Source organism: Accipiter gentilis, chromosome Z (assembly GCF_929443795.1).
Source record: "Accipiter gentilis chromosome Z, bAccGen1.1, whole genome shotgun sequence".
Classification (NCBI taxonomy): domain Eukaryota; kingdom Metazoa; phylum Chordata; class Aves; order Accipitriformes; family Accipitridae; genus Astur; species Astur gentilis.
The window spans coordinates 31,265,919-31,410,097 of NC_064919.1; the positions used below are offsets into that span (position 1 = coordinate 31,265,919).

At 43.1% G+C, this 144,179-nt stretch overlaps 1 protein-coding gene across 2 annotated transcripts; it reads left to right on the forward strand.

Annotated features, from left to right (window-relative positions):
* The first annotated feature begins 38,308 nt into the window (after positions 1 to 38,308).
* Positions 38,309 to 111,977, forward strand: SHB (SH2 domain containing adaptor protein B). Of its 2 annotated transcripts, none has more exons than XR_007505163.1 (6): positions 38,309 to 39,230; positions 59,373 to 59,490; positions 77,606 to 77,821; positions 87,172 to 87,343; positions 89,457 to 89,591; positions 91,754 to 91,844. XR_007505163.1 is itself a non-coding variant. In XM_049796367.1 (6 exons), exons 1-6 carry the CDS (start codon positions 38,658 to 38,660, stop codon positions 109,280 to 109,282), a joined length of 1,383 nt encoding a protein of 460 aa, XP_049652324.1. In that variant the 5' UTR covers positions 38,309 to 38,657; the 3' UTR covers positions 109,283 to 111,977. The 2 variants fall into 2 exon arrangements, 1 of the variants encoding a protein (XP_049652324.1); XM_049796367.1 differs by lacking the exon at positions 89,457 to 89,591 and adding an exon at positions 109,099 to 111,977 and having other exon boundaries at positions 91,754 to 91,873.
* The last annotated feature ends 32,202 nt before the right edge of the window (positions 111,978 to 144,179 follow it).

Consider the following 144,179-nt stretch of genomic DNA (forward strand, 5'->3'; position numbering starts at 1 on the left):
GGATGCTTTCAGTTAAGTGATCAATATTGGGGGTATCAATATGGATCAGATCTCCCTTTTCCAGAGGGTCCAAACCTCCTGCCCAATAAGCTGCCCTTTGGGTCAATAAGCAGGTTTCTCTAGGGTCGTCTACCGTGAGAAAAGCCCCTGGCCCCCAATATCTTTGGGCTTCATCCTCTGATAGCATGATTCAGTTGCCCCCTGTCAGTGACACCCTCCACATGTATTCAGTCTCAGTCTCCTTTGCCAAATGGCTAAACATTTCCTGGAACTTATACAAGTCCGAGGCTGAGTACGGTATCTGTTTTACCACAGTCTCTTCATCTTCCTCCCAAGCACCTCTTATCTCAGTTTTTATCAAAGGGCGCAATACTGCTTTATCTCTCTTAAGAGATAAGGTTTTCCTATAATCTTCAAAAAGTTTTCAAGAGTAAAGTGGTTTGGGGTTTGGGAACTCTCATCTCTCTTTGCTACAGATGGAAAACCAGCCTTGCTTTCGAAACTGGAGTCACTAGGTCCACTCCAGTCCTTAAGTGCCTCACACAGTATTTTTCTCCCTATCTTGTAAGTCAAACAGGTCGGTATGAAGTTGGTGATTCATCTTGCATTCCACATCTAACAGGGTCTTTGTTCTTTCCCTTCTAGCCCTTTCTTCCACCAATTGATTTTGCAGGTCCCTCACGAAGTCTTGGTGAGATTTTATGCTTTCTCCCTCAGCAGATTTGCTTACACTCTTATACTCTTGGGCTGCCATTAGAGCAGTTCCCAACACTCCACATACCATTGCCTTTCCTTTTCCTGGTCTCCATTTTTGCTTTTTCACTAATACTGTAATCCTTTCTGCCACTGATTTAGGATCATGCCAATTGTTGTGAGCCTATATCACCCTTGGTGGGGTGGAACAAGTTTTATATTTTTTCAATTTTTCAGAAAGGAGAAAATGGTCAAGTTCCATCATTTCCCAGGCAGCCATGGCTTGCTACTGCTTGGATCTCTCCCAGCCAATAGCTGAGAAGTCACTTCCTGACTCTACCCTCCTATAATTGGGTAGATCATCAGTATTCCCATCAGATTCTCCTCAACTCAGGGAATCCTGTCTGTGATGCCAGTTAAAATGTCACATCCCAATTTCTCAGGATGATGACTCAGGTTCACTGATTCCCAGGTCAGGATTAAGGTGAAACAACACCAGGGATCCTTTAACTCACAAAACTCAACTTCTATTCCCTCACAACAAGAGTTGGCATGAAACTACATCAGTAAACCATGTAACATGTGCTAACCATGTGTCACCAAACATATACTACAAGCCTTGCTTATTTGGGGATCAGTTCAGGGAAGAAAATAAGGAGATCCCTCCTGTTGAGTCACAAGGTTCAGAATGGACCCCCTTGCTTTCCAGACTCCCTCTCAGAGAGGAACCTAGGGGTGGCTGGACCCACTTCTAGTCCCAGAGTTGGTCAACGGTTTTATGTCTAAAAGGATGAGGTGTAGGCATTGTTAAAAAAAAAAAAAAAAAAAAAAAAAAAAAAAGAAATAAAAAGAAAAAGGGGGGGGGGGGGGTGGGGAGAGATAGAGAGAAAGAAAAAAAGAAAAGACAAAGATTGCACCAGTCCTGGGTCTAGCCATCTACACCCCATCTACAGGTCAGTTCTGGAGGGTGTGCATATGTTGGGCTTCAGTTCACAACCTTTTATAATCTCCTTGCCCCTCCTTCAGGCAGGCACTTGAACCCATTTGGCTAATTAGGTGTCATGTACGGTTTGTGCTTCCACAATATTCGGGAAATGGGTCAGTGGGCTTGGGGGTTATTTGGGGAGTAACTTCTCCCTCCCTGCACATATGACCAGACTTTGACCTTTGGCCATACATGTTGGTCTGCCCTCAACGTATCAGAACACTGTGCAACCTCCAGGACACACTTGTCCTGTTGCTAAGCTCACCTGTTCCTTACCTGTGGTTTGTTGTTATATGCAGGGTTCATTGTTATGCAAAACTTGCCCCATGACAATGCTTGAGACATTAACTCTTTCAGTCTCACAGGCTTTCTATTGGGATTATACATCTGCAGAACTACAATTATCTTTTAAACAGTGTAAGAAATTGATTAGTTGTAGGGTTCAATTATATGGAACTTAGTTATTGGGCTTGAAAGCATCTCATGGTCACAAGAGTGTTCCAGACGCATTTAGAAGGCTTTGAACAGACTAAACAAGAAGATAGAAGAAGAAAGATCCCAATTAGAAAAACACAGATGCACATTCCACAATAAAGGGAACTTGGCACAAACGACATCAATTCAGAGGCTTATCTCGACCAATTGGACTAAGACAAGTCTTGCATGCTCTAATTAACACAGCCAATTATGTCCTGTGTTTATGCGCGTGGACAGAGTGAGTATAACTAACTGTATCTTATGTTTATGTGTGTGGACAGTATCGTTGCAACCAATCACCGTTTATGCTTGTGCATGTGGACACCAAATGCTTGGATGCAGCAGCTGATCAAAGCTTCTAAACAACTTAGACAATTGTATAAGAATGATCAGCTAAGCTCAGTAAAGTGGGGACTTTAATCATATTGGTGTTCTATCATCCGGGCCCCGCATGGAATAACCCTAAACCCTACATTTGGTGACCCCGATGTGATCCGAAGAGGAACAAGAGGCAACGCTACTGAAAAGGCGGGGGAATTGCCATGGATTACGGTGGCTTGAAAGAAAGAGCTGGACTGCTCGAGAGAGGCAGGACTGCTCGAGAGAAGCAGGTAAATTGTAAGCTTATGTGGAAAAAGGGCGGCATGGGTATCGCAGCATCTGTGAGGGAAAAGGCAGCCAGAAAGATATTTATGAGGCTGGTTGAAAAAACAGAGACAGATATTAAAAAGGACAGAAACCTTTCAATTAGTGTGGGTACAGCTTTTGAGCTTAGTACCTGGAAAGCTATCGGAACCTCCCTATGGGATGAAATTAGTGTCGGGTCTAAAGAAGTTAAAGGTTTTGCAACTTTATGGAAATTGATTAAGACAACTCTGCAAGAAATGAAAGCAGATCGTAAAGCATCTGTGTCTGCTTTTGCTGCTCTCTCTCTCCAACCGCAAGCGAAAGGGAAAAGCAGGGAGAAAAACATAATGCAGCAAGAGAGACTTTTTGGAGCTTGTCCGCCTGCTCCTGTGCCCTTGACTTCTGCTCCACTCCCTGGGACTGCCGATATTAATCAGCCATCTGACAGTTCCCAAGCCTCCCTAACCGTACGATTAAAGGAAACCCTACGGAATCAGGGAGTGAGTAAAAATCCACCTATGAGAAAACAGCCCCCAGATACCACCGTTCAACATGAACAAATTATACCTAGCATATACCCTGATTCAAATAATGCAAATGAGGATTTGGCTACTACAATACAGGAACAAGAGAAAGCTAAAATACATGCTGAAGCTCATGCTGCAGTGCTCGCGGTAGCATTACGACCAATAGTGCAACAGGGAAAAGGAGACCGCGGCCAATACAAAGACCCCTTAGCGTGTTATCAGTGTGGTCGACAGGGGCATTTGAGACATGCATGCCCTCAAAGCATAGCAACGCAGCCTTGATCTGTGCCGACACAGACTAACAGCAGCCGGTCAAACTTTCCTGGGGTCTGTGAGAGGTGCGACAAGTTGGGACACAAAGCCAGCAACTGTCGATCAAGGTTTAAAAAGGACGGAACACCATTAACACTATATCCAAGTTTGCAAGTTGCGGAAGCTTCTGTTTGTCCACAAAAGCTGTCGCTACACAAAGACATATGAAATATACATGACGTACAAAAATTTGTCGGAGACCTACAGTGGATCCGGCCTTATTGTGGTATTACAAGTATGGACTTACAACTGCTGCTGGATTTATTGCGGGGCAGCAATAGCTTAACTTCTGTACTACAACTAAGTGCATCAGGGCAGCAAGCCTTGACAGCAATTGAGCAAAAAATCACATCATCCATGTCTGGCAGATACATCCCTGATTTGTCCATAAATTTATATGTATATAACTCAGATAAGGAAGTTGTGGGAATTTTGGGTCAGTGGGATGAGCGACGGAAACGAAGCCCATTGGTAATACTAGAATGGATATTCTTGCCTGCTAGCATGTAAAAAACGGTAGTTACTAGAATTGAAGCTCTGAGAATGTGCATTCAAAAAGTAGGGGTAAGGACGAAATTTCAGGGAGGCAAATGGACAAAATTATTTTACCTATGTCACTTGATATTGTGAATAAAGCCATGATGAAAAATGACTGCCTTGCAGTAGCTCTGATGGGCTTCAAGGGGAAAGTGGATAATCACTACCCCCCTCACCTGTTATTTAAAACAATGTTAACAATGGAACCACGCTCTATTTGCAATGAAAGCCCACTGGAGGCAATTACTGTTTTTACCGATGCTAGCAGCACAACAGGTAAAGTGTGATTTGTATATCTTCAGGGTGGATCCTGGGAATCCGAAGTCATTCCAGTTTTACAGCAATGGCAGGGACCTTGCAAATTATTTACATGGGGAAGAGGGTATGCTTGTGTTTCCACAGGTAACAAACAGCCCCATTGGATATCAGCGAAATGGGTCAAGCCATGGACTGAGCGACCAGATGCCACAAACAACTCAGAAGATCAAGAGCAAGAGGCAGTGGAGACCTCAGCAGGTCCCGAAGCCATAGATAGACCGCCTAGACAAATCACGACGGAGACCGGCAGTCAATGCGGAAATTAAGAACACGTGTGAAAAACACGGAGTACGGTGCCGGCCCTGGATATGTATCTTAGTGCGAGTGGGTGGAAGGAATAGAAAAAAAAAAATAATTTTTTTTTGTGTGTAATCATTGTAATAGAAATTTAACTAAACAACTAACCTACTAACCTATAACTAATCATATAGAGAATAAGCAGTTTAGAGTTATTATAGCAAATTTATATGATTTAATGTTGATCAGCACTCAGTGAAACATTACTCACAAGAGCCGAGTGTGGAAGTAGTTTTAAGATACCCTGATATGTAGTCATTTAAAAAAAAAAAAAAAAAAAAAAGTTAGTTAAAACTAAAATTAGAGGTAAGGTCATAGACTTAGTTAAGAATCTAGAAACAGGGCAATGGGAAAATCCATGTTTCATTAATAACCTGGGGGCTTGTGTTTTCACAGGTGCGAGCCCACGATGGACTTCCGTTCGATTTGTATTACTATCATCATCTGGAACATCATAGAAGGTGTGGCAATATGAATACCACCTCAGCCAAAACCTAACATGTAGGTCACCTTGGCTAACATAACAGGTCAAGATTCTCTGTGCATTGCAACATCACAAAGCCCATGAACCAATAGACAAGATGGCTATGACTTGTGCAGTGCACCTGGCCAGCGAGCACATGCGTCATAGATTGCAACTGAGGCAGACTTTTGGCATCCGCTGGCCATGTGTGCTAAAACCCGTTCCTCTGCAAATGTATAAATACCGGGATTTTCCGAAGAGCATCGGGCTTGTGTATGGTGAGGCCATTGTTGCCTCCGTGGAGATGCCCACATAAAGCTGACACCTACTGATTGCTGGGCTGAGTTTGCAGAGCAAGACAGCACAAGAATGTACAAACGGTCCATCCTTGTATGTTGCAATGTGTTTAAAAATTAATTGATAGATCAAGTAAGGCTGTGTTAATTGAAATAAAAAAATATAAAAGGGGGAGTTGTAGGGTTCAATTATATGGAACTTAGTTATCGGGCCTGAAAGCAGCTCATGGTCACAAGAGTGTTCCAGACACATTTAGAAGGCTTTGAACAGACTAAACAAGAAGATAGAAGAAGAAAGATCCCAATTAGAAAAACACAGATGCACATTCCACAATAAAGGGAACTTGGCACAAACTACGTCAATTCAGGGGCTTATCTCGACCAATTGGACTAAGACAAGTCTTGCATGCTCTAATTAACACAGCCAATTATGTCCTGTGTTTATGCGCTTGTACAGAGTGAGTATAACTAACTGTATCTTATGTTTATACGCGTGCACAGTATCGATATAACCAATCACATTTTATGCTTGTGCATGTGGATACCAAATGCTTGGATGCAGCAGCTGATCAAAGCTTCTAAGCAACTTAGAGAATTGTGTAAGAATGACCAGCTAGGCTCAATAAACTGGTGACTTTAATCATCATATTGGTGTTCTATCATCCGGGCCCCGCATGGAATAACCCTAAACCCTACAATTAGTCAACAAGTTGCAGTAATTTCTCATGCATAGAGTTATAATAGGTAAGGGAGCTAAAAAAAGTTATGCTGTATGTTTTAAAGATAAAAACAATAGTTGCGTGTTGTGCTGGTTTTGGCTGGAATAGAGTTAATTTTATTCACAGTAGCTAGATGGGGCTATGTTTAGGATTTGTGCTGAAAACAGTGTTGATAATACAGGGATGGTTTTGTTTTTACTGAGCAGTGATTACACAGAGTCAAGGCCTTTTCTCCTCACACGGGCCCACCAGCAAGTAGGCTGGAGGTACACAAGAAGTTGGGAGGAGATAGAGCTGGGACAGCTGCCCCCAGCTGACCAAAGGGATATTCCATACAACATCATGCTCAGCATATAAAGCTGGGGGAAGAAGAAGGAAGGGAGGGACATTCAGAGTGATGGCATTTGTCTTCCCAAGTAACCACAATGCATGATGGAGCCCTACTTTCCTGGAGATGGCTGAACACCTGCCTGCCTATCAGAAGTGGTGAATCAGTTCCTTATTTTGCTTTGCTTGCATGCACAGCTTTTGCTTTACTTATTAGACTGTCTTTATCTCAACCCATGAGTTTTCTCATTTTTACTCTTCCAATTCTCTCCCCCATCCCAGTGGTGTGGAGTGAGTGAGCAGCTGTGGTGCTTAGTTGCTGGCTGGTGTTAAACCACAATACACGTATATACTGAAGATCTGCTAGTATATTCCTGCTCCCCAGAACATTCTGCAGATAATGTCAAAGAGTTAGATTTTCCAAAATAGATGTGAATTCATGTGCATGCATATAATCAGCATATTCTTCACAGTCCTCTTAAAAATATGGCATAATCAAAAAGGCAGGCTTTTTTCTCACATTATCGACACTTAATGCTATATGCAATATCTTTTATCATCCCAGATAACATAGGTTTGACATCTACTGTGAATGTTGATAACCCTTGTTATATCCAAAGTCTGATCCTTAGCAATTAGCAAGAGCTGTAATAGTGTAGAACTTGTGTGGTCATTTAGTTTAATGAAATATATTATACCTCTCTCTAAATCCTGAATCTGAGAAATAAAAAGAATTCCTCCTTCCTTTTTCTTCTACACTTATGGATCAGAATATCACCTTAATAGTGGAACATAACGCTAGAAGGATATAATGGTACCTGTAAAAGACTTGTTTCCACCCCTCAGTCTTAGGCTCAGTCTGTGCTAGTTCTGTTTTGTGTTATGATTTGTGATAACTTGGTCTTGTTTGTAATTCCTGAAGTGCTGCTACAGAAAGTACGGTCTTGAAAGGCACAGGAAAGCTGTTGATGCCTTCCAGGGAAGCAGCAGAGCCTGCCAGGGCTGGCCTTCTTGGCCCAGTTTCCCTAGTCCATGCTTGCCTGCCCACTCTGGTGTACATAGCACTTCTCTCATATGTCTACCCTCTCCATTCTGGCTTTTTCTGCAGATCTTCTGTAACACTTTATCCCTTCCTCCTATCCAGAGTGCATTTGTGAAAAACATCAACCCAATCTTCCATCCCAGCCCTGAACTTCTTCCTGATCAAGTAATTGACTTTTGCTTGTCTAAACAGGCTTTCCAGTGGAAAGTTTACTGACATTCTTGAAGTGCAGATCTATTACTTAGATCATGTGAAAGTAGAATCAAAATTTTCCACCTTCAAATCACTGTCTTCTCTGGTGCAACTGATACAAAAGTAGCAATTAAGAAAAAGGTCCCAGGAAGCTTCCTTTTCTAGCAGTTCCATATCTAGTATAATGAGGTCCCTTTGTTGCTTTGTACTGACCCAGGATGAGTGAAGAGCACCCACAATTTTGGCATTTCAGGTTTTCTTAGTCATGTACCATGTGTTGTTCATTGTCTTTATAGTCTCAATGAGATAGGTTACCAAACTCCTTGTACTGCAATTTTTCTTGGAGTAATTTGTAATTGAGGTGAGAGAAGTGTAGATCTGTGACTTTTACCTTTGGTTGTGCCTACAAAGATAACTTTATGAAGTCCTTGAATACTGTTGTCCTTTTGGCACTGGTCATCTGGACAAACTGTTTAAATCAATGTGCAAAAAAACCCCCAATGTGAATAAAAAAATAAAATCAATGTGAATAAATACATGTATGTCTCTTTGTAGTTGAGGAAAACCTGTTTCAAAGAAACTTTAAAAAATGTTAACCTATCTGTAATATGTATTTAGGTTCTTTTATAATTTTGCTCTTAATACTAAACTCAATCCCTCCACAAGTTTTGCTGGAGGACAACATGTATTCAGTTATTCTGGTGCAATCTTGTGATTGCAAGATAGCAAGTACTGAAATCCTTCACATGCCTCCTTTACTATGAAAAGCAGAAGGGAAGAGCCAGAACAGTCACAGAGAGTTTCTTATAATAACATGACACATAGACACAGTTGCAGTGGCTTTTGTTAATTCTATACTATTGTTAACCATAATATCTTCTCAGAAACATTACCAGTACACATTTCATAATGTTTATTTTCACTGAACTAATGAAGTAAATACATGTTCTTGCACACACAATGAAACATTCATGGCAGTAGCACTTAACTATGTACATTTCAGGTCACTGCAGCAAACAAATACCTTCCAGATATTAACAAATGTGTCCTTGTAGCATTCTAGGAAGACAAATTAATAATCCGATTTTACATAGCGAAAACAATGAACAGAGAAGCAAAGTGCTCAGAGCTGCACAGGGAGCATTATGCAGAGGTGGGAACAGTTAGCATTTATGCCTCAGGCATTAACTCCCCCCTTATTATCTTAGCTCAGGTTCCTACTTGCAATTAGACACACAGTCCTTCCCACTGTTTCCAGGTTGGCTTCAGCTCTGCCTGGGATCTGAAGAAGGGAGAAACAGCCTTGTCGTGGGTTCAGCTGGGATAGAGTTAATTTTTACAGGAACCTGGGAGGTGGGGGGCATAGCCGGGGCAGCTGACCTGAACTAGCCAAGGAGCTATTCCATACCATGGGACATCCTGCCCAGTATATAACTGGGGAGCGGGCCGGGGGGTGGTCTCTGTTTTCGGTGGGGGAAGTGGCGGAGCGTCGGGTCCCGGGTGGTGAGCAGTTGCACTGTGCATCACTCTTTTTGTATACTTTTTCATTAGTGCCGTTGTTGTTGTTGTAATCTCTTTGTGTTTGTCCCAGTAAACTGCCTTTATCTCAGCCCTCGAGGTTCCAGTTTCTTTTCCTTTTCTCTCCTCCGTCTCCTCCCCATCCCACCGGAGGGGGGCGGAGGAGTGAGCGAGCGGCTGCGTGGTCCTTTGTTACCGGCCGGGCTGAAACCACGACAGTCCTTTTTGGCGCCCAACATGGGGCAGAAGGGTTGAGATAACGACAGATCTGGCCAGAGCGTGTTGAAACAAATTTGCCAAACGCATTTCTTAGATATATAGATGTTAGTCACAATGTTGTTTCATTTGTTTACATGGTGACGTTTTGTAAGCTCTTATATGCTCTATGTATTGCCTGTAGTTGCGTATCTCATCTCTGGGAGAGTGATTGGGATTATCATTTTGCTGTACTGGGCAATGTCGACTTATGAAATGATTACATCACTGGTCATGAGGTTAAGCTGGTATCTGTATGAGGCAGTGATAATATTTCCATACTTTGGGCGCCTTCTGTCGGATTTTATTGGTAATTACACCCAATCCATGGGGAAATTAGGGGGGGATACCTCCCCCCGTCCGTTCGCCTCCCTTTTCTCCTTCCGACTAATTACAACAGCTTTTGAGAATTTTGAATATCCTTGGGATGCGCAAGCCAGTGTGCTATTAGTGCTATGCCTCCTGAATATGTTTCAGGTCTTGTTTAGGGCTACAAAAAGGCTCTTTAAGAGTACCACTCAGAGATCTCCCCCAAAGCTGGATACTCATGGGTGGCACGGCATGTGGGAGCATATGGGCAAGTATCTAGAGAACTTCTCACCGTCAGCGACTTGGAAGTTCACTCCCGAACAACTACAGAACCCTTATGAAGTGACAGAATATTTGAAAGAAAAATGCTGTGGCTATTCCAAAGACCTACAACTCGCCTCACTGTGCTGGGCCCTGGCCAGTATCTACCAAACACTGCTTGATATTATGCAGCACCCTCGGGGGGAAAAGGGGGAAAAGATGGAAAACAGGACAACATGCACCGTGGCTACCCAAACCCTGACAACAGACACCGTGGCTGCCCCTACCCCGACAACAAGCACCGTGGCTGCCCCTACCACGACAACAGGTACCATGACTACCCCTACCCCGGTGACAGACACTGCAGCTAAACCAGAGAACCAGCCTGTGCCAGTATCAGTCGCCCCTGTACAGAAAAAGAAACACACAAAGAAATCAGTTCGCTTAGCGAGAGATGAAGATGAACCAGGGTCATCGTGAGAACAGGAGGTAGAGGCAGAACCTGAAATAATTACCTGATCTCTATCCATGAGTGAGTTGCGTGACATGCGAAAAGATTTTAGCCGCCACCCAGGTGAGCACATTGTTACCTGGCTGCTCCGATGCTGGGATAGCGGGGCTAGTAGTGTGGAATTAGAGGGTAAGGAAGCCAAGCAGTTGGGATGTCTGTCTAGGGAAGGGGGCATCGACAAGGCGATTGGGAGAAAAACACAAGTCCTCAGCCTCTGGAGGCGACTTCTGTTAGGTGTAAAGGAAAGATACCCCTTCAGGGATGAAGTTACATGTCACCAAGGCAAGTGGACCACCATGGAGAGAGGTATCCAGCACCTGAGAGAATTAGCCGTGCTGGAGGTGATTTACAATGATCCAGAAAATGCGCAGTCACCCACAGATCCATATGAAGTCCAATGCACACAACCCATGTGGCGGAAGTTTCTACGAAGTGCACCACCAACCTATGCCAACTCATTGGCAGTAATGTCCTGGAGAGAAGGCTATGGACAAACGGTGGATGAATTGGCTGTCCAACTCCGGCAATACTAAGGGAGTCTCTCTTCCTCCCTACGGGCCTGTGTCTCAGCTGTAGAGGAGTTGTCCCGAGAGTTCCAGCAATTCAAAGTGGATCTGTCCTCCTCCTCACCTGTACAGGCCTGCATTGCAGTTATTGGGAGTAAGCGTTCCTCTGCCCAAGAGAGAGGAGAGAGAAAGTCCACTCGACGGGCTAACCTGTGGTTTTACCTGCGTGACCATGGAGAGGACATGAGGAAGTGGGATGGAAAACCCACTTCAGTCTTGGATGCATGGGTACAGGAGTTGCAAGAAAAAGCAACCAGAAAAGAGAATTCTTCTTGGAAAACTGCTGCTCCAGTTTCCCGTGAGCAGTCCCCCAGACGCAGCAGATGGGCTGATCTCATTTCTGATCCCCTTGTAGGGATTTCTGATTCACGTGTGCAGAAAGTAACAGATATTCTAACCAGGATTAGAGGGGCCCTGCCTCCAGCCAGGTGGAGGAGACGGACAACCGAGTCTACTGGACAGTGTGGATTCGATGGCCTGGCACATCAGACCCACAGGAATATAAGGCTCTAGTGGACACTGGTGCACAATGTACCCTAATGCCATCAAGTTATAAAGGGGCAGAACCCATCTGTATCTCTGGTGTGACAGGGAGATCCCAAGAGCTAACCGTATTGGAAGCTGAAACGAGTCTAACCGGGAATGAGTGGCATAAACACCCCATTGCGACTGGCCCAGAGGCCCCGTGCATCCTTGGTATAGATTATCTCAGGAGGGGGTATTTCAAGGACCCAAAAGGGTACCGTTGGGCCTTTGGTGTAGCTGCATTGGAGACGGAGGAGATTGAACAGCTGTCTACCCTGCCAGGTCTCTCCCAAGACCCTTCGGTTGTGGGGTTGCTGAAGGTTGAAGAACAACAGGTGCCAATTGCTACCACGACGGTGCACCGGCGACAATATCACACCAACCGAGACTCCCTGATCCCAATCCATAAGCTGATTTGCCAACTGGAGAGCCAAGGAGGTATCAGCAAGACTCACTCACCCTTTAATAGTCCCACATGGCCCGTGCAGAAATCCAGTGGGGAATGGCGACTAACAGTAGATTATCGTGGGCTGAATGAAGTCACGCCACCGCTAAGCGCTGCTGTGCCAGATATGTTAGAGCTTCAATATGAACTGGAATCAAAGGCAGCTAAGTGGTATGCCACAATTGACATTGCTAATGCATTTTTCTCCATTCCTTTGGCAGCAGAGTGCAGGCCTCAGTTTTCTTTCACTTGGAGGGGCGTCGCGTCCAGTACACCTGGAATCAACTGCCCCAGGGGTGGAAACACAGCCCCACCATTTGTCATGGACTGATCCAGACTGCACTAGAAAAAGGTGAAGCTCCAGAGCACCTGCAATATATTGATGACATCATCGTATGGGGCAACACGGCAGAAGAAGTTTTTGAGAAAGGGAAGAAAATAATCCAGATCCTTTTGAAGGCTGGTTTTGCCATAAAAGAAAGTAAGGTCAAAGGACCTGCGCAGGAGATCCAGTTCTTACTAGTAAAATGGCAAGATGGGCGTCGTCAGATCCCTGCGGACGTCATCAACAAAATAGCAGCTATGTCCTCACCGACTAATAAAAAGGAAACACAGGCTTTCTTAGGTGTTGTGGGTTTTTGGAGAATGCATATTCCAAATTACAGTCAAATTGTAAACCCTCTCTACCAAGTTACTTGGAAGAAGAACAATTTTAAATGGGGGCCTGAGCAACAACAAGCCTTTGAACAGATTAAGCAGGAGATTGTTCACGCAGTAGCTCTTGGGCCAGTCCGGACAGGACAAGATATTAAAAATATGCTCTACACTGCAGCTGGGGAGAATGGCCCTACCTGGAGCCTTTGACAGAAAGCACCTAGGGAGACCCGTGGCCGACCTCTGGGGTTTTGGAGTTGGGGATATCGAGGATCCGAGGCTCGCTGTACTCCAACTGAAAAAGAGATCTTGGCAGCATATGAAGGAGTTGGAGCCGCCTCAGAAGTGGTTGGTACTGAAACACAGCTCTTCTTATCACCCCGACTGCCAGTGCTGGGCTGGATGTTCAAAGGGAAAGTTTCCTCTACGCATCACGCGACTGACGCCATGTGGACTAAGTGGATCGCACTGATCACACAGAGAGCTCGCATAGGAAACCCCAGTCGCCCAGGAATGTTAGAAGTGATCACGGACTGGCCAGAAGGCAAAGATTTTGGAATGTCGCCAGAGAAAGAGGTGACACGGGCCAAAGAAGCCCCGCTGTATAATAAACTGCCAGAAAATGAGAGGCAATATGCCCTGTTCACTGATGGGTCCTGTCGCATTGTGGGAAAACATCGAAGGTGGAAGGCTGCTGTATGGAGTCCTACACAACTAGTCACAGAAACTGCTGAAGGAGAAGGTGAATCGAGTCAGTTCGCAGAGGTGAAAGCCATCCAGCTAGCGTTAGACATTGCTGAAAGACAAAAGTGGCCAGTGCTCTATCTCTATACTGATTCATGGATGGTGGCAAATGCCCTATGGGGGTGGCTACAGCAAGGGAAGAAGGGCAATTGGCAGCGCAGAGGTAAACCCATCTGGGCTGCCGCACTGTGGCAAGATATCGCTGTTCGGATAGAGAAGCTAGTGGTACAAGTACGTCACGTAGATGCTCATGTACCCAAGAGTCGAGACACTGAAGAACATCAAAACAACCACCAGGCAGATCAGGCCGCCAAGATTGAAGTGTCTCAGGTGGACCTGTGCAGGGTTTAGGGATTAATCCGTGATGGGCCCGGACGACGGAACACCAATGTGATGATTAAAGTCGCCCGTTTATTGAGCTTAGCTAATCATTTTTATACAATTCTCTAAGTTGTTGAGAGACTTTGATTGGCTACTATATGCAAGCACTTGGTGTCCACACGCACAAGCATAAGCGGTGATTGGTTACATCGGTACTGTCCACGCGCACAAACACAAGACATAATTGGTTGTGTTAATTAGAGCATACAAGACTTGTCTTAGTCCAATTGGTCAAGATAAGCCCCTGAATTGAGGTTGTTTGTGCCAAGCTCCCTTTATCGTGGAATGTGCACCTGTGTTTTCCTAATTGGGATCTTTCTTCTTCTATCTTCTTATTTATTCAGTTCAAGGCCTTCTAAAGGCGCCTGGAACAGACTTGTGACCATGAGCTATTTTCAGGCCCAATAACTAAGTTCCATATAACTGAACCCTACAGACCTGGACTGGCAACGTAGGGGTGAGCTATTTATGGCTCAGTAGGCCCACGATACCTCAGGCCATCAGGGAAGAGATGCAACATATAGATGGGCTCGAGATGGAGGGGTGGACTTGACCATGGACACTATCGCACAGGTCATCCATGAATGTGAAACATGTGCTGCAATTAAGTAAGCCAAGCGGCAAAAACCCCTGTCGCATGGAGGGCGATGGCTGAAATATAAACAGGGGGAGGCCTGGCAGATTGACTATATCACACTCCCACAAACACGCCAAGGCAAGTGCCATGTGCTTACAATGGTGGAAGCAACCACTGGGTGGCTGGAAACATACCCTGTGTCCCATGCCACTGGCCAGAACACTATCCTGGGCCTTGAAGAGAAAATTTTATGGCAACACGGCACCCCAGAAAGAATCGAGTCGGACAACGGGACTCACTTCCGAAACAACCTCGTAGACACCTGGGCCAAAGCACATGGCATTGAGTGGGTGTATCACATCCCTTATCACGCACCAGCCTCCGCAAAAATTGAACGATACAATGGACTGCTGAAAACTACATTGAGAGCGATGGGGGGTGGAACTTTCAAGCATTGGGATACACATTTAACAAAAGCCACCTGGTTAGTTAATACTAGAGGATCCGCCAATAGGGCTGGCCCCGCCCAACCAAGACTTCCACATACTGTAGAAGGGGATAAAGTCCCTGTAGTGCGCATGAGGAGTATGTTAGGAAAGACAGTCTGGGTTAGTCCTCCCTCAAGCAGAAGCAAACCCATTCAAGGGGTTGTTTTTGCTCAAGGACCTGGGTACACCTGGTGGGTGATGCAGAAGGATGGGGAGGTTCGATGTGTACCTCAGGGAGATTTGATTTTGGGAGAGAATAGCCAGTGAATTGGTCTGTATGATATTTAACTGCTAAATAACCTGCCAATGCATGTCATTGTATCTATAGTGTCTATATACCATATCAAGGGTATTATTGTGAGAATTATCCAAATGACTACAGGATGGACTTTTGAAACTGAGCCAAGTACAACAGCGATAGAACTTGAACTGGCACCCACCAATTTCCTCAAGATCAACATCTTTGACCTGCAGACCAGGGGCATGAGTTACACCAAATGTACTAGCCACAAGTTCCAGAGGCAGCGTACAACAACCCAACATCTCACACCATCTCTCTCTTATCCTGAAGAACTGTTACAACAGATAGAGCCCCAAAATCGATGGACACATTAGAGGGATAGCCCATAGGCTAAAGGAACACCGTGTGTGTGTGTGCGAGGTCAGGGGGTGGAGTCCATATACTTATATATAAGACAAGGAAAGTTGTAGTGGTTGATTGGAAAAAAAAATGTAAGATCTGGGCATGATGTAGATGGTATAGAATAAGGGGTGGATAATGTCCTGGGTTCAGCTGGGATAGAATTAATTTTTACAGGAACCTGGGAGGTGGGGGGCATAGCCAGGGCAGCTGACCTGAACTAGCCAAGGAGCTATTCCATACCATGGGACATCCTGCCCAGTATATAAATGGGGAGCGGGCCGGGGGGTGGTCTCTGTTTTCGGTGGGGGAAGTGGCGGAGCGTCGGGTCCCGGGTGGTGAGCAGTTGCACTGTGCATCACTCTTTTTGTATACTTTTTTTTCATTAGTGCCGTTGTTGTTGTTGTAATCTCTTTGTGTTTGTCCCAGTAAACTGCCTTTATCTCAGCCCTCGAGGTTCCAGTTTCTTTTTTTTTTCTCTCCTCCGTCTCCTCCCCATCCCACCGGAGGGGGGCGGAGGAGTGAGTGAGCGGCTGCGTGGTCCTTTGTTACCGGCCGGGCTGAAACCACGACAAGCCTTCAGGAAAGTGACAGAGCTTAGACTTGAACCTGATCTTGACTTTGCTCTGTAGCCTCTGTAGGCACTGCAGGTAAGCTACTTTACAGCAAAACAGATTTCTGGGGAAGATGCTGAGTATTCCCCAGAAATCTTACAAAAGAACTGTAAGATTGAGCCTGTGTAGTTAACCTCATGGTTTCACAGTGCCTGAGACACTCTGTATGACTCTGAAATAAGATGTGCCCTAGTTTACACTTACTGACATCTCTGGTACCAACCTTTTGCTTGTCTTTTATAAGAATTAGAATGATAGAACTTATTTGAGTTTTGGGGGTTTGGAAACTATACTGAGGCACCTGTGTGTGCAGGTATGTGAATCCATCTGCATTGGTCCATCCACTAGTGCCTAGCAGTGAGGCTTTGGGTTTGCATTTGATTATGTCACGTGTGGTGCTGAAGGAGCCTAAAGGACCTGTGCTGGCCTCAGACTAGGTTGTCAGTGCTGTACTGTTCCAGTACCTCCCTCTGTGAAATTAATCATCTCTAAATAGGGTAATAGTGAAAATGCTTGGGAAATAAAGTGGTCAATCCAGAACACCCCTGGATGAGAGAGGGAGTGAAACCCAACAATAATCTTTCTTGAATAACAGGAGGGTTCTCTCAAGTTGGGCCTTGACATGCAGCTCATGCACAGTTAATACTGTTTCTCATCCTGAGCAGCACTTTGCTCTGTGGTGAGTGGCTTATGCAGGAAAGACACTGTCTTCCCCATCTCAAACTCCCAACACAGCTCAAGAAGATGGGGAAGGTTTGAGGACTCAAAAATGGCCTTGGTGATTCAGCAGTGGCTCAGTCTCTGAGCTCCAGAGAATCCTGGTTCAATCCAGCAGTAGTCTTCTCACTGGCTTATGTATTTTTGTAATATTGGGACACAACATAACTGTTTGTCACAATGGAGTTAAAAACAGAAATTCCCATTCCCATTGCATTGTGTAGGAGAACTCTGTTGGGGGAAGGGAGAAGAAACTTTGACTAATGATAGCCTTCACTGGAAAACACTGAAGTGGGGGCAGTGGAAAGCATGGGAGAAGGAAGAGTAATAGTATCATCTGAGGTCATTGGACAATACATTAATGAAATTCCTGATTACTCTCCACTCCCATATGGAGGCACTGGCAGCAGCAGAATATTTACCCTTTCTGTTTACATGGATCTACTTCCATGTCCTTGAATGTTTGGTACAACCTGACTCATGGGACTAGCAAAGACTGGAATGAGAACACTCAAGCCTGGAAGCTCTACTCACCCAACTCCATGCAATCAAAAAATGTGACCACTTAATCCATGAAAAAAGATTTCCTGTGGGGGAGAAACTGTGCTGCTCTTTCCTGTGCTTCCATACTTGATGCCCAAAAAAAGGAAGGAATTCAGAATTCCTACAGTCCCCAGTGATGGTGGCAGATGGACTTTCTCCAGGATATTAGTTTCCTATTCCACATCGCTGGTACAGATCCTCAGTGGAGCCGTTTCTATCTAGTGCTTCAAGTGCAGTTCCTTGTGGTGCATGAGGATGATGGTGAAAGCTAGTGACTGGCTTTGATGGTACAGCAGAAAACCCACATAGTTAGAAAGGAATAACACAGTGTGCACCCAAAATCAATGCAGAGAAATTAGCCCACAGTCCCTTTGGTTGGAGTAGCCTAGTTTTTTTTGATTAGCATCTGTGGTTCATGATCAACACCCAAGAGAGGACTTAGTGATCATAGTAAAAATGGCTTGGGAATTTCTTTCCTCATTCTATTGCTTTGGTGTAGAGTTTTCCTTGGGAGGTTTGTACGAATAAGAGAAATTCCAGGCCTATATCTGTGGGGTAGCTAAACAGCTGAGGGTGTCAGGACCTGCTGCCTGAGGGATTATCTCTGATTAGTGAAAATCAGTGTCATGGCTACATTTGCACATGATCAACTGTGGCAGAAAAGACTTAACTGCAAGGTTCAAGCAAATTATTTATTTGAACTTCATTTGCAGACTTAACACACCACTATTGCAGGTTTTACAGATACAATGGAGAAATGCACTATTGCAATTTTTAAAGCAAGAGTAGTACACTACTACAACGACAAGCAATTCACAGACAACCACAAGCACACACATGTTTACAAACTTAAAGCATAAACAATATTCAATTACGCTTCCAGGTAAGGGCTCTCAATCCCGGGGAAGCTACCTCAACTAGTATCCCAATCAAGGTGGGGAAGTGTCTCCTTCACAAGCCAACTATATAGTTGGAGAAGTGAGTCCCAAATTTCAACCTGAATCTTAGGGCATTTATCCCCTGACTTGTGGAATGGTGTGTATGACTATGACTGAGTGGATTATGATATATGCCTAAGTGGATTATGTATATCTGACTGGAGTTTGCCTTTATCTTTCCTTTGCTGGTCTGTTTTTGAATACACAAGGTTGTCATTTGAAACTGAAGTGAAACCCTCCAGATTTTTTTTACTCAGGGCATACTATTTGTTTAGGGATTTCAAAGCTCAGATCAGGTTTTGGTTCTCTGAATGGTGTAGCCACTGCCCTGTTTAGTTCAGGGCTTATCAGACATCCCAGGGCTAAGCGGTCTACACAGCTCCCCAGGAGTCATCTCTGCAGAGAGGCAGGGCCTCAAGGCAATCTAAGACTGGGTCGCTTTTGTAACCCCCCATGAATCACCTGTGTGCACTAGACATGGTGAAATTTGTTTGTGAACTATGAGCTGGACAATCCATACATCAACACATAATAGTAGTATTCTATCTGCCTAGTTCTGAACAAAAGTAATTGTTGTAGCTCTAATGAAGGTGACATACAAAATAGGAAGGCCATCAGCTGCGAGGCTAATGCCTGTAGTCACAGGAAATACCTGCTCTGGAAAGAAACTAAATACTTAAGGAGACAACCAAAATCTTTGATTTGTCATGCAGGAACTTCTCCAGATTAAGGAAAAAGGAGAGTCAAAAGGGCTCTGCCAGCCTCTTCTGAATCTTGAGACACTAGCAAGCTTTCCTGCCTGACTTACCACAGTGCATTTCAAGGAAAAGTACAAAGTGCATTAAAAAATAAATTGTTGACTCCCCAGTGGGTGACAAAGTGACTCATGACAGTTGAGCTTTTCAACCAGAAGCAATGAGAATTCACTGTTCTATCAAGCAGCCACTGGACCCAAAAGCCATCCCTACCAATATAAAAAGAACCTTTGCTCCAGGCATTTGGATTTTGATCACTTCTTTGCTAAACTAATATCTTAGCTGAGAAATTCATAACAATAAAAAAACTTGATGATTTAAAGAAAGGAACAAATATTACTCACAGAATTCCCTTCCTCTACATAGCCTGGAAAGCATAATTCATATCAAAAGTTGCAACAAAACCTTTGTATGATCCGTATCATCTACTGTCTTTACTGTTTGTAGCCAAAAGCCTGGTGTATTGCAATGGTGAGTTCCTTTAAAAATCCAAATTGCAAGAAACCATCATTAGTCAAGATATTAAATTTATTTTTATTAATAAGTTTGAAATTTATCAATCTCTAGCAGGGGATGAAAGGAGATGAAAAAGAAATCTACTTACATCTCATGTGTTGCTTGTCTCCCAAATTATTAGAACCTTTTTTGAAAAAAAATGTAGGAAAGCCTTAGTGTATTGGGTTTGTGTGGTGGGGTTTTGGTAGCAGGTGAGGGGCTGCAGGGATGGCTCCTGTGAGAAGCTGCTAGAAGCTTCCCTGGCTCCAAATAGGACCCACCTCTGGCCAAGGCTGAACCCATCAGCGATGGTGGTAGCACCTCTGGGAGAACAGATTTAAGAGGGGAAACCTGTAGCAGGGGAGGAGATTGGAATGTGAGAGAAACACCTATGCAGACAGCAAGGTCAGTGAAGAAGGAGGGGGACGAGGTGCGCTGGAGGAGGTGATGCCCCTGCAGCCCATGGTGAGATGGCAGGCTATGCAGCCTATGGAGGTGAACAGTGGAGCAGATGCCCACATGCAGCCTGTGGAGGACCCCATGCTGGAGCAGATGACTCATGGCTGTGACTCCATGGGAAAGCCCCTGCTGGAGTAGTCTGTACCTGAAGGACTGCAGCCTGTCGAAAAGGACCCACGCTGGAGCAGCTCATGAAGAACCACAGCCCTTGGGACGGACTCACCTTGGAGAAGTTAATGGAGGACTGTCTCCCGTGGGAGGGACCCCATGCTGGCGCAGGGGATGAGTGAGAAGTCCCCCCCCTGAGAAGGAAGGAGCGGCAGAGACAATGTGTGACGAACTGCCCTCAACCCCCATTCCCCATCCCCCTGCACTGTTGAGGGGGAGGAGGTAGAAAAAATTGGGAGTGGAGCTGAGTCCAGGAAGGAGGAAGGGATGGGGGTGTTTTAAGATTTGGGTTTACTTCTCATTATCCTGTTTTGATTTGATCGGTTGCAAATTAAACTGATTTTTTTCCCCAAGTCTGTTTTGCCTGTGACCATAAGTGGTGAGTGATACCTCCCTGTCTTTGTGTTGACCCACAAGCTTTTCTTTATATTTTCTCCTCCTCATCTCACTGTTGGGGGAGGAGTGAGCAAGCAGCTTCATGGTGCTTTGTTGCCAGCTGGGCTTAAACCACAATGCTTAAATATGTGTACCTGTTCATTCTGAGTCCATTTCACACCTTCATCTGCATACACAAACAGGAGCTGCCCTTGTGGTGCTGAAGTTCAAGTGTATTGCAACCAGCTTGTGGAGCCTGTTTGCTGACTGACAGAACAAAAGACTAAGAATAAATAGGGAAGATTGAATTTTGGATTAGGGAGTGTAGCAGTAGAGTGTAGAGAGTGTCTCCAATATGAAGTAGTAAACAGCTAAGGATAAAAGTGCTCAAGAGTTCATTGATGCAATTTCCCTCTGAGGTCACGCTTTTAGTTTAAAAGTGAAATTTTGTCTTCATGAATAACAGTATGCAAGGAAAGATCTCAAAAGAAGTGAGATGGATTCATTGCTTTCTCTGAGCTGTGAATTCTCTAAAGGTTGTGAAAGTGCTCCATCTAAATGGTATTGGCTATTTTTACAAGTGCTAAAGGCCGTTAGTGCTTTTTCCTCAGTACTGTGTTTTGTTCCTCCTACCCTGGTCTTCCCAGCACATACAGCCCCACCAGGACTGGGTTCTTCAGCAGCTTTGTAAATTTCAAATGCCTATTTTCGGCACTGTTACAATCCAGTCTGTAGGTACCTAGGAAAAAAATAAAAATAATTTTTTTAAAAGTGAACTGTTTCAGCTAGTTGGAATTCTCCTGCTAGTCTGTGCACCTCTAAAGTGGAGCATAAAAATAATCTGGATGCTAGACTCCAATACTAAATTAGATGTACAGAATAACCTACAGCCTGGACCATGGGGATCAGCTCTCATAGTCTCTAAGGGAAGATTAAAATCACCACAGTACATTTAAAAAGGTTCACACTACGAGTTCTGGACCAGAGTGGGACTAAGCTGTGGCATTTAGTTTTGATGTCTGTCCAAAGTAAAAGTGCCAGACATTCTGCAGACGGTACTCAAAGTGAGGGAATAGACTGCAAACCTGTAAAAACTCTGCCCTCCATGAAGATGCATTCCATCTAGTAAGCTATTGCTTAGATGTCTGAGTTCCTGTTAAAGATAGCCTCCCATGCAAAAATTACAAAGACAAGACTTGGTCTTAGAGCAAATTCATTTGTGCCAGCACACTGAACACTTTCAATCTCCTTTGAGGAAAATGAGTCATCCCCTATGTTTATGAATAATGGCAATGACCTGGATATTATGTCAGCTCTGCTTTAAGGAAGTACCTTTATGTTTGAGCCATCAGAAACTTACCTGTATTGATTCTATATCTGGGAATCCTCCAAGCAGAGTAGAGATACAGTTCTGACAGCTCTGTCCTTATTACTAAGGGTGGAATTCAACCCTATCAGGTTTTTAAATGTCAGCATTACTTTTTATCTTGACATTGCCCAGTAATAGACCCAACAGACACGTCCCTGAGAAATGTGTTACTACACATGTGCTACTACCAGACATTCACTTTTGGAGAAGGAGTAGACAGGTTCACCTAATGTACTAGGTGGACTGTCAGACATGGAGATACACCTTCTCCTTCAGAAGACCAGTGACAAAGACAGGAAAGGCTGACTTAAGGCTCAAAGAATTCCACTGAATTCTTCACTGAATCTCCAACTCTGCTGTAATCTCCCCACTGTGATTACAAACCAGAAGGAACAGCTGTGGAAAAATGAAGGTTGAGGAGATGTCAACAGTCAAGCTGGAGAACCATGGTCCTTTTTCTGCCTCCTCACATTTGCTACAGGACTGTGATTTCGTGGCTGTGTGACCCATGTTCTGACATGGTACAGCAGCTGCTTGTCACAAATACTTGTTTGTGGTAGGGGCACAGACTCCATTTCTCTTTTTCCAAAATCCAGTAATCTTCAGCTCTGTGCTGTTCGTCTGAGAGATGGAATGAAACCAGCAGGACCTTGTCATAATGAAACTTACAGGATGCTGCCTCTCAAGTCAGAAATCTTGCCTACTGCAGATGACTGTGACATTTCTCTGCATGGCCAGATCAAGTTCTTATCACTAAGTGTTCAGCAATTCCTAGCCTTGGTTCCAATTAAGTCCAAAAGTTATTCCAGAAGTAATTTCATGCTTCTGAAGGATGCATTTCCACATTTGTCTGAGATGTGGCAGATTTGTTAGTCAGTCTCACTCTGAAATACATCTTCACTACTAGAACTTACTGTTGGTGCTCTTACTGTCACCAAAATTCATATATTAATATGAACAATGTCTTGGGACTAACAGGGAACACCCTGTGTAAAATGTTTTCATTTAAAGGAAAGTAGGATCACTAATGGCTGAGCATTATCTGTATTTCTAATACCATTAAGGACTGTAGAATGATACTAATTTGACTGGCTTATGACAGTTTTATTCTGTGCAAACTCATGGAAGGTTGTGTACCCATGTAATGGAAATGGGCAAAGCAAATTAGGCACAGAATAATCACAACTGAGATTTCAAGAAATGGAAGAATTAGGAGTTGATGACTACATTGTATAAAAATGACACTCATAGACATTTTACAGGTAGCCCAAACTTTTAGACCTACTATTCAGGGCTTGCCATAGCTCTAGAAACTTGCTTTAAGGCTTGGATATTTCCTATTCTGTGTATAAGGAAAGGGTGACATAGCAGTTCCAATTATGCAGGAGGGTCAAATGTGAGGGTAATCCAGGTTACTCCATGGTCTCTGCAGGTATTTAAGCTGAAGTTACTAACTACCCATCTGGCTCTAGAGTGGATTTTGTGGTTCAGGTGGGGTCTTTTTTGCTACTGGTACCTAAGCCTTTTCTAACTTGCCACTACAGTACACTGCAGAAACAGCAGTGATTTCACCCTCTTGACCTTGCTAAATCATTGATGCATTGTCTGCAACCTATTTAAATCTTATAAATTCTCACCCAGGCTTTCCTCAGCATCAATTCAAAGAGGGTTATATTCCTATGAGAGGGAGTCACTACTCTGGTATGCTTGTGAGGATTTGTAGACGATTTTAACTTGAGTCACCTACCTGACATCTGGAACGGGCCCTGGCTTGGGTATCAAAGAGGGTAGACAGAAGTCTTTTCTATATGGGGCTAGACAAGAGGATTTTTCATTCTTCCCTTCCAAGCAGCACACATAAAATACTGGACAAGTAGTTAATACCCACCTCCCTCTCCTAAAGAATCTTCAAACCCTATGATTATTCCTGCTCTTGGCAAAAACTTCGGATCACTGATTTGAGCTAAATGCTGGCCTAACTCATTCAGTGACATTCTTCCATTGCAGATATGCTTGGGACAGTTGATATATGTGTGGGAACACATTGTTAACTTAAACTGTGAAAGTACTCAAGTCACGTTCAGGAAAAACAGGGAGGGGAACAGCTTTTTCTTTAGAACATTTTTCCTTGTTGTAGAGAATAGATTGTACTGTGATGTCAGAGAACAATGACAGTTAGGACAGTACCCCCCAGTGAGAATGGGACTTCTCAGATGACCAACTGGCAGTTAGTGAAGCACTCAGCAGTGTACAGGATCCTTTCCAAGACTGCAACACAGGATGAAGCATAGATGATGATCCCTCCCACACTGTATGTAAAAACTTGGCCCTGAAAACAGTTGTGCTGACCAGCAGAGGCTGGGCAGCCAATAAATCTACTGACATGAAGAAGATTAAATTTTAAGCTGTGGCTAAATGAGTTAAAATGTTCTTTGATGTGATAAATATGCTCATAACATCCTTTGATTTTAAGACAGCAAATCCACAGAACATTGAAATGCCTTTTCCTGGGATATATCAAAAGCAGCATATTTTTGAACCTGTGGTGGAAGGATTTTATACCAAATGTTAAAGCTGATGATTAAACAGAACTATTTTTATATGTACCCATGCCCAGGATCAATGGAGTAATCTAAATTAGAGAAGTATTTTGTTTTGCACATGGAATAGTTGCATTTCCCACAAGTTACACTATGCTGAAGTAGCTCTTTTTCTCTCAGTAAGCTAGAAAGTTACCTTCACTTTTCTAAGTATTTGCCTCAGGGAAGCCAACTGCACTCTTGAAAATTAGGTTGCCCCTTTTTCTCTATTCTGAGTTGGACAGGGAAAACAGATCTGAGGGAGTCCTGCCTTGGGTGTTTATGAAAATTTGAATTAAAGATCACACAATAGGGTGAAACTTATAGCACAATGTGGCTGAATTTTATATCTGATATAGTAAGTATACTAACTGTCAGGTGTACAAGTTCCTGTTGGCGTTAGAGCTGATTGTTAATCTCTCATGAATCTCTACTGATAATCAATGTCTCACGTGAAGGTAGGTATCTCTACATGACAGCTGTACTACCCCTATTAGCTGTTGCATAGACAGTCTGTTCTTTTCATTCATGAACACCTAGACTCCAGGTGCTGCAGATTTCCAAGCATCCCCATGGGCAAAGTTCAGTTTCTATAACAGTTAGACCTGAATGAGACATAGAAGATGCAGAGACCCCAACTCAAATGGCAAGCACAGGAAATTTTGCAGGTAAGTTAGTTAGAAAAATGCTTTTATTTTCACACTCAGGATATCTGCAGTGGGATCTGTTGACAGTTAGGAAGCACTGTACAATTCCATTAAAATGGGATGTGTTTTCAGGTAGTAGTGCAGTAAGGAGCAAGAGAAGGCGTGCATGGAATACATGTTTCAGTGAAAATTAGGAAAACACAAGCTGCCAGAGATTCCTGGAGTCAGGCCTTTAGGCTATGGAATTTTATGATCAAGCAGTATAACTGCTTGCCTGGACCAGAGACCTGTCCCTTCAGTCAGGTGGTGGTTATGATGTTGTCATGGTTTAACCCTATCTGGCAACTAAACACCACACAGCTGCTCACCCACTCCTCCCCCATGGGATGGGGGAGAGAATTGGAAAAGTAAAAATGAGAAAACTCATGGGTTGAGATAAAGACAGTTTAGAAGGTAAAACAAAAGCCATGCACCCAAGTGAAGCAAACCAAGGAATTCATTCACTACTTCCCATAGGCAGGCAGGTGTTCAGCCATCTCCAGGAAAGCAGGGCTCCATCATGTGTAATGGTTACTTGGGAAGACAAGTGCCATTACTCTGAACGTCCCCCCCCTTCCTTCTTCTTCCCCCAGCTTTATATGCTGAGCATGACATCATATGGTATGGAACATCCTTTTGATCAGCTGGGGGCAGCTGTCCCGGCTGTGTCCCCTCCCAGCCTCCTGTGCCTACTCACTGGTGGGGCAGCATGAGAAGCAAAAAAGGCTTTGACTCTGTGCAAGCACTGCTCAATAATAATGAAAACATCCCTGTATTATCAATGCTGTTTTCAGCACAAATCCAGAACATAGCCACATACTAGCTACTATGAAGAAAATTAACTCCATCCAAACCAAAACCAGAACAGATGTGAAAAGTATTTTTCAGAAAGAGCTGCAACCCTGTGTTGGGATATCTACTGCATCCTTCAGGAATCTCAGTGGCAGCTGATTATTGTCACCAGCAGAAAACAGCCCATTTGTTCTGATGCTAGTTGTTGGATTCTGGTTTTCTTACTGTTTGCTATATTAAGGCTCTCTTTTGTATTAGCTATCAGTCTGCAATAGATAATGACATGGGCTAGTAGTACATCCAGTCATAAATTCCAGTCTGGAATCATGAAACTTTGTTGCATTTCAACCTGTCCTCCATACTCTTGTTAATTAGTCTTTATGCATCGCCTCTTCCATGGGATTCCTCTATTTCTTGTTCTTCTCTTGGCACTTCAATCACATGAGCAGCTTCTAATTTATCTAATGCTCCAGACTACAGACAGCAACAGGGCTTTTCCCCTTGACTAGAAAAATCTGACAATTTTTCAGTGGTTGGTTTAGCAGAATGGACGATGACAGCTAAATGACTCTCTGCCAATTCTCTGAGTTCCGGCAGATAGTACGATGCAAAATCATTTATTAGAGGCCAAACAGTAACACCTGAAACAAAGTAGGTGGGATATTCAATGCATGGAAAAAGTTGTGCAGCTTTTCCTCATTGTCTTCATTCACTTGCTCTACAACTGAGTCTCTGATATTGAAATAAATTACAGAAGAATGGGAATAGCCCAATGATGTGTTTCCTCTGGTAGAGTTTAGCATATCATTCACACAGGTGACTGCCATTTTTAAGATAAACTAGATAGATAGTCTCTCAAAATCCAGAGGGCTTTGTGTTTTCTCCTACAAGTAACCACAAAAACATCTCACCTGAATTGTGCATTTTTCCCCAAAGGAGTTTGAGACTCATTAAGTCTTTTTAAAAATGGCTTTAAAAATGTGAAAGACCTCAAAACACACACGAGCCAATACAGCCAACATGCAGAGTATGAACAGGAGTCAGATCCATGCAAGAGCTCACACATGCCTCAGCCTCAAACTCTTTATTTGAGTGTGAGCATCACAGTTTGTCCACACAGCCTCTGGAAACAGCCAAGAGAGCTCTCCTGCTCCCATGAACAGGCAATAAAGAGAAGCAATGCCTTGAAAGCAATGAAGGTCTCCAAGTTCTTATGAGACCTAAGAGCTCTCCTGAATGAGTGGGATACAAGAGGAAATTACATGTATGTGCTAGCCTTAGAGCGATATGCTTTCCTTTAACACATTTAGAAAGGGAATGTTAGGCCAACAGGCAGCATGAGATTTCATCTGCTATTTCAAACCTTATATTTAGATGAGATCAGGGACTTCTGGCTGTGGAGATGTGCGTGGAATAAATCCCTACAAAAATTGCATGGAAAATAATTTGAGGATTGATTATTCTTTGTCAGACATGGGTTTTTCACTAGCATCAGCCCAGTTGGCCACATTGGCCTACCAATGACATGGTACAGGCAGGTGGGAGACAAAGATATATCTCTGGATGGTCCCAACAGGCAATCAGTTCTCCACATATGCATGTCCAGCAACTTTCTTCCTTCTGCTCCCAGCACATGCAGATTAATGCAGATTAACACACGAGTTCCCTGAGATTCAATAAATGGAGATTTGCAAGTACAGCAACTCCAGTTATGACTGCTCCATTCCTCTATCCCCCATTTCCCTCAGTTTTCTTTTCTGCAGAGACAGAATTAATCCTTGGATTAAAAGGACAAATGTATGTGGGAAGATAACACCCACTGCCCTGTTAGGACAAGGAAGTGCTCTCATGCTTTAGTTCTCATGCAATTTTTTATGTCATCTAGCCAAGAAAGGAGCAAAGTTCTGAAGGAGGCTTTAAGTGTCTTTTCTCCCCCACTGCTCCAAGTGCCTCTATTACTTCCCACCTTCCAAGGTATGAGGTATGACTGGTCACCACCTTTCATAGTCATGTCTTCTAGATATGTCTGGAAGCCACTGGTATAAAATACTGGGTGTGGCAGGCAGAAGGTCAAATAAGGCATCTGCAAATACCACGTGAGTCCAACTTTTTGTAAAGGATCCCAGTAAGACTGAGATTAAACAATGATGTGGTGTCTACAAAACAATTTCAGTAAGAAATGTTTTTGTTTTCTTAGGCAATGGAGGAGCAGGGCATGCTAGAACTTCTTAGCCTTTGTAATTTCTGTCTTTTCACACCTTTGTAATTGTAATCTTTTTATTTTTTTTTTTATCTGGCTTTGACAAGGTCTCGTGGGAGTTTTTCTCTCTTTCAGGTTTATTTCTATAACATTTTCCTGGTAACTTTTGTTGCAATTTGCACTAGCAAGTGCTTTAGATTAAACTATCGCCAGCATGGATTCCAGTGTATTTTATAGTGCTACTAATCCTGCTGGAGTGGAGAAACCTCCATAAAATAAAATTTAAAAGCAGCTTCCTTCTATGGCTGTTGTATGTCTAGCACAGCAGGACATGGCTTTACACTGTTCCATGCACAAGGCACTCAGAAAGTGCAGCAGGAACAGAGACAATTCAGACACTAGGAGATATTCAAACCCATGAAGCCTGTCATCAGAAGGCCAAGAACTCAGAATCAGTCCGGCAGAATGCCAGCTGAGTAGTTTGAGAATGAACAGAGGATACCTTCAAGAGTCTGTGTGTCACCTAACCTCTAATGTAGGAGATGAGAGCAGCCTTACATTGGTTTTGATTAATCTAATGCTCTTCCCAACAACATTAAATGAATACAATTAATGTTTAGAGCTCATTCTTACCAGTCTCCCATGAAAGACTGTTGACTAGCTAGATGTGGTATTCAGCCAGATGTATATAAAAATGTAGAACTGTGAGATGTTTCTGGGCTCAGCAAAGTCCAGTTCTCAGCTAAAAAAGGCAATCATGTCACTGAATCACTCCCATTTCTACAAAGAAAAATTTTCTGCAGGAAAGTATGGAATAAATCTATTTCTTTTCTCTCTATTTTTCTTCCAATTATTATTATTATTATTACATTTAAAAAATAATAATTTTTATACCAACAACCTGTGATGGCATTTATTTACTTAAGTAATTTATTATTTATTTGCAGGTGCTGCAAAATAAACAATCTACCCTTTACCTCTGATATTTCTGGTATGTTTTGGCTTTTCATTATGATTCACACAATAATGCAACTAGGAAATTGCAGTGTTTCCTATGAAGGGAAAATTCTGGTTTTCCACCATTCTTCATTACTAGAAAGGCACCAATTAGAGTATTTTGACTGCAGCAACATGTATGCTGTTGTAGTTTTGTAACTATGTAAGGATTGTTCCTTCCTTCTTGACACCACATATCAGTTTGGGAAAGGAGCACATGAATACAAAGGATTACAGTGAGAGAGAATTTTCTTTGGTTTTTGTACTCAGTGAAAACATAAATATTCAGACTTGGTTATCATTAGTGGAAAATTAATGCCAGCTAAAGACATAATTGCTATTCCATGAGTCAAGCAAGTTCATGGAACAGACCTCTGTAACTCTCAGCTAATAACCACCTGGACTCAGGGTCAGGAATTCAAAGGATATTAAGCTCTGGTATGCCCAATAATGACGCTTTATTTGAGTCAGTGTAAAAGGCAAAGTGATATTTCATTAGGGACATGTGAAAGGGTGATAAAAAAGCTGGTTAACATGTTAAAGGGTCTTCCAGGTTGCAGTCTTTAAAGATAAATATATCTATTCTTTCCTGTTAATTTTCGTGGCAAGAGCTGTCCCTCAAAGCTGGATTCAGTCATTGGAGACACACATATGATGCTTTTTCCAGGAGTCATAGTAGGGACGTCTGTGTCAGGAATGCCTGGGGGGTCCAGAATACAGCCCCACTCTATAAACCTCTCAAAATCTCCTTTGTGACAGACAGCAAGCAGATTCACAAGCCTGGCCACTACTGCTGTGCTATTCAGCATGTGGTCAGTCAGCTTTCCAGTGGCCTGTGGGCAGAAGCCTTGTTGAGAAGGAAGGTGCAGTGTGAATGCAGACCACGCCTTTCCTTTAGCCATGTTGTTCTGCCCTGGTGCTAGAGTACAGCAGATCTACCACCCTGTCCACTTGTTCTTGTTTTTCTCTGACCTGCTACATCTTGGCCTGCTGCAGCTTCTTTGATCAGTGATCAGCTCTGGTTTGAGTGAGTGAATGGAACACAGCCAGGACAGCCTTTTTGGTTAAGGGTAAAGGAGAAACCTGAGATGAAATTCATTGCAGGGTTAGGAATGATACTTTATGGATATATTTACAGTTGTATTTTCTTTAAAGACAGCATCAAGTGGCAAACCTGGATAAAGCACTTCAATATGTGTACTTGAATATCATGCACTTGAAATCTGCTAGTCAATTATGCCAGGCTGTGTAAAGGTATATTCTGTAAGAGACTTGCCTACTAACGAACTGAATTCAAAACTCCTCAGGTAGCCAAAGCTAAAGTTAGAGCCAGGCCCTCAGATGATGTGCTCTGTTCCCATTCACATTACAACCTTATCTACTTCACTAGTAAGAAACTTGAGTGACAGTCTTTTCTCAGGAACTGTCTGTCTATCATTGACAGAAAAGGAGGAAACTGTGCTTGCTTAACATGAAAGCAAATTCTGCCAACAAGCAATGAAAATGATGGCCAAGACAACCTGCTTTCTAGGATTTCTGCAGCATTTGACTCCTGGAAGAGATCAGAATGGACAAGAAACAAGAAACCTTCTCTTTTCCCAGTGACTGCCTCAGATGGGGCTTTTCTTCACTGTGACTAAGAAATCTTTCACTTCCTTCATGGACTAGAACAGGCCTTTTTTGAACTTATTACTGATGGTTGTATGTGATACTAATGCAAAGCGAGTATATGTCTCTAAGCTATTACCTATCCATAACTGCCTGCTTTCTTCTGTTTTGTAAACTGCTGTGTTCTTAGCTGTGGTGGATAATGGCCACACACATGGAAAACTAATTCCTTGATAACTGAAAAGCACTTTGTCCCTGTTCAGAGCACTAAATCAATCTCAGCAACAGACAGCAAAGAAGGGAGAAGAGTCAGCAGAAGTCAAAGTATGAGAAGAGGAGAAGAGAAGAATAGGCATGTACATGTGGGAGCACTTCCAGTGTGGAGTTAATACATTCCCAGGTCTTGAAAAACCTACTTCTGGAGCTCTTAAATGCACAACCATTTTCACAGCATCAGTCTTGGCTCTGAACATGTCTTTCCCAGTCTCAAGGGGAAGGTCTTTTAAGGTCTTTGGTAACATGGTGACACAAAGGCTGGGGTCATCTGTACATAGATTTCAAAAGTCCAGCAGAGCATTACTGTCTAGGAAAGAGTGCCAGCTAATAGAATCTATTAGACCTGCCAACTTCCATGGCAAATGCTAGGTGTTAATTTTTTGTGCTGGGCAACATATTCTTCAATATTTTGAATCTCAGTTTTGAAGTTAAGCTTCTTTTTCCATGCAATAATGAAATCTGTTTTATATAACAGCAGTCCAGATGCAGTTTATATCAGAAGCAAGATAACCTTCTAATTATGTTCCACCTCACTGACCTGGCAAAATATGCTGATGACTTAGATTTATGTAGATTACCTACAGATAGGGTAGAGTTTGAGGATATCTCAAGAGAACCTAGAAAAACTAGGTAGAGGGAGAAGCACTGACACAGTCAACTGCAAAGCAACACACAATGGGAAGACTGTAAAGTAGTGTGGCTGGTACTTCTTGCTCCTGACACCTGGTAATACAGTTAGCATAGCTAACACCATTTTATGAGGCAAACAGCCATTCTTTGTGACTGAGCTGGTCACGTATCATGACCCTTTCCCCAACTCATCAGGTCTTGAAGGTCCTGTGCACCAGGCAGACTTCTTCTCCACTTCCATATCAGCCTCAAGGTTCCTGGGTGCCAGGCCATACTCTTCCCTCCTTATGACCTTGAAGGTCCAAGGCACCTGGCCAACTAGGTTGTGATGATCTTATTACAGAAAAATGAAGCATAACAGCACACAGAGCAGTGTCTATAAAATCAAGAAGTTACAAGACCTAAGTGGCACTTGGACCAGAACTGCTGCTGGATGGCAAAACCCGTGATCCCCCAGTGGCAAGGGACACCTCCACTGTTGTCTGCTTCCTCTGAGGATTGAGTCTAGATTACAATTGTTAAATTGATACTGCAAGCCAAGTATTATGATTTGACCAGACCTGCAGAGGGTCCAAGTGGTTATGAACTGTAAGTTAAGGTGTGCTATAAAATTCAGTGCTATGCTACTTGTAAAATCATGCTACATTGGTTCCAATTATAAAAATCCTGTGCTACTGTGATCATAAAATTCTATACTATGCTGATCATAAAATTAAGTTAAAAAAACCACTCTAATTGTAACTACAACTTAGTGCCATCATCATTCTGCTGAGGATCCCCAAAAGAATCTCTGTCCCTGCAGGGGCAGGTGACAAGTAGTACAGCAGCTTTCAGTCTAGGATGAATAGTGATATCTCAGTAGGGTAGCCATCAGGCATATCCATCCATCCTGTTGTGTCCATGCAGGTTTTTCGGTCAGACCATGTCCTGTGTTATGCAGCACAGGAACTGTGAAGAACATGGATAGGAGAGCAGCTTCATAGAAGCACAGAACCATTTAGGTTGAACAGAACCTCTAGAAATCTCCGGACCACTGTCCTGCTCAAAGATGGGCCAGTATAAATACACATATTCGGTGCCTTCTCCATTTGAGGTCTGAATTTCCAACAACGGAGATCTTATTACCTCTCTGGGCCACTGTACCAGTGCCCAACTTTTCATCACTGTGCAGAAGGTCCCATTACTTTCAGGAGATTGTGTGTTGCACTGGAACTCAGAGCAGAGAAGTCAGAAATTCTGAGATCATTGCACATTACAGCACAAAGCACGGGAAAATGCTTGCATCTAAGCGATAGAGCTCCTGTTTATCCAGCTGAGTTCAGGCTGAATCAAGGTTCCAGCCAGGTTTTGCAACCCATGAAGAACCCTATGCTGCTGCAACCACATCAGTGTCAGAATTCATCACTTTCTGGAGGTTAGCTGGGATTGAAGGACACAATTCCAATGATTCCAGACTGTCCATGCCCAAAGCAAATCTATGATGGAGCCCATATTGGTCACCTGGGCCACAGAATTCCAGAAACAGAGGCACTTAAAGATGTAAGCAGATGACAAGCAGGATGCTTGCTAACACCCTATACTCTAGTTCCAGGTGCCTTTATGAAGCTAGTTTTGCAAATTCTACAGGCCATCTATAGGTGACAAAACCCTTCAAAATCTGACTTTGAATACCCCATGCAATACAAGAAAACTAAAGATGATTGAATGTGAACCACACTTTTTACAAAAGTAAAATTCAAGAGGAACATTATCTGTTTCTCTTTTCCTGCAGCATGAAAATATGGGACAAATTGGTTGGACTTAAATAACTAAAATATAACCACAGTATAAGCACTTCTCCTTACTCAGGAATAAACTACTTGCCAGATGATGTCATTTTGGAAAGTAGAAAAATCAGATCTTCTGAGTAATCCTGCCTTTAGTCATACACATAGACCAAAAGGAAAATACTCAGAATTTTGCTAGCTTGTGGGTAACAGAACGATCTGTAATCATTACCTGAATATGATGCAATATGCGCAAATAGGAGGAATCCAAATGCATTATGAATGCTACACACCCTTTCTGAACTATCCAACATTAGTCACCAGAAAGAAGTGTATCAAGAAAGAGAACATTTCTGGTTTTTTTCCAGAAAGTTCTTTGCTCTGTATGTCACTTGCTACTTTTTCTTCTTTATCTTAATTTGAAATGCACTGCATGTACTGCAACACTTATTACACATGGAAACCAGAAGCATGAGAGGAAACAAATGTCTTGTAAATTCCAGTTGTTTTTTTGTTTTAAGTTGCTACTTAAATTCATTATTTAATTATATCAATATGATTAGGCGTGTGCACACTTATTCAGCACAAATGAATGACTTATGTGCAATAATATACATGTATCAAATGCCAGCTTTTCATTTGGTCTCAGTGGAGATAAGAATCTCTTTATTACACATTCTCTTAACTCAGAACAAATTGCAAAGCCTCTCCTGGTAATTCTACTTCAAGAGATGCAGGGCCAAGCAGAAGCAGATATTAAATTCATATCGTAACATTTTAGGATTTGTTATTTCACAGAGAAGTTTTAAGAAAGTTCTCTTTTACCACTACCCTTCCATCTTTATATTTGGTAAAAAAAATATACCAGAAACCTGCTGTCCTGGTTTTGACAGGATGGAGAGAGTTAATTTTGTTTCTAGTAGCTGGTATAGTGTTATGTTTTAGAAATAGTATGAGAAAAATGTTGATAACACACTGATGTTTTTGGTTGTTGCCAAGTAGTCTTACTAAGACAATGATTTTTCAGCTTCTCATGCCCAGCCAGCAAGAAGGCTGGAGGGACACTAGAAGGCTAGGAGGGGAGAGACCCAGGACAGTTGACCTAAACTGGCCAAAGGGATATTCCATACTGTGTGACATCATGCTTAGTATATAAACTAGGGGGAGTTGGCTAGGGTTGCATGGATCACTGCTTGTGGACTAACTGGTCATTGGTTGATGAGTGGTGACAAATCACATTGTGCATCACTTGTTTTGTATATTCCAATTCTTTTATTATTGTCATTATTATTACCATTATTATTTTCTTCCTTTCTGTCCTGTTAAACTGTCCTTATCTCAACCCACCAGTTTTGGGTTTGTTTTGTTTTTTCTTTTTTTTTTTCTTTTCTTTTTTTTTTTCTGATTCTCTCCCCCATCCCACTGGGTGGCAGGGAGCGAGCAAGTGGCTGTGTGGTGCTTAGTTGCTGGCTGGGGTTAAACCACAACACCAGCCAACCAGAACTCATGACTCCAGTCAAAGCTCTGAAAAGATGAAGCCTGGCTCCTCCAAAAAGCCATGTGAAAATGACTCAGAGCAGAGACTAGGAGTGCTGCAGGTGCAATATACCGTGCATGAGCAGACTGGGGTTGGAAAGCAGCCTGTGCACATTCAAGAGTGCTGCGGTCCTTGCAGACTCAGGTTGGAACAATCTCCAAGATTGGCATGCTCCACAGGTGATAGAAATATTAATTTCATTCCTCTGCTATGCCTGTCTTGCAGATTCTTCTATTTTCATTCATAGATATTATCCAGGTTTGGCTTTTTCTGGGGTTATCCAGTATCCCCATCTTTTCTATCCTCCCACATTGCTGAGATTTGATGTTAGGTAAAAGAATCTCTGAAGTATTAGAGAAGCTGCCCTGCATTGGCACCATTTTGCTCACCTGTCATTCCAAGCTGCCTGTCAATGCAGTGGAGAAAATGTAGTTCCTCATTAAGCCACAAGGGACAGTATTGGTCTGAGTTTGGGGCTACTCCTCGGGCCTTCCTGCCCCTCCCATGCCTCCACGCTGGAGCCAAATTCTTGGTGGAAAGTCTGGCAGAACAGGAATTAGGGAGTTACTAGACTTCCAGGTAATAAGATCCTTCGAGTTTTAAAGAAATCGAAACTTATCTTGCTTCAGGGCAAAAACGTGCCCTTGTATAAAGGAGCATGCCATTCCTAGAAACAGCAACTCTTGGGAGTCTTGCAATCCCCTGAAAGACCCTGCTACTAGCCAGTCAAGAAACAGGACACTTCTCAGGCTGAGGAGTTGCTCTAAAAAAACCCCTAAAGTCAATCAGGATGAATATGCTGAGCAGAGTTAGGAGAACAGCACTAAGGATGTAAAACCAGAAATGTTTCCGTCTGCCCAAGCCAGTAAAGCAAGCATGTTATCCTCCTTTCCACAAAAGCTGATGGCAATGCTGCAGGATGTCCTGCTAGGAAGGAATTATAATTGAACACTGCATTCATAGTGGAGAAGCTCTGTTCTCAGAAGGTCACTACAACAAACAGATATACTTATCTTGAGCAAGCTGCATGATAATGACAAAACTCAAGGAATTCCTTTGCACTCAAAAGAAAGAATGAAGCCTCCTATAGAGAATGTGCAGCCAAGAGCAAGGTTAAAATGGTCCATAAACCCAGATAAAAACTTCACATGAAAATCTTTAATTCATGAAGATGATTAATGAAGACAACTGACTCCATTCTGTCCTCAGAATTCATGACTGGGTCCGGGTGTGTAAAATATACGACAGGTATGACTCTGATGTTGGGCTTCAACAATGCCAACAGGGCACTATATAGATGTTTGCCAAAATGCAACAGGGCACTACACAGGTGACTTGTGATTACAAGTAGATAAAGGCTTCCTCTCCACCCTTCCTCCCATTGTGAATATAAAAGAGAAGATAGGAAGACGTCCATCTCCCAAATGATTAAAAGTAACAGCGCAAAATGTGACTAGCTCCTGACATCTTCACACCATCGCCTGAACTAACATTGCCTTTCCCATCTTCAAAAGGGGCCTACATCTCAATTCTAATTTCAGGCCACAATTCTGCGCAGAGAGCATGTTAGGACCTCTGCTGTTCATATTAAGAACGTGTCCATGGCTCCTAATGAAACTGGGATGTTCTTGTGCAGAGCTCTGACCTGTATGAAAAGAACAGAACTCCTGAGCTGCAGGTCCCCAGCTTACTCATCTCTGCACTCATGGGCTTGATAATGCAATGTGGAGGCAACGCTTTACATGAAAGTATAGATCTGGAAAACCCTGCCATAAGTTGGAGTGGTTGGAATTGAAGGGGTGAAAAGGATGATCCCAAAAGGAAAAGAACAACCAACTTCTTATTGCTTGTATTGATGGGTCTGAATTCTTACTGGTAGAAGCCTCCCAAAGAAGTAATTGTGAGGCCTTCTCCACTCTATCTGAAGCTGAATGCCACCTGTGCAGTGTAGACAGAACAAAACCACAACAAAACCCTCCTGTCCCAGATCAGCATGCCCAATTGAAACACCACAGGCCAAGCTATCACCTGGGTAGTTCTTTTGTCTGCTTAACTTCTTTCTTGTGGCAAAGGCCATCAATGGATATCAAAGGCCTGGATATTACTATCCCCAGCTGAACAACCATTCAATGCCTTTGGCCTTCTCTAAGGCCAGACCACATCAGGATGGGGACTAAGAATTCAGGTAAGAGACTATCACAGCTGGGCAGAAAGAACTTGGGAAAACTTGCTATACTAGATGTTTACCTTTGGACATATGGCAAAAGATAAAAAGAGCAGTACTAACTGGTCACAACCATACTGGCCCAGAACATGACAAACCCACTTGGCAATATGCAAGCTGAGCAGCGTGATTCACACAGGTATCATCTCTGCATTTGATTTACCGTCGTCCTCACCTAGGAACACACATGGGGAAGGCACCTACCAACAAAATACACAATATCCTGCTTGCTTAGCACCAGCCCTAGCCAACAACAGGGGTTGGTGCCCTTTGATAGGGCCCGGCTGGGCCCAGTGTAAGAACCCCTACCCACTGAGGGGAAGAGGGGCACACAGGTAGCGGTACTAGAAAAGTCAGAGCTCAAACTGTGCAGACAGCGGCTGAGACCACATCACCCTGGCTGCAGGTGTCCCAGCGCCTCCGGACGACAAGGCTGGACGACAGACAGAGGCTCCTGAACCTCAGGCTAGCTAGGAAACGAAAGGCACCCACGCCTCCTGCCTCCTCACTGAGGCAGCTCCGCTCCCCCACCCTTCCACGGACGCAGAGCGGAAGCCTCACCGGGTCCCACCCGCTGCAGCACCGGCCCGGCGAGGCCGGACACGCCGCCGCCGCGCCCCTTCTGCTGCGAAGCGCAGCAAGCAGCCGTACCAACTCTCCCCCGCTCCCTAGAGACGCTTCCTTCCGCTGCTGATGGTGATGATGCGCATCCGGCCCCGCCCAGGGTTTTCGGGGAGACAACAGTGCGCCCCGGGGCGGACGGCCTCCAGGGGAACGCTTGGCCAGCCCCCTTCCGGCCAGGGCGGAGCGCAGCGCACAGCCACCGCCCAGCAGCCGCTGGCCCGGCCCGGCCCCGCCCGGCTCCCCCCGCCCGCGGTCGCGGTGGTGGGTGGGGCCTGCATGTAGACGCGTCCCCCGCCTCCCCAGTGCGTGCTGAGGTCAGGGCGGGCTGCGCTGCGCTGCAAGCGCGGAGGGGCGGGGTCTGCGCTCGCGAGAGCCCCGGAGCTTGCGGGGGAGGAGCGCCTGGCTTGGGCCGGGAACGGTTCCGTCCCGCCGGGAAGTTGGGGGCCTAAGCAGGGCTCTTCCAGTCGTTGGCAGAGGAAGGGTGGCGTGTGCGCGGAGGGGGGGCGTCTGGCCCGCCTTGCCGCCCTGCTTCTCCATGCGGGCGGCGGCGGTGAGCTGGGCTGGCGCGCGGGGCGCCGGGGGCAGCGCGCGGTGCTGACAGGCCGCGGCCGGGAAAGACGATGGCCAAATGGCTGAATAAGTACTTCAGCCTGGGCAATAGCAAGACCAAGAGTCCCCCGCAGCCTCCGCGGCCCGACTACCGAGAGAAACGCAACGGTGCCGGCAGCGCGCCCCGCCCCGACGAGCCGCCGCACCTCCACCTTCACCACCACACGTCGCCCGGCTCTCCGCATCGCCGCCTGCGCGACGACACCAGCGACCTGCTCCGCGCCTACCGCGCCCAGAAAGAACGCGACTTCGAGGACCCCTACAGCGGGCCCGGCTCGTCCCTGAGCAAGTTGCGCGCCATGTGCCGCCTGGACTACTCCACGTCCGAGGGCGTGGGTGAGGCGGCCCCCAAGACTTTCTCCTCCTCGTCGTGCTGCGCTGCACCCCCTGCCACCTGTGCAGCCGGCTCCGCACACCTCTTTCGCAGCCACAGCGAGCGCCGCCCGGCGACGCCGCCCAACGTGAAGTACATCCCCCCCAGGCACCGGCTTATCAAGGTCGAGAGCAGCGATGGCGCAGGCGAGAAGCTCAACAAGGGCTCCAAGCAGCTGGCGACCTCTCTCCCCTCTGCCATGAAAGATAAAGTAAGTGTTGTGCTCCCTGTTCCTGCCCCGGTAGACTAGGTAGTAGGGCTGGGGCTATGTCAGCACCTGGAATGATTCGTGGTGAGGGGACTAGCTCCTGTCTGAATGCACCTGGAGTGGCCACTGCGCTCCACCATGCATCATGGGGTGGCCTGGCCCTTTTTCATATCTCGGGGTAGGCAGGGCGTGTGCAAAGCTGGCACATGAAGTGGTGGTGCCCTGTCCTCTGGGCTTTCAAACTCACCTCCCTTCTGGTAGGGCAGGTTTGCAGGCGTGCCTAGCCCTGCTCTGGGGCACAGTGCACTGCCAACCTCATTGGTATCAAGGCTCTTGGACTGGCATGTTCCTGCAGAAGAGGATGTTGAGTCTTTGAGGGGGTGCTTGGGGACCTCTAGAGTCACTTGAGAAGCCCTGTGCTTCTGACTCAAAAGTTTTGGCCTCAGCCCCATTGCATGTGGTATGGAGCGGTCATATATAAAAAAAAAAATTAAAAAAATCTGATGCCATCCTGAGTCAGACTGCCTGTTTTTAAGGAGACAATTTATCATGTGTTCAGTAGTAACTTCTTTGCCTCCTACTTCAGTGTGAAAGGTGAAGTAGTTCAAAGTCCTGTATTAAACAGCATCACAACTTCCATGATAGCTGTGTTTCCAACTGGCAGGTACCTGAAGCAAACTCTATAGCTACTGGCTCAGTTGCAATTGTTCTCCTATCTTTCACTGGTCGTTGTCTACAAATATTAACAAAATACTGTAGCACTGGGAAGTGCTGTGCTCAGGAACTTGGATTACAGCTGGGAAGCTTTGCAGAGGGAAGTAGCTTTAATTATTTTGTAAGCACAGCACATATCCCCCCACATCTGTTGGTCCTGTGAGTATGGTTTAGTTTTTTCATATATTGGATATTAATATTCCTCCATTTTGTAAATTGCCAGTACTTCCATGTAACAGTCACATCACAGGAATTCTAAGTATGTGCTGAATGTTATCAATTTAAATGATCTGTGTGTACATGTTTAAATACGTAACATGAGTGCATTGAAGAGTGAGTGACACATTTCCATGAACCTGATAAATTATATTCTGTCCAGGTGGAATTCCAAATAAATAAGCTTGCGATGGTGATGGTACAAGATTAAAAGTCTAGAATTTATTACAATGTCTGTCATTTTACCTGTAGTTCCTGACTGGAAGCAACTTCTTTTGTGGAAGTAGAATCTCACTACGTTACAGTCTCAGTATAGTCAGTCTGTTTTCAATTGCCTGTGTTGATGACACCATGTATCTGCTCTTAGGCAAATAAATTTCAGCAGCTTCATATGTCAGAGAAAATAACTGCTTGGGGCAAAATGCTTCCAAGTGCAATTGCTATTCCTTTTTTTTTAATAGGACATGATTTTATTTTTTTTTTTATTATCTTTCAGTTTTAGACCCTACTGAAGCAATTGTTGAAGCAGAAACTATATCTATTGCTGGGTAACCTGCTACCTTGTGCGACCATAAATCTGTGTGCTACTCCCAAGCCCTTGCTGCAGGTTCTAAAACTTATTTTGAATGAGCAGCATACAACTTTTTAGTAAAGATGCAGACCACTCATGTCATAGTCACATTCTTTCTGTTTCTGAGGGAGAACTGTTTGTGACAAACAGGCAATCTTTAACATGTCTGAGAAATAAAACTGTCTCTACACCTAAAAAGTAAGTGTGCCTGCCCCACCCATAACAGAATTTGGTTGCAAGGAGCTACATAGCTTGCCTTTTGTTCAATTGTGATATTTCCTCCCAGTAGTGGAGATGAAATTTCTCTTATTTCACAGCCCTGAAATGTAAAGCCCGACAGGTGAACCTGAGAAGCAGTGCTTGTAGTGGGCAGGCAGAGAACTGCTGCTCTCCTACACCTGTTATTCCCTGAGGAGAAAAAATGAGGAATTTAGTTAACATAGTGTGTCCAGTGGCAAATAAAGCCAGTGGAAATAAACTTCTGTAAGAAGTATATGGTAGAGGGGACAGTAAAGATGGTATTAAAAAAAACTAGAGGTCTGACACTCAGAAGAGTTGATAGAAATATTAAAAGCGCTGCAGGGAAAAAAATCTGTGGGTAGCATATCTTAAGCTAGTAAGTACCTTAGGAATGAAAAAAGATCTAGTTGCCGTATAGGTCTGTCATTACAGAAGTATGTTAGTGTTTAACAATCCAACAGTGTGCACTAAATGCTTGTGTTGTGTTTCAGCACCTGTGTTTTTTTTTTTTTTCATTTTCATTTACAAGGATACAGTGCTGTTTTCCTTTATGTGTTAACTGAGAATGTGTTAACTGAGAAGTGAGAAGTGTGGTTTTCAACAAATTCAGTGAGCAATTTTATAACTTTTGTGACTGGTCATCAGTAAAGATTTGGCTGAACAGCTCAGTTGTGTGTTAAACTTGAAAGACTTTCTAGAATGGCAAGGAGATTCAGGAAGGTGCTTGTTTACTGTGGTTACTTATAAAGGACAAATGGTAAAGTATGAATAAGGACAGACTAGTTAGTCAAAATTCCCAGGAAAAAAATGACTGGCTGATTCAGGGAGTAAAGGAGATGGAGATTAAAAGCAATGGTAGGCATGATCGTATTTTGCAAGATTCCAGGCACAGCTTGTAAAAGTAACCACAGAGATCTAATGTACCTGCGGTTCAGGAAGCTTTGATGTGTAGGGGTAGAAGTACTGACTAAAGTTGAAGCAGACAAACCCAAATTGCCATGCATCTTTAATAGTGAGGTGACTAGCCTCTACAACAGATACCCAAGGGAGTCACCATTGCCATATGTCTTTGAATTCGAATTGTTGGGTGGATTTTTTATTTAGGTAGTACAATCAGGCAGGTTTGGGGGCTTTAACAGTGATGCTTATCTTCAAACAAGGGAGAGCAGGCTATGTTAGAATTCATGGCAGAAGCAGCTCAGTTCCTCCAGCATGGAGGATAAGAAATTAGTAGCTTCCATCTTTAGTGCTGGCCTGGGAGATGTTAACTTCTTAGCTCTTCTGTGGCAGACAAATGAGTGTAGACAAGCCAGAACAACATAAGAAATTAGTGGCTTCCGTCTTTAGGGCTGGCCTGGGAGATGTTAACTTCTTAGCTCTCCTGTGGCAAATGAATGAGTGTAGGCAAGCTGGAGCAACATGTGGCTGTATGCCGGAACAACCTGGCAGCCACTATATTTGTTTAAGAATAAATGCGAGACTTGGCTTAACATCAACTCAACAGAAAAACCACTTGGTGAACTGCGGATCTAAAAGAATGAGCTGAATTCTTCCTGAGTTGACTGTCTTCTATCTGGCATTGTGTGGTGTGTGTAAATCCATGAAAGTGATAGAGGGGAAAGTGTCTGTGTGAAAGGATGCTTTGTGTATTTTCTCACCTGTTATGCTTTTTGAACCTAAACATTTATTTGCCTGGCTTTGCTGCCAAAGAACCTGGACCACTATTCAAAGAGCAAGTGTATCATACTCTGTTGCAGGAAGTTCTTAGGATTTAAAAGCTGGGATTGTAGCCTACTTGTCCTTTAAAAGATAATTATTTCATAATGAGGAACATTTTGCACTTCCTCTGTGCAGTGGAAGCAGAACTGTGCAGCAGTTCTTGATATGGAATGCAGAAGATACTGCAAGTTACAAGATCCATTTCCACAGGACAGGACATACCTGATGCTGTAGAAAATAGCTCAGTTCTGCACAGGCAGAGCTGGTCCAGTGCAAAAGCATGTAAATGTTTTGTGGCAGCAGCAATCAGGCAGGAAACTGTTCAGGGCAGCATAGTTGCTGACTTGATTTACAAAGGTCTGAAAACAAAGTCTATGTGCAAATTCTATACTTGTATAAGGAAAAAAAACCCCTTTGTTTCCATGCAGTCCAGCTCAGAAGTGTAGGGCACAGAGATTTGGCTGCTAGCTAAGCTAAACAGCTAAAGCTGTTTGTCTTGAAAGCTTTCCCCCCATTATGTAAGAAACACGTACCTTTCTGACATTGCAATAGACTATGGAAATGCTGTTTGAACTTTTAAGGTCTTGCATAAAAGTGCTTACACTCCATGTAACATAATTAATATGTGTATATAATTAAAACCTTTTAGTAAACATTGAGAAGATGTTTGTCTTATTTCTGCATATGGAAGGTCTAAGTTTTATTTGATCTTGCAAGTGAGAACAAGTCAGGTGTATTTAAAAGAATCTTGCAGCTGGTATTCCAAGGTGCACTGAGAAAACACTTGAAAGATGTCTAAGCAGTGTTGGAGTTATTTAAATCAAAGTATATAGTTTCTAGAGATCCTAAACTACAAATGCAACTCTGTCTTATTCCCATGTTTAATCCATTGCAGCAGGGTGTCAGGATGCCACTCTTTACAATTGATTCTACGCTGAGACAGTCTTCCTCGCTGCATGTGGTTCCCATGGACATATGGTTCTGCCTTTGAAGCAAAGGTCTCAAGAAAAAGATACCAGTGGCCACTGGTCTTGTGAACCTGCATGAATGCCTTGGGCAAGGCCACACATAAAGGCAGCAAGCAGCATTTTTTCCATGTATCTCATGTTGCTGTATTGCAGCTAGAAATGCATTTTTCCACATATGCCAGTCTCATGATTAAGGGACTATCATGGTCTTATGAATGGGAAAATATTCAGTTATTACCTGAGCGTGTGAAGTCTTAGTGACTAGTTTGTGTTTGAAGTGATGTGGTAAGACTGTTCAGTTACAAGTGTGCCTGGCATCTGCACTGTACGGCATAGCTTGGAACAGTCTCAGCTCTGGGAACCATCCAAATTTTCAGACTCTTGGACAAAGAGAGATCCAAGCAGAGAAAGGCTATCAGGAAGGAGTATGAAGCAGTTAGACACATGGAGATTGAGAGAGGGAGTGGTAGCCTTCTGGAAGAGTGTATCGTGTATACCCTTACAGTAAACAGATCCAAACCATTGAAAGAAAGTACCTCAGTTACTGGATTCAAGTGAGAAGACTGACTTGCCCCTTCTGAGCTAAGGCGTGCTTATTGAACTATTTACTGGGAGACTGTAATCGAACATGTTCCACATGGCCTTATTCTGAAAAAGGCTAATACTGCAGGAGAAATTCCCATAAGGGAACTGAGCAGGGTGGACCTTACCCTGTTTCCACCCCTTTCCATGCAACCTATGTACCTAATACCTATGAACTGTGCTCAGTTGGCCCCCAATGAGCAAGAATAGGTGCTTGTGTCACTCTCTCATATGTACCCTCTCTTGCTTTACCAGAAAGCATTTAAGAATATGTTTCTGTGCTGGGCTGTCTTCCCAAATCCAGGAGACCCACACTGCTTCTAGGAACACAGGCTCTGAGCTGTCATGTGCTTAATTTCTGGGCTCATTACATGGTACAAAGTGCTCATTCCTTTTGGAGTGAGAGAGTGAGGGGTACAGGATATTAGGTATGAGGTTAAAAGTTCTAGGCAAAACTCAGAAGGGATATATTTTACTTTTTAGAAGTGCCTGTGTTTTTCTTTGCTTGCATTGTCCAGCTGTAATCTATTTGGCTGTATCTGTAATCATAGACACTTCGATCTTGATGTTGTCTCCCTGTCCCATTCCTGGACAACAGGAATTAGTTTTTCTGTCTCTTCAACCTGTATTCTGAGCATTCTGTGGTGTGAGAGGTGGCTGGTATGTGTCCTGGAGCAGTTAGCCTGAGCTTGGTGCTTTAACTTTTGTCTCCCCATCTGTATTCACAGTCACATTTTCAAATAGTTGCCAGAAGACATTTGGTAATGACTGAAATTGGCACCAGGGGCTTAGGCTTTACTGCAAGGACAGAATCACAAAATTGCAGAATGGTTGAGGTTGGAAGGGATCTCTGGAGATTGTCTTGTCCAGCCCTGCCCTGCTCAAGCAGGGTCACATAGATCCAGTTGCCCAGGACCATATCCAGACAGCTTTTGAGTATCTGCAAGGGTGGAGACTCCACAACCTCTCTGGGCAACTTGTGCCAGTGTTCAGTCACCTTCACAATGGAAGAAGTGTTTCCTGATGCTTAGATGGAAGCTCCTGTGTTTAAATCTGTGCCCATTGCTTCTTGTCCTGTCACTATGTACCACTGAAAGAGTCTGGCTCTGTCCTCTTTGCACCCTCCCTTCAGATATTTATACACATTGATAAGATCACCCCTGAGCTTTCTCTTATCTAGGCTGAACAGTCCTGGCTCACTCAGCCTTTCCTTGTGCATGAGGTGCTCCATTCCCTTCATCATCTTTGTAGCCCTTTGCTGCACTCTCTCCAGTATGTCCATGTCTCTTTTGTACTGGTGATCCCAGAACTGGGCCCAGCACTCCAAGTGTGGCCTCACCAGTGCTGAAGGAGAGGGGAAGAATGACCTCTCTTGACCTGCTGGCAATGCTTTGCTTAATGCAGCCCAGGACACCATTCACCTTCTTTGCAGCAGGGGCACATTGCTTACTCATGTTCAACTTGGTGTCTACCAGGACCCCCAGGTCCTTTTTTTGCCAAGCTGCTTGCCATCTGGGTGGCTCCCAGCATGTTCTGGTGCATGGGGGTACTCCTCCCCAGGTACAGGACTTTGCACTTCTTGTTGAACTTCATGAGGTTCATGTCAGCCTATTTCTCTAGGCTGTAGATGTCCCTCTGAATGCCAGTATGACTCACTAGTAGCTCATCCACTCCTCCCATTTTGGTGTTGTCTGGCTGAGGATACACTCTTCCTTCATCATCCAGATCATTAATGAAGATGTTAAACAGGGCTAGAGCCAGTATTGACCCATGGCACACACCATGAGTCACTGGACTCTAGTTAAACTTTGTGCCACTGATTACCACACTCATTGTTCAGCCAGATTTCAATCCACCTCACTGTCTGCTTATCCAGCCTATGCATCAACAGCTTGTGTATGAGGATCTTATGGGAGACAGTGTCAAAGGCCTTACTGAAGTCCAGGTAGACAATATCCACTGCTCTCCCCTCATCTACCAGGCCAGTCACTTGGACTTCCTGACCATAGTTTTCAGTTCTAACTGATAAACAAACAGAACCATTCATGACTGCAGTGGACTGGGGTGTTTTCCACTGGAGGGATGGAAGGCCAGCTTAAAGTTAATTGCTTATTAATATTTGACTCTAAAAAATAGCTACAGTCTTTTTGTTCCGGATTAAAAAAACCTGCAGATCTGCTTTGTTTTTATTGCTGAATTCCATACATTGATGTCAAACAGGAATACTTGAATTCTTGTGTTGCAAAAGTACTAGATATTAGATTATCAGTGGCTATATTCCCGAAGGATTTCAAAGCATTTCACAGGCTTTATGTGTGAGAGTGATAGTGACCACTGGGGGACTTCAGCCACTTACAATTTATAATGTGGTATTTCTTTATGACTGTGGACTAAAGGCTGCTGAAGGGAACTACAGGAGGAGCATGTGTGAACAGACTACACTCCTGGAATTCAAATCTCTGCTCTTCTGAGATGTTTAAAGATCTATTTTAATCTTGCAAGGTTTTAAAAAAAAACAACCATAAACCCCAAAGCAACAGAAGGTAGTCTTAAATCTTCAAAGAAAAGTCACAAGTGTCCCAAATGTAGTTTTGAAGATCAGTATGTAAAGTCTGAATGAGATAGAAACATCCTACAGTTGTGCTATATATTCTGTGGGTAGTTTCTGTGTGCAGACCCTGCAGATATTGTTAGATTGTAGCTCAGTAAAGTGCTGTAGAGAAAGTTTGTTATGGAAGGTGTTACTTCCTATGGATTCTCTCCAAGTGAAGTTTTAGGGCAGTCTCTTTTCTTTAACGGAAGTGCTGCTTTTCAGATACAACTTTTCTTCCCTAGTTTCAACTAATATTGTTCCAGCAAACAGATTTGGGGCCTGTCTTAGAATAGAATACAGTGTTTTCAGCTGGAAGGGACATACAAGGATCATTTAATCCAACTGCCTGACCACGTCAGCTGACCAAAAGTTAAAGCATGTTATTAAGGGCATTATCCAAATGCCTCTTAAACACTGACAGGCACGGGGCATCAACCACCTCTCTAGGAAGCCTGTTCCAGTGTTTGACCACCCTCTCAGTACAGAAGTGTTTCATAATGTCATGTCTGAACCTCCTCTATGCAGCTTTGTCCTGTCTTTGGATACCAGGGAGAAGAGATCAGCACCTCCCTTTCCATTTCCCGTCCTCAGGAAGCTGCAGAGAGTAATGAGGTTACCCATCAGCCTCCTTTTCTCCAAAGTCCTTAGCCATCTCTCACAGGACATGCCTTCCAGCTGTTTCGCCAGCTTTGTTGCCCTCCTCTGGATGCATTCAAGTACCTTAACATCCTTCTTAAATTGTGGGGTCCAGAACTGCACACAATACTCAAAATAAGGCCACATCAATGCTGGATAATCACCTCTTTTGACCGGCTGGCTATGCTGTGTTTGATGCACCCCAGAATGTGGTTTACCCTCTTGGCTGCCAGGGCATTCTGCTGTCATATTGAGCCTGCTGCCAAGCAGCACCCCCAGATCCCTTTCTGTAGGGCTGCTTTCTAGCCACTTTTCTCCCAATTTATACTTGTGCTCAGCATTACTCCATCCCAGGTGCAGAATCCAGCATTTGAACTTGTTAAATTTCATGCCAAATGTCATGCTTGTTAGATTTCATGCCTTCTGTATTACTCTGCCTGTGGTCAGTATAGAAAGGAGTAAATGCTTGGTTAGTGTTAAACTTGGAGAAGATCCTGCCACTTAATGCGAAAGCATTGGTCCAGCTTGCTATGGCTTTTGTGATCTGTGACTAATTTCCCTCTGTTTCAGATTAGGGGAACATTGCTTTGCCTCCACCTTCAGTGCTCGTCTCTTGTCTCCGATACCCTGACATGTCTACATTAACGAAATAAGCTGGTTAGCCATAGTGATAGGTGTGATTGCCCTGCCAGGCATCTGCAAGGGATATTGAAGAATGAAAAGCCACTAGAGGCAGTTTAAAACCTGAAATTAATTTGAGAAGGTCTGCTGTGGCTGACAGACATGTATGTTTGGTAAAGGTAGTGCAAAGGTACTGAAATCACAGCAGCAATGAAGATGAGCTGGATGATTTGGTAATCCTGAGAGTGATTTTCCTACTTCAAGGATTAGAAAAATGACTTAAAGATAGATAAGGATCAGAAGCCTGCAACCTCGGAGAAACTAAAAACTGCCATATGCGCCAAGATTATAATAGGAAGGTTGAGAGCTGCCTAGAATGCTTGTTACATTCTGTTTGGGGAAGAACAAGTGTCCCTAAGGCTGCAGAAAAATGCCTGCCTTTCCCCGCTCCCGCACTCTTGTTATCAAGTTCACACAGGGAAGGTTCCAGTGGGGGACTCAGAGAGGTCTTTGGCTGTGGGGTGCAGCTCCCAACTGTTAAGTGTAACACTACACTCTGTGAATCAATGGATGGTTGATTTGGCCTGTACATGATTGTCATGCTATGTATGTTGAAATAAATGACTCGTATAGTCTGGATTCACTGAACTGCACAGGTGTTGCTCATGGTTTCCAGCTGGCTTTCAAGGTGATGGAAAGTATTGGAGGGAACACAGGTGCTGTTGAGTTGGGCTTGCTGTCACCATACATCTGAGAGTGCTTGAGGGTATATGTGTCTGCTAAATACTGAAGTCATTTTAACTGCTCATCTGGCATGGGCGAAGAGATGCTGAATTGTGGCATACAGTTAGGAGATGCCAAGTCCAGGGGGAATTTCAGTTGAAAGTCCTGACCTGTGATGTCGGGATCTGTCAGGAAGTGAGGTTTGTCTTAGGATTCTTTTTCCCTGGTCCAGTGCAGACTGAGTGCTGGGCTACAATGTCTGTGTGCTCCATGAAACAGGCTTGAGTAAAGCTGAACACCAGAATGGAGAGTGTGGAGTTCCAGGGTGACTTTCCACCCAGGGTAATGCAACTCAGTGAGTCCTGAGCTGTGTGGGGGAACAAGCTAATCATACAGTTTTCCACCACCCTTGTGTTATTAGGAAAATTGTCAGGGGGGCTGTTGTTGGTCACTCTTTGGCACTTAAGTCTAGAGAAGCCTTGTGGTAATAGGGAGCTGTTGCTGGTTTGATATATCCAGGTTGTTGTACTGGTCTTGCAGCTATAGTATGGTATCATGGAGTGGCTCTCTTGCAGCTGGAAAGCCTGCACAGAGGGGCTCCTACTGCTCTGAAGTTAGAGCATTTAGTGTGCTGGAGGAGTCTACATGCTTCTGTTGCTGAAGCGAAGGTGGAAGGGGGCACAAATAGTTTGCAATGGCAGCTGGAAGTGAGACTGAAACACCCTGACTTCAGAAGTGGTCAGTGTGTGCAGACCTCTGGGCATAACAGCAGTATGCTGACTGTGTTTCTCTTTACAGGGGGATAGGCTGGAGCTACACAGCTCGGCCTCTCTGAGGTGGCAGAAGGGTGCACCTTTTTCTTTCCTCCCCTCAGCTTTCTGATGCAGAAAGAGGAGCCATGTGGCCCTACTGCTGCTCAGCAGGTTGGTGCCTTATCTTTGAGAGGTCAGGTGGGCTATAGGGAAGCCTCTGGAGGGATGTCACTGCAGGCAGTAGCCTTCCATGTCCTACCGCTGGCATGCTCATTACAAGTTTGCCATGTGTGTTTCGCAGTTGGTTTGCCTCTTACTGCTTCTGCATAAGTTCACCACTTAATCTTTCTATCTATTGATTGCTATGAGGATCTATACTCAAAAAAGACAGCTGTGAGAGAGAACAAAGTAATCCATTGCTTTTACATGTCTTTGCTGATTCAGTAGAGATGACTTTGACATGGTTCCAGCAGCTGACAACTTCGTGGAGACAAGAGAAAGCTGCATGGTGTAGATCCAATTCATGATGTTGCAAGATCTGTAGATTGCTACGTCACATATGAAGAACCTGGAGCATTCCTTGTAAAAGTTAAATTTGCATTTGTGAATAAGCATTAGCTTACCAAAAGTATTAGAGGAACAAATAATATTAATGGTAGTAGTGAGATATGTCCCTATGATTACACTTTCTTTTGTTGTGTTTTCATGTTCAGCCAGCAGTTCTAGTTAAAGTCTTCAGAATGATAAAGCTAATAAATGTAGGAGACAAGGAGAGGGTATATTGTTTAACCTGAAAATGTAGTAACAATCGGTATATGGCTAAATGTTGGATAACTCTAAATTGGATAGTGAAAGAAAAAAAATCCACCTAAAAATGAATGCAGTTTTGGAGTTTGCATGGGTAACAGAAGAAGGCAGGTGAAAAGAGTCAAAATGTCAACAGCAGATTTATTGCCTTACAGGTTCTGACTTTCAATACGATGAAAACTACATGGTGGATACCACATATTGCCTGTGGAAGGATTTTTCTAAACTATTGAACTGAATCCAGAGCAGTCCGTCAGAGTAGCACTTGCATGCCTTCCATCTTCATGGGAACCACAATATCTGTGAATGGAATCCAAATGCCAACTTAATCACATCCTCTGGTCTATGCATCTTCTGTCGCTCTGATCTACACATCTTCTGTCTGATCTCAAGCTGTTGCTGTAGTCTAAGTTTTATTTAAGTAAATTTAGGTTTTCTTGTTATATATGTTGAAATGATTTGTGAAATTCTGAAATCTGCATTGTATGCGTGTACTTATACATATACAAAACTATGATAAATATATAAAATATACAGTTATAGTTATTATGTGTTATTTTATGTATATAAACATGCATATTGCTGAGAAAGAGGTTGTGGACCTTCCAACTTTGGAGAATTTCAAAACTTGTGTGGGCAAGACCCTGAGCAACCTGGTTTAGCTTTTGTATGACCCCTGCTTTGAGCAGAAGAGTGGTTTAATTGTCTTCAGAGATCTCATGCAACCTGAGCCTTAATGTAACTCTGATGTTCAAAACCTACCCTGGAGCCTGAGTATTGCCAACAGACTTATGTTAATATAGTGCATTCCTGTAAGGACAGTAGTGAAGGATGGACCTAAGGTACAGCTCTGTCAAGCTGGAATGGTTTTCCCCATTCTGCAGATGAATCTGTGCAGTAAGTGAATGTGGAGTTACTCTGACAATAGTCTCTAAAGCATACAAGCATACCTTCTGCAAAAGCATGAAAGAATGAATACGGCTTCGTTCAGATCAAGTGCATGTGTATACAATTGGGCATGGCTGGGTGAGTCAATGGGGGAGAATGATATTGTGAGGACACTAAAGCAGGGCTGAATACTCATGCTGCTCAGCAAGAAGGAATGAATTGTGCTTGCTTCTATAGATTGTCCTGTGAATTTTCACATGGGTGTGTGCAGGAGCTGGGTTGGTTAAATCTGCATGTGAACACAGAAGTACTGAGACACTAAGCATAGCTAAAACAGCATTACACAATTCTGTTTCAACAGTTGGGCCACCATAAATCCAGCTGTCTTACTACTGCATGATAGCACAGATAATACCTGCAGCTTTTCCTTCAAAACTGCTCAGATAAGGAGAGAGGTCTGTATTACACTTTTTTTATGCATCCAACTTAAGGCAACCTTGCAAGCAAACTGTTGGCATTAGGACTGTTCTAATATAAGGTATGTGTGGAAGTGAAACCTGCAGACAGAATAAGGTTATGCAGTTTATTCTGATTTAAAGGGCATTTTAACTCTAAATGAGAAATTAGGCACAGTAAGAACATGTATTGGAACTTACGTAAATGGCTTTTTAGCCTGGTTAATGAGGAGAAAGGATCTAGAAAGAAAAAAGGTGAATCTGTTTTTTCTCTTTTTAACCATCAAGTTTGCTAGTAAACTTCTGCTTGGCAGTCTGATCTTGTAATGGCCAGTTTGCCATTGTATTTGCTTGGATCAGTGAAGAAATGCCTATTCTATATTTTTTTTACAAGCTTCTTTATGCCCCAAGCTCACTGACACAGTTTGGAATAGGAGAGATGTTTGTATCTCTAAACACCTTTTTATATGTCCTTGCCTACCAGCGGTTGGTTATGGTGCCTAATTCTGAGACACTCAGGCAGAGCGCTGCCCCATGGCAAAGAATACAGTTTGACTTCTGATTCCTTTGCTGCCCTGTGTCAGTGGGATTTTCTCCTTGACTAACAGTATGCTAGGCACTGACTGTGTTGAAGTGGAGCAAGTGATACGAAACCTGGCAGTTGAAAGAGCATATGGTGATAGATAGGAAAAGGGACTGTGGTACAGATCTTCCTGGATATGTTACTCTTTCTGTAAATGTTACAGTAAAACAGGCCATTGACAAGGAAAGAGACATAAGGTGTGGTTTTGGAGTAGCTATGCATTGTGCATGAAGTATAGAAAATTGTTTTACAAAACATACTCTGCTAATGGCAGTGCATGGGATACAAATATTTTTTTGGACTTTTTTTTTGTGTGTGACCTGGTTTTCTGAAGGGAACAATACCTATTAAGTGCTCTGTCTGTCCTTCCTTCCGTAAGTCTTGGATCGATTGACGGATGTTGGACGATGTATTTTAAAAAGTCATGTGGATGGTTCAAGGAACGACCCTCTCCTTACTGACAGGAAAGGTAGAACTCTGTCTTTAAACTATAAACCGCAGCATCTATGTGGCCTGCATTGCCCTATGTGAAGTAGGAGCACACATGGGATAGCAGGGAACTGCAATTACTGCCTGGGGAATCAAAGCATAGAGGAGAGAAATGGGGAGGCAAGACAAGAAGAACTGTTGTTTATATATCAGCTTGTTAGCACCTGGATCCTCTCACTGTGAGCATGTGGACTTGTAGAAACCACAAAGAGCAATCCATCTTCTCTGAAAACTAAGCCTTGTGTTTGGGGGAGTAGCTCTTGAAACCTTGTTATTAAATAGTGGCTTTTTCTTTTTTTCCAACACCTCACTACCAGTCCACATCTGTCTCAGAAATTTAGGTGCTACCTTTCCCAATTTGTGCGTCAGTTACATTTTAGACAAGGAATGTGTCCCTCTCTGGAAATCAAAGGTATGAATGAGGCCTGTGATTTTTTCCAGAGGCAAAGCTGATGCAGGTCTTTACAACACTCAAATTTAGGAACAGAAGGAAAGGCTCTATACAACAGCTCCATCTGTAGAGAATCTTCTAGAGTCATGACCTAAATTTCTGACTTATTAGCAAGATATTAAAAATCCTTCTTTTACTTTTCCTGATCCTGCTGCTGATCCTTTTGGGAATTCAGCCATGCACTGATCACTGTATTTGCAGGTTTCCCAAGGCTGTGAAATTTATTTTGAAAAAAAGGTGGTACTGGGCCTACAGGGAGCATTACCCAACAGGTTCTTGAATTCAGTGTTTCATGGAAGAAAGCGTAAGTGCAAGTATTCATTCATTTGGAAAAGAAATCCAGACAAAACTTTGCAGTCCTTCTGTATGCAGGCTGAGCTTTAAGGAAACATCTAAATAGGGCATGTTTGCAATGTGAAACCTGGACATCACTTTGGGACAAGGAGAGAAATTTGGTATTTCTCAAAAATTTCACATGGTGGTTGTAAAAAAGTTAAAACAAAAAAACCCAATATTGAATCACTTCTACTGTAGCTAGTGAGTGTTCTTTTGTGACTATGAATTCTCAGACACAGTGAGGAATTTTCATTACATTGTGTTATATGTGTTAACCATGGTGTTCTCTGACACAAATTCACAGTTTCTAAGTGCTCTTGTCTTCTATATCTCTGCTGACAGTCACATGTTCTTGTCTATGATATTGGTGGACTTAATTGCCAGTCACAAAAGCTGAGAGAAGAATACATGATCTGCCTTTTTTTTTTAAAGTACATATAATAAAATTATAATAGATCATATTTAATAATAAATCTTCCCCCCCCCCATCCCCCAAAGGGTGTCCCATAATAAGTCTCCAAAAGATCTGGCTTGCAGGAGAGGTCTTTTGTTTTTTTGCTTCATGTTATTTATCATAATTCTTCTTGGTTTCCTCCAGAATACTGTGTCCTTAATCACGATAGCCACTAAATCAGTCAAATAACAAACAGTTCTGTGCTGAAGTTGCTGTTTCAAGGATAAATCTTTTGTATTTCCTTTCAGTTCAAAGTGGCATTATCCCTAAATACTCAGTTTATTTCAGTGTAGTAAGTTCTCATTGGGTTTTTGTTGTTGTTTGTTCCCTTTAAAAATGTGCTTTATAGTCAGGTAGAGATATCTGCAAAATTGTGCATTTAGGTATGTTCCTTGTTTTCCTCCTGTGGCTGCACATGCAAATTATGCTTTTGCATATGCAAATACTCATTTAAACTTGTATTTAATGTAATAATATATGTAGGTCTTAAATAGTATTTTTTAAGACTGTAGAAGAACAAAGACTATGTAACAATAGTGAAGCTTGGACCTTAGTTAATATATATTAGAGGGGTAAACCAGAATCTCAGCTTGTATTTAAATTTTGGGAGGGGGTTGTTGTTTTTTGAACTTGTATCTGCCAACTGACCGTTTAGCTAGAGCTATGATTTTGAATTTGTCAACTGGTCTGGTAACTGAGCCATACTCCATTTCTTTTGCCTTTGCATTTTAACAGACAACCTGCTAGGGAGAACTGCTGTGAGTGTTCCCTAAATGCTTGTTGATCTCTCTGGTTGTGGAAGCTCAAATACAAGTTTCACTTACTTTTTTGATCAGTGCACTTCTCTTTATGTTTTGGAGTTTCTTTTGCTTGAAGTTACTCATGCCTCAGGTTACTCTTACTAGATCTGCAGGACAGAAAATAATATATGGAGTGCCATAGAATGGGCTTGTATAGAACATGAATCAGTAGTTGTAGGAGTTTAGAGTCCGCTCTAATAATCTTGCATTCTGTTAAGAGGTAAGCCACAGGCCTTTAGCAATAGCCCTGACAAATGCAGCCAATTGAGACATGAATTTGGAATCTGAATAGGTGTCTGAGGCCTTCTGGGGATTCTCTGATAACTGTGATTAATTTTGACAGGTTGGACCCACATGAATGGTGGCTGGATTTGGCAGAGAGGAGAGGCAAATTAACTGTATCGCACTTCAGAGGTCAGATCCTGTGTGTGAATGCCCTCTCCAGCCCGCATTTACAAAACCTCAGCATGTTGCCAATCCTCTGACTGTGTCTAAAGCAGATGTGGCAGATACACTATTAGATCCTGTGTAGCCTGACTAGTTGAGACTTCTGGGAGTGATGGACAGCATCAGTAGACAATGGATAGCATCCATTCCCTTCTCTTTCCTGTCCTGTGTTTGTCAGTTACTGACATGAAGGAGCAATTTGGAGACCAGTTGAACAAGTTTAGCCATTTGCCTTGGAAGTGCACTTAACACAAGATGTGGGAGGAGCACTGCATTCAGGCCCTAAGCTGGGATCTTCTGTGCTGGCCTGGGCCTCTGGACCACAGAAAACAAATGGCTGATTGAGACCAGTTTGCTGGGCAGTGGCTGAAAGGTTGCTGGGAGAAAAAACCACAACACAGATACCCCTGTCTGCAACACTGATGAGCCCTGGTGAAAATGGAGGCACTTTGATTATCACACAGATAGGCCTGTTCCTACATGCCCGTGGGGGAGAGGTGTCAGCATGCTGCTCTCACATTGGATCTTCCCCACATGGCACGGAGGTGACTAAAATCATGATCTGCAGAGCTCCACTGCACATGCAAGGGATGTACCTGGGATACTTATAGGCTTGTGAACAGAACTGGCATGAAATAGGCAAGCTTGTGCTTTGTGAGGATAGCATGAAGGGGTATGAGGACAATGTATTCATACCCTCTGGCATGAAGCAAATGTTTTGTTTATTATGTGTATCATACTAGAAAACTCTTGTACTCAGAACCTTATTGTTCATCAGAAGACTTTTTCTGTACTTTGTCTGACCTACTGCACATAGGCTTGGAAGATGAGCCTCCTAAGGTAAAAGTTATATCTGGGGAGATGGCACAAAGACTTAAGGAATAGGAACCCTTTTTCTGGTTGGGATCTCTGAGAACAGGAGAAATAATCTTGTGTAATGGTGTTGTGAAAAGGAGTTTAGATGTTTATGGTAGGTATGTTATAATAGAACTAACAAGCATACTCATTCAAGGTTTTCAAGCCTTTTTGAAGAAAGACTTCTTTTTTAAAGAAGTAGAAAAACTTGAGATTTCCTAGAAGTGGAAAATTTATAGCTGTTAGCAAGTATAGAAGAAACCAAATGTTGGCACTGGCCAGCTGCTGTATTTAGGCTGAAAATTAGGAGATTTTATTACATAGGGAAACAGTAACAGTCATCTGGGGAGCCCTCTGACAGCTCGGAGATGTAAAACTACTTTTACTAAGGAAATACAGATACACAGCTCCAGGAAGGTGAAGCAGACTGCTCTCTGCCTGAGTGCTGAAAAGTGGCTTGGGATTTGTTTGGGGTTTTTTTTGGTTTTTGGTTTTGAGTGGGTTTTTTTGGGGGTGGTCATTTGACAGAGCAGGTTTGCCCAATCTGACAAATTTGATAGGTGACCTGATTGAAAGCATAGTTATGGTGAGCTGTATAGAATCTTATAGTGCTTGTGCCACTATTATTCATCTGAAGGGGAGGAGTTTATACCTACTGTCCAAGCTGGGGAAGTTTTCATGCCAGGGATTACTATAGTGGAAATATTTCCAGCCTCAGTCTGATTTGGTACAGATTTACAGATAATAAAACATAGTAATAAATACAATAATGAAATAATGTGGGTTTGGATCTTCTTCCTTTTTTTTTTAGTTTCTTGGTTAGAAGCAGCTTTTGCTTTGTTAGATCTCTTCTTAATAACAAGTTAGTTGCTTTAGTCCTGTTCATATTCAGTACAGTAAGTTCTTGAATATGTTGCCATTATGCTTAAAGCAAATCAGTCTTGACTTTTATCTTGTTTGACAGCATTTTATGTATATAATTTTCCTCGTAGTGTATTTTTGGCAAATGGAGAGGAAGAAATACCAAATAACTGTGTTAGACTGCTTTCTGTTTCATGTTTTACTACAGTTATGCTAAGGGTTGGCACGTATTACTTATCAACATTTGTAATAGGAGAGCAGCACAGAGCCCATGCTACCGTCCAGCAGCTCTTGACAGGATTGCACCAGGAGACTGAATGGATGGCATTTCAACTGTAGCACTTTTGGAGATAAACCTGTCCCTGTGATTAGGAATAATTACTGCTGCATGATACACATTGTTGTCTTTCTTAAAAGAGTGTGTGCAGCTGCTGTCACTTGATTTGCTGCTTGGGCATATGTTGCTAGACATAGGGGATGGGACATTTTTCTTTGGGTTGACTGTTTTTCACAATAATGAAGCAGTAATTTCGGACACTAAGTGAGAGAAAGAAATGTTTTTCCCTCCCTCTATTATCCACATCTGTCTGGTGGTTTCTGGTCAAGCTTTGAATGGAGGAAAACACAATTAATCTAGAATTAAAACATCCATCCCAGATACTTTGGCATCCCAGCTGTTAACCTGTGACTATAGGACAGCCAAGTCTTGCGCTGACACTCACACCTGTGTGTTCAGTGATAAAAATACATCTTCTAAAATGTCCCTTCTTTGGGATGTGCTTGTGAGGCATCTGTAGTCCATGGTTTGGGAGCTTGTGCTGAAGAATGTGGGGGGTTTTTTTGTTGACTCTTTGTTTTGTTTGCTGGAGGGGTGTGTGTGTGTAAGCAAAATAAGTAGTGTAAAATCAGAGTGTGGCAGTGTTGCAGAGCCTGAGTAGTGGCTCTAAAGTGTGTTAGGTGTTTTGTTCCCTAATCTTAAAGGAGATCTCTGCCTTTCCTAATACAGTGTTCATTTACTTGGTGACGGGTGTTTGATCTGGAAATACTTGTGTGTCCTGTTTTTTGCTCTGTCTGTTGGGCTATGCTGGCAGCAGGAGACAGAAGCAGATGCAGCTTCAGACTCATAGCTAGCAATGTACTCCTGATTCTTTGTGGAAAGACTGAAGCTGTTGGAATAACAGTCTGCTGTCAGTCTTACTGGTGCTGGTCTTAAAGATGTAAAGTAACTTGTGGGACAGAAAGAATCTTGTTTGAAAAATCTCTCATAAAGAAAGTAGTCCTTCAGTACAGAACCCTTTAGGCTTGCCCTGCTTTGAATAAGGGGTTGGACAGGGTGATCTCCTGGGGTCCTTTCCCATCTGAATTATTTTATGATTCTGTGGGGATTCGGTTGCTGAGGCCTGCCTCTGCTTTCTCTGCTTCAGACTCTTGCCTGTCCTATATTACGTGTCTGTGCTCTGCAGTAATTCTCATATGAGGATTTGTTTCTTTGCCCTGGTCCCCTTGCCAGCTTCTAGAAACCAAGATTAACTTTACCCCTTCAACATGGAGGAATGATTCCTGTTACTTTAATCAGCTGATTAAAAAGCTTATATAACCAGTGGGACTTACACAGCATGCAATGATTTTGCAGGGATCATGGGAGTGTGGTAATGGAGGGTAAGGGGTGAGATTTTTCTAACCTTCACATTTTTCTAGTCTCCTAATGGGGGAAGGAAACTTGTTCTGAAGATAATTTCTTTTTGCTGCCTTTTTTCCTAGTTCACAAAATACAGGGAAATATAATGTTCCTTTGAGAGAAAGAATGGCACAGATGGGTTCAAGGAACTAAGTGTAAACAAACAGCTTGTTTTGTGTCTTGTTCCTTTTCAACTGAGAACTAAAATCAAAAAGCTTCTTATTAATGCAGGAAAAGAATAGCCTTTGAGTATTTCTCTGAAAATTTTTTAGCAATATTTTCAGTTGTAGCTGATAAACCTGAAAAGCAAAGGGGGTGAACTATGTGCAAGTGAAAGTGTGCTTTTTTTGCTGAATATTAGCAAAATTCTCTGATAAGAATTGCACTGGATTGACTGTGCTGACTGATTGGATCTTGCTAATTTGTCCATCCCAATTATTCTATATCTTGTGCTAGTCAGAAATCTTTTGACAGAGAGTCTGCCTTGTGATATTTCTGGTATGAACAGGAGCACACTTCTATTTCAGCACCATTTGGTAACTGATTTGTGACAATTGTGTATTTGTCCTCGAACTCAGACTGTACTTTGAAGATGGCATAGGATGCAGCTGTGTGAAACTAGTTTTTTTGCTGGTAGGGTGTTAGTGCCTTCTGGTTTGCACATCTGACTAGAGATTCTAGTAGCAGATACTTTCCTGTCTTTCAGGTATTGATAGCTGATGACTACTCGGACCCATTTGATGCCAAAAGTGAGTTGAACAGAATGGGAAAAGGGGACAACACTGGCTATATGGAACCGTATGAAGCCCAGAGAATAATGACTGGTAAGAAAAGACAATTGCACATGTGATCTTTAATTGCATGGCAGTTCACATGGATATTACAGCTGCTATGAAACAGAAATGTCCTTTGGCGTGAAAAACCATAAGATGCTTAGGTAGGCAACAGTAAATGCCGTGACAGCTTTTCAGGTGCCTGCAGATGCCTTGATAGCTAAAAATACTGCTCTGGATTTTACTACTGAGTATAGATGGTTTGTACTGTCATGTGGAAATATGAAAATGGGAGCAGTGGGAGTTGGAGTGTGTATTGCTCAGCTTGGCAATGTCAAGGCTGTCATCTGCGTATGTAGTAGGGTTGGCCAAAGCATGACATTGTGTTAGTTCACTTAAAAACAGTTGATCAACTTGCTTATGGCCTTTTTTTCCTCAATTAGATTCAGGCTGGTTGGTCTTCCCTCTGTCAGAGGAGGGCTGCAAAGCTACATCTTTATGTAGCTTCCTTCCTTCCTTCCTCACTTCTCTGATGTTTTTTTTGTACCAATGGTGAAAATGAGACACTTTAGGATGCCTGTGAGCCTTTAACTGCTATTCTTGGTAGCATCCTTCCTCTTCTATCATGTAGGGAGATGGTTAATTGTGGTATTGTTGTGGGAGTTTGTACTGTTTGAACCCCTTGTCCTGGCATTATGCAACTGTATTGTCCGTGTATTTTTCTCATATTATCTGCATCCATTTCCTACTTGTTGGCTGTGCAGTCTGTAAACTTTTCTGGGGTGTGGGACCATATGGTTTTTATTGTATGATGATTTGACTCAGTCAACACGCGTTTTTGTGCAGATCAATTGTGCATTTCTCAGAGTTATACAGCAGGTTCCTTTTTTCTCTTAATGAGGTAAAAGTCAATTTTGTGCCCAGTTAAGTTGATTGTATGCTTTCCTTTTCTATTGGCAGCTCCTGTTTTGGGCCCTCAGGAAAGATTAATCAGTGGGGGAAGATGAGGCTGTTGGATGCAAAGATCCTTTTTTCATGCAAGTGTTCCTATTTTTCTTTTCTTAAATAGCATTTCTGAAAAGAGACAGAGGAAATTATGTGCAGACTACATTGTTTGGAAATTTTCAGTATCTTATAGTGGGGCTGGGAGCTTTTATTTCTCATTGGTGTAAGTCTATTCATTTTAGTCGAGTAATTTCTTTGAAAAACAATTTAGTCCAAATAAGTTCTCGCTCTTTATACAGCAGTGGTTAGCATTTGTAATTTTAACTATAAAGTTTGCTGTGCTTTGATTTCTTTTTTCCTTAGTTTAGGACAGGAGCTTATTTTATCTCCTTTTCCAGATTAACCATAATAAATGGGGTGGTTTAGTGGACAATACCGAATGCCTTAGCTAAAGTAAGGGACAGTAAACTTGTGTACCCTTGCATTTGCATGACACCCTTTTGCCAAACTGGTGTTTGGTGCAGCTGATATATTTGCTCCATATGTTCTTATAAAGCAAATATGATGGGGTCTCAAAGATGTTAGAGGCACTTCCAAAACTGGGGTTTAATTGAGTATAATGATATAGCAAGTGTTCTGAATATGCGTATGATCAAGCCAGTAGAAGATGCTTGATATCTCCCTGAAGATGTTTAGTGTTTTGAGATTTGGGTATTTGGTTTCCAGTCATCTTGTCCTAATGCTGGTAGAAATAGAGAAAGTCTTCCCATAAACCTTGGTGAGGTCAGATTATAATCCACTATATTCAAGCATGTGGTTTTAAGTGTGGGTTTTTTATTGCACATATGTTGCCTTTGTGTTTTACTTGACAAATGAAAATCCAAAGGCATCTTTTTGGAGAGTTTTTAAAGATTCCGTTTATATTTCCCAGGTGAGTTCTATTATGTAGCTACTACTTCTAAAGAAGACCTTTGGACTGCAGTTTGGTTGGCCTCAAAATGTTTACTGTTTTGTTATGGTTTTTTGTTAGCTGTGCTATCTCCTGAACAAAAGAACATAATATGGCTATCCATTTAGCTAATTAATCTGGTGAAGTCCTTCTGACTGTATTTAACATGGGTTAATCCCAGAGAGGGGGAATCTGCATACCCCAGCAGAATGTGCTTTAGGAGAGATAGAAGACAAAACAGCTTTTTGCCAGTTATTCCTTGTTTACCGATGTACCCTAACTCTTGATCAACTCAGGAAACCAGGTGTAAGGGCTAGTTTGAAATAGGAACCTAGAAGTTTTTGTGCATGCTGCATGCTTCTTGAGTTAGTAGAGGATTAGGCAAAAGCAAATGTCCATATGAAATAAGACCCTACTATTTCAATTTGAGAAGCTAAGCTTACAACTGAATAGAAATGTATGATATCTGCAACAACTAATGTGCTCATTCATAATTTATTCTTCCTCCCTGAAAGCTCTGTGGGCTTGCAGTTGTGATGGAGTTGGTTCTCATCTGATGTCTCATTTAAGAAAAAAAAAACAAAAAGCCTTGAAGTTAATGATTTCCATAAACTATTGAATGGTCTATCTGATTCCATGCTGTCTGTGGTTAGAATTATGTTTAATCAGGCTTGAAGTTTATTCTGCTGATAGCGTCCCCAAAAAATACTGTCTTCCCAGATTTGTGGTTATGTTGGTTGAAAGAAAGCAACACTTATAGTTTGGAAAGGCTTTTCGAGGAAAGACTTGACCTGAGGCTAAGGTAAAGCATGTTGAGAAAGAATGCATGTTTATAAGAAGCCAAACATACTTGCTGGCCTGTGCTGATATTCATAAGTGTCTGTCCTGTGTTCAGAAAGTCCATGCCAGACGTTCAGAGAAAATCCCTGGGAATCCAATTCCGTGTGTGCTGTGCAGTGTGAGTCTTGGGTGGGTATGCACCCAAAGCCACAGGAGTAGTGTTGGATTTTTGGCTTATCCCCAATATGTTTGGGGATTGGTTGTCCTAGTGTAAATACAGATCTCTGTGATCTTAATATCTGCCATACTGTATTCTGGATTATGCATGGAGTGAGATCTTGGCCTGGCTTCTATCAAGTATAACAAGTAGAGATAGCTGAGAAGATGCTGATTTCTAAGGATCTTGAGAAGTAGGTGGACCAGAGAGAAAAAAGTAACCTGCTAAGAAAATACTGGCATTGCTGATACTGCCTAGGATACATCCTAGCAAGAAATAGATGAGGAAGGACTGGAGGCAAAGAGAAGAGGAGAGAAGAAACAATGCAAGATAACATTACTGTGACTGGGGTTCTTCATAAAGCTGTAGCCCTATGTGCTGATTTATAACTGCGCTGTCTAACAGGTGAAAGTACTCTATTCTCTCTTGGAACAGTGGTTTAAATCCCCATTGTTCCCTTGGAAGGGCTAGACTGTCTATCCAAGTGTGTTGTAAGTATGTTGTTTCCACTGCTTTCTTATGCAAGCTTTCAATTCTTATTTTTGTTCTAGCAACAGTCTGTAGCTGCTGCAATAACATATGGCCCATCACAGAAACAGGCCTGTGCTGCCTTACCAAGCCTGTAACCAAGCATCATTGCTTGGATCAGGTGTAGGAGGTACTTCATGCATGAGGGAGAGTTCCCCAGCGGAGCAGTGGCTGGAGACGCTGCATTTGAACGGCAGTGAATGCTTGAGATACTGTTAGGCCAGAGTGGTGGTGGCCATAACATCCAGGCTGTTCTGTCATCTGTTCTTCTCAGGGAACGCTGGGGTAAGAGAAGTTAGGTTCCGCCTGAGTATTTCCTCCCATCAGCCTGCACTGAATGTCAAATACTAGCGAGGGGTCTGTTTGTGTTCTGTGGTAATCCCTCACCTGGGAGGAGGAAAAGTGCCTTCAATTCATGGAAATGTCTATGCTGGGGAAAAATGTGAGTATTTTTTTTTTCCCCTTTAAAATCCTGTTAAAGTCATAAGGCCCTATCCCAGCCATACCCTGTGAGCTGGAAGGGAGGGTGCCTTTCTACTTTCTCCTGGCAACTGCACCTGTTGACACAGCTTTTCCAGGTATCTCTGCCTCTCAGAAGGAAATAAGTCCCCAGACTGCATGAAATATTTGCAGTCAAATGCTAAAACAAGGCAGTCTGTACCACAGCCATCTGTGTGCTGGATCATAGAGTGCACCTAAAACTCACATTTGGAGGAGGATCTGATTTTGGATCATCACACAGGTGGAGATACACTGTCAGCCAAGTTGTTGCACAAAGAACTGTGTCCTTTTAAGATATGATAAAGAATACTGGCTACAAGAATGAGATAATAGACTACATCTGTTGCCCTTCTTAACTTGCTGCTTGGCTTTGAAGGGAGCCCCTTACCTCCAACCCACAATTGTTTGAATACAAGGTGCCTAGCATGGTACATGCTATAATATTAAAAGCAGTTTACTTGAACAATAGTAAAATGAAAGTCAGTTCAAGTCTTAAACTAATTTGGAACCACATTATCAAAAATGGGGGGATGGCTCTGTGAGAGGGGAAGTAAAATGCATTATCTGAGGGGCATGCCTACCTTCAGGGCTACGTGTTGGCAAAAAAACTCCTGTCTTTTCCAGATCAGGAGCTGTGTTTTCTGTGCTCTAGGACAGATAATGAAGGAGAGTTAGGGCAGCCTAGGCCCTTGAGTTAGGACAATGGTTTGAAAGTTGAGGTAAGCATACGGTACATCAGTGCCTTGATTTCTTAGAGGCCTAGAAGTGCCTCAGAACTGTGGCCTGCCTGGAAGTTCAAATGTACACCATGTTTCTCCTTTGCTTTTTTTAGGCATCACCTAGCATTGTGCCAGGGACATCAGCCCCTGCATGGGGTTCTGGCCTCTGTCATGCGTCTGCCTCAAGGATATGGCAGACAGGGAGAAACTCCTCTTCTTGTATTTCAGAATTCTGTAGACTTCAATGGGTAGCATTTCTGAAAATAGTTACTTTCCTGAGATGTAACATGCCATGTGGTATTTCTCATGGAGCAAATGCTGTGTTGTGAAGAGACTTCAGAAGGCTGTCATAACACTATTGATAAAATATTTACTGTGCCTCTCTTCTGTTCATGCTAACTTTAGAGGCTACTCAGGGCATAAAAAAATCTCCGTCTGGACAGTCAAAGGCAGGTATTTGAGGAAGCAGGAATTCAGTTTTGTTATTGGTGCATTTCTCTCAAGAGGGTAGTCACACAGTCATCCTGGGAACAGGGCATGTTAGATCTTGTAGGTCAGATATGCTGACCCACGAGAATCAGGGAAAGTGCTTGACCTGCATTGAGTAAGTCCTGAGTCAACACAGCAGCATGCTGCCAGTACCCCTTGAAGACTGGAAGATCTAAGAAAGTCACAAAAGGGCTTCTGGCCATAAATGGAAAGCTGAATTCAAGTCTCCCAGATGTAGTTAAATCTGAGAAGAACATGTCCTTTCCCATACAAACCTGGATTGTGTAGGGCAGACTGAACAGATGAGCTCATGTACATGCTGCAGGGGTGGGTGACTGGTACAGGAGAAGGACCTGTGTGCTGGACCTGAAGAGGTGGAAATTGTTTCTAGGCATACTTTAGAGCATTTAAATCATGGCACAGAAATACCTGGTGTCTTGCCTGTGTTGTTCAATGGGTTCATCAACCTGGGTGATGACATATCTGCACTATCAGCAAAGGTGAACATAAACTAGGGGAAGTGCTTGATGAAGAAGGATAGAGCATCCATCCAGAGGGGCCTTAACAAATGTGAGGATTCTGCCAACAGGAGCTTTTCTGAGGTTAAACAAGGGGGATATTAGAGAGAATTCCAAATGAAAATTCACAGCATTGTTTATAGGCTCACAACAGTGGCGTCCTCCTTCCTTTCTTCTTTTTCTGTGTATTTATTGTTCTGTCTCTATATACATCATCCTGGCTATGCAGTAGAATAGGAGTGAGCAAGTTTAACTAGCTCATGCTTGGGATTTTGTGCTTTGCCTCCCTCCCTGTGGATGCAGAAAGCTGAGCTTTGTCTCTAGGGGCAGGCAATGCTGGAAGAGCAAATGCCTTCAAGCTCTTCCCTGCTTCCTTCTAGGGACTGTGGTAAGAGTCTGTGCCTGAATCACAATGGAATCTCCAATACATGACAGGCAGCCTAGCAAAAGCAGTGCACCTGCCTTAACTGGTAGCTCCCCATGGACATGCTGGGAGCAGTAGCTCTGTTTTGCTGCAAGCTATCACAGAAATGCTGGGAGTGTGGAGAAAACAGCATTCCCATGAACCTGCACCTACTTCAAAAGGTCTTGGATGCCAGTTTCCCTTGTAAGTGGAGAGGCCCTTTTTTTGTTCAGACGTGTAACTTCATCTGAATAGCCACTACAGCACATTGGTGGTGAGTCAGTTCTGGTAAAATCCTTTACCAGATGGCCTCTGGCATGATGCTTGTTGGCTCTGAGTTACCACTGCAAATAATGTAAAAAGCAATGATAATTACTTTGATAAATATTAGGCTGCATAGATTAGTATGTACAGCATGGGATGTTTAGAGAGAACATTTCTGGCCCATTGAAGGTCACTGAGCCTAGCAAGCCAACCTGAACTTTAAGCACTGTAGTGTCTCTGTTTAAGATTTGATATCTGCTTGTATTTGAACATGGTAAACAGCTGTAGCCAACACAGAAGAGGAATTGTGTTTGGCCACTAAGGTCAAGAGCTGGCATAGTTTTCAAAAGACTTTAAGCTTCTTTTCTTGTTCCTACATTGGTGAGTGTTCCAGTTCTAGATTCTGAGTATGTAACACTAGGCTAGCCATAACTAGAATCAGCCCAAAATGAGAATTTATGCATCATCAATCCATCTTATATGGTATTGTAGTTTCCTCACTAGAACTCTTACATTCGTTGTCCTGTTGCCAGATGGTGTGAATAAGACTACATGCTGGTCATTCTAGCAGAACAAGTTTTAAGATTTTTTTGTCTTCAAAAAAGTGTGGGAAGAAGTGCAAGGTAACTCTTCACTCCTGAAATTTGAAGTGTATGTGCTCTCAACTCACCATTTGCAATGTGGAGAGCCACTGAGTGAGATTTGAAGAAGTTCAATAGCACACAGAAGTAAGCTTGTGACTAGTAACATGATGGCTTTGTTTACATGTTGGGAGTTTTCTAAAGGGCTGCGCTCGAAATCATGGGTAGCTCTTCCTAGAGCTGATAAAGAAGGCGATGTTTGATGTGTCCTGAGCATACCCATCATTTGGAGCACAGTGCTCCACAGTGCATACAGTGTTACAGTGTATGTGTTTATAGAGCCTGGTCCTCACCTGCTGCTAACCTGATTGTAGTGCAGAATTCCATGCAGCCCAGTAGAAGTGAGGACATATGTTCTCAACAGCTGTGCCTCTTCTTTAAAATATGCTAGAAGTAATGTTAGTTAGAAACCTCCTGGGCTTCAGCATCTATTTCAAGTTGTTTCTTACTTCATTAGAAATTTTGACAGAGACTTCATTCAGCAATGATATAAAGGGAAGAGGTTGTCTAGGGACAATTATAGAAGAGGACATCTTCCTTTGCAGTAGGTCTGATGTGCATGAATTGAGGCATGTTTGAAATAATGCTGGATCTGCTTCAACACAAGTCCTTAGCTTCTCTCTGAGCAAAACAATAGACCTCACATGTGCTGTGAAACTGTATCACTTTAGATTCATGTTCAGTTGCCACGATGATCAGTACTCTCCTCCTGTCATCATGGAGCACTTCACACCCCATCAGGGAGTGTGAGGAGATAAGGGCAGAATGTATACAGTCTTATTCCTCATGTTGGGAGAGACTGTGGTGTGTTGTGGTTGCTATAACTGGATGCATAACTGGGGGTGGAAACCAGCGATGCATAAAATGAATTACATTCCTCTATGTTTACATCTGTTTCCTTCCCTAAAATAATTTAAGGCATTTTCTCTAATATTTAATATTATGGTGGTGCTTGCTGCTCTCAATAGTGCATATCAGCTTACAAATGCATGAAAATAAAAAAATAACTCTTCTTCTCTACTCTGTACAGCCTGGTAACTGTAAAATTGGCCTTTTCCTGAAGGAGTAACCATCCCCCTACCTCTGAAGGAATAACCATCCCTCTACCCTGTTCTGGAATAGGAGTTAGAAAGAGAGAGGGCCTGTGTCTTGCCTCTCAATGCATCAGTTGCATGCACAGAATTTTGTTCCTTAGTTTCAGCATGCAAAGATATTGTCCTGAATGGGTTTAAACTAAGATTTAAATGTCTTTCCACCCCTCACCCTGCCCCTGTTTTAACACCCTTATCTTGCCCTTATGACTTGATGTAGGCTGGAAATGGACTAAATGGTGAAACTTGAATCACAAGCCTGAATATAAATTGAGAGTTTTTTCAGTTTCATGCAACTTCTTTTTATTATGACACAATTTACACCCAAAATAATGGGAATAAGGTGTCCAGAACTTTAGAAATGTAGGTCATAACAGACTAGAACAGGGTGCATGTGGAAGGAACTTAACTTCATTCATGCAATTTACTTGCTCAATGGCTGATGAATCTGGCCTGTTCTTCCACAAAAAGTGAAGTGAAGGAATGGATGCTTGGATGGTTGGGAAAGAGAAACCATTGAGCTCAAAATGCTATAAAACCTTTGCTTGCAGTTTGGAAGACTCCTTGCATCATGTTGATAAAGAAGCAATAGTTTCAAGCCACTTTGATCAAGAGGGTTACTTAGACAAAACCTATCTGCTTTCCTAATAAAAGCAACATCTGTAACATATGATGCTGCTTATTCTTTGTTACCTATGTGCAGTTTGAATGCAGCATTGCCTTTGGCATAAGGAGTTATATTTAAGTTTCTTAAAATGCTGCTTCTCTTCTGTGTGCCTTTTAGCCTGCTGGTTACCACAGATCTTCCCTCTACCCCGTCGCCCTCACAACCAGACAAGTTTCAAGTTTTTGGGCTGCTTTTCTTAAGGACAATGGTCCTTTTAATATTGGATGTGAATTGCCTGTCCCATCGAGACAGGGATGCTACTGCCAGCAGTTTGAGTAGCACTGAGGTCTCTATGGTCCAAAAGGATCTGTCATTTTAGAACTGTAGCAGCCATCTCCTAAGAAATATGAAAGAGAACTGTGACCCTAAGGTGGGTTTTGTAACCCAAACCAGAGGAGATTTTTCTTATCCTTAAAAGTAAATGAGGGTTGAAGATTCAGCCAGTTCTGTGCCTGCTTGCCACAGAGACTGAGCATCTTGCCACATCAGTTTACCAACATTTTAATGTGGCTTCACAGCAGTGCCATAAAATGAGCTTCAAATTTCAGAGGGAAGTAGCCAGAAACACAGCTTCTCTTGTGTTCTGTGCATTTTATGTAGAGTGGCAAAAACATACAGCTTCTCTCCTTCTCTGGTTTCTGGCTATGAAGAACTCTACTTGAAAGTTCTCTTTTGGAGGAGCTCAAATACTTATGCAAACTCAGCTGTTCATTAGCATTCTGGTTGCTATGATTATTAGAGGCTATTGTCTGTCTTTGGGAACAGCCTGCCCTTTCTGGATGAGGCCAGGTAAGCCTTGTCTGGTTTTGGTGTGTGTTGGTGTGCTGATATGTGCATTTCTTTCAGCCATCTGTACGCAAGCAAAGATCTAGGAAGCCTGCAGTGTGTTTCTGCTTGGTGTTGGACTGTGTTGTGCTACTGTGACTGAATTTCTTGAGCAATATCAATATGTGCAAAAAGACAATGGAAATATTCAGTCTTCATCTGAGGAGCTTCTTGGTTCTGCCTTGTTCAGTTTCATGTGTTGGTGGCTTGGAGTGGGAGAGTCTGCATACAGCTTGGTTTTATGGAGCAGGATGTAGGTGTGCAAAAGTGATGCTGTTGTAGGTTAGACTAGCAATTAAGACCAAACCAGGCAAACTGGGGGGAAATGAGGCTTTCCCGGAGGAACTATGGGCTTGCTTTGAGTTCTGCATTCATTTTCTGTAGAGTGGGTAATTTGAAAAGCTATGTGAAAAAGTGGTGGGTCTTGTGGCTCTTGTGCTGTTGTAGCTCTCCTATGGCCTGTCAAAGAGTGGCACTTGGCTGGGATGGGCTGCAAGGCAAAAAAGTGTGATGGCATACCTGAGCCTTCTTGAACGTTTTCTAAGCAAGTCCTGCAGCAGCTGTTATGGCTGTAATGCAGTCTGAGGTGGGCTGGAAGGTGTCTGTGCTGCTGTCTCAATTGAAACAGAAAGGGAAGAGGGAGACAAAGGAAAAAAATGTGCTGTCTTTCAGATATACTGTTACTTTTGTACGTTAAGCTGAGTAGCACTTATTATTGCCCTTTCCTTTGGTTGTGAGATGCACCATCACTGAGAAAACTTGGCATCATGGTAGAATATAGAGCATATCAACAGACAGCCTTTCCTAATCACTGTTTTTAAGGAACTTTTTGTATCTTTCTTTAAAAACAAACAACAAAACACCCAGAAAAAAATCCAGCTTTCTGCAATTGTCTCTTTGGGTGTAGTTTTGTGCATTGAAAATGTTTGCATATGCATTGGTTAGTGGTTTAGAGATGCATATTGGAAAATAAGAGTGTAACTGGAAGAATTACCAGAGAGTGTTTTCTCAGTTGTATTCATCAAGATCATGACTGGAATGTATTTTTATAATATGACATTTTCTGACTTGACCAAAGTGGAAAATACCAGATGTTACTCTTCATGATTTGTGACTTTTCTGTTGCAAGAAGAAAACTGATTTATGGTGTTTGCATGACTGTGGTTTGCTTTCCTCTAACAGTAGGATCTGTTCTTGATGATGCTATGCTGAATGCTAACCAGATTTATTTGCTCCTTTTAGATATATGTGTAAGCACAAATGCACTTGAGTGATGACATGGTAGACTGTATACTTTAGAGCATTTTATCAATAGCTGCATACATTCAAATACTGTTTCACATTCTGCACTATTATATAAAATGTCCAAGGAGAAAAAAAACACTTCATTACTAACAGATTACTCTGTAAGTGGGCTTTCAGCTAAGAATCCGCATCTAGTCAGGATTTGCCTAACTACATAACTACAAGCAAATCTCCAAACAAATGCAAGGTACTAAATATTAGCTGCTGGACAGCTAAGTGTAAGAGTATTTGATGTCTTTCAAGTGCTAGGTGCCAGTTGCTTCTTTCATCAATCACTTACTGAGCTGGCTGGATGAGTAAAGGGATCATAGGCCTGAGGGGATGAGTTGAAACATTTTCCCAGTAATTTCAATGTTCATGTTGCTGTCACTTTTTCTGTGCTAGCAAGTCAGCTGTCTTACTGCATGCAAGGCCTTGGATTGTGAAAAACAAAAATCTATGGCTAGATTTGATGACTACTGAGCAGCTCTTTTGGTCTACTCATCTGGAAGTAGAATTCTGAATTAAACCATTCTGTCTCCAGAGCTGAACAACAAAATGTAGACCATCTTTCATGTCTACATAAATGATCCTTGCTGTATGAATGTGCAGAACTGCGCTGGACTTTGAGTTTACTTTATCTCCCATCCTAACATTTGGAGTCATATCTGAAGGCTTTTACATCTGACAGGTGGTGATTCATCTTCTTTGTCGTGCTTAGGTATTGATCAGAGTTCCTAGGTTGTGCCAGTAGCTCAACTTGAGTGACAAAACAGAAAGATTGCAACTAGAACAACACTACTCTTGGGAAAGCAAGTCAAAGTGGGCAAAATTGCAAATAATCACCGTGGCTGATCACTGTTTCTTGAAACTTGCAATTTGCAAAATTGCAAATGATCACTGTGGCAAGTAATGACTGTGGCTGTTCCTTGCAGTGAACAGAAAAAAAACAGATAGTTTAGTATGCAGATGCTGTGCAGCTTTTAAGTCCTGCCAAAGGACGAAACAAGAGTACTGATAGTGCCTGTTCTTGCTGGAATCCTGGTCAGAGGGAAAGATCTCTTGTAGATGCATCAGATATCACTTCCAAAGCTTTGACATGTCTTTGTTTTTATGGCATTTTTCTGAAAAATGACTAAAGATAAAATAATGGGCATTAGTCATCAGAGGAGCTTCAGGCTATGTTTTGAGGTCTCAGTTTTGTTTTGTTTTTTAATCATAGTGACACAATTATTCACAGGCTAGATGTTTCTTTAGAAATAACATGTAATTCACATTTTTGTGTTGCTTTTCGCCATGTAGCCACTATGCCTATGGAATACATCTATTCTATGAGTTTTTCAGCAGCAGTACTTCTCCCTGTCTTGTACTCTCTATGGGGAATGCTAGCATGTGGCTAAAAGAAGAGAAGAGCACATCTCATCTGGCTAAAAGGACATCTCATCTGGCTTTGTTAAATCATGTATCGCAGCTCTTCTGGCTACATGAGTCTGCTGTCTCAGTCTGCCATATATGTTGTTCCTGTAGGCAACTTCTTCCCCACTATGTATCACAGGGCAATTAAATCTGGAGGGAGGCCTCTATCCACTTTCCCTTCTTCTCTGCCTTCTTCCCCCATCCTAAGTAAGGCCATGTTCGAAGTTAGTTACATGCAGAGAAGATAACTCCTGTCTAGATAATTCTCACTGAACTTAAACCTCCAGCTACCAGGGAAATAGTTGCATATTTTGTCTTGGTTTTAATAAACTCACTTTTGCTCACATCTAGATCTCCCTTGCAATATCATCTTGAATGTATAAATATAGATAAATATTTATACTCACTAAAAATCTTTTTGATCAGTGCTTATCTCATTCAGTGCTTTCATTGAGCAGAGACTCTCACAGGCAGACAAGATTCAAGAAAATATCTTCCTTCTGTGTAAGTGTTGAATGGCATTTACATTATGAATGGGTGGTTCTTCTGCTCCTTTGCCCTCTCAAGGTGATTTCTGTGAAGGCGTGAGACTGCATGCCTGAAGAGAGCTGGCAAGGGCATTGTAAGCATCAGTAGCAGCCATGAGTAGCAAGACGGATCTAACTGTAGAAATTAGTAGGAAATAGTGGTCAGATTTGCTACAAGCTTCTCTGTCCTGACACTGGAGAGTGTCAGCTTGTTTAAAATAGCCACCACTTTGGTGTTAGAATGCCTCTCAAGAAGAATTGATTCTGCTTGTGCTAATCTTAGAACAAATCTTTTTGGACACTGTAGCTTGTGTCGTGGGCTGGTGAGAACAATTGTGCTCACAGGTGTACATGAAAATACCTGCACTGCACTCTTTCCAAGATGGCTTTCATTCCCACTTACCACAAGGAATGAATCCTCTTTTACACAGCTAAGAAGCTTCGGAGTATGGAATGAGAATCACAGATTTTGATTGAGCTGAAGTCTCTGCTTTGCATTGTTGCTACTAGTATTGCTCTGTTTATCCCATGGAACAATAATCCTTGAATCCCAAAGGTCAGTGCTGCTTATCAGAAAGGTCAAGAAAACCTACAAGCAAACCATGGATTTAGTATTATGATGCAATGGTGGCTGTAACAACATATGAAGTTGGCTATTGGCCAAGCAGCAGTAAATGTACAGAATCTTGTGGAGGTTTTTTGGATTCTTTTTCCCCTCACCTAAATAAAAAGAGAATCCTTACTCCTCTTCCATCTCTTTCTGAGAAGTGTGTAAGGTTTAAGCAGCTAAGCAGCATCAAAACACTTCTGAAGTAAAGTCTGCAGAAATTATGAATTTTAAGATGGCAGTTACAATGTTTAATCATGGCTTATTTTACAGAAAATTAGTTTTTGAGGGGGAAGGCTTTGTAGAATAAACTTCTTCCTTCAGGGAACTGAAGAAATTTAATTTTTTGTTTCTTTGCCTCTGCCATAAAAGAAATACATCTCCAAGGTCAGTTTTCATGTCCTTTGGAAGCAGTACTGCTGTTCTTCCAATCCACCATGATTTAGGTTTTCTTCCCATGTGTTTTCTTTTTTTTGAATCAGCCTCCCTTGACTCCCCCAACACCTACCCTTCCTCTTTGCTGCTCCTCACCACCCCCAAAGAAAAATGTGTACTTCCTGTTTTCTTCAGCAGGGTACGCTTGCTTGTCTGTTTTATTTCAGTACATATGTTCTGTGGAAGATGTTAATGGGTTTTGTTGCTCATTTATTGATACTTACCATAAACAGACTTCTTCCCTCCTACCCTTGTTCTGACTGGCCTAATACTTTATCAGGATTGTTGGAATGTAAAGGTGCTTTAAGTGCTTCTTCCTGGGGTAATGAGTCATACTTGGACTTCAGTAGGATTTCCATCATGTTGCAGGCTGTTTCAAGACATTGCTTTTCACATTAAGAGGTTGTGCCAAGTTCTCACACCAAGGCAGGGGAACAGATATCTGTTGTTCATTCCTGCAAAGCGGCACACTACTGAGTCACTTGGCTTCTGTTCAAAGGAAAATGAGGGAAGATCTCATATCCATCTTTTCCTGCAGCAAAATCTGGAATCATGAGTATTGGGAGGCAGGTCCTGCAGTCTCAAGGCAAAACAGCCCTCCCTCCCATTGGAACGTTATTGGTGTTGTCTTGTGTCCCAGCAGTTGGAGGCATCCAGCTGGACCTGGAAGCAGAGCAGAAAGCAGTTTGACTTCTGGTGGCCTGAAGTGAAATTTGAGCAGAGGTAAAACTTAGCTTTTATGGTGAATAGACTTGGCACTAATACAATGAGAATTCTGCAGCATGAGTTCTAAAATGTTTCCAGACTAACTTGCCAAGATGAGTGTGAAAAGAAACATTAATGGTGAGGCTTGGAATAAGTAAGCAGTTGGCTAAGTATTTCTGACCTGTTTACGGAGACGGAGAGGAAATGGGTTCAATGGGAGCAAATGTTCTAGTGTCAGGGTGATCTCTGCATTAGCATCTGTCTTATGGCTCTGGCAAACTGGCAAGTTATTGGTTGATGTGTAGCCTACCCATACACTTGGTGCAAACAGCTCACTGCCCGTTAATGCAATTACATGCCAGTTCAGTGGCTTTCCATTGGAAGCCTCAAGAGCAGACCATGTGGAGAGCAGAGGTTTGGGCCAATTCAGCAAGACCTGTTCCCCGATACAGAGCAAGAAGAACTCCAGATGAGACTTGGGTTCAGACCTGACTCTCATGTGGCCTTCACCTGCAAGACACAACCAGCCTGCCAGTATAATGTCTGGAGAGCTGTGTCATGTATTCACCAGTACCTCTCAACGTGAGCCTGCACCTTCCCAAGTTTCTTTTTACTCCCACTGATAACTTCAGGTTTTCAGTGACAGGTGAGAATACAAGCAATACAAGTGTCTGTTGTCCACAAACAGGCCTTGTTCTTGAGTTATGTTCTCAGGTAACTTTTCTTTTTTTTTTTCTTTCTTTTTTTTTTTTTTTTTTTTTTTTTTTTTTTTTTTTTTTTAGTATGGTGCTTTTCTAGTTGTCCCAGGCTTATCCATAGAAAGCTAGTGTGCTACAGCAAATCCTCCAAAGACTTTGCGGACTGGTGTTCTGGGGCTCTTGAATATAGAATATTTGAATCCACATTTCAGAAGTTGTGCTGCTCGTAACTCTTCTCTGACCGTCCTAGTTGAAGGTTAGCCTGTTTCCTAACTACTGAAACACTCCCTCTCCCTGCAGGGCATTTTGTTTATACAGGAGAGCCAGATGCAAATAGTGGACTCTAGCAAGGGATTGTTGTTTGCCTGCTTGCTTTAATTAAACATCCAGATCTTTCTGATGATAAATGTTTAGTTTGTCTGTGTGCCTTGAAAGCTTCATACCAGAAACATCTGTGATTTCCATATAAAGTTACTTCAATGCTAAGATCCTTGCAGCTGGAATTATCTAGTAGATTAGAGTCATGCAAATGTAGTGAGAATAGCATCACGGTAGTATTCACTCCAGGTTGGCTATAGTTTTGTATGTTGTGTAGTTGATAGCAGGTTGCATTTTTTATGTGATTAGCAGGAAACGAAATCCAGGTCACTAGGATTGAAGCTGTTTAAATGCTGACTTCTGAGAAGAGGGCATAAGTGAAGCAACCATCTGGAAGAGACCTGTAGACTGAATCCAGAGGTACGGGGTGGAAATTCTTAAAGCTGACAGCTGTGCTTTGTACACTTCTATTCCAGCACAGTGGTTACATGCTAATGTGTTAAACGAATGAAGAATCTGCTGGGCTTCCTTCAAATAGCTGTGTATCTGAACAAAGTTAAGTGCACACACAAATGACCTTGAAAAATCATTGTACTTTCATTCAAGGGCTTCTTTCAACAGCCATTTGTTGGGGTTAGGAGCATTGCCAAGTATTTTGCCCCATGCTTTAGGAAATAGGGTGAAGCTTTATCCACCAGTATGAACAGTTTAAATACTATATTGAGCTCTGTACTGTTGAATGGAGATGGGTGCTGTGTAAAATCCCAGCAGCAGAATTCTGTCATCTAACCTGAGTTCTGCTCTGAGGCTTGTCAGGTACAAAGGGTGTTGATAGCCCTTGTACTTTGCTTAAAAGTCAATTTCAGTGCTAGCTTTTCAGAAGTTGGCCTTGCATGGCAGTACTGTTTCCACATGTTACCTTCATAGTCATATTTGGCTCAGTAGGATAGGGCTTTGGTGGTAGAGAAAGCAACTGAGGAGCTGGTAGGACTATCATTTTAAATTCTGCAGCAGTCCTGAAATCTGTAGCTGAAGTTGAGATGGGTCTCTTTTATCACAGTTGCACCTCATATGTGTGGGTCAGTACGCTTTGGAATCCGACATACTGGTGAGTCAAAACAGCTTTGTTGTGCTGCAGTAGATTAGTCTATAAGTTAATGTGTCTGTATCTAGTTACATTATAAATCTCTATTTCTCAGTGGGACATGCATAAATTACTGTTTGCTGTCAGAGTGATAAGGAAGCTCATGCCTGTGTTACCATAGGTGCTGTGAACTCCTTGCATGTAAAAAGTTTAACAGCTTTCCCAGTAGAACAATAGAGGTTGAAAAAATCAGGGAATTTATATGACTTAGTGCTTTGTCTCTTGTGGGCTAAGACTCTTTCTGCATGTTGGATGTAGGCAAGCAAGATGTGTTCCTACTGTGATGCAGGAACCTGCCTTTACTTCCCAACCTGCCCACTGTCTATAGCTCATTCTTTTTCGCCAGACAGGAAAACAAAAACTTTCTTACAAGTGCTTAACTTTAGTGAATCTTTCTGTGTCTGACATTCCTTACAGAACTGTTGCAAGAGGACTCTTACATTTTTTCATATTATCATATTTCATCCAAAGAAATGTTGCAAAGGGGCTGTAAAATGGTGTTGAGTTTATTACTGCCTGGTGACACTTACAGGTGTGCTTGATTTGGGGAAAAAAGTTTTTTTATGTTATCAGAACTTTTTTTTTTTTTTAAGAGTGCAACTACATTGTTTGACCTCTTGTTACTGCATGCTTTAGTTTGAGATGAAGGAAATACCTATTGGCATCTGTACATTGTAGAAGATTGCATCCTCCTGGAAGGAAAGCTGTAGAAGCTCACTTACTGGGTTCTGTAAGCAAGTAGTACTGCCTTCAAAGTTTCTTTTTGTTGGCTTTATAGCTGTTCTGTTTTCTTGATGATATATCCCTAACTCTCCAAACTCACCTCAGGAATACAGTGCATCTAGGAGCAATGCTGTTGAATTATTTAAGACTATTAAGAGGTTTACTGTGGCTGCTGGAAAGGTTACCGTGAGGTATCTGCTTGTCCTGTGGAGCTTTGTCTGTTCTGTATGTGAGTGTTTGTCAGACTTGCTCACTAAATGGGAAGAAGAATATCAAGTTCAGTCTTGTATCTCATAACCTTGTGTTCCCATGTGTCTCAGTTTCTGTACCTTGCTGGTCAGGTGCTTGGTTTTACGCAGGAGTCAAAACTCCTGGAGCCTGATTCTGTTATAACTGCTGATTTGCAAGAATAAGAATTATTTGTGGCAGTCTTCCAGCCTGCTAGCAAAATAAGTTAATTCAAAACTTTGGTTGTTTCTTCTTCCAGTAGCTAATTAATTTAACGAGCATAATTCTATAAAAATGTACTTTTCTTTATCAGCAGTAAGAGTTCAAAGGATAATATTAATGAAAGTGAAAAAATCAAAAGAAGTTAAATTAACACAGTTTTGGACTCCCTGGTCATTCCAGTAACTATTTTGGCACTTAGACCTGTCATTGTTAGGGGTTGCATGAAAACCATGGATGTTAGTTGAATGCTCTGAAATTATTGACTGTAGTGATAAGGCATGGTTAGTAGTGATGCTGATGCAATTTTCTTTCTTGCCAACAGAGTTTCAGAAGCAGGAAGGCATGAAGTCCCTTCAGAACAACCTGCAGCTCTATGACACACCCTATGAACCAGAAGGCAGTGGTGTGGAATCTGATTCTGAAAGTGTGGCGAGTCACCGTTTACGAGAAAACAAATTGCCCCAGGATGATGACAGGCCTGCTGATGAGTATGATCAGCCATGGGAGTGGAACAAAGTCACCATCCCAGCTCTGGCAGGTAGGATCCCTAGATCGGAACCAGGAAATTCTCTCTCATGGCATATGTACTTGCCTTGGGGAGAATTCAAGTATTTCTGCTCCTTTGATGTGTGTGTGGGGAGAAATCTCTGAAAAGCAAATGAGGGTAGTCTCAAATCTTCACCTGCTGCAGAAATGTGGAACGTTGCACTTCTTGTTTGGTGCTTCAACTGACCTGTTGTCAACCATGTCAGCACTTGGTTTGTAGTAGTAAAACTTCTGTTTCTCCTACTCCTTTCCCCTACCCCCATTTCAATGGTTGTGATGTAGATAGTGTTTATTGTTGAGTGGCTCTATGATGAGGGAGTTGCTTTGCAATGTCTTTAAATTGTGGGGCAATTCTTAAAGGGGCAGGACAAAAAATAGCTGTGTAATGTGCATGCAGTAACATGCTTCTACTCAGCGATGAGTTTCTTGGTATTTGGAGTATTTTCATTATAATTGCAAGCATTTCTATGGATATGTAGAACTTGGTTTTGGATTAATCCTTTTGAACTCCTAAAGTTCTCCCACATCAGAACTTGTCAGTCAGGGAGATCTGATACAAACTGTTTTCTGTCTCTGAATGTCTGTGCTTGGTGTTGGTTACACTGCTCCTTCTTTTTCCTTTCTGTTGTTTTGTGGAAATGGCTGAGGGGGGCTTCATCCTCACAGTAAGGATGTGATTCAAAAGGCCAAGGCTTTTTCTTTTGTAAAGCTTCTGTGTGCCCAGCAAAGCCCAGCTATATCAGCTGGTGCAACCATGTTCCAGAATGCTCTTGTGGGGTGCTAGATTCATACATGCTCTGTGATTTTCCCTTGAATGGCATGTTCTAGTGAAAAGCTGTGTCTAGGAACAGGGTTGTTCCTCTTTTTTTTAGGAGTCAGCTTGGAATAAAGCTTGGAAAGGAGAGTTGTGTGTAGTGATGATTGTGGGGATGAGGAGGGAAGAAAAAAGATATGGCTCTTGGAGGAAGCATGGTAAAAGCCTGAGAGCAATGATTAGTACTCAGGGTGCATTTACCCTGTGTAAATCCCGCTTGATAAACCTGTTTGCTTTCTGTGTTGAAACTACTAGATCTGTTAATGGAAGGAGAGCAGTAGGTGTCATCTGCTCAGCATACTGTGCTGTAGCATCAACTGTGTTACCTGGTTTGGAATGCTAGATGTTAGATGGGTGGACTACTAGATTTGTGAAAACCTGTCAGGGTCATTGACCTCAAAGTGCTCAGTGATTCATATTCTTCCTGGAGTCTGGTTACAAGTGTGATTCCTCAGAGAATCTGTTCTGGAACCCCTCATGTTTAGCATCTTTATCAGTAATCCAGAAGAGGAGGAGGGGAAATGCATCTCATCAAGTCTGGATTGATATCAAATGGTGGTGAGAGTGTGTATGTGCAGAGCTGCCATTCAAAGGGACCACCATTCAGAGGGACCCGGACAGGCTGGAGAAATGGCCTGACAACAACCTTACAAAATCCAACCGGGACAAACTCGAAGACTGCATCTGGAGCAGACTAACCCCCTGCAATGATATGGACTGAGGACTGGCAGACTTGCTGGGTTACAGCTTTGCTGGAAGGGGCTTAAGGAGTCCCGGGGAAAGTGGACTAAATGTGGCGAGCAGTACTCCCTAACATTGATGAAGGCTAGCAGCGTCCTGGCCTGTGTGAACAAGAGCATAGCAGTAGATCAAGCAAAGTGACTGTTCCTCTTTACTTCACATTTCTTGGACAACATGTGTAATGCTGTGTCCAATACTCTGATGCAAGAAGGATGTTGCTGTCGGCAAAGAGCCATCAAAATGACAGGAAACTGCAGCACATGACTTGTGAGGAGACGCTGAGAGAACTGGGCTTGCTTTGCCTCGAGAAGAGAAAGCTTTGAGGGAGATGTAATAGCAACTTCCCAATGCCTATGAGGAGATCTTTGAGAAGAGGGAGCTAGGTTCTTCACAAATGAGCAGGTGTGTGATGGGAAGATGAGACTTAAGTTGAATCAGGGGAGATTCTGACTCAATATGAGGAAATTTTTTCTCTGCAAGGACAGTCAAGCATTGGAACCAATTGTCCAAGGACCTCTTGCAGTCTCCATCTTTAGATTTTTGTTTGAAGGGATGATGGGATAAAGTTCTGAACAACCTGATCTGATCACATAGCAGACCCTGCCTTGCGCAGGTTGGACTAGACACCTCCCATGGTCCCTTTCCACCTGAATTATTCTATGATTTTGCAATTCTGTGTGCCATGATATTGCCATGCTATGGAAATGAGAAGTGACTTCTCTCCACAGCTATACAGGGCTACTGTTCTGTAAACAGAGCCTGTTGGAAAAATACCTTTCTTGGGTGTTTCTGGCCTGATCCACTAATAGGTAGATGGACATGAGTGACAGAAATGTGTTTCTCTTCTAGCACTATGGAGTACAGCAGTGGCGATCTGTTTGAGAGTGATTCTGCCTGTCTGCTTCATTTGTTCTTACATCTTTAGGTTGTGGCTGATTTGGGTTTGTTTCCAAACCAAGCTGATGTCTGCAGTATCCATTCTGTGACATGTGTCTCTTGCTCCAACACACATGGATGAATCTGAAGCCGCTGCTTAAAATGAAACCTCTTGCTTAGCATCCCCTTTCCTTTTGTTGGGCTCCTATGGAATAGAAGAGGAGGTTAAAGAAAATTGATTTCTACTTCGAGCAGCATGATTTGCTCTGGTATGTAAGCTGTTAATAATCTTACAGAGGGAATTCCAGGCTCAGTTGCTTTCCCATTAAGCATATGCTGATAGTTCTTTTGAGCCTGGATCTAAACCAGCATTCAGTTCTGCTGGATGCTGTGCAGGTAAAGTAGTCTTTTTCCCTAAAGAGCATGAACTCCAACACAAAAGTCTAACCTGCTTCTGTGGCTTATAGTAGGATATACAGTTCTGCTGCTGAGCTCTGCCTGGTGGAAGCAGGCTTTGGTTCAGGCTTGCCTGAGCAGACTCGTCCCCTTTGCTGGACCAATTAAAATGCTTGCAAGACTTGTGCTGGGAGATTGCCTGGCTGTGAGATCCTGGCTATGATTTGGGATATCTATTGTGTGTCAAAGTAGGCTAATCAACAGAGATGTGTATCACTAGGTTTCCAGTGCCACAATAGCTATTCTGCAGATGCCAAATGTCAGTCTGGTATGTGTGTAAAGCCTTCTGCTTTGGGTTTGTGCTATGGCATTGGCGTATGCCCCAGTTCAGCAGATATTTCCATGCCTTTTCATGTGTCCTTACGATGGCAGCAATGTTGCCTTTGCGTAGAGCATATGTGCAGCCTCCATCTCCTGACGGGTGAGTCTTATTACACAGCAGCATGGTCCACAGTAACTCTGTTGTAGAGGTGGGGTGTCTGCTACCTGGAAAGATCCACAAGCTACCCACAGCACATGTAGGGGCAGCACAAAGCCACAAGCAGTGAATTTGCAGTGGGTCTTAGGCTGCTCTCTGCATTGTTTTCCAGGAAATTTGTCTATTCTTCATTCTAGATTCTGGAGGGGTTTCCATCGTTTCCCCTCTGCCACCACATCTGCTCCTTGCTTCCTCCTTTCTTTTGTTTGTGGTCATCTTTTCCCCTTTCTTTTGTCCCACAGAGCTGCATCTATGTCTAGACTCTCTCACTTATCCTCCTACCTGACACCTGGTCTCACTCTGTTACCTTCTTAGATCTCCTTGGGATTTTTCTTCTTCCACCTTCAGACATCTGCTCCCTATCACTCAAGACCCTCACCTATTAGCTGTGTGTGCATTTCTACCCATGAGGAAGAAGGATGATGGGCTCCCTCATTCATCCCCATCCTTCTAGCCCTCTGGGCTAGGCCAGATGCCATGGGAGTGTCTGGGCTACAGTGACTACAGATTGCTGTTGAAGACCTACTGCAAGGAAGCTGAACAGTTAATTCTTGCTGGCTGTGTTAGCTGAAAGGCTTCCAGTAATTTTTTGCTAACCTGTCCAGTGTTTGCTTGGCTCAAGGCACATTCAGCCATTCTTGCCTGTGTTCTTGGACAGTTTGGGGTTAGAGCTCCTTTTGAGCACATAATATTTTCTTCGAAGGTAACAGAGTAAGTAAAGCCCTTGGAGGAACAAATGCTCAAGCAGGTGACACTTAAGTCTTCAAAGGTGGAATTATTTAGAGCTCTTTATTTCTCTGCAGTTTGTTTCTGTGGTTTAGCATAGCAGAGGGATTCTGTGAGTTGAGTTTTTCCTTACATACTAGTTTTGATAATTTTCCAAAGGCTAAGTAGTATCAGAGTTACTGTGAGCTTCCCACACAAGGATGGTGATTGTATGCTACTCAGAAGTAATTTTTCTTTCAAAGTATGCAAAAAAACTAAACCAGAAAATTCATCGTTTAGCAACACTGAGATACAAGCTGTGGTATCAGTACATGTCTGTCTGCAGTGAGATCATGCTTTACAGATTTCTCAATTAGTACTAGAGCGGCCACAGAAATGGGATTATTAGTTTTAAAAGTTATTGTCTTAAGAGTCATATGTGTGCATATGGAAATCTTAGACCTTATTCTTCATGTATGGTGCATATTATATGTAGTGGCTAATTTTTAATTCACTGAATCCAGAGAACAAATTTATTAGTTTATACTGCATACTACTGCATACTTTTTGTGCACAGCTCATTTGGTGTTTGTTAAGTCTTTGAGCTCTGTAATCATCTTCATGCCTACTTTTTTGTTCTTTGTCAGGTAAATTCTGAAACTGTTTATGAGTGTTGATTTTAAAAAAAATATCTTATTTTTGTTGATTTTTTTCTTCATCTGTAGTTTTTAGCTTGTCCACATGTAAGTAAATTAATAAGGCACAATCCATCCAATATGAGATTTTATGATTGGCCTATGTGTAAATATTCTTCTAAGCATTATGTAGTTAATACTTATGAAAGCACACTAAATGAAAATATTGTTTTACAAAAGTAACAGACGTAAGAAGTTGTTTAACTAAAAAGAGTTATGATATGGTTGGATTTCTTATGGGTTCAGCATGCAGAGTTGTGTTGTAAAATGCTAAGAGAGTAAACATTTTTGAGATTAATTAGATTTCTTTGATTGCATCTGTCATTGTTTATAACTTTAGTATGTCTTGGGTACCTAATTATTTGTTACAAAGGAATGCATAAGGATTGGCTGCAAGCATAGATTCAAGCTGCTGTCTCATCTGGTGTCTCTATCCTTAATCTAACTCCTACGAATTATAAGTGTTTAAATTAAGGAAAGGAAAGGTCCAACTTCTAAGTTTGAAACCGTGGAAAGTTTGCAGTGGAGAAGTATTGACCCTCTGCCGAGATGTGTGAAGTATTTTTCTGACTAATTGTGTACCGTAGTTCTGTAATGTAGCTAGCTAATGTAGCTAGACCAGGTGGGGTTTTTTTCAGTTCTTAGCTGAAGTGGATTTCTCTGAAGAGCACAATGTTCGTCGAAGTGGTATTAGAAATTCTAGCAGTGGGCAAGTCGCACTTCAGAGGCCCACAGCTACCATCTCCCAACTACTTGGAGTTGTGGAGGCTGTGAACCTGAAGGGACCCTCTGCTGAAACTTCCCTATTTGAGAAGTTCATCTGAAGGGAGCAACAGACTTTTGTGATGTGAAGTACAGACACAAAGAGACTTATGCAGCAAATGTTTTGGTTTGACAGGTGATAGGCCTAGAAAACAAACCAAAATGGCAAGTAACATCGTGTAACCCCAGCTGGCGATTAAGCACCATACAGGCGCTTGCTCACTCTTCCCCACACCACCACTAACCCACCCACCCCCTCCCCACAAATGGCATGGGGGAGAGAATCAGGAAAAAAGGTAAAACTCATGGGTTGAGATAAAGACAGTTTAATAGGACAGAAAAGGAAGGGAAAACAATAACAACAACAATAACAGAATATACAAAACAAGTGATGCACAATACAATTGCTCACCACCCACTGATCGATGCCTAGCCAATCCCTGAGCCGTGGTGTCCCCTGGCCAACTCCCCCCGTTTATGTACTGGGTGTGATGTCATATAGTATGGAATACACCTTTGGCTCCTTCGGGTCAGCTGTCCTTGACGTGTCCCCTCCCAGGTTCTTCTGTGTCCCCAGCCTCTGCTGGCAAGGCAGCATGAGAAGCTGAAGAGTCCTTGACTTTGTATAAACACTGCTTAGCAACAACTAAAACATCAGTGTGTTATCAACATTATTGTCTTCCTGAATCCAAAACACAGCACTATACCAGGTACTAGGAAGAAAATTAACTTTATGCCAGCCAAAACCAGGACACAACACTAAAATTACCAAGAAGTTACTCATGCGAGTCTTTTAAGGAAAACATTTGTTCTTCTGCCATGATTTCAAGATTTATTGCTGAAGCATGTTCTCCAACCTGGAGTTTGAGATGTGCCAGACTGGAAGCGTGCACAAGCTGTGAAGTCTGCTCAGGTTGAGGGGAGTGTGTCTGCACTGTGTCTCCTAAGTACAGGACTGGGGCTGGGGCTGGTATTGTACTGACGTTGTGGAGCAAGCTATGTTTAGCCTTCCCCGGGGACTTCTGCTGCTAACTGCAATGCTGCAAGATGTGTCTCCGTGTAGCAGAGCTGGAGTGTGGAGTTTTGACTGGTTGCAGCTCGAGTTCTTTGACAAAGAAATTTGGGTTTGTTTCATTGGAGGCTGTACAGCTGAAGCTGAAATGAGTTTTTCATGGCTTTTATGGAAGTGGGCAGGATTTATTAGACCTTCTGCTGAGCTGGGCAAACTGATTTGCCCAGAAGACCTGAGGATGGCAAAGTAACAGGAACAAAGTAGCTTGCTGGTACATAAGTCCGGCTAGAAAAGGTGATAGCGACATCAGAGACCCCATTCATGAATGTTGGGCTGACACTAGCTCCTATTTGAGTGTGGGAGAAATCAGGCCTTTCCAGGCTGTCATGTGGGCATAGCAAACCTTTGGGTAAAAGAAATGCATGTGAAGTCTGTAGAGCCCATCTCGGTATTGCTTTACAAAATAAGTGGCCCTCTGTTATGAAGAGGGCCATCTGGTAGTAGTTTTCAGCACTGATCATAGACTTCTTGAAGGAGGATCTGTAGATGCCAAACTTAGTCACGTCTGCTGGCTGCAACTGCTGTTGCACAGAAAGCTGGTGCCTAGGACCCTGGGGGACTTGAAGCAGGGGAGTTCTGGTGTGCCACCATCAGAGGGGTATGGCACCAACTACAGGGCAGTGGAAGAGAGGCCACATGCAGAGTGAGGAAGGGTCAGGTATGACATCAGTTCCATAATTTTAATGGCTCTTTAAACAGAAGTACCATAGCAATAAAAAACTTTACACTCCCAGCTGCATGGAATTGAGCTTCTGAACCTTCAGTGTATATACTACAGCTTCAGTTAAGAGGGGCTTTATAGCAACCGAAACTCAGCCCTGATAACAACATTGTATGGGTTGGTGCCTGATGGGGTATCACTCTTTTCAGTTTAATCTGCCTGGATATCCCTTTCAGACTGATTCTGCCTACCAATTTAATTCACACAAACATACAAAAAAAAAAAAAAATAAAAAAAAAATAATAAAAAAAAAAGAAATAGGGCAGGAGTGCAGAGACATGTCTGAGGTTTTCAGACAAAGAAAACATTCAAAAAGCATCTGAAATTTAACTTGGTGCTGTTTGGAGAACAGATCCTACTTCTAACCATCATGTTGTAAAGATACTGCTGTTTACTATCAGAACTGAGTTTCATGTTTGTTTTGTGAACTGAATTTATTGGTGTTTGCAAGACGTTGCTTGGTCAGAAGCTGACATTAAGTTCACCAGTTTTCAAAGAGTTCCCAAATTACATCCAGGTGGTTTTTTTACAGTTGAAATAATAGTGCTGTTCATATATGTCACTGGCAAGTGTACACACGCAATGTTTCTCCTTGTTATGCTAATCAGCTTTCATTATCCAGTAAAGAGGTTAAATCTGAGTTTCCATTTTAAGAAATAACCAGCATATTTCTGCCATGCATACTTCAGAATATGGTTGAATACATTTGCCCAATTTTTGTGATAATTTGTGCCTAATTCCTCTGAGTAAAGGGGGAATTTGGGAGTATCCTAAGCCCCATGAGGAAAGCGTATTAAAATAACAGAAACAAATACTCCAAAACATTTTCCATATCCAACACATCTCTATTCTGTATGCACTATTTTTTTGAACATTACAGCTGTCTTCCTCTTATACAGCATTGCTTTAAAACAGTAAACACTACCAGCCATATGCCTAACTGGCTGTGTGTTAGAATAAATTGAGTTCTAAATGCATGAGATCTATAACATGCTGTTGTAAGAAGCCCCTTTAATTGTCCTTGTAACATTTTCTCTCATATTGCTGTTGAAACTCACAGAGAAGATGACTGCACTGTGTATGTTTGTGCACATTGTGATGGCTGCTGATACAGTGAATTTTTCTGCCTGGTCCCCACTAGGTGACCTTAAAACAATAAGCCATCTGAGTCTGGGAGTGTTAATTTTTGATGAAGAAGCAAACCACAGAAGGCAGTGAGATTCAGGAATGTGGTGTGGGTAGCTCCTTTCACTGTTTCTGCCAATATGCTGTCCTTTAATTTTTTGAAATTACAGATATGTACAATCTGTAACTGCAGTGTAGCAAGTGTAGAATGAGGATGCTGATACGCAATATCTGTGCTTTGCTACAGATATTGCAGTAGTCTAAGAAATTACAGCTTTACAAAATAAGCGTCTTGCTTTTCTTGGAATAATATAGTTTGTGAGAGAAAATAACAAATGCCATTTTCCATTTTCATCACTTGTACTCTAATGTTTCAAGACAAAAGCTTTGTGCCAGCATTGTAAAAGTGGATATGCTTTTAATTCATTGCTGCTTGCCAGTATTTCTGACGTGGCTAGATGGGTGTTGGCTGTCGGGATTTGCACCGGGATCACCGTTAGGATGATTCCACATAAACTGAGGCAAGCTGGGTTCTTGATGCTCGTTTGTTATTGTAATTATGGCAGGTGACTGAAAGCCTATCTTTGTTACTGTTACTTGTTTAACAGTATCATCTTCTTGGGGAAGAAAGTATCAAATGTTAAGCAGTAGTTATTGTAACAAGGTTTAGAAGAGTGTGGATTTTGTTACTGGAAAAGCAAGAGAGTTTCAGGGCTATTTTGCATAGTTAGAAACACCTTTACATGACATATACAACTTTGTAGATAAACCACTACATCTTAACAGTAGTGGGTGCATGTTTATTCTCCCTGAGAAGTGTGAAACCTCTCTAAGTCCTACAACTATTTTGGTCGTTGTTAACCTTGCCTGGAGAAGTAATTATTGTGTATCTTGCAGCCCAATTTAATGGAAGTGAGAAAGGGCAAGCATCTCCTTCTCCCTCAAATGACCAGCGCAGGCGGTTAAGAGCACCTGGAGGAGGCTTTAAACCCATCAAACATGGCAGTCCAGAATTTTGTGAGATCCTGGGAGAGAGAATAGATCCAACTATTCAACTGGAAAAACAGATGTAAGTAAGCAGAGTGATTGCTCTCTAGCTCTTTGCCTCCCCACTTACAGGAGCAGCAAGTGTCCCAGACCCTGCTGTCCAGCTCCCGCTCCTCAGCATCCCCTGTTAGTGCTCACAAAAGACTTTTCTTATTAATCCTGCAAAGTGTAAGTAACTTTTTTGTGCGTCAAAACAGTGTTAAACAGGAAATTCATCTCAGGAACAGTGAGTTTTATCTGCTGAGTATGTGCAGTTATTCCACTTTCAACCATGTTGATTACATTGCACTAGAGAAAACAGGTCTATATCATATATATACAAATTGTGCTTTAAAGCTGCTCAAATTCCATATGTTTGTGGCTTCATAGCATGTTTCCAGTACCTCAGACGTGTCATGCATCTGGCTGTAATACTGCTCCAGGGAGAGACTGATAAGATGACTTACAAAGCTTTCACAAAAGAGACTGTTATTTCTAATCTGGTGGTGTCAAATTTGAGGGTGGTATTTAGAGGCAGTTTTGTCAGCTCCAAACTAAAGTTCTGGGGTAATTCCCTGGAGTGAATATCTGGTATCCGCAAGGGTGGCCTCTGTCCTGCCTCATTACCTTTCCTTGAATCATTTGGAGGGACTGGCTTGTGTGATGGAATGACCCACTGTTTCCTGTATCATGCCAAAGGTGCAGCCTCATAGAAGGGGCCAGCATTCCGTTTTACACAAAGAAAGAAAAATCTTCTTGTGGAGCAGTTTACACAGGTAACACTGATATTTGTGAGCACTGAGAAGCCAATGGATTCACACAGTAAAAAGTAAGGAAGCTGTGTATTGAATCCCTGAGAGCAGTCCCACTCCAGACACTGTTATTCTAAGTTGGATGCAGAATTTATTTTCACAGAAGAGGGAGGGCATAATTTAGCATGAGTGTGAGTGTGCTCTTTGTGAGAATACTTTGTTCCTGAATGGAAACAGTATTGAAAGGATTAGCAATCCTTTTGCGCTTCACATCCTCAGTAGGAGAGAATCCCCTCTGTCAATTCTGTCTGAGAGAAGGTAGTTCCTGAAATTCCTTTTTCTTTGACATTCTATTTTTACATGCAATATTTGGAAACTTAAGCTTGAAACAGAGAATAATATCATTTTCATGGTGTTATAGTCCATCTAATCAACCTTAGTCTTTGAACCATCTGCTCATTGACAGATTATATACTTATCTCCAACAGAGGAAGCAGCAACCACTGTTGTGAACTCACTCACTGATGCTGTTAGGTAAATGCCTAAAAGGCTACAAATTTGACTGTAAAATTTGGTCCTCAGATTTGGGTAGTTCCCAACCCCCCCATTGGGGCGTTGTTTACTATACCCCCAAAAAATATATTTAAAATACTGCAGGGAGTTGAGAATCTGTTAATTAACTTGCCTCATAAATATAGTCTTTTATTGTAACTGCAGTTATGTTTAACTGCAACTGATAATAACAACTGAAAACTGCAGAGCTAGTTTTGCTTCCTTTAGATTCAAGTGTTAATCACGAGATTCTTTTTGTTTCTTCATTATGCAGGATCAAACCTGAAATAAATGCACGGTTAACAATAATGTGTCAGCAAATGGAAGAGTTTAGATTTATTGTACCTTAGAATATCCATAATCATTCAAACTGCTCAATTTTTAGTAGCATGAGACCTCTCCACAGCACATGCCAAAACATTCCATCTCTCTCTACAAAAATGGAGTCTGTTTTTGTAGAAAGGAGTACAAGATCTAGAGGAAAGGAAGCATGCAAGCTGACAAGTGGATAGGTAGGTTAGGAAGTGTCCCAAACAGGCAGACATACCAAGGTGTGATAATATATCAAGAAAATACTTTTAGTTGCTTGTGATTAAGGAGTCTCTAACTATGAACTTAGTGAACGTATGGACTCAGAGAAATTAATTGAATTTGTTCCATTTACTCAGTAATAGTGAAAAGAAGAAAGTATGTTCTGCTGTTTCCATTGTCTTACTGAAAGTGAATCCCTCCCACCCTTGTATACAAGATCTGGTGACTTCCTGTTTTGCTCTGACCAATTCAGAAACAGAGTAGTGTTGTGCATTATATGAGCTGTAATAACTGATTATACTTACTGTATAATTGATGCAGCTGTCCTGTCTTCAGTGGAGCTGTGGCCACTTAGTGGCTGAAACCTGACCATTGAGAAAGTAAGGGACTTCAGGAAGAACATTCTATAAACCACAATCAGGATGCTTTCAATCCTGGGAGGAGATCTCGATAAAGGTCAAAATGTGTGATTATGTTTGAATTTTGCTTTCAGGTTTGGATTGTGTGCTTATGTTTTCCAGGATATCTCAGAAGACATGTATGTCTTCAGGTTTTTATGTCCCATGCTTTTGCTTTGGTATCTTTCACAACTTGTCATTTCACTGTTTTGTGGCCACATCATTGACATTTGAATCTTTGACCTTTCTGCACAAATACCTGTATGCTGACATTTAAAAAATAGACACACCCACAGCAAACAGACCCAATACAGTTGAAACAGCAAATTATTCAGGAACTTTAAGCTGATTATGGCACTATGCTTATCTCGCTAGCTAGCTGGAATAGGAGCAATCTGAGTGTCCCATTTAAATGGGCATATGATTCACAAGCAGTTACACTTTTGGGTACTGCTGTTTACTCTCAGCTGTAGCCAAAACAACTTCGAGGCATCACTTCTGAATGACATGTTCTCCCATCAGCCGTTGTCTTCATACTTCACTGTTTTTCTTCCAACTGTTTTAAAAGCAGCTTTTGCTTCCTGGAATCAGCCCTGCATTCTTTTTCCATGAACCTCCCTGCCAACTGGGGAACACCAGATCTGAAGAGTATGTGAAATACCTCCCTCTGAATATCAGAGTCCAGGCTATGTCCCTGGTTTTGGCTAGGTCATATTTTATTTTGATTTTATTTGGCCTTTTGGGGAGAAAAGAATGAAAAAATATTTCTAGCTAATAGGAATAATTTTTAGACTCTCCCAAATCCATTTTTGGGTTTACACTTGGTATTAATATTCTCCTCTTACACTCAGAAGACAAGCTAGTCTTTAAATTGCATGCTCAGAAATATCCTTTAGCAATAAATATCTAATGTGAGATAGGGAGAACACTGCCTGGAAACATTTGCATCTATGTGTCAATTTTATTTGTGAAGTGATGGAGCTGTCAGGGCCTCCCTTTCTAGCCTGTCTTGAATATACAATAGTATAACATACTTTTTACCTTTCTGCAACGCAACTTTAGTTGTAACCAGGCACAATGAATTTTTAATTTGAGCACCAACTTTTGTTTAGCACCTTCGTCAGATTTGACGATGGAGCTGACATGAGCACAAGGAGCATGACTTCTGTCAAAGGGATCTGTCTGGTCTTTATTCACTTACCTTTTAGCTGGAACATCTCCTTTAGAGTAAGTTCAGCAGAGAAATAAAATGAGAACAAAAGGAAGAAGACATTTTTTGCACAAGGCCAGTGACAGCTGCTGGTCATAACAGACAGAGAGCGCTTCTGATGTATGCATTATCCTGCTTAGGCAGGCATGTTAGTGTCACATTGTGCTTCAAAGGGCATCTGGTAATTGCAGGAAGAGAGAGATTTTCCTCAGAGATGCGACTGACCCAGTGCAGGGCCAGGCACATTACATCACTCAGGGAAACCTGAGGGAAGGGTCAAAGCATTTACTACTGGACTGCGAGATTTTAGTTGCTGTTACAGAGCAGCATGTGCTGGGGAGGTTCTTTGTTTGCAGTGGTCAGTTTAGTATAAAGGACCCACTTCTCTTCTCCCCATGTCCTTTCTTCCCTGAATTGATCACACCACCAGCAATCCACCATATATTTACTTAAAGCGCACCAAGTTTTCACAGCTGTGCTTAGAACAAGTGCCTTTGTTATAGATCTTCACACTTTATCACTTTTCTCCTTTCTCCAAGACTTATTTTAGCAAATCTTTTCCACAATTAACTGCTCATATTATTCAGATGTGATTTTCTTTTTGTTTACTTTTGTTTGTTTTCTTTTTGTTCTTTTGTATGTCAGTTGAAATACTGATATATCACAGGGATGAAATAGAGTAAATGTGTATATTGTGGATCTACTGCTTGCAAGATAGAGATTATAATGTGTTGCTCTGAGTGGGAATTTCTTACATAAATATGTACACCAATCCTGTTGCATGCTCTTCTGATTTAAGTTTTTTTCTTCAACTGACAGGAACTACAGGCCTCCACAGGTTGTAAAGTTAAGTTCAGATAATGGAAGCAATGTGCTTTTTATCCATAATATGTTAGATCTTAAAGATACCCATGTGATATTAACCATTATTCATACCTTAAAGAAACAAATTAGTGAAAGGAGTGTGAGTTGGAGTATCTATGTATATTAATCTCTGTTCTTTTTCCTAGATGGTATCATGGAGCAATCAGTCGGACAGATGCAGAAAACCTGTTACGTTTATGTAAAGAATGTAGCTACCTTGTAAGAAATAGTCAAACAAGCAAGCATGACTATTGTCTTTCACTGAAGTAAGTATTTGTTAGAAAAACATAAATATCATTTATAAGCCATAACTCCTCTGGTGCAAGAAGAGAAAATGATCCAGTTTGTTGCTGAACTGGTTTGGCTCAGAAGGGCATCTGGAGAGTTTGAGACTATCAGTCTGTTGTTGTTGGGATGTCCCTGTAATACAGAGGTCTGCCTTGAACTGGAACACACCTGCTTTGGAAATTCAGTTCAGCTCCTGTTGTCCCTTTTGTTATTTGATCTGTGTATTCTCTGGTATAGTAGTCCTATAGATATTTTCAAACATTGAAGCGTTAATGGCACATGCTTCAGATATATGTAGGCTTAAATTTTCCCTTAAATTCTTGTAAGTCTTGGAATACAACTTTTTCTTTTAAAGTATTTCACTTAATTCTTGCAACAGTATAGTGATATTTGTTATTAATCCAGAGAACAACTTCAAGAGGAAAAGGTGACAATGAAATTTATATTTTGCAATTTCGGACATCCGGATGCCAGCCCTTAATGTCCTTTTGCCAGTTGTAGTCCCTTTCCATGTTGTTACTCCAAAGTTTTCTAAACCATATTTCCTGGTGGTACTTATTTTAAGTCTTCCCATTACTTGCTCTATGATAAGGTAGCTAAATGACTGAACTTCTCCAGTGTGTGTTTTCTGGAGCATAAGATTCTTTCACTGCTCTTCTGCCATACATTCGTCAAAACTAGTGCTGACTCTGGCCTCTTGATACAGTCTATTAATTCATATACCAGCTTCCTGTGATAATGATCGTTCTCCTATGGCTCCTGCAAAGCTCACATAAACTTCTTAAGCCCATGGTATTGCAATTAGAATTCATGTCCTATCCATTAGCTGGTGATCAATTTTCTTTTTTTCTAGGACCTCTCCTGACATCCTGCAAATGCAATCAGTGTTTTCTCTCAAAGTATCTAGCTGAATAAATGTTCATGTTATTTAACCACACTTAAGTTATCATGCAAACCTGCTTCCTTTGCTAGAAACCTACTTCTATTTACTTACCATCTTGCTGACCATTACCATCTGCAAACTACTGACAAAGTTACGTTTAATGCTGTTGTTCACATGTGATTTTTACTCACTGTCATAAGGCTCTCTTCCCCTTCTCCCCCTGTTTAGGACACTGAGTTTATAATCCATTATTGTTTTCTAATCCTTTCCTTAATGAAGATGGTTTTCCAATCAACGTAAGATTTTGAAGAGTTTTGGTAACTGTGTATATCTTGTTCCTTAAGCTTGAAGAGTTAAGTTATTGGACAGTTCTCAGGTTTTACTCACGATCCTTGGTTGAAGCATTTCCTCACAATCAGCCTGGTTTATGACTACTCTTAGCTGTGGAAGCTAGCCCTTCAAAGTGTAAAACACATGATACTATTTTGTGTTCTGATTCCCTTGCCTAGAGGCATCTGATCAGTCTGTCATGAGGGTATTTTGCACCTATACGTGCTTACCATGAGGTCAGCCTGAAATCCATCCCTTCATTCATTTCATTGTTGTGCAGTCTTACCTCCTCATTACTATTTCACTTGCAGGACCTCCTGATGCCTTCATCTTTTGTTGAAATGTGAACACAGGGTGTGCCAGAGCCTTTTTCTCGTAATAGATGGCAGTAGTGGGAACAGCTGTGTGAGGTATGATTAAGTGGATGATCTGCCTAGCCTGGTGGCATAGCTACAAGAGGAAGTAGAAAGGTTAAAAAGCATCAGGGAGTTTGAGAAAGAGATAGGCTGGTGGAACCATACTCCGCCCTCCCTTAGACAGAAACAGAAACAGCCACCAGAAAAAAAACAAGATCAAGGGGATCCTGTATCCTCCCCCTGCCAGGCAGAAGGCAGTAGCTTAAAGGAAAGGAGTGGATGGAGGGAAGTCCATGCTCAGGGTGGCAGACAAGCCACCTCCTTGCCTACCTCGCCTTGCCAAGTGCCTCTGTACAACAGGTATGAGGCTTTGGATGTAGAAGGTCAGTTAATGGATGATGTGAATGATGGTCCATTTACAGCAGAGGTGTTGCCAAGGTCAGAAAGACCTAAAGCCTGTATCATGACCACCGCCACAAGGAAGAAAAGATGGGTTATAGTTGTAGGTGCCTCCCTTCTGAGGGGAACAGAGGGTCCAATATGCCAGACAGACCCACCTCTTAGGGAAGTCTGCTGCCTCCCTGGGGCCTGGGTTAAGGACATCAGTAGGAAACTTCATAGCCTGGTACAGCCCTCGGACTATTACCTATTATTGCTCTTCCATGTGGGTGGCAATGAAGTCACAACACATAGTCCAAGGGCAATCAAAAGAGACTTCAGGGCCTTGGGATGGTTGGTAAAGGAATCTGGAGCACAGGTAGTTTTTTCCTCTCTCCTTCCAGTTGTGGGCAGCGACACTGGAAGAAACAGATGGACCCAGTCTATTAATACATGGCTCTGTGCCTGGTGTCACTGCCACAATTTCAGGTTTTTCGATAATGAGATTGTCTACAGAGCACCAGGCGTTGGGTGGGATTCACCTTTCTCAAAGGGGCAAGAGGCTCTTAGCTCACAAGCTAGTGGGGCTCACTGGCAGACCTTTAACGGAGACTTGAAGGGGGAAGGGGATAATATCAGACTTGCCCATGACAAGCTGTGAGACAACACACCAAGGTTAGAGGGATGGGATACTAGCGAGGGCCCTCAGCCTATTGCTCTGAGACATACTGGGTACACTGGAGCACAAGAGCCAACAGGGGAACACTGGTGACATACCTCAAAGGAATTAAGGTGTGTTCCTCTAAGAAGGTGACATGGCTGACAGCCCAGCTGAAGTGCCTCTACACCAATGCATGCAGCATGGGCAACAAACAGGAGGAGTTGGAAACCACCATGCTTCTAGAAAGCTACAACATTAGTTGCCATTACCAAAACGTAGTGGGACGAATCTCAAGACTGGAGTGCAGCCGAACAGGCTGTTCAGAAGGGGCAGGTGAGGAAGGGGGTGAAGGGATTGCCCTCTACATCAAGAAATGGATAGATTGTGAAGAGCCTTTTCTGAAGAACAGCCATGAGCAGGTTGAAAACTTATGGGTAAGAATTACAAACTGGGGAAACAAAGGGAATGTTGTGGATGGTGTTTACTACAGGCCACCCAGTCAAGGGGAGACTATTGTAAGCCTTCTTACTCCAGCTACAGGAGGCATCAGGCACACAGGTTCTCATTCTGCTGGGTGACTACAACCACCGCAACATCTTCTGGAAAAGTAGCACAGCGAGCTGTAGGCAATCCAGGAGACTTCCGGAGTGCGTTGAGGTTAACTTCTTATGGCAGGTAATAGACAGCCCTATCAGAGGGGATGCGATACTGGACCTGATGGTCACCAACGCAAGTGAGCTAATCAGAGAGATCAAGATTGGAGGCAGCCCAGGCTGCAGTGATCATGCACTGGTGGAGCTCACAGTCCTGAGGGATATGGGTCAGATGAAGAGTAAAGTCAGGACCCTGAATTGTAGGAAAGCAAAATTCCATCTGTTCAATGAGTTAGTCAATAGGACCCCCTGGTAAACTGCCCTCAGGGACAAAGGAACAGAATAGAGCTGGCAAATCTTTAAGGATGCTTTTCACAGAGCACGAGAGTTCTTGCTCCCTAAGTGTAAGAAATCAGGAAAGGAAGGCAAGAGACAGGCATGGATGAGTGGAGACCTGCTGGTCAAACTAAAAAGCAAGAAGGAAATGCACAAGGAAGCAGGACAGGTATCCTGGGAAGAGTATAGGGACAGTGCCTGGTTGTGTAGGGGTGGGGTCAGGAAGGCCAAGGTATAGCTGGAGCTGAACTTGGCAAGGGACATAAAGGGCTTCTATAGGTATGTCAGCTAGAAAAGGAAGGCTAAAGAAAGTATACAACCCAGTGAACACAACCGGCAAACTGGTAACAACGGACGAGGAGAAGGCTGAGGTACTTAACATTTTTTTTGCCTCAGTCTTCACTGGCAATCTCTTCCCACACCTCTTGAGTGGATGGACGTCAAGGCAGGGACTGGGGGAGCAAAGTCCCTCACACTGTAAGAGAAGATCAGGTTTGTGGCCACCTGAGGAACCTGAACATACATAAGTCTATGGCATCTGACGAGGTGCATCCCAGAGTCCTGAGGGAATTGACTGATGTAGTTGCAAAGCCACTGTCCGTGATATTTGAAAAGTCATGGCAGTCAGGTGAAGTCCAACCATATCCTGGGCTGCACAAGAAGAAGCATGGCCAGCAGGTTGAGGAAGGTGATTCTACCCCTCTACTCCGCTCTGGTGAAACCCCACCTGGAGTATTGCGTCCAGCTCTGGAGTCCTCAGTACAAGAAAGACATGGACCTGTTGGAGCAGGTCCAGAGGAGTACCACAAAAGTGATCAGAGGGATGGAACACCTCTCCTAAGAGGAAAGGCTGAGAGATTTGGGGTTGTTCAGCCTGGAGAAGGATCTGGGGAGACCTTATTGTGGCCTTTTATTGCTTAAAGGGGGCTTATAAGAAAGATGGTGACAGACTTTTTAGTAGGGCTTGCTGTGATAGGACACAGGGTAATGGGTTTAAACTAAAAGAGGGTAGATTCAGTCTCAATAGAAGGAAGACATTTTTTACAGTGGGGGTGGTGAAACACTGGAACAGGTTGCCCAGAGAAGTGGTAGATGACCCATCCCTGCGAACATTCAAGGTCAGGTTGGATGGGGCTCTGAGCAACCCAATCTGGTTGAAGATGTCCCTGCTTATTCCAGGGGGTGTTGGACTAGATGACCTTTAAAGGTCCCTTCCAACCCAAACTATTCTATCATTCTGCGATTCTATTCTTGATATACTTTGTGTCCCGATGGGTTTCTAGCTTGACTAGTCCTATGTCTTCCCCTGTTTCATGGTAAAATTGATTTCAAGCCTCTGTTCCTTCACGGTGAATAAGCTAGGAAGTCTACCAGTGGTGCAGCCAGTGTTCAGTGGCTTTGTACTCTTCCCAGTGCCTCATCTTTGATTCACATAAGACACTCTGTTTCACCTCATATTTTCACCAGGACAGATGTATGGCTTGTACAGAAGTGCTCAAACAAGGTGTGCGTGGGGTTGTTTGTAGAGTTAACCGTAGACTCAATGGCAACCAGCCATCCCTTCTTCAGATTGTACTGAGGACATGTATAGCCTAGTTCATGGTGGTGATCCCACTGCTGGAAGTCAAATTACTTCTGTTTACAGAAAAGAGCCCCTGGAACACTCAGTTGTAGACTTAAGTTGCTGGCTGATGTCACTGGCAGGCAGTTAATTTCTATCCATCCCTAGGATATGAGTGGGATATGCAACTGGACTTCACTTTTTTAAAAAAATCATAAAGGAGCTGCAGGCATTGGGCTGCTGGCATGAGCATGCTTGGGGTTGTGTGTAGGTGCCCCACTGCAGTGTTTTTGATAAAGCCAACCAAATGAGAGACTCTTTGTAATAATGCACTTGTCCTGCAACTGCTACACAGAACCTGACCATGTGTTGCTGTACCAATCCAGTGCCCCACTTGCCACATGGGACTAGCATCACGACTGGCATCATAGGATAGTATAAAAACAGGCTTTGCTAACTTTTCCTTTAACAGGTAGGCTTGGGCATAGTTGAGGTCTTCTGTAGGTATGACATAGCTACAAAAGATGGAGGCTTTTGAAGGTTGCTGTTGAATGTGTGTAGTCAAATAATGTTCAGAACAGACCATTTCAGCATCAAACTCCTGTTTTATTTTACTGCTGCATTTATGATGCATGAAATGAAAAGCACTGGCTGCTGAGCGTCTGGTAAGACACTATAAAGACACATGGTACTTATGGGAGATATTTGTTAATAAAGCTTTAGCATAAAACGACTGAGCTCTGACCTTGTGAACTGAAATGCCAGAATGATCTCAGCAATGCCTCGAGGCTGCCTGTTACCCCATGGGACCTAAAGGTCTCTAGATCAAGTGCTGTGCAGCCTGATCCACTCCAAATGATAATAGGCCCTAGCATGCTTATCCTGAGGTTCTCCACACTACTTAGCCAGAGACCACAGTGTGCTACACAGCAGATCTTAAGCAGTCTTGAGAGGCATAAGAGCAGCAGAGACTTTTATGCTCTGACAGAACTGAAGGGCTGCTACCCTTAGCTATTTCCAGTTACCCCTCTACTTCAAGCCTCCCTTTCCCTTGCACATACATGCTTCGTGCTTTCTGTCAGTGCCAGAAGATGTGCTGGTGCAATGGAAACTAGAGGCAATGTGTTCCCCATGTACTGTTGCACAGTGCTGTGAAAGCCCTATAGAGCAAGGTTGTCCTAAACCCCTTTACCTGGGACAAACTCATTTGGGTTCTGTTTGATTTCCATTAAAGCACATAGCTCCTTCTGTTGGCTTGTTGAAACCAAAGGGAGGGGGCTGAGGTTTGGGACCACCGCTGCTGTTTTATATCCTTGAGTTGATATGTCTGTTCAAATAGTAACTTACCTGTGATTCACAAGAGCACATCTTTGGCTGCATTCTTTGCCAGAAGCAAGAGAGAGGAGGATAAAAAAGACTTCTTAGGAACATCTGAAATAAAAAGATTGACTGGATTTCAACCATAACATGTCAGCTTCTCCACTTCTGTCAAATCTCCTTGTGACTTTCTGCTTTTCTTCCAGTGTTGTTCCTAAGAACATTCCCCCTACGCATTAGGTAGGGGAATTGCCAGGGTAGAGCACCAAGTCCTCTGTCAGCTGTGTGGTCTCATGGCAGACTGATTCTTAAGACTCCCCCAAAAAAGAATGTTGTCAAACTTGTAAAAGCAGGTGGAGTTGTCTTGAGCTAAGACCCTCCACATGAGAGGCTGGAAGACTCTTTTATGTATAGGAGAGAAGGGATTACTACCACACAGCTGGGCACAGTAAACCGGATAAAACCTGTTGTTGTAAGGCAAATGCTCACCAGCCAAACTGAAGGTGTTCAAGTTACAACAGGAGAACTAGGTTATATACTAGATTTGCATCTCCCAGGGTCCAGATTGATTGGATATTTTCTTCAGGAACACTAGAGCTGCTTCTGCGTGCCACCTTAAGGCTGTTTCCCAATTCAGCTGTGTTGAAGTGGAAACTTGGACAGCAACAGAGCTCTGAAGGAATGGATATGGGTCTCTGCCGTGACCATACTTTGAAAATGGGAAATCAGTGCTGAAGATTAAGCTGTGAGGCTACAGCAATGAACTATCCAGCCTTGCTCTGACAGTATATTGAACTAGAGTCCTAAAGTGATTATTGAATTTGTTCTTGGTTATCTAATCAAGTGTGATGTCTTGCTGTTACTTTCTTTGAGTGTAATAAATTTGAGGAGAGATAGCTTTACTGGTTAGACACACTGTTTAAAAGTTATGACTGGCTGCAGAAGCCTTAATGAAATACTTTCAAATGACTGCAGTCACCTTTCACTTGTTGATTAATGTGTTCTGAAAAGCACTTGGCTGTCTGTAGCCTGCATCCTCCTATTAGTCTAAGCATCCTAGCTGTAGGTTTTGTAACTTTTTTTACACGGGTTTAGCTGGTACAAGTGTGGCAGGCCTGAGAAACTGTGTTTAATAACAGCAACTATGTTGCTTTTGCAGTGTTTTGTGCAGTATATGAGCTTTTCACAACAATTCATGAACAGGGAACACACTAAGCTCACTGGTGGGAAAACTCTAGTGAAGGCAAGCTCCCTGTTTGGTGGGTTTTTTGGGCGGTGGGATCTGCTCTCTGCCCCTCCACCGGATAACTGATGAAGCCTGCTGTTTCTGTTGTATCCTTGGACTGATGCTTTTGCATCTTTACCATCATAATATGTAGGCAGGCACAACAGGAGAGGTCCAGAAGCCAGATGTGGCCCAGGTGTGTTGTGTGAGGAGGAGGATGAGGGCAGAGAGGTGATGACCTCTCTGGAATCAGGCAGTAGATCAGCAACAGGAACAGAAGCAATGGGATGTTTTTTATGGACAATCCGTGAAACACAAAAAGATAATTAGTCTCCATCTGGCTCTTCCAGCAAATGGAATAGTTGACAGATACATCTCAGCCTGTGATAGGGGCAGGCAGAATATCTGTATACCCGCATGAGTGACTACATGAAATAATGGGGCACACATATTGAAGGATCTGTGAGGAAGAGACAACATCTAGGGAAATTATTGTAGAGAAGTTGGATTTACAGAAAACATGTCTGTTATTTTGAGATACCATAGTTTACCCAGGGAAAATTAATTGCATCTGAATTGGCTATCTCTGGGGGCATCAAAGAAGGTCTTTATGATATACAGATTTATGCGTTGCTCATCTCAGTTAGAAAAAGGAATTGTTAGTTGATGACAGGTGTTTGAGGCAAAAAGCATCTTTCTATGGATTGTGATCCAAAGATGTGGGCCTTCTTGTCAGCATTGTTTGAATTCTCCATAGCAGAAGAGGGAAGGAATATGATCTACCTTCCCAGAACAAAATGATCCCAAAGGCCTGAGGGGCAGCTGTGCATTCTCTTGTACCTCCTCCAGCAGCTGTGCATTTCTCCTTGTGTTTCCTCTTCTCTGTATTCCTTCAGGGTTGTAAGTATTTGGCTCACTCATACCCTCCCACTCTTTCCTTAAACCCAGTTTTAATTGCATAAGGCTGGGTAAAAACTGGAGATCCATACTCCTGGTAACCATGTTGTGACCAGGGCTCCCAGTTGCTGGCTGCCATTGAACTGCCTAGTTGCAAACTCCTTATATTAGGTCTGTTCTTTACTAGCAAGCAGGCTGGTGAAAGAAGTGGAAGTAGATGTGCCAAGGGTAGAGAAGATCAATCTCACACTTATAAGTGTGTTTTAGATGTTCAGCAATTACCTCACTGCACATCAAGCTCATAGAGATGCCTTCCTAATGTAACAATAGAACAACATCTCTGGGTATTATGTTTCGATCTTGCTCAGTGAAGACCAGCCACCAGCTGGCCTCTAATGGCTAATTCTTTCAGTCAGGATTTCTCCTTCCCAAGGCTCTTTGCAGCAGTGTGCACCACGCCTGCATTCCTTCATTTCCTGACTCACATCTAAATTTCAGGAAACATGATTTTAGACTAGGATTATTTCACAAATCAGCTAAATGTGCAAACTGTGAGTAAAAACATTAATGGGCTTTGCTTTCTGCTCTGTCAGATAATTTATGCACAGTCATTGCCACTGGAGGGAGAACAGAGCTGAATTCAGAGACAATGGTGTTTGCTGACATCCTGATGCTGTGGACTCATAAACAGGCATGTGGTTTTCCCTAAATAGCAAAGAGGACTGCAGGCAAAGTTTTTCGTCATCATGAAAATACAGGATTGATCTGTAGAAGAGGTCCTGTTTTCCAAAGCTGAGAACATAGACTTTGGGTAGTTCTGGGTTTTGGATTAATGCTGGACTTTGCACCTTTTAGTTGATTTAAAACATGTAATATATTCTTGGAAAGTAGCTGTTGTAGTACTGTAGAAAAAATACGAGTTTCTTCCTGTCAATATTATTTATAAAGAGGTAGGGGGATTTTTGATGGCTCTCTAAATCAGCAATTGAATAAAAGTATTTAAAAGTGTATTACTAGTCTGCTGTTGGCCTAAACAGTAATGGTAGGGACCTGGCTGTTAGCAGACAGCAAGGGTTCCGTCACTTCTACAGAACTCCAACAAGCTAAACATCCTTACTGCCTTCAAAGCAGCAGGTGGGAATTGGTTATAGAGAATGGAGCCTGGGCTTGATAGAGTGGTTTTCACATATGTTGGATGCTGTTACAAATGAATGCTGCTAGCCCTTGCTAGTAGGGCAAGAGACATTGTTTATTGTACCATGGAGACAGTGGCTGTCAGATATAGAGTGACAGTGTTGTATATCCTGTGCTTGAAAAAGCAGAGCTGAGACAGGAAAAGCAGTGGACAGGTCAGCCTCTGAATGTCTCCAGTAGAGGATTTTTCAAAGTAATCACTCACTTGGAGGAAAAAAAAATTTTTTTCTTTTTCAGAGGAGATTTTAATTTATTTCTTTGTTGTTGTACGTTGGTATGAAACATTATAGGTTTCGTTCAAAGTGACAGCATATAATATAAAACAAAATTTTGAAATACGAAGGCATTTCATAATGGAAAAACAAAACAACACGTTTCCTACATTGCTAGAATGTGTTTTTCTGATGTTACTGCAAAGTTGTTGCTTTTTTCCTTGTCCAAGTGATATTTCATCAAAATGAATGCGAAAAATCTGTTCTGACAAAACAGCACTTTCTTCAGCAAAACAGTGTTCAAAAGGCTTGGCCAATTTTTCTGATTCAGAACATAAATGATGTTTCAAAGCCATTAACATTTTCTGGAAAAAAATACTAGTTTTAATAACTAATTAATATTTCTTGAATGTTCTTGTATCACACTTCAGGCATAAGATCAAAAAAAGCACAGTCTGATGAGCTGTCTGCACAATTCCTTTCCCATCCTTTGAAAACTGAAGGAAAATTTGTGGGAAAGCTGTAATTCAAAGTCACTTGGTGTTATGGTTGTGTTGCAAAGCATTTTAAACAAGGTGTGACTATTAGTCATATAGCAAGTATTGTGTCTCTGTAAACATCTGTGCTTGAGAGTTCCAAAGCAATTTGATGCAGGGATTAGCAACTAGGAATTCTCCTGTTCTGTACTTGAAACTCATGGGAACTGTTGCAATAGGGAAGGAGTGAATATTGTCTGTAGTGGCACTGTTTTGTCACTGTTTTCCCTCAGTTGAACAAAAAACTTGAGAAAGAATTATTGCAACATTTGAGAAACCATAATGACATTCAGAATTCATGTAGTAGCAATATCACATGATTTATGTCAGGTCCCAGCACCTTCTCTTGCAAAATGTGTATCTCATCTCTTCAAGGCTTTTACCAGTGTTCACATATGTGACTTGGGGATTGCCATTTAGGTTCTGCTCTTTGAAAACCTTGGGCCTGGCAGGTTCTAACAGTTATTGCTATTGAAAGAGCTGTGCAACTGGTATTCCAAAACCAGGACTACTCACTATCAGGCACAAGTTCTGCTTGTACTTGTTCAGGTAGGCTCCAATACTGCTTAGAAAACTAAGCAGAAACTGATTCACAAAGAGTTCAACCATGAGGTCTTTTTCCTTATCGCTACCTGAAATTTCAGTAATCTCTTTGCATACTAAAATCAGAGCTTAGATCAAAAGGGTTTGGAGGAGAGGAAAAGGGAGGACTACGACTTCCAGGTTCCTTTCTGAACAGTGTCCCTGTAATCCTAGTCACTGGTGTAGCAGCAATAGTGGTGTTAAACAAGTGTAATGCATTCTGCCCTTGCCACTTACTAGTAGGCACTGATTTGCTGAGTCCAGGCATACCAGAAGAGGGGAGACTGTAAGACAGACTTCAAGAACAAATGGGGAAGGGGAGACAGCACACAAGGCTCCTTAATGTAGATGTGAACAGTTTCAAAGCATATACATCTGGAAGTGCTTAATTCAAGGGCATGGTTTCAAGGTAGTAAGCTGACTTTCTTCCAACTTAATTTGTTCTTCATTTCTCATGTCTGGTTTGATATTTCTAGCTGCAACTAGTGACAGCTCAGTTGGTTTACTTGGAACAAGGAAGGCAGATAACGGATTCACAATGTAATTTTTGGAAACTAGAAGGGGACAAGAAAGGAGTGAAGCAGGAAAGTATTTGAAAACATAATCCTTGCTTTCATCCACCAGTAAGCCTGGAACAATGCACAATTTAAAGAGTTCTGGACATCCAGAAAAGTAGCCAGGATAGAAATTAGAACTCAGCCCATCTTTAACAACGTGATGATGACTATTGTCTGCAAACACTAGCAATCAGTAAAATCAGTTCATTGACTTAATGTTCTTGCCTCAGTTCTTCTCCTTTGTGAACAGAAAATTTGCATGCTTGACATTGCAACACTTTGAGGTCAGTTTCACACAGCTCCCAGTTGCCACCTCTACTCTTCCTCAGGCTTCACACAAAATGACCTCTGAAATCCATTTCTGAGGGCTTTTTATTCAGACAAGGTTTTACTTAATGAAAGTAATTCTGGGGTTTTTAGGAGAACCAAAAATCAGAAATGCTTGGGAAGAAATAGATTGGGATGTGTTTTTTGTGGAATTATTTCACAAGAAACCATAATAAAATCCACCTCCATTTCAAACCAGCCACAGACACTGTTAAGGGAAACTCTAGGTTTTGACCTGTTCTAATTCTAAAAGCTGAATAAACACAACATTTGCCGAAGAGAATATACAAAGGAGGTAGTACGTGAGATAGTATGGAAGTGGGAAATAACCATTTTTCAAGAGCCAAGATGCTAGGTTAGATGGCCATCCGTTTCCTCCCTGTTTTCCACCATACTGCCTTGAAAAGAATGGGAGCTAGTGCTTGACTGACGGCTGTTAGAGGTGTAATTGAATAATCAGAGGAGATAGCTGAGAATGAAGATGACTGAAGGTTACTGATAACTGAATAAAGATAACCTCACAGGTTTTCCTCTGCATAGGGCCAGTTGACAGTTCAGTCATCTGGGATGTTCCACAAAGACCCTGGTTTGGAGTTGCTTTTAGCAGAAAAGCTATGTTCAAATGAAATCTCCAGGTTTGTTAGTCTTAGGCAGTCAGCTTTCAAAGTCTAAATGAGCCAAATGTCATAGAGGGCTGTGATTATAAAATGATTCAGTGAATGCAAGGAGAGGTCCTTCATTCATTGAGCTTAATCTAATACTGCACAAGTCAGTTTGCTTTGTTATTGATTTTAACATTGTGGGACTATGCCACTGAAAAATTGTAATGCAAACTGCCTGAAAAGAAGGGACATGGGGTGACATCCCATTGCCATGAAATAAGATAGAAATCTCAGGAAATAGTGATGGAGTTTTGGTCCTCGAAATGCAAACTTTATGTGGATTGCAAACTACTGTTTATGAGAGATGAGTGTGACCCTTCTACTTCCGGTCATATCAGTTTTGTATACAAATGTTTTTAAGTCATCTATCATGAAAGGAATTGATTTAGTGTAAGTGTTGCACTATACTTTTAATGAAAAATTCATTGAGCAATTACCAGGAAAAGTAAGAGGTATAAGAGGTGCATGCTAACTGTTGGTAATATGCACCTGCAGCTACAAAATTATGTAATGTATTATTAAATATCTTGCTTTTTAGGAGTGGGCAATTTTGTTACTGGGGTCAATTTCATTAGCAGTATTTCATAGCCTTCTTGATCAAAAATTTCTTTTTGTTATGAGTGGTATGCAGCATTGGTGTGAATTGCATTAAAGATTGCATACATTAATGAGATGTGTTACCTGCTGGGGAGATCTCTGTGATTGCAGCTTGCTCTTCAAACATGTTTTATCAGAGGAAGAGAAATTGACAAGATTCTTCTTTTGATAAGAAGCAGGGCTGCTGGAGCTGCCTTGTGCAGCATCACTATGAGGCATAGACGGTGCTTTGGTGAAACAGTATGATCACAGAACTATTAATTCATGCCATATTCAGCTGCTTTGCAGTGAAGGGAAAAAACAGCAGCAGAAATATTCCCTTGTTTGTAAGCAAGTGATCTGAAGCTCTGATTGCCAAGCTAGACTACTGGTCCAAAAGGACCTGAAGCAGAGAATGGAATGGAATGGAATGGAATGGGTTACTTACCCCAAAGGAGCTGGCTCTCAGCTGGCCATGTCTTTAGCTTATTAATGGAGATGGTCTCCACTGTATTTGTCTAGCAAGCCCATTATACTGAAGTGTTTTCATCCTTTCTCTACGCAATCAGATTTTGCTTTCCCAGGTTTGAGCTGACAATTTGCAGATGACACCAGTAAAATAAAATACAAATAAAAAAAACCACGAAGACTTTATTATTCTAAAATACACAAGTGCACAGGAAAGTACCGTGTTCCCTGCTTCCAGGAGTCAATAGTTGTTCTTCTGCACACTTTAGGATAGCTGGCTCCTCAGCGTTTGTGTCAGACTAGGATAGACCTGCATGCAGGACAATAGCTTGTCTACACTCCTGTCTGCATTAACTGCAAGATTTCTCTACAGATGGTTGCAAGGTGATGGCATCCCTGCTGGCTGGTTCGCAAAGGGCAAATCCAAACAGCAGGAGGTGAGCAGTCTGCCGTGCAGCCTGCACCTTGTAGTGTCTGCCATCACATTGGAATGGCTTCTCACTTTCTTGAACCTCTTGTCAAAACTTGTCCCTTTTGCAGGTCTTCCCCTTATTAGTGTTTTGTGTCTACCTTGAAATGGAGGTGGATTTTATTGTGCTTTATTGTGAAATAATTACACAAAAACACATTTTCAATTTCAGGAAAGTTTTAGTTAGGAGTCCTGAAATAAAATTTCACAGGTTTCTCTTATTCTTTTTTGATCTTTTTTCTTTAATAGTAGATTTTTACAAATGTTTCAAATCAAAATTGTTGAACTAGAAGCCCTACTTAGTGGTTTCTGAAAATATACAAATGGTAAAGATTAATCATAGACCCCTAGAGAGATCTAGATGGGAATGGAAATCTGGAGGTGTCTAGTCCAACCCCCTGCTTCAAGCAGGACACGCTCATCAGGTTGCTGAGTGGTTTGTACAGGCAAATTGGGAAAACTTCTGAGGATGGAGACCCCCTGACCTGTCTAAGCCTGGTCTCAGGACTGCACCACTCTCATGAGAAAGAAGCTCTTCCCTATGTCCAGTGGGAACTCTCTTTGTTGCCACTTGTACTTGTTGACTCTGAGAAACTTCTGTCTTCTCTGTAACTCTTCCATTTAGGCAATGGATGACTGCAGCCTGACACCCTCCATCTCATCCTTTCTTCTCCAGACTGAACAGACATAGTTCCCTCAGCCTATCCTCGTATATCCCACCCCTAGACCATGTTTAGTGGCCCTGCTCTGGACTTGCTCCAGTACTGGCTTCTTTTCTTTGTGGGGGGCCCTCACACCAGTTACAGTTACAGATACATATGCTGCCTCACCAGTGCTCTGTAGAGAAAGTAGTCACCTTCTTCCAGCAGCTGGCTACACTTTTGCTCCACAGCCCAGGCTGCAGTAGGCCTTTGTGGGCAGACTGTCGAATCACATTCTGTGTCCTCTCCACCATAGTTCCTTTCCTGGCCAGTCATGTCCCTGCTTGCACTGCTGTCTAGGTTTATTCCATCCCAAGGGCAGAAGCTTTCTATTTGCCTTAGTTGAATTCCATTAGGCTATTATCCATATCTTCTAAGTCTCAATTCTTTTTTACTCATCTTCACAAACAGTGTGGCTTCCCAAAAGACAGAACTGTCATGATATAGAGGAGATGCTTTTTATTCATTTGTGGAATTCTGGTAGCCATAGACATCATATACAGTAAACTTAATGACTGTTTACTACCCAAACCTGAGTATCTACACAGGTCCTTATCAGGGAAGCATCAGCTGTCTGTCATGAATACATGGCTTGTAGCAGTTTGTTTACATTTTATGTGTTTTCTTTTTGTTTTAAAAAGGGCATGTGTCCTTGCCCTTTCTGCACCAGAGTGCACTTGGCAGATTTTTCTCCAGTTCTTGCTATACTACTGAAATTAGCATGCACCTGTGATTCCATTAATTTATCTGCACACTTTCAAGGTATTTTGTAGCAAAACAGATGCATAGTGAACTGAAGGAAGGGAACAATGCATCTGTCCTTATAATAAAGTATTTAAAGATGCCACCTTTGTTTAAAGGAAATACAGAGCAATTATGATTCGAAAGGGATTCTTTTCTGCTAAGAAATTGATACTTAAAGCAAGATTTTAAGCATGTAGAGCTATAATTACAGTGCCTGCAGTGGTTTCTGCTCACCAGAAGACATCACTTCATCACAGAATTGTTGAACACATCTGGAGGATATGTCCTTGATTGTACTAGAAGCACTTCTGGAGGGCATGTTGCACCTGCTAAATAGAAAATGGCAGATTTTAGGGAAGCTGCTTTTAACATGGCATGATTTGTTTTCCTGTTCTTTCTGTGTCATCTTAAACTGGGTTTCCTTGCTGACATAGACTGACTCCAGTTTTAACACTATTGTCATTTTCCCTGGACACGCTTGGAAGAAACAATGGTTTGGAGCCAGAAAGTTAGCGAGTGGGACATCAAACAAGCTGTAAAAACCCTCTAGTCCTCATTAAACATCTTGAAGTGTAGGAGCTGTCCTTTGCTCTTGTTTTGTCCTGGCTAAATTCTACACTCTTAAAATAGCCTGTATGATATGCTAAAGACAGCAGACACTGAAGGGTCACTGCTGGGAAGAGAGGAGGTCAACTCCACCACCTGCTGTACTATACGGCAGTGTGGGTGCTACCTGACAGAGTAGCATTATGTTTGATGGGTTGCTTTTCAAGAGCAGACAGGGCAGTTACCATGTCACTATTCTCTTCCCTGTGTAATCATGAGCCTTCCCTCAAAGACGCGGCATACTGTGCAGGCAGGCAAGCAGGTAGGTCATCTAGGAATTGAATGCTTCAGGTGTCGAAGTCACAGACTGGTTTCTGCCTGCAGAAAGGCTACAAGATAGTAGCCTTTGCTCAGTACAGTGCAGGTGAAAGTCTTCATGCCATTCACCTTGGGAATGGGCTTATCTGAGGAATTTTTCCCAGCTGAAGCCACCAGGTTCTGCTTATAGCCATGTTCTGGGCACTTGCTGCCAGGGTGGGATGACTGTGGTCTGTCCTGAGGTCACCAGGGCAGAGTGAGGCTCATGGGCTCACTGAGGACCCCAGGGCTGAGATCTCCAGCCTCATCTGAGTGAGGCTCATGGCCTGCCTATGTGTCTATGTGTCTGTGAAGAGAGCCTCAAGCATCTGACAGGCCAAAACCAATGATACCTTTTGGTCTAGAAGTAATTATTGGCTGTAGTGAAAAGTAAATGTTCACAGGAAAACATTGTGGGGGGACAGGAAAGAGGTTGTTCTTTGGCATACCTCTGGATCATTTCCAGGGTAAGATAGCCTTGCACCTGGATCTAGACAGCATGGGTGGTGAAAAGAAAATACTAGCTTATGCTGCCTTTGTGTTGGACTGTCCATGGGGGTTTGCAGCTAGCAGTCACTGTCTGTCAGTGTCTGGCCACTGTTTTGGCATGTCACCCAACAACTGCTTGCATTTTGTTCTCACACATTCCCCTACATCATGAAGGACAGCCTGTCACGGTGCTGCTCCCCTCTTCCCTATGCAGAAGCATGAACTAATGCTTTGGTTTCCTTGCAGGAGCAGTCAAGGTTTTATGCACATGAAACTGATGAAAACCAAAGAGAAATACATCCTGGGTCAGAACAGCCCTCCCTTCGACAGTGTTCCTGAAGTCATCCACTACTACACCACAAAAAAGCTGCCTATCAAAGGAGCAGAACACTTGTCACTGCTCTACCCTGTAGCTGTACGGACCCTTTGATAACCTAATCTCACCCCTTCCTGTGGATAGGAGGTGAGAGGTAAGCTGGATTGCACAGGATTTTTGCAGAAATTCAGTGCTTGAGTCTGTGATGGAGAGTGGCAGCCTTTAGTCTTGGTAACACGGGCGCTCTGCAGAGTTGTGTATGGGACTGTGTGTATGGCACTGTTACGCTGCAGCATGCCTCTAGAACAGTGCTTCTACATAAGAGAAAGAAAACTTATTTTAGTGCAAGGATAACAAGTAACCTTCCCAGAGCTTCTCTGTGAATGAAAGTACTTCCCAACAAAGGTTCTTCCTCCATGTTTTGAGAAGAATCAACAAGTTCTTCTCAGCAGTAAAACACCAGCAACTTTTATTCTCTTGCTACCCTGAGAAACTTCTCCATGTGAAAGAGTAACCTGCTTCCGAGGGACCCTAGGGTGTTCTTGGTGGACCTGAGAAGGAGATGCTTAGCATCCAAGTCCCAGCAGCTCCGGTCACTTAGCTTGGTGGGGTTTGATATTTTTAAGGCAATTTCTTGATGTAGTCAAATGTTGAGCTCCTATTAGGCATACAATCTGAAAATAATTTTGTGAGAACAAATCATGGTCAATTATTTATTAATAGGGAATGTAATTAAAAAGTAGTTTATTGTATATTTTTAACCTTTTTGGTACAATAATCTCTTAAGGGTTACTGTCTTCATTTGCAAGTTCATTCATAGATGCAGGCAGCCAATTCTGTTTGGAGCAGTTACACTGTAATGTTTTAAGTAGTTGAGAATGAGTCATTTTAATATGTGTGTTAGTATTTATGCATGAGGGTGAGTGAAGGCTTTTATAAAGCTATAGTAGGCAAAATCTTCACTTGCTCATTCATCTGAATCAGTTGTCCCACTGAGGTAGCAGACTAACAAGTGTGTGTCACACTGCCTTTCCATAAGATGGCTTTTGCAGCTGTATAAATGAGAACTGCTGTATGTAGCAGAGCAGAATTTGTTTTTCTGGTGTACCAAGGCATTCTTAAAGCATGGTCCCTTGACACATACCTTCTGACCAGTGTTTATTTTCACCATGAGCAGAAGCCTCTTGCTGTATTTCAGTCACTGTCAGGCAGAAGCACTGCAGAAGCTGCTCTGTACCTTAGTCCTGCCAACTCACTGCCCATCCACTTGAGAGATGTTTTCTACATTCTTTGTGTGCTCATTGAATGGGATAAATGAAAATAATATAATTGTGCAGAAACTGGAACTGGGGAATCAATAGCCTGTAGTCCTTACTTTGCCCCTTCTCCCACTTATAAGTCGAATGTTCTACATTAACCCATCAGCTGTTGTAGTAGCAAACTGGTCATATGCAGTTTATGTATTTTACAGACTGCAATAGGGCTGTGAAATTGTGTGTTATTTAATTCAGCTTTCTTACGTAGTATTCCCTTTTATGTATGCTTAGAAAACCTGAAAATTGTAATGGAATAACCCTTTACTGGCTGCAAAAGTAGTGCTTCAGTGTATTGTCTAATCTGGTAAGAACCTCAAGGATGTCCCATATAATGTCATCGGTGATGCATGTTCTGCTTCCTTTTAAGTCTGCGTTGTTCTTTATATGACATCCAACACAGTTTGAACAGGAGTGGATCACATGTATGTGAGGAGCCCAGTGTCATTCTGTGCAGCAAGAGTAGTAGGTCAAACTGCCCCCATCTCACCCAGAATTTGAAGCCGCATTGGAATAGGTTCTTACTGGTTTTCTGAGAGCAGGGTGACATGATGGAGTACAAAGAGACAACATTCCTCTCACAGTGTAACCCAACATCCCCTTTTTCACGTACTCGCCTACATGTGCTATTTATTTCCCTAAAGTCTTTGCAGAACTCTTCATTCTCTTCTTAACATCGCCCAATTGGCAAGAGCATACAGGCACTTTTAAGACAGCATATTCTTCTCTCACCAGAATACGAGTTCATGAAGATGGCAGAGCTCACAGAGATTAGGAATCAGATTGCATCTGCTGCTGTCTGAGTCTTTGCCTGTGGGGTCTCTGGCAACTCCATCATGGCTCTTGGGACAGAAATATGTCATATTTCTTCTTTTGCATGTTGAAGTGCATTTTTGAAAATCTGGCATTGTTGCTGTTCTATGGTCTGTTTATCTTCTTCAGTAATAGAAAAGTAAGCCCCTACTCTTTCTAACAACAATTACCAGTAGAAACCAACAGCATGGCCTTGCCAAGCTTCCTTAAGTACATTGTCTTTAGTTCATGGAGATTACTGTTGTACCAAATCTTTCTTGTCATGGGCCTGATCAAAAGTCAGGTGGTGCCACTTTATTGCTGTCTGCAGATTTTGGGTTGAGATCCCTTGCTTCATACAAATCAGGTCAATATGCATCATACAAATGTGTATACAGTTTATTACAGCTTCAAAGATCAGATCAGGGTTCTTGGTTCAGCAAAAGGAAATCATATCAGAAAATGTTGGTTGTCTGTGGGAAGGTTTTTTTGATTATTTTTTAAAAAGACTTTTATAAAATACTCAGTAATTGCAGCATAAATAAAACCAGGATTTCATTTGCACTGTAATGTTGTATTTGTTTATTTAAGTGATTGTATGATATTTTTCCAGTGAAGGAATATTCTTCCTAGACCTTTTAATGTACAGTGAAAATGCAGTGTGTTGCAGTGTGTAGCATTGCATATAAATGGAAGATCTCATAGTGATCATGCCTATATAACACATTAAAAGTTTACTGAAAAAAAAATTATAAACCTCTTCCTTTTCTTCCTCTATCAATGTGTACTCAGATTGTCTTGAACAGCTATGTAGCTGAAACAGCCTTTCAGAACAATTTGTGTTTGTGTGTCTTAACTGTGTATTGAAAGTAATCATTGGGCTATAATCTGGTCTGGAGTCTGGAAAATAATATGGCTCAGTTCTGCCCTGAGTAATTCTTTTGACAATGTACACCTTTGCAAGACCTGTGCCAAAACAACACCTGTGCATGTGTGAATGACATTGCTGTCTAATTGCTTGAGGTGCTCAAGGAATCCAGTTATTGCTGTTTACAGCATAACACTGATGAATCACTTTTTGCAGACTTTATAAGAAGTGTTAATTAGGCTTCTATTTTGATGAGTATTTCAGTGTGATGAAAGCCCCCAAGGTGTGAACATCTGTATGATGGGTAGGAGAGTTTTAGTGGCCAAGATTATATCTCACAGTTGCTTCCATAATTGGAAAAATTGCTAAAGTTTGTGAAGTATAGTCATCACCATGGGTTCTGTACTTGGTAGTAGTTTATTCTCTGACTGAAATTAAGTCTTAAGAGCCAGGATGCAAAGTGCAGGGATCTCTTAAGTGCAAAGATAAAAACCACGCATTTCCAGCTTCTCAAAGAAAATGGCCTGAGTCTGTGCTCTGAGGGAAATCAGTTGCTGCTTGGAGGATGAGACATTTATGTGCTGCTTATTATTATGGCTTATTATTGTGCCCGATAAGGTTCAGGATTTGCCCTTTGTCTTGCTCTCATGGCTCAAGTTGGCAACACAAACACTGTGTGGCAATGTTTGTGGAGGCTGCAAATGCCATCTTTCATCCAGGCTCTGATTCCATATTCAACCTGCTGCACTGCTAAGCTACACTCTGGGGTACTCAGTTAGTCGTCTGCTGCTGTTAGTTATTCATGCCATCCTCAGGTTGTACCTAGGGTGCCTGAGCAGAACAAGAAAGGTCTTAACACTTGTTTAAGTAAATAAATAAAAGCCACCCAAGACACTGCTGCACTAGCTTCTTGGAGACAGGGAAAAACAAAACAGAAACGAAACAGACCTGTCTGCACTCCTGGTCTGAGCAAGGGGAGAAGGGAATGAACAGTGGAGAGTCAACTGTTTTTCATGCATTCTTTCCTTTTTAATGACCTGCAATGATCCCATGTAAAACACTGCAAATTACTTTGTTTTATTACTTCTTGCTGGAGTTCCCAGTAAGAAGGGAGGTAAAAACGAAGAAAGGAAATGGCAGCAGCTGAACAAAATTGTTGGTCTGAAATGAAGCAAATAGAAGTCCTACTGAAAAAGGAAGGTCATAGATTGCAAGGGATGACCATGTACAACCCATTTTCTGCAGCATGTTATTGCCTGTCTCAGGCCTTGAACGTACTCTGAGAACAATGTACCCACAAATCAGAGTTGCTGTGTTGACCTCAGTGCTCTGGAGCTTGTAGTTAGTTCAGTGACAATATCAATCCAAACGTTGCCCCTGCTTTCTCAAGTGTCTTTCAGGGTCCCTGGATTGCATTTATTGCTGTTGACAGTTCCAAGACACAAATACAGTAGCTTAACTAGAGCTTTGCAGGGCCCAGTTTTCTTTCTAAGCTTGGTTTGGAGATTGGTATTACCGTGACATTACACTGGATGCAGGTAACAGTTGAGTGTTGATACCTGCAGTAGTAGCATAGGAAAAACAAAATGTTGTGTTCTATGCCATACTATCAGAGAATTCCTTGGTCCTGGTATTGTCCTGTGTGGTACACAGGGCCGTCAATGCCTACCTATAAGCAAAGGTGATGTGGCATTTCTGTCATTGTTTTCTATTTCTGGCATCTATGCAATTACTACTGCATAGCCTACAGCACTATCAAGTCAAAGAAAAATCTCAAGGTTCCTACTGCCAGTGACACCACTCAGAGAAGTAACTTTGGGGGACTGATACTGCATCTTCCCTGTTTTGTTTTAAACCATTTTGCTACCAGAAAAGGACTGTTTACCTGTCAGCTAAAGATCGAAGTGTACAAGGCTTGTAGACCAAGAGTTTATTCAAGAGTAAACCCAATTAGTCTCCTATGTCTGTGTCTTGAACAGACATCCTGGACTGGCTCCATCTGGCAGTCTGTATTTTGGAGATGACCGTTAGCTGTTGATAAAATAGAGGGAAATTCAGAGGGAGCGATACAGAGTGAGCTTGATTGCCAGAAGGAATGAGCCAGCATGAACCTCCTAGAGTTCCATAAAGGCAGTCCTGCATGGGGATGCACTGACGCCTTGCAAAAGGACAGACTGGAGGGTCACCAGTAGGAAAGGAGTAACAAAGAGCTGAACAGAAGTCAGCAGTTCACCTTTGCAGTCATGAAGGCCTACTGTAGTCAGGACTGTGTAGTGGAAGTGTAGCCAGCAGGTGGAAGAAAGTGGTTATTTCCTCTATAGAGCACTGGTGAGGCTGCATCTGTCTTGGGTGCCTCCAGGTACAAGGACAGATGTCAACAAACTGAAACAAGTCTAGAGCAGAACCTGTAGGATTGTCTGGGGGTTGGAACACATGAGTATGAGGACCAGCAGTGGGAATCAGGCTGATTTAGCTGGGAGAAGAGAATGCAAAAGTGGGGGTACCCCAGGGCCTGGGTACCCAGCCTACAAGGAGAGGAATGTTTCTTCTACTTCTAATCTGGTGCTTGCATCACCTCAGGCTGCTGATAGCTTTAGCTCTCCCTTCTGTATTGCTCTCTAGTTACCCCACAGGAACTCTGGAAGGTATCCATTGGAGTCCACTGATGGTGTTCTGGTGCTGCAAGCTCAGTGCGGGAGATTGAGTAGTAGGGATTTTAGCAGAGCCTTTCTGCCATCAGTCAATCTGATGGAGGGTGGGAGTTTTCTTAGGCCTCTTCTGCCACTAGCACCTTCCCCATCTTCATCACTACCATTTGGTTTGAAGTGGCAGCAGGCAGCAGCCTGTCAAAGTGGACTTGGAGCAAGGCGCTGCATTTAGCATTGTGGGGCATATGGAACACTACACAGATGGAGCCACAACACAGGTTTGAAAACAAGCTTTGTTTTTTTGGCTGGTGTGGCAGTTGAGCTGGGTTGGGCTTGGCTAAACTTTAGTTACAAGGAAGTAGACAAGAATAGGGAAGTAATCTCAGGGTTTAGTTTAAGAGAAGGATCTCCAGCTGCAGTGAGAGTTGGAAGCAGAAGTAGTAAAATGGTATGCCAGCACTGACAGCTAACATGTTCTTTTCTATTCCCATAATGGAAGGGCATAGACTTCAGTTTGCTTTCACCTGGGAAGGAAACCAGTGCATCTAGAATTGATTACCCCAGGGGTGAAAGCACAGTCTTGCCATTTGCCGTGGACTGATTCAAGAAACCTTAAGAGATGGGCACTGCCCTTGAACACCAGCAGTACACTCATGACATCATACTCTGGGGACAAACAAAAGATGAAATATTTGGAAAAAGGTTAAGCTGTCATTAAAATCCTACTGCAGGCAAGGTGTGCCATCAAGAATTCTGAAGTCCAATATAGAAATACAATTACTAGGGGTAAAATGGATGGATTGAAGTTGGCATATCCAGTGAAGTGGCAGAAAAAAATAGTATATTTCCCAAAGCTACCAACAAAAAGGAAGCTTAAGCATTCCCTTGGAATGGTAGGATTCTGAGAAATGCACATTCCTAGATACAGTCAGCTAGTGAAACCACTATAAAGGCTGGCATAAGCAAGACTGGGTTATGTGGGGACCCAAGCAACAGCAAGCCTTCCAGTAAGTGAAGCTGGAAGTGGCACAGGAAATAGCTCTGGGCCCTATCCAAACTGGTGATAAGTGCAAGATATCCTATATATCACCTCAGGAGGTATTGTAATCTCCTGCAGTGTGGGGCAGAGGAGCCCCGGTGAATCTAAGGCTTACCACTGAGATTTTGGAGCTGCAGCTACCAGGGTCAGAAGCTAATTACACACCTTGAGAGAATAAGACCCTTTCCACCTAACAAAGAGTCCAAGCAGCATCTGAAGTACCAGGAACAGAACAACTGCTTACCTAAGTGCTCCTATTTGCTTGTACTGCACTGGATGTTCAAAGAAGGGGTGACACCTATCTGTAATGCTACTGCCCATACTTGGAACAAGTGGACTGCCCTGATGACCCAGTGATGTGGTCATCTGGGAAATAAAGAACACCTTGCACAGAACGCAATAGTATGGAGTACACTCACCCATTATGTGGCTGCACGGAGTGGAACAGGACAATCCAGTCAATTTCTGGAATCCAAGGCTATGCAATTAGCCCTAGAAATATCTAACAGGAAAAGTGTCCCACAATGTATGTTTACACTGACTCTTTGTTGGTGGCCAATGCTAAGTAGGGATGGATAGAATCAAGGGAAAAAACAGGGATGGGAAGGCTGAGTTAAACTCATTTGGGCCACCAAGATGTGGCAACAAATTCCCTGCAGCAAAGATAAGTGTTCATACATCATGTAAGTGCACAGATCCCAGACAACTGGGCCACAGAAGATTGCCAAAATACTAAAGCTAACCAATGTACAAAGGGAGACATCACAGCCCTGGCTGCAACAATGAACCTAGAGTGACAACACAAAGGAGAATCAGTCATGGCCCAATGGGCCCACGAGATGGCAAGCCGTAGAGGCCAAGATGATACCTGCCACTGGGCCAGAGAATGAGGGACAGATCTTCCACTAGCAATGACTACCCAGGTCATTCAGGACTGTGAAGTATGTGCTGTAGTAGAGAAGCCTGGCAGAGGAAATTACCTGTTGCCTACACCTGAATGAATACGTGGAAATTTGGTGAAGCTTGTTGGCAAGTTGACTATATTAACCCACTCCCCAAGTCTGCCTCCAAGAAGCAATGGTCTTAGCCATGCTATAAATATTGACAGGATGGTTGGAAACCTATTTAGTCGCACAAGCCATGGGAATGTCTGGAACATGCTGATTATTACATGGAATGAATCTGTAGGAAGAGTTACAGGATTGTGTATAGAATAAGGGCTAGATTATGTGGCAGGTGGTATGGGTTGGGCTTGGCTGAAATTTAGCTATAAATTAATAGAGAAGAATAAGGAAACAAGACTAAACAACCTGTTAATTGCTATGAAAGTTGGAAATGTGTCATGGGGGAAGTGTGGAGATACTTTTAGAAAGGGCAGACTGTGACTGCCAGGCAGGCAAGAGCCAAGTGTGAGACACAGAGAGAATTTGGATGAGCCAATCAGGAATCAGACATTTTCTACCAGTCTATAACTGGTATTGTCCAGAGTCACTCAAGAGAGACCTGGAAGAGAGAGCCCAGTGAGAGAGAATATGTGGAGAGACTAGAGAAACCTGGGGAGAGTCCAGACACTCAGAAGAGACCTGAGACCTGAGTTCTCTGAGAACTGAAAACTATCAGTTCATGATTGCTATGCCTCAGATGTCCTCCAACCATCAGTTGCACTAGTTTTTCTGCTATTAAGGCTGTTCTTCACCTCTGTTAATCAAATTAAGCAGCCACTTCCCTTACTTGTCTTTTTATGCTCTCACCACATTACTGTCTGAATGACTCTGATTTCAAGGTGCTGAGTACAGGCTGAGTTAAAGAGTTTGACTTGCAGAGTCCAGGGTCTGCTCTTTCACTGATAGGAGCTGTTGTGAAGAAAGCTAAAAGTGAGATCGTGCCCCTCTTTCACTTTGTTATGGTTTAAGCCCAGCCAGTAACAAAGCACAAAGCACCACGAAGCCACTTGCTCACTTCCCCGCCTCCCCCACCCCCCCAGCCACAGTGGGATGAGGAGAAAATATAAAGGCAGGCTCGTGGATTGAGATAAGGACTGTGAGGAATCACTCCCCACGTATGGTCATGGGCAAAAGACAGGCTCAACTTGGCAAAGAAACAAAATCAATTTAATTTGCTACAAATCAAATCAAAACAAGTATACTGAGAAGTAAAATCAAATCTTAGAACACCTTCCCCCCACCCCTCCCTCCTTCCTGGCTCACCTCCACTCCCAGTTCTCTCCAACTCTTCCCCCCAGTGGCGCAGGGGAACAAGGGATGGGGGTTAAGGTCAGCTCATCACACCTTGTCTCTGCTGCTCCTTCCTCCTCAGGGGGAAGAAGACTCTCATTCTTCCCCTGCTCCACCATGGGGTCGCTCCCACAGGAGACAGTCCTTCATGAACTTCTCCAATGTGAGTCCTTTCCATGGGCTGCAGTTCCTCACAAACTTCCCTGGCATGGGTCCTTTCCATGGGCCGATCTTCAGTCACACACTGCTCCAGTGCGAGCTTTCCCATCGAGTCATGGCCATCTTCAGGGGCCTCTGCTCCCCTGCTCCCCTCCATGGGCTGTAGGGGGACAGCTGTCTCACCACAGGCTGTGGGTGTGGGGGCATCCACGTCCTTTGGCACCCTTCCTCCCTCTCCTTCCTCACTGACCTCATATCTGCATAGGTGTTCCTCTCACATTCGAATCCCTGTACTCACTACTGGTTCCCCTTCTTAAATCTGTTCTCCCAGAGGCACTACCACCAACGCTGATGGGCTCAGCCTGGGCCAGAGGTGGGTCCAACTTGGAGCCAGGGAAGCTTCTAGCAGCTTCTCACAGGAGACACCCCTGCAGCCCCTCCCCAGCTACCAAAAAAACCACCAAAAACCATGCCACACAAACCAATAACACACTTGGAAGCCACTTTGAAGCTGAGACTTTACTGCTGGCCCCCACCTGTGCTACATATCACAGCTTTGTAGCACCTACACCTACGTAAATCCTTCCCTTGTACTTCCTTGATTCTGACCCTAATCCTGACCTATTGCCTTGGCTTCCTTGCTTAATTTCTGGCCTGCCATGTCACTATGGACCTGCTGTTTTACCATGGGACTGAGGCTGACTTGTTGACTCAGAATCATGCCTGAAAAAAGACCTGCTGCATCCTGTTTTCAGCCATAGGCTCTGTTTCTGTAGAGGTCATGTGAAAATGATGGGGTCAGAGCTTGTCAGCAATGGTGTCCTTCCTTGGGAGAAGACTCAAGTTTTATTGGCCATTCTAATGCCCTGAGAGAGGATAGCAGAGCTGCTTTGTACCAGATACCACTGCTCAACACTGCTCTGGTTGTTTTCCATACTTCACGTAAAGGGTGACCCTAAGCATGTTCACCACACTGGGCAGTGACCTTCACTTTATGGCTGCATTGTAAAGCATGTTGCTAACACCCACTAGTGTGCTCAACACCACATTTTGAGCACCCAAAAAAAAATCCTGAGGAGACGTGGATGAAGCAAAGAACTATCAGCTACCCCTGGCAAGAGGAGGGTGCATTCAAGACAGGGAAATTATAAGAGGAAGAGCTAGGCCCCATCCCAGCAGTGCTGTCTTCTTGACCCCCACCAGATGAAGGAGCAGTAGACAGAACTATTCCTGCCCTGAGCCCTGCTGGAAGGAGCAGGGGGACCTTTTCCACAGAAGCAGGGCAGAGCACATTTGCCCTTCTCTGGCAGCTGCCTGCATTAAGGGGCTTAGGGGTCTTGTGCTCAGGCAGACTAGGAAAGAGCTGCACAGCTAAGAAGCACCTGCTGAAAGCCCCTGCTTTCCTGAGGGGGACTGACAGGTGAGCACTAACATCTAAGCAACTCTGGGTTTGAGTATGTGTCGTGGTTTCAGCCCAGCCGGTAACAAAGGACCACGCAGTTGCTCGCTCACTCCTCCGCCCCCCTCCGGTGGGATGGGGAGGAGACGGAGGAGAGAAAAGGAAAAGAAACTGGAACCTCGAGGGTTGAGATAAAGGCAGTTTACTGGGACAAACACAAAGAGATTACAACAACAACAACGGCAATAATGAAAAAGTATACAAAAAGAGTGATGCACAGTGCAACTGCTCACCACCCGGGACCCGACGCTCCGCCACTTTCCCCACCGAAAACAGAGACCACCCCCCGGCCCGCTCCCCATTTATATACTGGGCAGGATGTCCCATGGTATTGAATAGCTCCTTGGCTAGTTCAGGTCAGCTGCCCCAAGTTCCTGTAAAAATTAACTCTATCCCAGCTGAACCCAGGACATTATCCACCCCTTATTCTATACCATCCACATCATGCCCAGATCTTACATTTTTCCAATCAACCACTACTACTTTCCTTGTCTTATATATAAGTATATGGACTCCACCCCCAATCTTGCACACACACACACATGGTGTTCCTTTAGCCTATGGGCTATCCCTCTAATGTGTCCATTGATTTTGGGGCTCTATCTGTTGTAACAGTTCTTCAGGATAAGAGAGAGATGGTGTGAGATGTTGGGTTGTTGTACGCTGCCTCTGGAACTTGTGGCTAGTACATTTCGTGCAACTCATGCCCTTGGTCTGTAGGTCGAAGATATTGATCTTGAGGAAATTGCTGGGTGCCAGTTCAAGTTCTATCGCTGTTGTACTTGGCTCAGTTTCAAAAGTCCATCCTGTAGTCATTTGGATAATTCTCACAATAATACCCTTGATATGGTATATAGACACTATAGATACAATGACATGCATTGGCAGGTTATTTAGCAGTTAAATATCATACAGACCAATTCACTGGCTATTCTCTCCCAAAATCAAATCTCCCTGAGGTACACATCAAACCTCCCCATCCTTCTGCATCACCCACCAGGTGTACCCAGGTCCTTGAGCAAAAACAACCCCTTGAATGGGTTTGCTTCTGCTTGAGGGAGGACTAACCCAGACTGTCTTTCCTAACATACTCCTCATGCGCACTACAGGGACTTTATCCCCTTCTACAGTATGTGGATCTCTTGGTTGGGCGGGGCCAGCCCGATTGGCGGATCCTCTAGTATTAACTAACCAGGTGGCTTTTGTTAAATGTGTATCCCAATGCTTGAAAGTTCCACCCCCCATTGCTCTCAATGTAGTTTTCAGCAGTCCATTGTATCGTTCAATTTTTCCGGAGGCCGGTGCGTGAGAAGGGATGTGATATACCCACTCAATGCCATGTTCTTTGGCCCAGGTGTCTACGAGGTTGTTTCGGAAGTGAGTCCCATTGTCCGACTTGATTCTTTCTGGGGTGCTGTGTTGCCATAAAATTTTCTCTTCAAGGCCCAGGATAGTGTTCTGGCCAGTGGCATGGGACACAGGGCATGTTTCCAGCCATCCAGTGGTTGTTTCCACCATTGTAAGCACATGGCACTTGCCTTGGCGTGTTTGTGGGAGTGTGATATAGTCAATCTGCCAGGCCTCCCACTGTTCATATTTCAGCCATCGCCCTCCATGCGACAGGGGTTTTTGCCGCTTGGCTTGCTTAATTGCAGCACATGTTTCACATTCATGGATGACCTGTGCGATAGTGTCCATGGTCAAGTCCACCCCTCCATCTCGAGCCCATCTATATGTTGCATCTCTTCCCTGATGGCCTGAGGTATCGTGGGCCTACTGAGCCATAAATAGCTCACCCCTACGTTGCCAGTGCAGGTCCACCTGAGACACTTCAATCTTGGGGGCCTGATCCGCCTGCTGGTTGTTTTGACGTTCTTCAGTGGTTCGACTCTTGGGTACATGAGCATCTACGTGACGTACTTTTACCACTAGCTTCTCTATCCGAACAGCGATATCTTGCCACAGTGCGGCAGCCCAGATGGGTTTACCTCTGCGCTGCCAATTGCCCTTCTTCCATTGCTGTAGCCACCCCCATAGGGCATTTGCCACCACCCATGAGTCAGTATAGAGATAAGAGCACTGGCCACTTCTCTCTTTCAGCAATATCTAACGCTAGCTGGATGGCTTTCACCTCTGCGAACTGACTCGATTCACCTTCTCCTTCAGCAGTTTCTGCGACTAGTCGTGTAGGACTCCATACAGCAGCCTTCCACCTTCGATGCTTTCCCACAATGCAACAGGACCCATCAGTGAACAGGGCATATTGCCTCTCATTTTCTGGCAGTTTATTATACAGCGGGGCCTCTTCAGCCCGTGTCACCTTCTCCTCTGGCGACATTCCAAAATCTTTGCCTTCTGGCCAGTCCGTGATCACTTCTAACATTCCTGGGCGACTGGGGTTTCCTATGCGAGCCCGCTGTGTGATCAGTGCAATCCACTTACTCCACGTGCTGTCAGTCACATGATGTGTAGAGGAAACTTTCCCTTTGAACATCCAGCCCAGCACTGGCAGTCGGGGTGATAAGAAGAGCTGTGTTTCAGTACCAACCACTTCTGAGATGGCTCGAACTCCTTCATATGCTGCCAAGATCTCTTTTTCAGTTGGAGTATAGCGAGCCTCGGATCCTCGATATCCCCGACTCCAAAACCCCAGAGGTCGGCCTCGGGTCTCCCCAGGTGCTTTCTGCCAAAGGCTCCAGGCAGGGCCATTCTCCCCAGCCGCAGTGTAGAGCACATTTTTAATATCTTGTCCTGTCCGGACTGGCCCAAGAGCTACTGCATGAACAATCTCCTGCTTAATCTGTTCAAAGGCTTGTTGTTGCTCAGGCCCCCATTTAAAATTGTTCTTCTTCCAAGTAACTTGGTAGAGAGGGTTTACAATTTGACTGTAATTTGGAATATGCATTCTCCAAAAACCCACAACACCTAAGAAAGCCTGTGTTTCCTTTTTATTAGTCGGTGGAGACATAGCTGCTATTTTGTTGATCACGTCTGCAGGGATCTGACAACGCCCATCTTGCTATTTTACTCCTAAGAACTGGATCTCCTGTGCAGGTCCCTTGACCTTACTTTCTTTTATGGCAAAACCAGCTTTCAAAAGGATCTGGATTATTTTCTTCCCTTTCTCAAAAACTTCTTCTGCCGTGTTGCCCCATACGATGATGTCATCAATATATTGCAGGTGCTCTGGAGCTTCACCTTTTTCTAGTGCAGCCTGGATCAGTCTATGGCAAATGGTGGGGCTGTGTTTCCACCCCTGGGGCAGTCAATTCCAGGTGTACTGGACGCGACGCCCCTCCAAGTGAAAGAAAACTGAGGCCTGCACTCTGCTGCCAAAGAAATGGAGAAAAATGCATTAGCAATGTCAATTGTGGCATACCACTTAGCTGCCTTTGATTCCAGTTCATATTGAAGCTCTAACATATCTGGTACAGCAGCAATCAGCGGTGGCGTGACTTCCTTCAGCCCACAATAATCTACTGTTAAGTCTCCATTCCCCACTGGATTTCCGCACGGGCCATATGGGACTATTAAAGGGTGAGTGAGTCTTGCTGATCACTCCTTGGCTCTCCAGTTGGCAAATCAGCTTATGGATGGGGATCAGGGAGTCTCAGTTGGTGCGATATTGCCGTTGGTGCACTGTCGTGGTAGCAATTGGCACCTGTTGTTCTTCAACCTTCAGCAACCCCACAACCGAAGGGTCTTGGGAGAGACCCGGCAGGGTAGACAGCTGTTCAATCTCCTCCGTCTCCATGCAGCTATACCAAAGGCCCAACGGTACCCTTTTGAGTCCTTGAAGTACCCCCTCCTGAGATAATCTATACCAAGGATGCACGGGGCCTCTGGGCCAGTCGCAATGGGGTGTTTATGCCACTCATTCCCAGTTAGACTCGTTTCAGCTTCCAATACGGTTAGCTCTTGGGATCCCCCTGTCACACCAGAGATACAGGTGGGTTCTGCCCCTTTATAACTTGATGGCATTAGGGTACATTATGTACCAGTGTCTACTAGAGCCTTATATTCCTGTGGGTCTGATGTGCCAGGCCATCGAATCCACACTGTCCAGTAGACTTGGTTGTCCCTCTCCTCCACCTGGCTGGAGGCAGGGCCCCTCTAATCCTGATTAGAGTATCTGTTACTCACTTTCTGCACACGTGAATCAGAAGTCTCTCCAAGGGGATCAGAAATGAGATCAGCCCATCTACTGCGTCTGGGGGGACTGCTCATGGGAAACTGGAGCAGCAGTTTTCCAAGAAGAATTCTCTTTTCTGGTTGCTTTTTCTTGCAACTCCTGTACCCGTGCATCCAAGACTGAGGTAGGTTTTCCATCCCACTTCCTCATGTCCTCTCCATGGTTACGCAGGTAAAACCACAGGTTAGCCCGTCGAGTGTACTTTCTCTCTCCTCTCTGGGGCAGAGGAACGCTTACTCCCAATAACTGCAATGCAGGCCTGTACAGGTGAGGAGGAGGACAGAATTGCTGGAACTCTCGGGACAACTCCTCTACAGCTGAGACACAGGCCCGTAGGGAGGAAGAGAGACTCCCTTAGTATTGCCGGAGTTGGACAGCCAATTCATCCACCGTTTGTCCATAGCCTTCTCTCCAGGACATTACTGCCAATGAGTTGGCATAGGTTGGTGGTGCACTTCGTAGAAACTTCCGCCACATGGGTTGTGTGCATTGGACCTCATCTGGATCTGTGGGTGACTGCGCATTTTCTGGATCATTATAAATCACTTCCAGCACGGCTAATTCTCTCAGGTACTGGATACCTCCCTCCATGGTGGTCCACTTGCCTTGGTGACACGTAACTTCATCCTTGACGGGGTATCTTTCCTTTACACCTAACAGAAGTCGCCTCCAGAGGCTGAGGACTTGTGTTTTTCTCCCAATCGCCTTGTCGATGCCCCCTTCCCTAGACAGAGATCCCAACTGCTTAGCTTCCTTACCCTCTAATTCCACACTACTAGCCCCACTATCCCAGCATCGGAGCATCCAGGTAACAATGTCCTCACCTGGGTGGCGGCTAAAATCTTTTTGCATGTCACGCAACTCACTCATGGATAGAGATGGGGTAATTATTTCAGGTTCTGCCTCTTCCTCCTGTTCTCATGATGACCCTGTTTCATCTTCATCTCTCACTAAGCGAACTGATTTCTTTGTGTGTTTCTTTTTCTGTACAGGGGTGACTGATACTGGCACAGGCTGGTTCTCTGGTTTAGCTGCGGTATCTGTCACTGGGGTAGGGCCAGCCACGGTACCTGTTGTTGGGGTAGGGGCAGCCACGGTACCTGTTGTCGGGTTTTGGGTAGCCACGGTGCATGTTGTCCTGTTTTCCATCTTTTCCCCCTTTTCCCCCTGAGGGTGCTGCATAATATCAAGCAGTGTTTGGTAGATACTGGCCAGGGCCCAGCACAGTGCAGCGAGTTGTAGGTCTTTGGAATAGCCACAGCATTTGTCTTTCAAATATTCTACCACTTCATGAGGGTTCTGTAGTTGTTCAGGAGTGAACTTCCAAGCCACTGGAGGTGAGAAGTTCTCTAGATACCTGCCCATATCCTCCCACATGCCGTGCCACCCATGAATATCCAGCTTTGGGGCAGATCTCTGGGTGGTCCTCTGAAAGACCCTTTTTGTAGCCCTAAACAAGACCTGAAAAATATTCAGGAGGCATAGAACTAACAGCACTCTGGCTTGTGCATCCCAAGGATATTCAAAATTCTCGAAAGCTGTTGTAATTAGTCGGGAGGAGAAAAGGGAGGCGAACGGACAGGGGGAAGTATCCCCCCCTAACTTCCCCATGGATGGGGTGTAATTACCAATAAAATCCGACAGAAGGTGCCCAAAGTATGGAAATGATATCACTGCCTCATACAGATACCAGCTTAACCTCATGACCAGTGATGTAATCATTTCACAAGTCGACATTGCCCAGTACAGCAAAATGATAATCCCAATCACTCTCCCAGAGGTGATAAACTTAACTACAGGCAATACATAGAGCATATAAGAGCTTACAAAACGCCACCATGTAAACAAATGAAACAACATTGTGACTAACATCTATTTATCTAAGAAATGCGTTTGGCAAATTTGTTTCAACACGCTCTGGCCAGATCTGTCCTTATCTCAACCCTTCGTGCCCCACGTTGGGCGCCAAAAAGGACTGTCGTGGTTTCAGCCCGGCCGGTAACAAAGGACCACGCAGCCGCTCGCTCACTCCTCCGCCCCCCTCCGGTGGGATGGGGAGGAGACGGAGGAGAGAAAAAAAAAGAAAAAGAAACTGGAACCTCGAGGGTTGAGATAAAGGCAGTTTACTGGGACAAACACAAAGAAAATACAACAACAACAACGGCACTAATGAAAAAGTATACAAAAAGAGTGATGCACAGTGCAACTGCTCACCACCCGGGACCCGACGCTCCGCCACTTCCCCCACCGAAAACAGAGACCACCCCCTGGCCCGCTCCCCATTTATATACTGGGCAGGATGTCCCATGGTATGGAATAGCTCCTGGGCTAGTTCAGGTCAGCTGCCCCGGCTATGCCCCCACCTCCCAGGTTCCTGTAAAAATTAATTCTATCCCAGCTGAACCCGGGACAGTATGTTTTTATCTTCTGTCCCAGGCAGAGGCTCTAGTTTTACCCTAGCAGAGCAGATGTTTGAGATCATTCTTACCTGGGTCCTGGACTTCCCCAGTAAGCCTGGGCCTGCTTTGCTGGAGATAACTTGATTTCCATTTCTTGGCCACTCTTTCTACCACCCATGTGCAAAGAGTGTGAGCTGGAAGATGGAAGACTTGTCCAATGATAGCAGTGAAAGAAAAGCTGTAAAGAGCTGAGCTGTGACACCTTATGTGATGGAGTATCCTTCAGCTCAGAGCTAGGCACACCTCTTTCTGGAAGTGTAAGTTGTCTCACCACTCTGGAACAATCTTTTAGGCCAGTGTTGCCTCCATACTCAACATGCTGTAGGTGGGACATCTGCATTTGGCCAAGTCCTAGGGAAGAGAAAGGCTGAAGTATGGAACTGTGTCCTTGTGATCTGAGTTCCAGGAGACCATTATGGGAGGTGTAGTCTGTTCAGGGCCCATCCCCATGGAGCCTAGAGGTTACAAATAGTCTACAGAAGAGGTTGCTGAAATAACACTGTTGTAGTTGGATACATGTGGATTTTCCACAGGGATGTATGAGAAGGGGACATGGGGAAGGGCAAAAGGGGCATCAAAACTCTTCCACCAAGGAGTGTTTTTGGTAGGAAAACAAAAATTATCCTACACTTGGAAAAGACAAAGCCCTAGCTGAATATTTCAGGAAAACTTTCACTGTAAAAAAAGAAAAAAATCTTTTGAACTGCAATTATAAGTTCTAAAGAAGAAGAAAGAGTCTGCTTTCCAAAAGGCAATTAGCATCCTCATAGGACTTAGGGTAGGATGGATGGAATGTCCTCTGAGCCCCAAAGAGTCAGGGATAAATCCTTCCCATTTGTCTAGGCTGAAGGAACCTCCCTTCCATCAGCCAAATATTGCAGTAAAACCCAAGGAAAGCATAATTTATTCTGAACAATAAAGACAACTCAGAACCAGACACCCCGCTACATCCTGAATGAGTGGCCATCTGAGGAGCTATGCTACTGTGACCGGGCAGTCACCTGTCTGATAGGTGTGGAGTCAGCTAGGCATCACTCCTATCCAGGCCCAGAGAGAAGCTATAATATGGCATTCCCACTCTACTGCATATGATGGTAGACCCACCTCTACCACCTCCTTTGGCTGCATCTTGCATTGCCATGTCCTCTCTAAAAGCAGCGCTGCCTAAGGAGCAGGAAGGGGTGGGGAGAAGGACCAAGTTCTTTCTGTGGAGAGGAGAGCCAGAGTCTTGGCCTTTGTGACTAGGATCTAGCTGCTTAGGAGGTGTCTGAGAAGGAAGGCTGTGCTGCAGCTGTGGGATCTTCCCCACAACAGGGAGCTGCAGCACCAGAGACCAGCAGTGGGAGAGACAGTTGCCCATGAGCCAAGTGGGACATGGTAGGTAGCCAAGAGCCCCACCACCATTTGCAGTGGAGTTGCTGGAACTCCTCCTCTCTTCTTGAGCTTGTCAGCACTTGGACTGCCACAGAGATCCTATCAGCATTCCCCCCAGTCACCCTCTGCCACATCTTATGGCTTCCTGGATGTTTCAGGAGGAAGAACTATCTGAGGTCAGATACTTTATGATGAGCATTCTTTCAAAGGTCTCAACAGGTGGCAGTGCTTCACTTCCCATAAGTGAAAATACAAGTCCAAAACAGCTGAGACAAACTCCAGAGGCAGAAGAACCTCAGGTCTGAGTACCAGAAAAAGGACTCCCCCTTGGCTAAACTGAGAGGCAAGTACCCACTTGGATGGCTGTTCTCAGGGCAGGTGGGAAAACTCTCTCCTGAACAGCAACAGCTGAGCCTTTCCCATCTATGGGTGTGTCAAGGCCTGAAAGGAGTCGTTTAGGATAACCTCTCTCCCATTGGGACCAACGACCAAGTTTGTGATCCCCTTGGACTGAATTAAGGTGAAATGGCACCAGCCAACCTGTTTAACAATTTATTAATACAAAATGCAAGGCATGAGTTTAGATGCAATAACTCAAAGGCAACAACTTAACTGGACAGCTCAACTAGACAAACAAATCCCGTGCCACAAGTATAAGGAGAGGAGGAGAGAGAGAGACAGAGACAGACAAAGAAGATATCACCACCTGTGGATCCAGTGGTGTCCCGTCAGTCCTTTTTATTGTTGGTGTCTTGGTGGTGGGGGTCCTGCCCCTAGCTCCTGATGGCAACATTTTATACAGCCCGAGTCCCAGAATCTCCACCCAGTTCCAAGAAGTAGTCAAGGCAACAGCACGTTTCCCACACAGACTTTGGTACCCATGTGACGATTGTGTGGTGTCTCCAGTCCACTGCACATGCAGATGTATTCATAGGGGGTCATTGGTTGTTGGGTGCCCCCACAAAGTGTCATGATAACCAGTCAAACTTTTGTTGTGCCTGCGCCGTAGCTTGTTGACAGTTGTTGCACTAGGCTGTGGGTTCTTGTGCAGGGCTCTGCCCTGTAAACTGGTGCCATGTGGTTTCCTTTGTGCCAAGAAATGTTTAAGAGAAATGTCTGTCCCCTACAGGGTGGCAACAAGCACTGCTGTTATACCTCCTGCCATCTGTGGTTCTCAGAATAGGGTGAAACAGGACACTTCATCTCCTGCTAAGGCAGCAAGCACTGCCCTGGGCTGCACAGGAATGAAGCAGGAGTAAGAGACATCACTGAGATACAGTATTTACAATGCCAGGGAAGACATTGCTTACATTGGGAGGTTCAAGGGAGCGATGCCTGTCACAAAAGAGCCTATTCCATAGTTTCCTTATGGGAACAGAGTCCTGCATGTCACTAATCTCCAGGGGGGTGGGAGAAGGTGTACAGAAACAGAGCAAGTACCATCCAAAGGCATTTGCAAGTAGGCTAACCTGGGAAGTGAGCTAATGAGGGACAATCAATCAGCCTCCTGGGCACAATGTTCATATATGGTGTCACAAGGGCTGAGTAGAGAGGAAGAATCACTTAATTCTGAAAATTTATTCTGGAATGAATCTTCTGGCTATACTCTTGCGAAGAGATCCCAGGGTGCAGTTGCCTTTCATTGCTGCCAGGTGTGCACTGTTGTCTTATGTACAATTGTGTGTCCCACAGAACTCCTTGGTTCTTTTCTGCAAAGCCACATTCTGTCCATTCAGTGTCAATTCTATGCTGGTACAGCGCCTCAATTCATTGTGTGTGCATGACTTCACAACTCCCATTGTTCACCCTTGGCCCATTACTCCAGCTTGTTGAGGTCTCTTTTGAATAGCAGCCCTGCCCTCCATATCTACTCCTCCCCACTCCCAGGTCTGGTACTTTCTGTGAATTGGCTGCAATGCCACTGTGCCTATCACCCTGGATGTTCATAAAGACATTAAAAGGTGTTGGCCTAATTATCAATCCCTAAGGGCTTGCCATTCATACCCAGCTGCCAGTTGGACTTCGTACCACACAACACAGTGTTTTGTGCCCAGTGGTCCAGCCAGTTTGCCATCCACCTTACAGGTCACTTGCCAATCCCTACTTTACCTATTAGGCTACAAGGATACTATGGGAGGCAAGGCCTTGCTAAAGTATGCAACATTCACTGCTATCCCCCTATCTGGTCAGCCAATCATCTCATCATAGAGTAGTCTCCAAGGAAGACATCCTCCACAAGCTTCCTGGAGACTGAAATGAGACTAACTGACCTGTAGTTCCCCAGACTGCACTCCTTGCCTTCTTGAAAGTGAGTGTGAGTTTTTCCAGTCATCAGGATCCTACCTTGATTTTGTCTTCCTACAACCCTTGATATAGCTTATTAAGTCAAGCTGAAGAAAAAGTCCATGAAATTCTGTAACAGGGTAAAAGTTTAGGTATCTTAATATATATGCCTGTGAAATTCTGTTCAACAGTGTGCTAAAATTAATCTGGAATTTGAAACAGCAGTTCTATGACTATAAATATTCTCTATGTAACATAAGCAAAGAAACATTTTAATATTTAAGGAAGGAAGTAGTACACATAAGATCCAACCTTTTTATTTTATAAATTATTAAATTCATATGAAAATCAGTTTACAATGGCTGAAGACTGGACCATATCTTTGGTAGGAGTTAAGATTTCAGCCTCTTGTTCCTTAGTTTAACTTAGTTAAATCCAGCATCCAAAGAAAACACAAAGTCAGCATTTTTTCTTTCCTCAGGTGTTCAGGTGTGTATCTGCTATACACAGTCAATTTTTCCATTATTTGATTGCATCCCTAAGAGTCCTGTTGCCAGAAGGTCCATTCTGCTATTGCATTTTTTAATGCAGGAGGTGGCTCCATGGTAGAAATCGACAATCAGACCTAGACCTAGTGCGACCCTGTAGTCCTTCATACCTCATTTGCCTGAGCTGACCCTTCCTGAACAGGGCACTAGCACTGATCTGATCAAGGATTGAGCTGCCTCAGGAAGGCAATTTGACCAAAAAAACTCATCACTGTTTTGCTGGTGAGCTTTCAGCAAGGACAGTTGTCACAACTGGTTCCCCTTGCACCAGCAGACCAAGAGAGGAGTGGGAACATGTGATGGGTTTGAGACGTAACTCTTTCAGTCTCTCACTGGAAGGCAGGAGTGGGCCCTGACACCTACAACTTTGAGCAGATTAAATTGCTGTGGAGCCTTTCCACAGGAAAAACATTGAGCATAAAGACATTCTCCTGCCTGTGCAGTGTGGTATACTCAAACTTTGAAGTATGTATAGTAACACCTGCACAGATTAGTTAGGACTTGTCCAGGCTTGTTGCACAAAAAGTGTACCAAATAAGGTACAACAGTGGCAATGTTGTAATTTGGAGTCAGCTTTTCTTTCTGTTCCCTTATTCTTCTAAATATGTGGGCATTTTTTCATGGTATTCAGCTGGCACACATACAATTCACTTCATCCTGATTTTTGTTTGGGAATTTATTTTATAAGATATATTTCCATTTACTGATATGATGTAGTGGGTTGACCTTGGCTAGCTGCCAGGTGCTTACCACGCCACTCTACCACTCCCCCTCCTCTAGACAAGGGAGAGAAAAGGCCTGTGGGTCAAAATAAGGACAGGGAAATCCCTCAGCAATTACTGTCACAGGTAAAACAGACTCAACTCAGGGGAATTAATTTCATTTCTTCCCAATCTAAATCACAGTAGGGTAAAGAGACATAAGAACAATCATAAAACACCTTCCTCCCACCTCTCCCTTCTTCCCAGGCTTCACTTTACTCCTGATTTTGTCAACCTCCTCCTCCCCAGTGGCACAAGGGGATGGGGAATGGGAGTTGTGGTCAATTCACAATGTTGTCTCTGCTGCTCCTTCCTCCTCACGCTCTTCCCCTGCTCCTGCGTAGGGTCCCTCCCATCGGAGACCATACTCCACAAACTGCTCCAGCATGAGTCCTTTCCACGGGGTGCAGTCCTTCACAAACTGCTCCAGCATGAGTCCTTTCCATGGGGTGCAGTCCTTCAGGAACAGACTGCTCCAGCATGGTCCTGGCAGCACACCTGCTCCGGTGTGCGCTCCTCTCTCCATGGGGTCCACAGGTCTTGCCAGGAGCCTGCTCCAGCACAGGCTTCCCACGGGGTCACAGCCTCCTTCGGGCACATCCACCTGCTCTGGCGTGGGGTCCACCATGGGCTGCAGGTGGTTATCTGCCCCACCATTAACCTCCAGGCAGGGGGATAGCCTGACTCACCACAGGCTGCAGGAGAATCTCTGCTCCGGCACCTGGAGCACCTCCTCCCCTGCTTCCTCACTGACCTTGGTGTCTGCAGAGTTGTTTCTGTCACATATTCTCACTCCTCTTTCCCACTGCAGCTGCTGTTGTGCAGCAACTTTTCCCCCTTCTTAAATATGTTATCACAGAGGTGCTACCACCGTTGCTGATTGGCTCAGCCTTGGCTGGCAGTGGGTCTGTCTTGGAGATGGCTGACATTGGCTCTATCAGACACAGGAGATGATTCTAGCATCACAGAAGCCACCCCTGTAGCCCCCCTGCTACCAAAACATTGCCACGTAAACACAATACATATGATCATCTTTCTTTCTTTCTGTACATTAATTCCCAAATATTTGGTTCTTAAACTGACTGCATACAAATGTCATGTTTTCTTCATTCTTGTCTATGAACTGGATATATAGTATATCTGAAAAAGTATCCACAGTCTAAGAGGCTGAAACAAGAATTTGCATGAATAATTGTCATGGAGAATGAGGCAGCTTTTATCTTCTGCCTACCCCCTCCCATCCCCATCTGGATTTGAGACCACATCCCAAACAGTGAGAACAGGGCAGGACTGTGATATTGATCCAATTCAAGAATATCCTTTCATCTTCTAGTGAAGTAATTGAGAATATTCTCTGCTGAGAAAATTGTTGGTGCTTTTTAGATTAAAGTTCTTCGAAGGAAAATGTATTCCAAATGTCTCTAGGCTCAACACCGCAATATTTCTTTATGCAAGTATTCTGACTGTCCTAGACTCTCCCTTACTGTTTCCTGTCTGTGGAACACCCATAGACTGTAATGATTAAGTCTGAATCTTTGAGCTGATGTCAGATCAAAATGACATTTTACTGTTATGTTATTGTGTGGGAGAGGTGTTGATTGTTCACCTTTTCTGCTGCAGAGTTCTCTGTAATTACCAAGCTCAGACCCATGAGGTGTGGAATTCCTCTTGACTTCAGCTGTAGTTAAAACCAGTCAAGAGTTATGCAGCTCCCACTAATCACTAAAGAATGAAGAGAGCCATGCAAATACTATTAATTCTAGTTGGCTGAACGTCACCATTGTTTTACTGAGTGTTCAGGCTTTGCACTCTGAAGGATTCCTGTTACATCCACCTCAAGTTTCTTGAGTTTAAAAAAATCATCTCAGTATATACTGATTTATGAACAAGGCCAAGCAGTAAATAATATTTTTCTAAATGAGTACAACTATACCAAGATACATATATATGATGTTGTGGAGAAGCCACACAGCACAGATAGAACAGCTAAGTAGTACCTAACCAGATCAACAGCAAGCTTTCCATAAAACATTTACATCCTATTTACATGGCATTAAACACATATTTATATAAACCTAAAGTTACAGTTCAGTTGCAGAATTAAATATTTTGCACTAAATCTGACCCTCTTTGGAAAAGCAAATTGGAGTAAATATAGTTAAAGTTTTATTTAAGCTTTTCTTCCCCAAAAGAAACCAGAAACACAGATCTGAGGCTGACATTCTTGTCTTTCCACAAGGAGGGAAGGAAGAACTTTATCCCATGTTGAGTGTCCCCAAAAAATCTGGCCTACAGCAACTTCTGGATTTTGGCTGTATTGAAGGATGTGTTCTCTGCAAACAAGACAAAATGGTTGTCTTTCTTGGTCTTAGTCCAAAAGACTTTAATTTTGCCATAGTTCTTCCCCCACTTTTTTCCTGGTAGCACTTGAAGAGTTAACCTAGCCATAAAAGAAAGAAGAACTTTTGATGGAAAATCTCATTGTTAATTCCACACATGCCCTATCTTCCATCCATGTTCAACAAAGGGTTCTTTGTGCACTGACAGAGAAGATTTCAACACTATTGAAAGTGTTGAAGCCCTCCCCATTGCACTGGTTCCTAATCCTTAACCTTTTTGTGCAGTGAGAAAGGAATAATTTGGCATAGTTGGCACAGTCAGTGTTTATTATACTGGCTTGTATGATAATGATAAATAAACCAATAATGATAACAATAATCATGATAACAATGGTAATGGTTATTATAATAATATGATTATAATAATAAAAGAATTGAAATATACAAAACAAGCGATGCACAATGCAATTGCTCGCCACTTGCCAACCAATGCCCAGTTAGTTCCTGAGCAGGAATTTCCCCCCCCCCTCGGCTAACTCCACCCAGTTTATATACTGGGCATGATGTCACGTGCTATGGAATATCTCTTCAGCAAGTTTGGGTCAGCTGCCCTGGCTGTGTCCCCTCCCAACTTCTCGTGCCCCTCCAGCCTTCTTGCTGGCTGGGCGTAAGAAGCTGAAAAATCCTTGACTTAGTATAAACACTACTTAGCAACAGCTGAAAACTTCAGGGGGTTATCAACGTTACTCTCATACTAAATCCGAAACATAACACTATACCAGCTACTAGAAAGAAAATTAACCAGGACAGTAACATGTTTTCAAGATAAAGTAGCACTACCATGTTCTGGTACACCTAGCAAGATCTCAGAATTCAGGGCATGACACCGTCAGTACAGCCCTCCACATCCATATCACCCTCTATATTTCCACTGAGATACCTCTACACACGCTTGGCTACAGAGCTGTAGGTAAGCCTATGACACCACCTGTAATAAGGCAAAGCTGAAAGATATGTTCTGCAGGAACTACAGATTCATGCCTTATCAAGGTGAACATATTCTCCTCCTAATTACACCCAAACTTCATGTTTAACTGAGGAGCAGCTGTTAGAAGAGATTCTTATGCATGCTTTTGCTACTTGGCAAAACACTAAGGCAAGCAGAGCAAAATAGCTCTAGCTTAATAGACCAAAGCAGCAAAGCACAGGAGCCAAAGCAGAATCTGTCAAAACAAGGCTTAAAAATCTGAAAGTCCTTGTCTTTGCTACAGGAAGGCTTGTAGCCCTACAGCCAGTCACTTGTTGCTAGTTTGTAGCCCATGTGAATGCCTTTGTAATTAAACTGAACTTAAGCGGTTTTCCAAACACATTTCTGGTAAAGATCTGATTTACAAACCTTCTAACAATAACAATGCTACCAGAAGATCTAAGATTATAGGTTTCGCTACCTGTAAGGTTTTGTGTGTAAGATTTTGCCATCTGTCTGTTGTGTCCACACATGGAGAATACTCTTGTTTTGCTGCTATTAATTTGCTGCTTGTCACAGCAGTGTGACATGCGACACACATCACATGTTGCTGTAGCAGAGGTGGGAGCAAGAGTGATGTGAAAGAGCAAGAGAAATGACAGGCCTGTGCATGTTCCCTGTCTTGGTCACTGCAATCCTTTGCCATGGTGGGGTAGCAAGGCTGCCCTCAGCCGTGAAAACAGGAAATCTTGTTTAAAAGGGCAACTGTGGGAGCAGGAAAATATGTCACAAGTTTCAACACACTATCGGAAACCTGAATTGCAGTAAGCACACTCTGCTGAGCAGGAAAGAGGTATTCAGACAGTCCTCATTACCACTTACCTAGTTCAGCGGTTGTCTATTTTTTTTTTTTCCTTTTTCTCCTGCCAGCTATTTTTCTTCTCTGTTTTCAATGGTTTGAGCCCATCAACACTCACAGAATCTACAGTGCTGGAACTTGTAGTTCCAGAGCTGGATCCAGTTCAACTTCACCAACTCAGAAACTCACTGTTCATTTACAGGACTGTAACTGTGGCCTGAACAAGGTCACTTGTAGAGGTGCTTTTCCCATATTTCATTAAAGCATTTCAGGAAGTAATAATACACTTCTTTGAAATAGCCTTTTAACATGCAGCTGCATGTTAAAGGTAGAAGCATCCTTCAACTTTGCCTTGTTCTTCCTTCCAGTTTGCAGGTAAGTCTTGATGAAAGCTACTGTAACATTTCGGGTGACACCAGAAGCAATATTTTTGTGCATCCTCAATTAATCTAGAATAATTCTAGTAAACTGGTGTCTTTGATCTGTTTGACCTGTTTGTTTGTTTGGAGGTTTTTTACATCGCTGAGTCTGGGGAGGTGGAAAACGAGGCAGGGAGAAATTCTGCTCAAGAGGGACTACGTACAGTGTTATTCTTCCTGGTACAGTATTTCCTAACTTTAATTTTACGAGATTGAGAAAAATAATTACAATGATAAAAGTTGTTTTGGGTGGTTAGTTGGGTTTTGTATGCTTGCTTGTTTGTTTGCTTGTTAAAAGAGAGCTTCCTTGTGCAGTTATATCAAATGGCTATCTATATTCTGTCAGTGTCTGTCTGTACATGGAGGTTGTTTCAGGTCAAATTCCAAATGCAGAAGAAAGTATTCAGCAGATGAGAGGCTCAACAGAAAACTGTTGACCTTCAAACTTGAACTTTGGCTCCTTCCCTGTCTGCTGAGTCCCTGTTGAGTTGTGCTTGTTCTTTTTCATTTTACTGCATTAGCTTCAATTTCCCCTGATTCAACTCTGTGCAAATGAGAGTGGAATCATAACTTTGGTTATTTTAAAAATGTGAGACTGAACTGAAATCATGCAAATTAGGGTCACCTGCTTTTTGCCTTGTTTCTTCGGAGGTTTCTTTGTTTGATTGTTGCTCTTTCCAGAACTGTGTAGCACTGAAGGTGTTATCAGAGAGCTGGAACACATAGAACAACCAACACAGCATCAGTCACCATCTCGGCTGCAGGACAGATGCTTTCCCTGCACCACCAGATGTGCTGCAAACTGATTCGCGGAGTTCTTAGACGCAGTTCTAGTTACTTTCATTTTCTCAACGTTCTGCAAAGCCCAAAGCCTTCCGGAAAACGCACGCTGTGCCATTATTCTGGGATCATCAAGGCTGCAGAGCTGCCGAGTTTTTTCAACGTGGAGCCGCTAGCTGCTCATGCGTGCACCCTTCCTTCACAGTTTGCATTTCTGCAATTTACAGCCGTGTGCCACCCAGCGGCTGAAGAGGGAGGCTGGTCTGTGTGCAAAACGAAGTTTTCCTGCTTTTAAAGAAACGACGCACTAACCAAGCCCAGAGCAATCATAACGGGCACAGCTGCGATTTGTGGTTTTTTTTCTTTAAGCTTAATGTTAACTTAGTGTTCATCATATTCGAGTTTTTTCTTCATATTGGGTTGTCTTGTTACTAGATCCTAACATTTTGGTTATTTCAACGACAGCAAGATGGCAAACAGAAACTGTCTTTAGCCTGCTTGTGGTCATTTCAGTTTTTAAGTTTGTCTCTCCAGCTGCATTTCTCCTTTCCTTCATCTTAATTTCTCATTCCTCCTCCTTTTGCCACCAACTGGAAAAGCTCAAATATAAAAGCCAAGTAATTTGGTTTCAGTTTTGGAAAATTAAAAAAAAATACATATTTTGATGCAAGAATGAAAATGTTGGCTTTTAATTTATTTCATCTTCTCCAGACCAGCCTGGCCTGGTGTGGCCACTCCCAGCCCATCTGCTCATGCTGGGGCAGTCAGACAGTGCAGACCCCAGGACTCTGGGGCTGCATGCTCTGCCCAGAATCGCTGACACTCTCCAAGCTGGGATGGGTCTGGACGCTGCTGGGCTGCAGGGGAAGGGGCTGGAGAGAACACAGTCTTAGCTGACCTTGTGAGGACTGAACTTCCCCCAGCTTGGGCCATGGTGGGGCCCTGTTTGATACAGGGGCAGAGCATGAGGGAACTCCACCAGAAGTGGAGCCCCTCCCACAGGCAGTGACCCTTGTTCCCCTATTCTCACATCCCCCTCCCCTGTCCCCCATAGCTCTAAATCTTCATGTTCCCTGCCCCTGTGTCTCTATGTGGCACAACTAGGGGCTGTGTAGAGACACCCTGTGGGCAGGGAGTGCAGGAAGAGGGAAGGGTGATTTTCCCCCAGCCTTATCTAGGTCTCTAGAGCTGATATACTGGGGGATCATGCCACTCAGAATCTCTTTGTCCTGGGGACATAGCTGCCTCATAGGGCAGAGCTCAGCAGGGCCATTTGAGGCTCCAGGTTCAGCTGAGTGATGGGATGTAGATGCAAAACTACCTGCAACACCAGGGAAGCAAACATAACCCTCGACAATCAGCATGGGTATGACTGGGAGGAGATCCCCATCTCATGAGAGGAGAGGCTAGGGAGAGGAGCACTAGATCCTATTGCGTTTCAGGAAGCCCAGCTGCCCTGCTGCTCACTACACTTGCTCTGCTCTAATTGCTAGTTCCAGCTGTTTTCTTAACACCAAAAGAACTCAGGCGTCTTGGCTTCTTCACCAGTCCCTAGAGACCCTGCTACTCCATTCTGTAGACACCAAATCCCAGACTCCCACCCCTAGACCCTTTTGCCCACCTAGCACTGCTTTGTTGCCCCACTTGATAGTATCATTGATATATGGTAGATGTACAGGGGGATCACCCTGATCCAGAGCTGCTTGGATTAGTCCATGACAAATGGTATGACTGTGCTTCCACCCCTGGGGCCATCGATTCCAGGTGAATTGAACACCCCTTTCACGTGAAAGCAAACTGTTGCATGCTGCTGCCAAAGGAATTGAGAAAAACACATTGGCAATATCAGTTGTAGCACAGTGCTTGTCTGCCTTTGACTCCAGTTTGCACTGGAGCTCTAGCACATCAAGTACAGCAGCACTCAGCAGTGGCATGACTTAGTATAAACACTACTTAGCAACAACTAAAAACATCAGAGTGTTATCAACATTATTCTCATTCTAAATCCAAAACATAAGAGTATACCAGCTACTAGAAAGAAAATTAACTCTGTCCCAGCCAAAACCAGGACAGTTGTGTAAAAACGTAAAAGTTGAATGTTTTTTGTTGAAGTACAAAGAAAGCAGGACAAGTACCTGCCCATTGTGGTGGCAGACTTTTATAGGCACTTGTGCCACAGACCCAGAACCATCCATCTGTCAAAATGGTACATCACCAGTTTTGCCTGCAGTTTTTGCAATATTGGCAAAGTGAGCACTATGGACAGGAAGGACAATCAATTTTCATTAAGCGTGTTTGTCTCAATAGGATTATCCAAAAGGGTTAGTGACCTGAACAGCCAGAAGTCCAACCTGGACCACATGTTTAATTAGAACCACTGAAACTGTAGAATCTGTCACAGTTTTTAGTGTTAATATTCTATGTAAGATTCCAGAGTTTTAGACTACCAAAATTATGATCATTTGTTACTGCTGACTTGTTATTGCAGTTCTATGAGAATTTCACATCACAACCAACACAAGCTTATACTGTGTTACATTTAAATTGAAGCTGTGTTTGGCTTTGACTGTAATCACAATTGCTTGCTTTTCTCACCCAGGCTGAATTTGTGCTCAGGGCATTCTAAATGTACCGTGGGGCTCTATCATAAGAATGTGCCCTAAAAGACTGGTGTAGATAAATTGGAGTGTTGAGGAGTAAATGTGCCAAATTAGGTTGATACCAAGATGCTTTGGAATAGGTTCAGCTAATCACCAAAAAAATGATTGAGGTGGTGTAGGCAATGCCAACAATCTGGTACTTTATCTAATTGAGAAATTGTATTCATAAATTGAATGATAGGATTATTGTTCCATTCTTGGGATAAGGAAAAACAAGATACAAATAAGGATGAGCATAGTACCACAGACGTTATGGTCATCTTAAGTTTATGATTTCCTGTGTGCTCTTTAGTCTCATCCAGGCCAAAGAATCCATTCAGATACAAGTTGTTACCTGAAAGAGATAAGAGATTAGCCAGTTTTGGAGATTAGCCAAGCCTCAGTGATAGTGAACGAGAGTCCCAATTTGGAAATGGCTGTCTATATGCCTTTTTCCTGGGGAGAGAGTAAAGTGACAGACATTTTACCCATTGAAGAGTGGTCAATAAGAACAGTGTCACCCTGAGAAGAATAACGGGTTGACAGTGGGTTCTCTGGAGGTTTTGTAGGGTAGGATAGTTGGAAAATGAGCTTGTTTCACTGGGTATCCAGTGGGTGTTTGTTGATTATTCAGGCATTAAATGGCCTCAGGTAAGACTTTGGCCCATTTCCTGGATATAAATTTTGTCTTAGATCTTGTTAAAGGACCATTCCACCCCTTGACCACACCATTACTTTGAGGTCTATAGGGCAGTTGGAATACCCAGGTGACTGCATGGCATTCACACCATCCTTGGACAATTTTATTTTTAAAGTTTATGTCATTGTCATATTGCATGGCAGAGGGCATAGGAGTATCATCAAACCATTGATTAAGCCTTCCCACTGTGGCAAGACTATCTGCTCTTAAGCAGTGGAAAGCTTTCCCTAGGCCCGATGCCATTTCAAATCCGGTAAAGAGATAGCGCCAACCCTCGGATGTTCGAGGGAGAAGTCCAACACAATCAGTTTGCCAAGTGGACCAGGGAATTTTACCATTTCTGAGGTTAGAGATTTGGCCTTCCTTGCAATGTTTTCTGATTTCTGCACATATTGCACATCTGGATATCAAGGCAAGTCTTTGTCAAGTGGTTAGTGGCCAACACCTGGTATGTTCTTAAGTAAATCATCTGTACTGGTACGTCCTAACCAGGCATGCAGCCAGTGGGCTAACCAGTTCCATTTAGTGAAATCAGGGTCTATAGCAATATTAATTCAAGCTAGCCCATCAGCTTTGGCAGTGAGTTTGGTTAGCTTCCTCAGTGTTTGTTAGCTTTTTGGTGGGTGGACACATGTCCTTTTTCCCCCCCCTCCCCGATATGAGCATTCTGAAATTTCTCTTTTCCATACTTGCCAGTCACATTGTTGCAAGTTTTCCAAGCCACTTCAATATTGTCACTGCAAACTATGCTACCCTTACTCATCAACACCTCTTATCATATCACTTAGCCACACGCCAGTAAAAATGAGTCTGTTGCTCTCAACTTTTTATTTTAGGACAGATGTAACTATCTAGCTGCTAATGTTTCCTGAATTTTTTGTTGTTTATTTTGCTTACATGTTTCTTACACACAACTGTATTGGGTTTGCTTGGCAATGTTTTGGTAGCAGGGGGCTACAGGGGTGGCTTCTGTGATGCTAGAATCATCTCCTGTGTCTGATAGAGCCAATGTCAGCCATCTCCAAGACAGACCCACTGCCAGCCAAGGCTGAGCCAATCAGCAACGGTGGTAGCACCTCTGTGATAACATATTTAAGAAGGGGGAAAAGTTGCTGCACAACAGCAGCTGCAGTGGGAAAGAGGAGTGAGAATATGTGACAGAAACAACTCTGCAGACACCAAGGTCAGTGAGGAAGCAGGGGAGGAGGTGCTCCAGGTGCCGGAGCAGAGATTCTCCTGCAGCCTGTGGTGAAGACCATGGTGAGTCAGGCTATCCCCCTGCAGCCCATGGAGGTTAATGGTGGGGCAGATAACCACCTGCAGCCCATGGTGGACCCCACGCCAGAGCAGGTGGATGTGCCCGAAGGAGGCTGTGACCCCGTGGGAAGCCTGTGCTGGAGCAGGCTCCTGGCAAGACCTGTGGACCCCATGGAGAGAGGAGCGCACACCGGAGCAGGTGTGCTGCCAGGACCATGCTGGAGCAGTCTGTTCCTGAAGGACTTCACCCTGTGGAAAGGACTCATGCTGGAGCAGTTCGTGGAGTATGGTCTCCGATGGGAGGGACCCTGTGCTGGAGTGGAGGAAGAGAGTGACGAGTCCTCCTCCTGAGGAGGAAAGAACAGCAGAGACAATGTGTGATGAACTGATGGCAATCCCTATTCCTCATCCCCATGCTCTGCTCAGAGGAAGGAGGTTGACAACTCAGGAGTAAAGTGAAGCCTGGGAAGAAGGGAGGTGGGAGGAAGGTGTTTTAAGATTTAGTTCTTATTTTCTCATTATCTTACTCTGATTTGATTGGTAACAAATTAATTTCCCCAAACTGAGTCTGTTTTGCCTGTGAGTGTAATTCATGGATGATGTCTCCCTGTCCTTACTTTGATCCACGAGCCTTTCATTATACTTTCTCTCCCCTGTCCAGTTGAGGAGGGAGAGTGATAGAGTGGGTTTTGTGGGCACCTGCTGTCCAGCCAGGGTCAACCCACCAAAATAACCTGCACAGAAACTGCTGAAAATGACAAGAAGAGAAGTTGAGGTTCACTATGTATTTCATAAAGCAAGGTTTATCATGATAAATCAATGTTACATGGCTGTTCTTGTGCATTGCTCATTTTTCTGAGCTGATCCAAAGTCACACTGAATGGATCTGAAGAAAGTCCTACCAAGAATCAATGTTTAAGTTGCTGCAGACATGATCTGTGTCAATGTTATCTCTAACCACTAAATCTGGTAGAATGAGGTATGAGTTGGGTTTTTAATATGCACTGCATGTCACTTAGCTTTCTGTAGTCTGCAAACTACACCAACAGTATCTCCAAAGTATCTCTTTTCTGTGATATTCTCAAGAAGCCTGTTGCTTTTTACAGAAGAAGGGGGAAGATGCAGAGTTAGATTGCAAATAGGTCTGGAAAACAACATGAAGGTGGGTCTTGCAACACTCATAGGTGAAAGAAGAAAGGTGGAGGAATGCGTGTATGTCTGGGAAGTAAGACGGTGCTCCAGCAATACATTTTTACCAGCAGTTCCTTTTAATTGTATCAGAAGATCTGTCAAATTTACTTTCCCTCAAAGTATGAACCTCTATGTACATCACTCATGTGACAGGATCAGTCACGGAAAAGAGAAAGGGTGAGGTGTTTTGAAGAATCCCATCTAACAGAGTTCCTTTAGCCAGAGGAGCACTCAGATCCTCTTGTTCCTTTCCGGTGCATCAAAGGAATGCAGCACAGATCTGCAGGCCTATCAGTATCAGTATCAGCTGACAGTATCAGCATGAACAGGACAGAGAAAGTGCCTTGTGCTGCAGCAACATAACCATACTGTTGGTGGGGAGCAAGAGGTGAAAATAATTTACTTTCATCTGAAATGCTACGCTCGCTGGGTCTCAAGACATCAAAATATGCCTCACATCTTAATCTCTTCAGAAGATAATGTTTCTCCTTAGATTGCTCTTCACAACTCTTGAAAAAATTTTGGCCGAGAATTTTTGTTTAAACAAAATCCAGTCAGAAAGCTGATGCCTTCTGTGAAATTGGTGATTCCTGACAAAATCCTGCTTGGATGGGGAAGTTTTGGCCAGGACAAGACAGGAGTTTACTATACAAACTTATATCTAATAGGACTGAAGTAAGCCAGATTCGTATAGTCACTAATATCTCATGCAAATAATTTCTCATTGATGTTAACGGACTTTGAATCAGCCCCTAATTTTACCTTTAGGGAACAAGGACTACCTTCCATGGAATTCCATGATAGGCTTAGCCAGGCTTGACACATTGTCTGAAGGCATCAAGAGCTCTCTATATTTTGTCACTTCAAAACCAGAACCTCCGTAGCAAGACACCTGTGATTCTCTTCAGAAAGTTAGCCTCTACCGCACCATACTTCACTCTGGTATTAAAATCTGAGATCCTGTGCTGTCACAAATGAATGTGTAGTCTGTTATGGGGATACAGGTCAGGCAGAAATAGTTTATTTCTACATCTGTTGGAGAAAACAGAGTGGCAGATATTCAGATATTTCTATTGATAAAAATTCTGACTTAATAATACTAAGATTGTATAAAGTTATAGCAGATATAAACTATTTTGTGAAGGGATCTAATATGGGGAAGTAGTCACTGCATAAAAGGATATGTTGTTACAGCACGTGAACCTCTCTTTTCCTAATTTTGCATGTTTGTAGGCTCATAGAAAAAATAACAGAATGGTCATTACAAAGACTCTTGCATGATCTTGGGTGGGCTTCCAATGAGCCAGAATATGTGTATTTGCATATTGTGCAGTGACTGGGAAACAACCTTGTTCTAATCATGAACAGAGAGCCAGAATCAAGAATCAAAGTGGGAAAAAAATGGCAGGCATAACCTGTACAACAAAATTTCACTTCAAATGTGTGGTACACATCCAGAGGGAAGTAAAAGGAGAAAAATTAAGATAAGAAACAGCATGAACAAGGTAATGCATATTCTTCTTGAAATGACAAATGTACAAGTCAGTCTCCCCACTGATTCTGTAAAAGTCAGTTCTTCGCCAGCTGAGGAGGGAGACAAGGATGCTTAGCACAGAATTACCAAGGGAATTTATTCTCTTACTTTAGCAATGCATATAGTGGTGCCCCAGCCTAATGCATGGAGGACCCCGATACAGAGGAAAGCAGGGTTTATCTACCTTATAATACAGT

Excerpts from the sequence above, each read along its gene's own strand:
- SHB (XM_049796367.1), top strand. The coding sequence starts at position 38,658 with ATGGCCAAATGGCTGAATAAGTACTTCAGCCTGGGCAATAGCAAGACC. Across the intron at positions 39,231-59,372 it reads CCTCTGCCATGAAAGATAAA|GTATTGATAGCTGATGACTA; the intron begins GTAAGTGTTGTG and ends CCTGTCTTTCAG. Across the intron at positions 77,822-87,171 it reads CACCATCCCAGCTCTGGCAG|CCCAATTTAATGGAAGTGAG; the intron begins GTAGGATCCCTA and ends TGTATCTTGCAG.